General features: G+C 48.3%; 4 protein-coding genes across 8 annotated transcripts; 2 read left to right on the forward strand and 2 right to left on the reverse strand.

The window, feature by feature from the left end:
- The first annotated feature begins 15,918 nt into the window (after nt 1–15,918).
- On the forward strand, nt 15,919–31,993 carry LOC141559000 (uncharacterized). 3 transcript variants are annotated; one of them, XM_074296995.1, is made up of 15 exons: nt 15,919–15,982; nt 16,963–17,009; nt 17,202–17,265; nt 17,923–18,138; nt 20,488–20,549; nt 22,806–22,938; nt 23,187–23,228; nt 23,320–23,379; nt 24,973–25,046; nt 26,070–26,151; nt 27,301–27,448; nt 27,825–27,895; nt 28,399–28,497; nt 28,895–29,011; nt 31,636–31,993. In XM_074296995.1, exons 1-15 carry the CDS (start codon nt 15,941–15,943, stop codon nt 31,642–31,644), a joined length of 1,266 nt encoding a protein of 421 aa, XP_074153096.1. In that variant the 5' UTR covers nt 15,919–15,940; the 3' UTR covers nt 31,645–31,993. The 3 variants fall into 3 exon arrangements, with proteins under 3 accessions (XP_074153096.1, XP_074153094.1, XP_074153095.1); XM_074296993.1 differs by lacking the exon at nt 31,636–31,993 and adding an exon at nt 31,182–31,381; XM_074296994.1 differs by lacking the exon at nt 31,636–31,993 and adding an exon at nt 31,182–31,381 and having other exon boundaries at nt 27,304–27,448.
- Nucleotides 31,994–33,692: 1,699 nt separating this feature from the next.
- Nucleotides 33,693–41,479, reverse strand: LOC141559001 (uncharacterized). The gene is made up of 4 exons (XM_074296996.1): nt 41,238–41,479; nt 39,858–40,026; nt 35,825–35,992; nt 33,693–35,208 (listed from the first exon to the last, which is right to left on the reverse strand). Exons 1-4 carry the CDS (start codon nt 41,388–41,390, stop codon nt 34,967–34,969), a joined length of 732 nt encoding a protein of 243 aa, XP_074153097.1. The 5' UTR covers nt 41,391–41,479; the 3' UTR covers nt 33,693–34,966.
- An 8,971-nt stretch (nt 41,480–50,450) lies between these two features.
- On the reverse strand, nt 50,451–102,619 carry ARID3B (AT-rich interaction domain 3B). 2 transcript variants are annotated; one of them, XM_074296997.1, is made up of 9 exons: nt 102,423–102,619; nt 98,339–98,962; nt 74,193–74,264; nt 73,893–73,965; nt 56,422–56,605; nt 56,001–56,269; nt 55,603–55,857; nt 53,362–53,460; nt 50,451–52,736 (listed from the first exon to the last, which is right to left on the reverse strand). In XM_074296997.1, the coding sequence occupies exons 2-9, from the start codon at nt 98,876–98,878 to the stop codon at nt 52,573–52,575; spliced, it is 1,656 nt and encodes a 551-aa protein (XP_074153098.1). In that variant the 5' UTR covers nt 98,879–98,962; nt 102,423–102,619; the 3' UTR covers nt 50,451–52,572. The 2 variants fall into 2 exon arrangements, with proteins under 2 accessions (XP_074153098.1, XP_074153099.1); XM_074296998.1 differs by having other exon boundaries at nt 53,362–53,457; nt 102,423–102,577.
- Nucleotides 102,620–102,806: 187 nt separating this feature from the next.
- Nucleotides 102,807–104,959, forward strand: LOC141559003 (actin, cytoplasmic type 5). Of its 2 annotated transcripts, none has more exons than XM_074296999.1 (2): nt 102,807–103,031; nt 103,461–104,959. In XM_074296999.1, exon 2 carries the CDS (start codon nt 103,481–103,483, stop codon nt 104,609–104,611), a length of 1,131 nt encoding a protein of 376 aa, XP_074153100.1. In that variant the 5' UTR covers nt 102,807–103,031; nt 103,461–103,480; the 3' UTR covers nt 104,612–104,959. The 2 variants fall into 2 exon arrangements, with proteins under 2 accessions (XP_074153100.1, XP_074153101.1); XM_074297000.1 differs by lacking the exon at nt 102,807–103,031 and adding an exon at nt 103,232–103,251.
- Nucleotides 104,960–125,496: the final 20,537 nt, after the last annotated feature.

The raw sequence follows: 125,496 nt of genomic DNA on the forward strand, positions 1-125,496 counted from the left end.
CTATTTGGACCACAGGTCTCCCCTCTGCAAGATGAGGAGTCTGGAGTAGATGACCTCTCTAATTCCTTTTAATCTGTGATTCCAGGATTGTACCCTTGTTACCACCATTGTCCCGGTTCCATCCTAAAGCCCCCTTGCCCTCTCATCGTTCCCACTAATTGCTCCTAATGTTGCCTTTCTGGCAGAAAAAGTCCGGTCCTTCTTCCATACTGACAGTCCTTCAAATACAAAGACAGTTATTATATTCCCCTAAATCTTCATTTGTATGGGATAAATTTCCCCAATTCACTCAAAGAGTGGCCCATCCAAAATGAATTAAAAGTTCAGGATAAATCATGGATCACCCACCAGAGAATTTAGGTCTGGAATAGTTCACCTGGGCTAGCCCCTTCCTTTCACAAATGAATAAATTGTCCACAAGCTCACTAGTGGTGATGGATGGAAAGGGGATTTGAATCCAGGACACGACTGAATCCAGTCACATTCTTTTAACTTTTAAATCTTCAGGTAGAGGAAATTTCCCAGCTCCCTCCCAGATCTCGCCTCTGAACAGGGTCACACTGGCTTCATTCTCAGTGTGACCTTGGCAAGCACTAAATAAATGGCATAAAAAATAGTGTAAACAAATCAAAGACCCAGGTTGTAGGAGGGCAGGAACTACTCCTTGGTTTATTGTCTTTTTCTCTTTCTCTTCCTCCTCCTCCTGCCCGTTCCTCCCCCTCTGCTGTAGTTTCATCATCCCAATGGGAGAGGACAGTTGACTTGAAGTTTGTTGCCTGGGGTTACTATGGCTCCCTGAAAGTCGGAGCATTATGAGAGCTGGGAAGGCTCAGGAGTTTGCACTCAGAGACCTGAACCTTCTAGCCCCAAGGAGCTAAATCCAGGAGAAGGTAAGCCAGAGTCCCTACCATTCTCTTCCCCTGGAACAGCCATGAACCGTGACTGGGAGCTTATGGGAAAGACCCATAAAAAAAGCTGAAGAACGCCATGGTCCAGTTCCAAATGAACTTTTCTCCTAGTCATGTCAGCCTTGCAGCAAGTAGTGTGCTATATGGCTTGATATCAGGGTCTCTCCACAGAGAGGAGTCAGAATTGAGAACGGGGGGACCATGGTCCCCCTGGTCTTTGCCCTGCTAGAGAGTTCTTGATGTATTGGGTTCAGCTCTAGGTGCCACATGTTGAGGAAGAGTTCTGACCAGCTACAGCATGCCCAGGAAAGGGCAGCCAGCAGGGTGGGAGGGCTGGAGATCAAGGCCTTTAAGGTCAGTTTGAAGGAACTAGAAACATTTACCCCGATGAAGAAAAGACTTGGAGGGAACCTGGGAGAACTGCCTTCCTGCATCATGGGAAAGCTTGGCTGCTGAAGACAGAACGAGGAATAGAGGCAGATTCAGGCTCGACAGGAGGGAAAGATTAGAGCTAACAATTAGAGCTGGGCAAAAATGGCCCGGGTGCCTCGGGTGGTAACGAGCTTCTCATCATGACGGTCTTCAAGCAAAGGCTGAGTGAGATTTGTTGGATGTGTGAGCGAAGGGTCCCTCACTTAGCTCCTGATTTTGAGATTCTGTGATTCAGAGATCTCTTCTATTGGTTTAAGACGTTGCTGGGATTCCAATATTAGAGCCTCATTCCTTAAAGGGCTTGGTCTCCAGCCCTCCCACCCTGCTGGCTGCCCTTTCCTGGGCATGCTGTAGCTGGTCAGAACGCTTCCTCAAAATGTGGGGGAAGGAGCGGCTGCTCACAGGCGGCAGCCATCAGCCCGGTCAGAGCGAAGTTTGTTTTTGTTTGTTTTTTCTCCTGGCAGGCTGGGCAGTGTGTGTGAGTTGGAGCTAGACCAGATAACCGGGGCCCCTGGCTGCCTCAGAGACCTCATGCTCCCCTGCGCTGACTTCCCCCGCAGCATGTCCTTCCCCTATTCCAGCTCGCCCCTCCAGGATGGCAGAGATGGCGGCTTCCTCCAGGGCCTGGCCAAGGGCCCCTCCTTCCTGGGGAGGCTGCAGTGTCGCCCGAGGGCAAGGTCCATGGAGATGCCCAGCAGCTCCCCCAAGGTCTGCCCACCTTCCAGGAACCCTGGGGGAGGGAGATGAGGGCTGGGTTTCACTTTTATGGAAGGGCTGCCCGGGGTGCAGGGGGAGGGGGCTCCTGGCCCGCTGGCCCACCATGCCCGTCCCCTGGCACTGCAACCCCCAGAGGGAGGGTCAGGTGTTTACTGTCCCCAGGAGAGCCGTGGCAGGAATGTCCAGGGCCCGCCAGTCTCGCCACCTCAGGACGGGCCCTGTCTCCACCCTTGGCACTTGTGACTAAAATCCCAGTACGTGTCACCACACATGACTTTCTTTCTCTTCCTCTCCCTCCTTTCTACCCTTGTTAGTTCTCTTTTATCCTTTCCAAGGGACAGAAGTCCTGACTGACAATCCAGGATTCCCGTTAAGGCCCTGGACTGGCCCTAACCTCTCCCTACCAGGCTCCTCTCCCTAAGGGAGTCCTGTGTCTGAGGCTCAGGATGCCCAGGGGACTTGGTCTCTGACTTGCTATGTGACCATGATGAGTGAATTATTTAAACTCTCTGGCCCCTACTTTCCTCATGTGTGAAATGGGTATAATAATTCTTTCCTGAATGCCTCAGAAGTATATATGTAAGGGACTGTGGTAATGATGTTGATGAGTGGCAGTGATACTTGCTTTCCTTCCCTCCCTCAGGGCCCGTTGAGGGCCACCTCTGAATTTCTGGATTCGGGGACCTCTTCCTTCCTGTGGCACCCCCAAAGCCCCAGGCCCCTAGACAGATCGCCATCCCCAAGCTTGCTGAGAGACATCCATCCCACTGAGAGCAGGTGAGTGCTGTCAGAGGAAGGGGAGACGAGGAGACCCGACCCCGAAGTCCTGCTCCCACTCCAGCCCATTGTTTCCTCTCTCCATTTTCCTCCTTTCTCCCCTGCAGCACATTGTCCTGGGACCTCTTCAGCAAAAGCTCAAACCCACTGCTCGGACGGCGGATTTCCCTGCCCCACCTCCTGGACTGGATGGGCAGTGGGGTCCCCAGCAGGCCCCTGGCCCTCCAGAGCTGGAGCAGGTCAGAACAAGATGTTCGGCCATCTTTGCTGGACGGTGTTCAGCAGCGGGTGGAGCTGGTGGGCCATCTGCAGTCAGCCCGTGGGACCCTGAAGGAGCGGGCCCAGGAGACGCAGAGGCGGGAGAAGGCTCGAGAGCTCAGTCAAATGAAGTGTGAGCTGCTTGACCTGAGGCAGAAGGTAGGATTCCACAGCATGTGTCTCCCGGGTGGGACAGCAATTTCCCACCTGTCCTTGGCCTGAGCCTAAGTCCAGCTCCTCTGTGGGGGATCCATGCAACTGAGAGGGCCAGAGGAGGGGAGATCTGAGGAAGGGGAGGCAGCAAGAGCTCACCTCAGGGAGGGCCTCCCCTGGCGTCCCCAGAGGCTTCCAGAGCCAGACTTTGGACAAGAAATCTGCGTTTACTTCTCAGCTTTCCAAAGCACTTTCCATCCTTTCACTTGGTCCTTACATTAGTTGAGTTAGATCAGCAAGAGGAAAAATCATCCTCTCTTTTTATAGATGGGAAAAGGGAGGCCCACAGAGGTGAGGTCACAGTATCCCAGAGTACCAGATTTAGAGCCAGAAGGGACCTTTAAATCCATCTAGAGATTTCTCCTGTGCACCGAGCTCCTTGTTGCCTGTCATGGTCTGATCCTATTTTCCTGAACCAGAGCCTGAATTCTCCTTTTTCCAGCTCCTCCCCTCATTCTGCAGCATGGTTTCCCCGGAATACAGTATATCTCTCGATCATCATATACAATTCAGGGTGATGTGTGTTGAGATACATTCATTATTGACCAATGGAAGTGTCCCTCACACTACGGCACACTCGAAAAAATGGCAGTAAGTGGGGATTCTTTATAGGAAGGGGGAAGCATTGAGCCAGGAGAGACCCTCCCTTCTGACACTGGCTGTGTGACTTTGTGCAAGTCGCTGAGGCTCATTTTCTCTATTTCTAACCGAGGACAGCAATCTTTCTTCTAATTATCTAATAGTATTGTTGCAAGGACCTTGTGAAGTATTTCTCACAGCCCCACTGCCACAGGCGTATAGCACTTGGCGAATATTACGTTGCCAATAACTGCTATTTGTCATGTGGAAAAGAGAGGAGATGTGTTCTAACTTGAACAAGCAGGATCAGGACCAACAGGTGGAAGTTACAGCTATCGTAGGTTAATATGATCCAGGATTTCCTAGAAAGTCAAGCTAAGGATAGCTGCCTCAGGGGGTGGTGAGCAAAATGGTGAAAGGATCTGGAAACCTTGTCATTAGAGAGACTGTTGTAAGAACAGACCTTTGTAGGACAGGAGAATTTCTGAGTTTGATGAAATTCCCAAGACTTCCCGATCCAGGCCCCAGTTGTTCGACAACGTCCCCAATAAAAAGTCCTTCTGACCTCAACTGGAGATCTTCAGTTAATACCCGTAGTACTTGCCATTTGGGGATATCTTTAAATGTTAGGAAATATTTCCATCCCAAAATCTTCATCTCGGTATTCTCTGCTGACTGCTTTGGTCCTGCTCTCTGGGGTCAAACAGAGCAAATCTGACTCTTCTTTTACATTACAATCCATTAAATACTTGTAGACCACTGCCATGGACCAAGCTAACCATCCTATTTTCTTCAGCCAAACCTCAATTTGCTCTCATGCTCCTGCTTGCTTTCCTCTGGACGCTCTCCAATGACATCCTTTAATGTCTTTTCTAAAATTTGATACTAAGATTGAAAGAGAAAAGACTTGGCAGAGGAAGGGGCTTGTGGGAGATTTCCGTTTGACTAAATTATTCAATTAATTTCTGAGGAATTGCACTTGAGTAAATGAATAGGAGAGGGGGAGTGAGTATTCCGAAAGACTGCAAATGTAGGATTGCAAAAGATTATACAGGAGCTTGAATTTTCTCAGTTGACAGGTTCTGAGCAGAGAAGTTTGGCAAAGTTTGCATAACAAAGATTAGACTAACACTGGCTTGAAGGATGAATTTAAGGGGCAAGAGAGTACAGGTAAAAGACTTACTGGGTTATAGTTTTGAATTCCATGTCAAAGGTTTATGAGCTACATGATCAGAGTGTGGTATTTCACTTCTCAGAAACTCAGTTTCCTTACCTGTTAAAATAGGAGATGATAATATACTACTTGCCCCACTGGGTTGTTGTGAAGAAATTAGTCTGTAAGCCTTTGAGTGCTATAGGATCTAGAAGCTGGGGTAGGCAGTGATGGTGACATGTCTTGGGTGTGGCAGGAGGAATAAAAAGGAAGGATCCAGTAAAAGAAATAGAATCCATGGGGGTTATCCATGAGAATGGAAGGAGGGGGAAGAGTCGTAGAGGAAGCAGGGCATAACATACATATGACTTTCGGGTCAGCTGCCAGCTTCTTCTTTGGAATCACTCTCTGGTCAGCTCATGATCCCCCATCTTTCCTCTCTGAATCACATCCTACCCAGAGCATCCAGGAGTAGTCAGGAGGCACCACAGTAATGCAAAACTATTAGATATTTACTTAAAATAAAATGCAAGATCCAGGAATCAAGATTAAAGTAAGCAGGAGACATTGTTGGCACTCCCATAACTCCAAGCCTTCCCCCCAGAACCTCCTGCCAATCCAAACATCTCCTGGGAGGTCAGATCTTATTCCCTTTTTTAAATTATTTTTTATTATAGCTTTTTATTTACCAGATATATGCATGGGTGATTTTACAACACTGACAATTGCCAAACCTTTTGTTCTAATTTTTCCCCTCCTTCCCCCCATCCCATGGCAGGTTGATCAATACATGTTAAATATGTTAAAGTATAAGCTAAATACAATATATGTATATATGTCCAAACAGTTATTTTGCTGCACAAAAAGAATTGGGCTTTGAAATAGTGTGAAGGAAATCAAAAATGCAGGCAGACAAAAACAGAGGGATTGGGAATTCTATGTGGTGGTTCGTAGTCATCTCCCAGAGTTCTTTCTCTGGGTGTAGCTGGTTCAGTTCATTGCTGCTCTATTGGAACTGATTTGGTTCATCTCATTGTTGAAGATGGCCTCGTCCAATCAGATCTTATTCCTACTAAATCTGTCTGTTCCTTAAATGCACCCCCATCCACAATCCAGAGAAGCAGGGCTCAGCCAGCAGGAGTGGGGTGGAAGGCCCACAATCTAGCAGGTACCAACCTTTTCCCCTCTCACTGCCTAAGAACCGATGTGTAGAAAGTGTGGGCACTTCTGTACTGCCACTTGCCCTCTGGCTCCTTATTTCCTTCCTTTGTGCTATTGCTGGGGCACTCCCACCTAGCCCCTGCTCTGTCTGGCCCACCCAGGATGCAGTTTTGTTTAGATGGCCCCACCACATTTTCTCTCTACTTTTCCCAGCTCTCTTTCCCTTCCTTCCCACTGCACTTCATTCCGTATTCTCTTTATAGTCACCTGTTCCCAGGTGCTGCTGCCCGCTGTGCCCAACAAAGCCCTCAGAGGCCCGAAGCCCGGAACCTCTCCAGTTAGCTGGCATCTTTGGCCCCCAGAGCCCTGTGGAAACCTAGTTGTCCTATTCTCCTGAGTTAAGGATCATTCCCTTGCAGAAGACTTTGAACCTAGTGTCCTGAAATCAGAAATAGGATCAGGGTTTGGGTGAAAAAGATAAAAATCTGGTTTGGGCACATACTGAATTGTAGATATCTTTGAGACATCTGGGTGGAGAAATCATGGGATCTGTGGATCACAGATTCAAGCGGAAAAGGACCCTGGGGGCCATTTAGTTCCACACTCTCATTTTATGAGGTCTGGAAATATTAGGAGATCTTTTTAGGATCCCAGAAACTTGTGTCAAGAGAAGGACTAGAGACAGATTTGGGAAACATCTGGATGGAAGTGGGAACTGAAGGGGTGGGCGTGAGGAGGATTGCCAGAGAAGTGGGGAGAGAGCAAGGAACAGCCGAACAAAGAGCCCGGGAGAATAGCAGAACGAGGCTCCCTGAGAAGGCCCAGGAGAGGGTGACATCCCTGAAGCAGGAAAATGAGGCACGAAAAAGGGGGGCCTGGCCAACGGCGCACAACTCTGCAGAGAGATGGAGGAGGAGGAGGTGATGGCATCTGCAGATTACAGGGCCACTGGTGACTTTAGGGAGAGCAGTTTCAGGAGAGCCGGAGTGATGGAAGCCAGATGGCAAACAGTGGGAACCAGGTTAGTGAGATAAGAGAGGCAGCTCGGAAAGGAATGTTGTGATATCTTTTGTTTTTATATTACCTTCACTTCCAATTATCTCCCTACTCCCACACAGACAGCCAAGAACTGAGAAAAAGAAACCTCTGAAAAAGGCAGTTCAATAAAACACACACCAGTTCTGACAGTTTATGCAAAGCCCCTTACCCACAGGACCCCATCTCTGCGAAGAATTCTCCCTGAAGATCCAGATGAATGTGAGCCCGGCCCTGTTGGCACCGGGCCTTCCATGTCTCGTGTTGGCATGGAGACCCTACCTCTGACTCTTAGATATCTGGCAGGGGAGGGCCTTTACCTTCTTGTGATCGGGAAAAACAACATATGTGAAACTGAACCCCAGGATCCTTTCACGTTAATTCTATTCATCAAACACTTGTTAAGCATCTACTCTGTGTGAGGCACTGTCCTAGAGAACTGCCTCAAACACTTCTGCACATATGGGTCCTTTCCCTCCTGTATGATCTCTTTGGGATACAGACCCATCAGACCCCTGCTGGATCAAAGGGTGTGCAGAGTTTTACAGCCCTTTGGACATGGTTCCAAGTTGCTCTTCAGAATGATTAGATCAGTTCCCAACTCCACCAACAATGCATCAGTGTTCCGTTTTTCCCATATTCCCTCTAACATGTATTGTTATCTTATCCTGTCCTATCTTAGCCAATATCAAATGTGAAGTGGTACCTCAGACCTGTTTTAGTTTGCATTTCTCCAATCAATAGTAATTTAGAGGGTCTTTATTTGACTATAACTTTAATTTTTTCATCTGAAAATCATCTGTTCGTATCTTTTGACCCTTTATCAATGAGGAATGACTTGTATTCTTATAAGTTTGACTCATTTCTCTACATATTTTAGGAATAAGGTCTTTATCAGAAAGACTGGCTGTAGGCTTTCTGCTTCCCTTCTAATATTGGCTAGATTGGCTTTGTTTGTGCAAAAAAAATTAATTTAATGAATACAAGGAATATTGAGGAGGGAGGTGGGAGAGTTAATAACTTGGGCAGGAGACCCAAGGAAGGTTCCACGGAGGAGGAGGTGATACCTGAATTGGATCTTGCAGGAAGACAAGCATTCTTAGAAATGAGCAGGGAGAAAGTCATGTAGTGGCTCAGGGCCCCAATCTTCCTTTCATTTGAATATGATCATATCATTCTATCAATATATTTCAGGAAAAGGGAAGAGTTTGTGGAAATGCATGGAGATGGGAAATGGAATATCAAATTCAAGGGGAAAGTAGGAAACCTGTTTAGTTAGAATGCAGAATTTGTGAAGGAGAATAATGTGAAACAAGGCTATAAAGGTAGATGGGGGCTACACTGTGGAGAGCTTTAAATATTAAACTAAGAGTTTTTTTTATTAAAGCAACATGGAGCTAGTAAATGTTCTTGACTGACATGAACAGAGATAGCTTGTGAAGCTTGTAATATAAAAAAACAAAAAGATTTGAAGGGAGGTCAATTAGGAGGCTATTTAAGTAATCTAGGTGCGAGATAATAAGGCTTGAACTAAGGCAGTAAATCTGTGAATGAAGAGAAGGAGATGGGTCCCAGATGTGCCAGGAAGTTAGGGCTGACAAAACTTGGAAACGGATTTGATGTGAGGATGAAAAAGTGAGAAGAGTTAACAAGGAGAAGCTGAGGACGGGAAAGATTCGAGGGCCCTTGAGAGAGCTGGACAAGTTTAGAGGGCCCATGGATTAGGGTGGGAAGATAAGGAATACGGTTTTGGACATGTAGAGTTTGAGTGTGACATCTTCTAGAGGTACTGGTGGGAGACAGAGAGAAACAGAAACAGGGAAAGAGACTTTGCAGGCTGTTTGGTTTTCACAACTCCTGGGGGCTGCTGGGAGAGAGACAGAGGAAGGAGGTAGCTGAGGATTTCCCCCACGTACTAATATTTTGAGAGGCAGGATTGGGGCAGAATATGGCTTCTACTCAAAGTCTGGAAGTAGCTGTGGCCCTGAGCCATGAGTGACCAGTCCTGGGCCGCTCCCCTGCCAGGGTTCCTTGTCTCTTCTGGGACCTATGCCTCTCACCCTTATAAAGGACAGTGTTTACTCTGGGTGCCAGACCCCCTCTGTGCTCCGAAATGCCGGCACTTTCCACCCCACTCTTCCCTGGCCCCTTATTCTTCCTCCCTTTTCATTGCAAGGGGAGTCTACAATTGTCCAGAGTCTGAAATTCAAGGGCACCCCTCTGACCACTTACCCTTATCTGCCATCACTCCCCCACAAATGGTCCCTGCTCCAGCCGCTCTGAGCTCTCCCCTCTCCCACGGAGGTTCTTGCCCCATGTGCTCCTGGTTCTGGTCTCTGGGGCCCAGCACATAAAGCACTTGGCCAGCCTTTGGCCCTGGTTCCGTCTCTGGCCTTCCAAAACTCCCTTTTCGGGCTGTCCACTCCCGTGCCTGAGTCCCAGCTGCAGAGTTGCAAAGGCCGGACCTCGGGTCCAGCGCTCACCAGCTCTCAGCTCCAACACTCCCCGATGTCCGAAGGGATTCTCAGAATGGCTCCGCGGCCACATCCCAGTGATGGTGGGAGCGCCTGTAATTAGACAATGGCGTCCGTAGCCTGCTGGACTCGCACCTCGTGTTCCCTTGCTCTTTGGAAGTCCCTTGTCCCAGGTGGGGAGTCCTCCCCCCAGATCTAAGGTCAGGACCCACTGGAGAACTGGGCAAGTGCAAGGCGATGGGCAGGGGCAGCGTGGGTGAGGGTCCTCGAGACATACCTGTAGTGAGGCTGAATCTCTGAAGTCTGGGAATGCACTCCTGGATTCTGGGACAACAAAGCTCTGAATGCAGGATCTGGGATCAGAAAGAGGGGCCCCCTCTCATCAGTGACCCTGATGGGAGCCCTGGGACCCTCAGGCAAGCCTTTGACCCCCCTCTGCCAGGGATCCAGGCGAAGGTATAAGGGGAAGGAAGGGGCAATCCCCTGGCCAGGAAACAGATCTCGTCTTGGTTCCTTCCACATCTCCTTTCATGGCAGCAGATGGAAAGCTCCCTCGTTCGCCTGGAATGGCAGAGAAGAGAATTAGAGAGCTCCAGGAGGCAGGAGCAACAGCAGGACAGAGAGCTGCACAGCAAGTGAGGGGGGCGACCCCAAGCTGGGGGCTGAGGGAGAAGTTGGGGGATGGGTGGGGGAAGGAAGGACCCTCCTCCCTCCCCCATTCTCTTCTCCAGAATCCTGCATCTGCAGGCAGAAGTGAGCAAAGTCAAGTTGTGTTTGGACAGAATGAGCCAGAAGTCACTGTTTGTGGAGGACCCGGAGGTGAGAAGGGCCAGAGGAAGCAGGGAGGCCCGGAAGCCTGCCCGTGACCCCCAGTCTGGCTGCTGTGGTGGGCAGCAAGAGCATCAGGGAGGGGCTGGAAGGTGGGGGAAAGATGGGGAAGTGACCACTCTCAGCCGTGAAGGAGTTACCCCAAGGGCCCACCCCTGGGCACGGGCCAACAGAGCCAAAGGTCTCTGACTCAGCTCAGATACTGGCCAGCCGAATGATAACCAAATGATGAGAGAACAGGGGAAGGCACAAACTCAAGGGTCAGTGTGAGCAGTGAAGGTTTATATGCGGCAGGAGGTCAGAGCACGGGGCCTCCCTCGGAGGAGATGGAGGCCAGAGGAGAGAGCATAGGACAACAGCAAAAAAAAAAAAAGATCAGAAGGGAGGGGCAGAGTCAGGAACTTGCGATTTCAGCACCAGCCGGGGCTCCCTTGCAGCTGCTGCATGAAACGCACCCCGAGTTAGCTTTCTGGAAGAAGCTGGAGTTCTGGGGGGCTGCAGGATACAGCCTGGGGGGAGCAGGGGGCTGAGCTTGGCAGCAAACTTGCGCCGTGAAGGCTCTTCCCAAATGGGGATTTATCAGGGAAGGAGGAAGCCGCATGTGTCCTGCATGGAGGGAGTTTTCTGAGAAGGAGGCGAGGACCAGGGAGTCTATTCCCCTGGAACAGAGGGGGCCACATCTCCGGGCACAGGCCTGATCGTCTGAGAGTTTGCCCCCATCTCCCCAAGCATAATTGGCCTGCCCAGGGTCACACAGCCATGTTCCAGATGGACCCAAACCTCCCTGGACTTGTGCCCCGTCCCAATTCTGGTTCCGGAAGCAAACACGGCTGTGTGGGGGAGAGCTCTGAGCAGCTAGATCAGCACCGTTTGTGGGGGAGTGATGGGAGCTAAGGAGAGGGTGCCCCTGGAATCTAGGCAAGGGATTGCAGACTCTGAACAAATCTGAGACCAAATTCTGGGAAGGACTCTGCAAAGTTAGCTCATTGTCTGGGTCCTCGGGGCCTTGGGGTGGCTCCAGAATGCGCGGAAGGTTGCTGTTTGGTGGGACTCTTCCTGTGTTCTCTGAACAGAGGGATCCCGGACTCGGGCTTGGGGGTCCGGGGGCTGACTGCAACGCCGAGCTCCAGAGCAGCCAGGATTCCATCCTTCAGGTACCAGGGGGTGAGAGACACCCCATCCCGGCCAATTATCTGGCCCAGCCAGTTCCTCTTTGGAAAATCATTGTTGGGACCCGTGAGGGGGGATGTGGAGGACTTGAGTGAGCACTTCAGAAGGGGGAATATCAACAGGGAGAGAGATCTCACCACAGAGATCACGACGCTAATGATCTGGTCAGGGTAGACCAAGGGTTCTTTGAGGCAATTGGGGTTAAGTGACTTGCCCAGGGTCACACAGCCAGGAAGTGTTAAGTGTCTGAGATCAGATTTGAACTCGGTCCTCCTGACTTCTCTATTCACTGTACCACCCAGCTGCCCTAGACCAGAGGTTCTCAACCTAGGGTCATAACCTTGTTTTTAGGAAAAAAGTTATAATTTTACTTCAATATCATTGATTTCCTTTTTTGATACTTTGCATTTTTGTGCTTTTAAAAAGATTGTTCTGAGAAGGGCCCTAAAGGTTTCACCAGACTACCGAGGGTCCATGACAGAGAAAGGGTAAAAACCTCTAGCCCAGAAGGATGCTGGGGGCATTTAAGGCTAGTTTTTGTTTCCAGGAGAAGCCAGCACCTGATGATCAAGGACAGGAGCGGAGCTCTGATGCCAGTGAGATTCTAGGGGAGGGGGAGGTCCCACTGGAGAGCCCAAAGGCCTCTGCCCCCCACAAGCCCCTCGATATGATCCTTCTCCAAGAAGAGCTGGCGATCATTAAAGAGGTAACTGGCGTGGCTCCCCTTTCCCAGGCCCCCCACAGCTGTCCTTGCCCTTCTCAGCATGTGACTTCCTGAGAACTCGGGACAGAATCCCAGAACCTCACAGCCAGAGCAGACCTGGAGAGCAGCTGACCCAGTTCTCTCACCAGACAGCTAGAGACCGGGGTGGGGGGAGAGGTGGAGATGCTTCCACAGAGTCTCCCAGAAAATGACTGGCAAAGCCTCGGCCTCTGTGACAGCCAGCGCTCTGTGCAGAGGGGAAGGAAGGGATGCCTGTCTTCCCTCCCTGGGAAAGCGACGGCTCAGAGGGGCTGGAGTATAAGGGGGAATGGTGATGAGTCTCCACGTGTATCCCCCTACGGACCCGGATCTCATGGCATGGACACAGCGGCAGCAGCTGCTCAGCAGGGTCCCAGCTCCCAGCGGGACTCGTCTGTCTCAGAACGCTCTGGCCACAAAACCTGCTGCCAGGCGCTGCCCTGTGTCCACGCTGCTTTGCCAAGATATCCAAGGCTTTGACTCAGGTGCCCCCCCCCCCCCCCCCCCGTTCGATCGGAAAAACCGCATGTGAAGGGCCTATTTTCTACCTAATCAATCAACAAACTTATTAAATGCCTAAGTGCTAACAAGTGAATGAAACGATCCCTAGTCTCAGCGAGTCAGTATTCTAATGGGGTGATAGGAGGCTAATGTATGCATGTATGTGAATATATGGTTTTATATGTGGGGGTATGGTTAACAAATGTAAATATATACACGAGCTCAGTACAATCTGGGGAACATAAAGACCAAAAATATCCCTGGAATAGTCCCTGGCCTCGGGGAGCCAGCCTTTTACTTAATGAGTAAGACATCAGCCTCTCTGTCCTGAGACGCTAAGTCACATATCTAACGTGGTCCCATGGCTAGTCTGTGGCTGTCCATGGCATTCAATTCAACTGTTTACCATCTAGTTAATAATAATGATTAATAAGAAGAATGTTCAAGGGCCTTCCAGCTCTCAGCGCAAATCCAGAGTCCCAGGAGCCTGCCTGAGTGACTCGCTGAGTGTCAAGTCAGAGTCAGGGGTAGAATGGAAAATTTCCCGACCCCAGTCCCCAGATTCTGTGCTTATTCCACAATGTCTCTTATAAGGAAATAGCAGCAGTAATAGTCCTACACTAAAGACCTCTTCCAGCGTCCCATCACATGGTGGGGGACCTTGGGGTGCCGAAGGCCACACTGCCCAGGGCATTCTCCGGACGCTCCCACGTGGAGTACAAGTGCGAGACTGACTTTGCACCTCTTGTGCCCGAAGCTGCTGACGGGGCCAGGCTCTGTGTTAGGGTGGGATTAGGGAGAGGCAAGGGGGATGCAGTGGACAGTGACCCACCGTCCTGGGGATGTCACTCCTAGGAGAACGAGCAGCTCTCCTCGGAGCTGAGCCAGAGCCGCCGGCGCCTGAGGACCTGTCTGGACCAGCTCCACCAGCTGCAGGCAGAGAAGAAGCTTTCCCACAGCTGGGTCCAGGTTATGGAGACTGAGCGAGCCCAGCTGGTGGGAGAGAACTTGGCCCTGCTCTCTGTGCTCCAGGGGCCCAGGGGGAGCTCTGAGCTCAGGCCAGCTTCCTGGCAGAATGGCCAGTCCAGGAGGTGAGTGCCTCTTTCCCTTCAGGGGTCTCAAAGCCCTTTGTTGGAATGCTCTAAGCCTAGTTATCTGATTCTGTCAGAAAGTGCCGTCCGTGACCCGAAGGTCCTGCCAGCTGGCTGGGGGACATGGCGGGCACAGGGTCCAATCTGGGCAGCCTGATCTGGGCGGTCACTTCGCAGGCAGAGTCTGCTTCCCGAAGCTCCTTGGAGCCTTCCAATGGCCATGCTGTTGACCCATTTAGCAGATGGCTATTTAAATGTACTGCAGGTCTATTTTAAAGGGGTCCCCAGAAGAGATATGGCAGGGCTCAGACCCTATCTCCAGATGCCCAGGGTAAAGAGGGTTTATTCAGGCAAGCCTCAGGCTGCCAGTAGTCCAGAGGAAAAGGGGAGCTTCCAGGTGAGAGCTGCCTGGGCAGCTTCAGAAAATGGCCAACGTGAGCTGACTGAAAGGAGACGGAGTAGATCCCAAGGTATGAGGTTAGTCTAGGGTACCCCCCACCCATTTTCTTTCCCCAGATACCCTCAGTTCCAGAGGGAGCTGATAACTCCCCAGCTGGGGCAAGCATGGGAAACTTCCCTCCCCAGGACCCACCAGGAGGTGGCTCAGTATTGGAAAGCACGTTGGCGCCAGGTGGCAAACGAGTTGAAATCCAAGGAGGAAGAACTGGAGGGGGTCCAGAGACAGAGGAAACACGGGTCGTGCAAGGTGGGCTTGCCTCAGACTCCCGCTACGGCTCTCCCATCAGCACCACTTTCCTCAGCTGCCCAGCATCTCTTCATGCTCTTGTGTTTCCCATTGGGACTTGCTCCTTCCCTCTTGTGAATGTTCACCCCTCTATGCTCATGTTCATACCATGAATTTGCCAAAAGGGGTCAACCCAATGTCCTTGGGGCCTTCCTTACTTTCTTAAAAAGAAAATCAAAACAACCTATTCATGTTTTATTTTTAGATCCCCTTCATTTCCAAATATAACGTTACCTCCATTCAGACATTCCTTTAACAAAGAATTTAAAAATGACCAAAAAAGAAAAAGAAAAACAAAAAAGCAGTTTAGCAAAACTAATCAACATATCAGCCCCACATCTGTATTCAGTATTCCATATCTATAGTCTCCCACTTCAAGGAAGGAATGGAGATGTATTTTCACCAGGCCAATGAGATCATCACCCTCCTCACTTTTTCTTGACATTTCAAGGATACTTATGGAACACATGAGCTTGGTTATAGATTTCTTCCCTCCCTTTTCAGAATACAGATTTCTTGGAGCAAGTCCTCACTGATGTGATACAATCAACTCCCCCTAGCCTAGACCTCCACTTCAATTGTTCAGAGGCTTTAGCAGTCTAGACTCCAATGCCATGCAATACTTATGTGTATTTCTATATGCAAAAGAATATCCACTTTTTTTTTGGTTGTTTTGTTTTTGTTTTTGCTGAGGTAATTGGGGTTAAGTGACTTTCCCAGGGTCACACAGCTAGGAAGTGTTAAGTGTCTAAGGTCAAATTTGAACTCAGGTCTTCCTGACTTCAGGATTGGGGCTTTATCCACTACACCAACTACCTGCCCCTTTTTGGGGTTTTGTTTTTTTATGAACACCCACTTTTGAGGACAGTACCAGACTTCAAGTACTCCCCACTGGCCATTGTTGCTCAAAACTCTATCCATTCTTGTTTTCCAATTTCTTCTCTTTTCTTTCCCAGATCCCTTGGGTCCAAGAGCTTCTCACAGGTGAAGAGGAAGAGCTGGCTGACCGAGAGACAGAGAGAGAGAGAGAGAGAGAGAGAGAGAGAGACAGAGAGAGACAGAGAGAGAGACAGAGAGAGAGAGAGAGAGAGAGAGAGAAAGAGCTTAACTGTGACAGTATCTTTCCTTCAGGGCAGAGACCAGTGAGCTGGGAGGGATGCAGCTGGTGAAGATGTATCAACGCCTTTCTTCTGAGGAAGTAAGAAAGGGCAATTCTGCCCGTCCTCCTCTGCCCTCACACAGCCCTCTCCTGCTTCTTTCTCTCTCCTATTTTCTCCTCTCGTTTCCCTCCTCTAATCTCTGCTTCTTTTTCTGTCTGTTTGTGCCTCTCTGTCTCCCTCCAATTTTATTTCAGTATCTAATAACCCTCATTGAGGGAAAATCTTTCACTGTACCTAACTCCAGTCTCTTACAGTATTGATTTTTTTTTTTTGACTGAGGCAATTAGGGGTAAGTGACTTGCCCAGGGTCACACATCTATGCCCTCCTGACTTGGACACCAACTAGCTGCCCCTACACTATTGATTAAATCTCATTTTTTTCTGATTTTTCTCTGACCAATATGTTCTCCTCTGTATCAGTGTCTCTTGAAACTTCTGTTGATTTTTTACATACTGTTTTATGGTGTTTTTTTTTATAAAGCTTTTTATTTTCAAAATATATGCATGGATAATTTTTTAACATTGACCTGATTTTCCCCTCCTTTCCTCTACCCCCTCCCCTAGATGGCAAGCAATCCAATATGTGTTAAATATATGTGTTTTATATATATATATATATATGTGTGTGTGTGTGTGTGTGTGAAATATATAATATATAATTATATGTAATTATATATAATATATAATATACAATTATAATATATATGTTAAACATGTTAAATCCAATATATATAAACATATTTATACAATTCTCTTGTTGCACAAAAAAATCAGATTAAAAAAAAAAAAGCAAATGAGTAAGAAAGCAAAATGCAAGCGAACAACAAGCATCTGGCCCTTCTTTGACATCCTCTTCCCCAAGAATCCAAGCCAGGATTCCCATTAGGGACCGGTGTTGGATGGTTTGAAGGGGAAGAGGTGGAGGTGGAGCCCCTTGGGGTCAGGATGGAGAAGGGGAGGCAGCCAGCAGAGGAGGAATCAGCTTCAACTTTTCCTACCTTCCTCTGGTTTCTCCCAGGACTTGAGTTCCCCAGCAGGGAAGATGGAATATCAGCCAGCTCTCCAGTAAGTAGGACCTGGGGGATAGGGTGAGAGGAAAGGGGAATCCTGGAGAATTCACTGTGAACAAGGGCCCCAGAGGAGGCAGAAGACACCTCAGAAGCAGGAGGGGGGAGATCCTCCCTTAGAAGCACAATCTCCGTTTTATCACATTCATGAACCTTATTGCCTCTTCTCCCTCACACTGTTCTGTAATAGGAGCAAGCTGAAGGTCCTGGAGCAGGAAAATGCTCAGCTGGCTCTAGTGATCCAGAGGTGGAAGGTACAGCTGGGGACACAGCTCGGGGTCTCCCTCCGGTTTCCCTTAGGGTTTGAAGGGAGCACTGGTTGTGGGGAAGTCTGGATGTCCTTGCCTGGATCTGCCTGGCCAAGTAATTGGGGTCTGGCTCCAGGGCTCCAAAGGCTGAGGATGCCTTTCAGTTCCCCCCGAACCCCAGAATCCTGCACGACAGGAGGTTCAGAGTCTCCTCAAGCAGGTGTGCAGGAGAGTCTGAGCTTTCCTAACAGAAGAGGCCCCTGGCTGGAGGCAGGGGATTCCGTACTGATTCAGCCACATAACATGCTGTTTGACTGAAAGGACATCATCTCACCAATCTGGGCCTCAGTTTCCCAATTTGTAAAATGAGGGGAAGAGTCTCCATGGGTCTCCCTTCACAGGAGCCCAGAGGTGACAATGAAGTACAAAGCCTCCTCTGGGAGTCCCCCAGATCCAGAACATTCTGTTTCCTTGTCGTCCCCTATCCCCTCCTCCGCAGTTTCCCTCTGCCGTGATCCCATGCCGATGGACATGCAGAGGCCGGGGCTGGGGACCCTCCTTTCTGGCTTAGGGGAGTCCAGCCTCCTCAGCCTCTGGGGCTCCATGATCTCAGCCCAGCAGCCCTGCCACCTGACCGGCGCCTCCCTTTTCTTCTGTCCTCAGCTGGACCAGGGCGCGACGCTTCAGATGGAGCTGGACGCCTGCAAGCAGCAATTAGAACTAGAGCGAAACTTGTCCCTGACCCTGCAGCACCAACTTCGGGGCCTGCAAAGTGGGAGTGCCCCCCAGGGGACGGAGCCCCCACAGGCAGCGCCAGGTCCCGGGCCGTGCCCCCCAGGGGCCACGAAGGGGACAGAAGCGGAGCCCCAGTGGGACCCGGTAAAAGCCCTGAGAGAGTGCTGTGTGTGACTGTGCGGAGGGACCCGGAAGTCTCTGAGGTCGGTATGTCAGACCAGCACCGCGGGGGCACTGGGGGCAGGAATGGTGGCCCTCCCCCCAGAGGAGGTTCCTGAAGGTAATCTGTAATACGGGACCAGAAGAGAGGCCCCCCCCCAGCTAGGACCCAGACACGATACAGACTGGAGGTCCCCCCCCCAGCTAGGAGCCAGACCCAATACAGACCGGAAGCCCCCCCCAGCTAGGAGCCAGACACAATACAGACTGGAGGTCCCCCCCCCAGCTAGGAGCCAGACACAATACAGACCGGAAGCCCCCCCCAGCTAGGAGCCAGACACAATACAGACTGGAGGTCCCCCCCCCCAGCTAGGAGCCAGACACAATACAGACCGGAAGCCTCCCCAGCTAGGAGCCAGACACAATACAGACCGGAAGCCCTCCCCCAGCTAGGAGCCAGACACAATACAGACCGGAAGCCCCCCCCAGCTAGGAGCCAGACCCAATACAGACCGGAAGCCCTCCCCCAGCTAGAAGGCAAACACAATACAGACCGGGGAGCCAGACACAATACAGACTGGAGGTCCCCCCCCAGATAGGAGCCAGACCCAATACAGACCGGAAGCCCTCCCCCCAGCTAGGAGCCAGACCCAATACAGACCGTAGTTCCCCCCCCCCCCAGCTAGGAGCCAGACACAATACAGACTGGAGGTCCCCCCCCCAGCTAGGAGCCAGACCCAATACAGACCGGAAGCCCCCCCCCCAGATAGGAGCCAGACCCAATACAGACCGGAAGCCTCCCCAGCTAGGAGCCAGACACAATACAGACCGGAAGCCCTCCCCCAGCTAGGAGCCAGACACAATACAGACCAGAAGCCCCCCCCAGCTAGGGGCCAGACACAATACAGACCGGAAGCCCCCCCAGCTAGGAGCCAGACACAATACAGACTGGAGGTTCCCCCCCCCCAGCTAGGAGCCAGACACAATACAGACCGGAAGCCTCCCCAGCTAGGAGCCAGACACAATACAGACCGGAAGCCCTCCCCCAGCTAGGAGCCAGACACAATACAGACCGGAAGCCCCCCCCCAGCTAGGAGCCAGACACAATACAGACCGGAAGCCCCCCCCAACTAGGAGCCAGACACAATACAGACCGGAAGCCCCCCCCAGCTAGGAGCCAGACACAATACAGACCGGAAGCCCCCCCAGCTAGGAGCCAGACACAATACAGACTGGAGGTTCCCCCCCCCCAGCTAGGAGCCAGACACAATACAGACCGGAAGCCCCCCCCCAGCTAGGAGCCAGACACAATACAGACTGGAGGTTCCCCCCCCCCAGCTAGGAGCCAGACACAATACAGACCGGAAGCCCCCCCCAGCTAGGAGCCAGACACAATACAGACCAGAAGCCCCCCCCAGCTAGGAGCCAGACACAATACAGACCAGAAGCCTCCCCAGCTAGGAGCCAGACACAATACAGACGGGAAGCCCTCCCCCAGCTAGGAGCCAGACACAATACAGACCGGAAGCCCCCCCCAGCTAGGAGCCAGACACAATACAGACCGGAAGCCCTCCCCCAGCTAGAAGGCAAACACAATACAGACCGGAAGCCTCCCCAGCTAGGAGCCAGACACAATACAGACCGGGGAGCCAGACACAATACAGACTGGAGGTCCCCCCCCAGATAGGAGCCAGACCCAATACAGACCGGAAGCCCCCCCCCCAGCTAGGAGCCAGACCCAATACAGACCGTAGTTCCCCCCCCCCAGCTAGGAGCCAGACACAATACAGACTGGAGGTCCCCCCCCCAGCTAGGAGCCAGACACAATACAGACTGGAGGTTCCCCCCCCCCAGCTAGGAGCCAGACACAATAGAGACCGAAGCCCCCTGAGGGTAACTCCCATTTTCCTGCAGCTCTCGGCCTTTCTTTACCCCTTCTGGCCCCAGAGCAGGGCTCACCCGGGAGGGTTCTCCCCGACTCAGGAATCCCTAACCGTATGACATGGGGAAAGAGAACAAATGTAGGCGTCAGGAAGGCCTGAGGTGCTGCATCAATACTGACTGGCACCGAGCTGGGTGCGAGGCCCTTCACTTCCCAGAGAAAATTCTCTCTGGGTCCGAGTGACAGACCGGTGACAGCGCGGTGGAGGAAGTTTCCATGTCCCGAACTCCCTCTGTACAGTTGAGGTCACAGGTCCAAACGGAGGAAGAAAAAGAAAAATCCTCCGGGAGCTTTTAGGGACTTAGGGGTGGGGATGGTGGCCCTGGGCTCCCCACACCAGGCGCGCTCAGGGCCCGGGGATCTCCCACAGCAGTCTCCTTCTCCGTCCGCAGCCCCGGGCCGCAGCGGAGCCTCAGAAGCCCCTCCAGGGCCTGCCAGCGCCTGCATCAGGAAGGTAAGCCCCCCCTTTGCTCTGAGCAGCCCCTCCCTCTGCCTTTGAGGGCGCCCTGCCAGCCTGGCACTGAATAACCCCGTTCTCCGCACTATCTGTGAGCCTTTGGGGACAGGGGACAACACGCGGCTCCGGAATACGGAGGCCGGAACGCTGACATGGTTGGGACTGCGTGAGGGCGCCCAGGGCTGAGGGGATCACCCCCCTCCCCCCATTCTGCCCTGGGTCCGCCTGGGGCACCGCGTCCGCTCCCGGTGCCGGGGCCTGGGAAGGACATTGGAGAGCGGGGACTGCCCGGAGAAAGGCGCCGAGAGCTGGAGCTCAGGCCGGGTGGCCGTCAGTGGGGGGAACCCGAACGTTTAGTCGGGAGAAAGGCTTTTCTACGGTCCCGCAGAGGGCTCGCTCGGGCCTGGACTAGCCCGGATGTGGCCGAGAGAACTTCGAACTCCAGAAAATCCTGATTCTGGACTGTCACCTTCCAACCTCTTTTGAACACAAAACTCCATTTTTTCCTGCCGCCCGTCTGGCCCCCTCGGAGCACGTGACAGGGTGCCGGAAGCTCCGGGGCTCAGTCTCTTCCCCTTTCTGGACCTCAATGCCCTCATCTTTCTAATGGGGACAATAGCATTTGCCCTAATTACCTCCCGGGAGTTTCTGGGGAATCAAATGAAGGAATTGTGAAAAACCCAGAACACCTGAGACACAGGCTCCCTGCACACGGCCCTAACTCAGGAGTCGAAGCAAGCGGAGGAGGGGGGCCTCTGCCCGCCTTCTTCCCCGCCCTCCCCCCCCCCCCCCCCCCCCGCGCTCCAGGCCCTGCCGCGACAGCCCGGGACCAGGTTAGCGCCCACGGGCGTCTCTGCCCCGGCGGGCTCGGACAGACCGGGGCCCGCGCTCGGAGAGAAGTCACGGGAAGGGGCAGGCTCACAGCCAGAGGACGCTTTCCTTTGTCCGCCCCGGGCCGCCTCTCTGGAGCCCCCCGGGCTCCCGAGCCCCGCTCCGAGGCAGGTGGGGCAGTGCCCCTGGGGGGGTCACACCGGAAGAGGCGCGTGCGTGCCGGGGAGAACGCGGGGCAGCGGCGCGCGCCCGTTCCCAGCCCCCTCCGGCCATCTCCCGCGCTCCCCTCCCCCCAAGCCCACCCCCCTGCCCAGTCCCCTCAGCGATTGTTCGGATTGTGTGCACTGCCCAGCGTCTCCGCCAGGGGGCAGGGCGGTACAGCAGAATGGTGTCTCGCGGAAAGGCGGGAGCTCTGCCGAAGTCGGAGCGAGGCTCACGGGTCAGAGTCGGAGAGGACCCCAGAGGCCGTCGGGTCCGCACCCTTCATCTTACAGACCAGGAAACTGAGGGTGGTTCCTCTTCCAAAGCGATAAACCAAAGGAGCAGGACCTGCCCCTGGTCGTGGGTCCGGACCCTAGTTCTTCCTCCCACAGCAGGGCCTCTTCGCGGGGCGTCTGTGACGTTCGGAGCTCGGGGCGGGAAAACTCCCCCAGGCTCGTCTTCGGTGGGCTGGGCTTTGTCAGGCTTTCCCTCAAGCCTTAAAACCGAGCTTCTGAGAGGAGGCCCGGAGAGAGCCCCTCCTCCACCTGCCCTGCCCCTCGCGGGCAGCATTTACAAGGAGCTGCCTCGGGGAGGTCCGGCCCGTTTAAGGATGAGAGATGTCGAATTACCTCTCCTAGTGAGCTCCGGGGGTCACTGACAAGATGGGGCTGCAAGGGACTCCGGCCCATCCCTACAAGAGTGCCCCAGTGACACGTGGGACGAGCCCTCCCCGAGCGCCCGGCCCGCGAGGCTCCCCTGACTCTTCCTCTGTTGGGCCGTGTGGCATCCCTGCGCCTCCTGCCCTGAGTCTCGCGGTTAAACATCCAGTCAGACGGGCACTCAGAGCCCCCGCCACCGCGCTTCCCAGGACGGCGGGCCGCGGAGGCAGCTTCGCTCAGAGACTGACCCAGCCTCTTTGTGGCTCAGCTCGCGATCCCGGCCTCCTTCCTCTCCTCCGCTGTGGGTCCCGTCCGCCCGCCTGCCTCTGACGTCCGCGCATTTTCCGCAAAGACGCCAGCTCACGTCACAGTTGGGGAAACTGAGGCAAACGGGGCGGAGGGACAGCATCTCCCGTCTGCCAGATGTGAGCAGGAGCCGGGGCTTCCGCCCGGGCCTCGCACGGCCCCCCCACGGCTCCTTCTCCGCGCCCTGGTCCCCTGGGCCTCCCCCCATCCCCTCCGCTGTGGGCCGGCGCCCCTGAGTGACCCTGACCCCTCTCAGCCCCCAGGCGCCAGAGCTGCCTCAGCCGGCCCAGGGAGCGCCCGCGGCAGAGGCAGACGCCTTAAGGCAGCAGCTGCAGAAGGAGGAAAGCCTGAGACGGGAGTGGGAGCAGAGACTGCAGAGCCTCAGCTCAGTAAGGGACCCTGCCCCCCAGACCACCGGATCGTTTTCTGGGGATATGGCCGGTCCGGCTGGACTGTCTCCCCCTTAACCCCAGGCCCTGGTCTCCGAGCCCCGACTCTGGGGATGGTGGGGGGGGAGGAAGGTCTGGGGGGTGGAAGGTCTGGGGGGAGGAAGGTCTGGGGGGAGGAAGGTCTGGGGCTGTGTCCTCTGCCGCCCTCTCCTCCCAGCCCACCCCAGAACGTGAGGACTTCTTTGCAGGAGCTGCAGGAGCTGAAGCTGAGGAAGCCGGAAGAACCCAAGGTGGGGTCTGGGGTCCTGGGGGGGCGGGTAAGATGGACCCTCCTCTGGGTCAGCTGGGCTCCAGGCCTGGTCCTGCTGTGTCTGTCTCCAGGTTCCCCCCTCCACGGCCCAGGACTCCGGACGGCAGGGGCTGGAGGCCGCGGAGAGTCAGGTACTCCGACCCGCCCCCCCCCCAGCAGGCCGGGCCCCAAAGTCTGGCCAGAGCCGGGACTTCTTCCCCGGATGGTTCTGGCCTTGGGGAGGGCTGGCTGGTGGCCTGGGTGAGGCGCGGGGGCGGGGGCAGTTAGGAAGGAGCTCAGGGAGCTGCCGCAGGAGGTGAGCGACCCGGATAAAAGCTTTGCCTGCTCTGGAATGCATGCCCTGCGCCTTCCACGGAGATTCCCCCCTCCTCAGGGCCCCCACACAGTTTAGTGAAGAGGCCTTGGGGTCCCAGAGCTTGGCTCTGACTCGGGTCTGCCAGCTGTGGGATAGCCAGGGTGCATCACCCACATTCTCTCAGCTTTGACATCTCCTCATCCATAAAATGGGCCCGCTTGTGCTTGAATGTTCCTCCCAGGGGCCTCGGTGAGGACCTATTCCTTTCTCTCAAAGCCCCCCCTCCCCCCGGGGGCTTCTCCTGCAGTGGGCACCCCCATGCGCATGCCCGCACGGGGCCATCCTGATTCCTACACTTTGAGCCACCAAGTCATTCCAGGGGCCTCCCCGAGGAGATGTGTGGGAGGCGGGGAGGGGGAGAGGGTGGAGAAAGCCCCCGGCCTTGTCCTTGGAGAAAGATCATAAAAATAAGAATAAGAGAATCCCAGCGACTGGCATTAGCAGGGTGGGGATCCTCATTATCTCTCCCATTTTACAGGAGGGATCATTGAGGATCCACAAGGTTAAGTGACTTTCCTGTGTCCCGCAGCAGTTAGGCCTTCCTGACTTCCAGCCCAGCCCACTGGATCAAAAGGCCTCCCAGAGTCTGGGAGTCCATGTTGGCAGGGCAGGGAAGCACAAGGCCAGTGCTCAAGGCAGGTCCCTGCAGGAAGTGAGACCCAGCTGGGGCAGACGCAGGCCTCCTGGGGGGAGAGCCCGAGGGTGCAAGGGCTGGGGGGGGGCAGGGGGAGTCTGGCCTGCATAGAGCGACACTGGGAGGGCCTCGGTGTGTCCATTTTACAGATGAGGAAAATAAAGCACAGAGAAGGGCCTTCCCTCACATGGAGGGCAGGGGTCATTTCTTTCACATTGCCCCCTGGTGTGGCAGGAAGTAGTCATGGGGGCAAAGGGAGGTGGGCCTGAAGCTGAGGCATTCACTCCCCGCTGGGCCCCCTGTCCGTCCTCCCCATCTCTCTCACTCCCCGCTGGGCCCCCTGTCCGTCCTCCCCATCTCTCTCACTCCCCGCGAGGCCCCCGTCCGTCCTCCCCATCTCTCTCACTCCCCGCGAGGCCCCCGTCCGTCCTCCCCATCTCTCTCACTCCCCGCTGGGCCCCCTGTCCGTCCTCCCCATCTCTCCCCTGTCCGTCCTCCCCATCTCTCTCACTCCCCGCTGGGCCCCCTGTCCGTCCTCCCCATCTCTCTCACTCCCCGCGAGGCCCCCGTCCGTCCTCCCCATCTCTCTCACTCCCCGCGAGGCCCCCGTCCGTCCTCCCCATCTCTCTCACTCCCCGCTGGGCCCCCTGTCCGTCCTCCCCATCTCTCCCCTGTCCGTCCTCCCCATCTCTCTCACTCCCCGCGGGGCCCCCTGTCCATCCTCCCTCTCTCCAGCTCCAGGAGAGCAGAAAAGAGAACTTCAGTCTGGAGCTGCTGGTGGCATCCCTACGACAGAAGCTGGAGGAGAAGTAAGGAGCTGGGGGGCCTGGCTCTCTGCAGGAGGGAGGGAGGGGATACAAGAAGAGATGGCTTCCCCACTCTGGTCAGCACACCCCCAGCCTGCCTCTGCCAGACCCTCTCCTTCCAGCCTCTGCAGGGGGCCCTCACTGACTCAGCCCTGGCCCTCTTGGGAAGCTGCGGAACAGACTTCACCCTCTCCCTGCCCCCAAGGGCTCTTCTGACTCATGGGGAAGGATCGTGCACTTTCCAGTCAAGTTGGCAAGGCCCGAGTTCTCTGGGGGGGGTGGGCACAGGGATGCCAGGCAGGGAGAAAGAACCATCTGTGTTCCCCGGACCCAGAGCGAACCGGCTCTGGGCAGCCTTGCCCACACTAGCCCCAGGGGTTCAGACAGCTGGCACCTGTGGCAGCAGGGGGAGGAGAAGCAGGAGGGAGCTCACCTCCTCCTTTCTCATCATGGTCCAGACTTCTCAGTTTCCCAGGCCCACTCTCCCCTCTCAAACCCCCCATGCTCCCGTCCCATGCAGCCTTTTTCCCCATGAGATCCGGGGCCCGTTAGCCCAAGAGTCAGCATGTGGTTTCTGGTTCAGTCTTCCCTGAGAGCCAGCTTCTCCTGGGTCCTCCACAGACCGAGCCCCAGACCTGGCCCTTCTCTCCCAGCCCACCGGCTTTCAGAGACAGAATTGGGAGCTCCATCCCCCTCCTTTTAGAAGGAGCTAGCTGGTGGAAGTAACCCAGGAGGGCTGGGAGCCCCCCCCATTCCAACCTCCTCAGCTGTAAAGTCGAGACCAGTTGGACTCATGAGTGGCTGCCTCTGGAGGCGGCTGGCCCAAGGACAGCCTGGCCCCGGGGGGTCACTCTGTGGGGTGTCCAACCTGGTTAAGGCCTGCCAGGAATGCTCTCCAAGGCTCACAGACTGGCAGGACAATCAGGGCCGCTTGCTCCTTGGCTACTCTCCGGTTCCCAGTCAGAGACTCTGATGGCCGGGAGGGCTGGGAGCCCCAAGACTATACACAAAAATCTGTGTCCACAGGGAGCAGGCCCTGAAGGAGCTCCTGAGCCCAGGGGCCTCTGAGCACAGCGAGACAGAGCTGACGCCCTCCTCCCTACTCAAGGTAGTGCGAGGAACGAGCATTGGGGAGGGAGAGGGCCAGGGCCCAGAGAGATGGGAGTGGGGGGCCCGGAGGGATGGGAGTGGGGGGCCCGGAGGGATGGGAGTGGGGGGCCCGGAGGGATGGGAGTGGGGGGCCCGGAGGGATGGGAGTGGGGGGCCCGGAGGGATGGGAGTGGGGGGCCCGGAGGGATGGGAGTGGGGGGACTAGAAGGATGGGAGTGGGGGACCTGGAGGGATGGGAGTGGGGGGACTGGAGGGATGGGAGTGGGGGGACTGGAGGGATGGGAGTGGGGGGCCTGGAGGGATGGGAGTGGGGGGACTAGAAGGATGGGAGTGGGGGACCTGGAGGGATGGGAGTGGGGGGCCTGGAGGGATGGGAGTGGGGGGACTAGAAGGATGGGAGTGGGGGACCTGGAGGGATGGGAGTGGGGGACCTGGAGGGATGGGAGTGGGGGGACTGGAGGGATGGGAGTGGGGGGACTGGAGGGATGGGAGTGGGGAGCTAGAGGAATGGGAGTGGGGGGCCTGGAGGGATGGGAGTGGGGGGCCTGAAGGAATGGGAGTGGGGAGACTGGAGGGATGGGAGTGGGGAGCTAGAGGAATGGGAGTGGGGGGCCTGGAGGGATGGGAGTGGGGGGCCTGAAGGAATGGGAGTGGGGGGACTGGAGGGATGGGAGTGGGGGACCTGGAGGGATGGGAGTGGGGGGACTGGAGGGATGGGAGTGGGGGGACTGGAGGGATGGGAGTGGGGAGCTAGAGGAATGGGAGTGGGGGGCCTGGAGGGATGGGAGTGGGGGGCCTGAAGGAATGGGAGTGGGGAGACTGGAGGGATGGGAGTGGGGAGCTAGAGGAATGGGAGTGGGGGGCCTGGAGGGATGGGAGTGGGGGGCCTGAAGGAATGGGAGTGGGGGGACTGGAGGAATGGGAGTGGGGGACCTGGAATGGACGGGAGTGGGAGGATTGGAGAGAACAGGAGTGCGGGGTCTGGCCTAAGGGCCAGGAATGGGGACAGGGATGAAGGCCCTAGCCTGGTGAAAGAGAGGGATTTTCGGAAAGAGCCTTTGATCTTGAGTCCCAAGCTCAAATTTACAAGTTACTGACAAACTGCCCCAAAGCGGCCCTGATGAGATAATGGGAATGTCCTGTCTAGAAGCTGCCTCCTCACTCCCGGTCCGGCGTCAGCCGGCTGCTCTCAGAAGAGCTGAGGAGGGGACCTCAGGCTGGCTGGGAGGGGGTCCCCCAAGCCCACTGCTCTCACTGCAATGCCTTCTTGGAACAACTGCACAAAGTGCTTCAAGGTGAGTCCCCCTTGGCCTCCACTGGGGCCCGAGGAAGAGATGGGATCAGAAGAGTCTGATTGAAAACGATCCCATAGAACCGGAGCAAGTTGGACCCGGAAAGGGCAGGCTGCATTTTAAGAGACTAAAACTTGTCTAAGGTGGGGCCCCGAGGAGGAGGAACCTGGCTCCAGAGCTGCTGCTGGGCCCCAGAGCCCCGTTTTGCACGTCCCTATCCTCCTCCCAAGATAACGGGACGCTCACTTCTCTGGGGGTGGATGTCTCCTGGGCCTCTTCCCTGGGCTGAGTCTCCCCCAGGATGTCAGGGCCAGGGTGGGATGAGAGCCAGGGATGAGGGATGGGGAGCTTCTAGCTTTGGGCCCTGGGCTGCCTTCAGGTTGGGAACCATCTTCAAAACCATCAGAAGAGAAGCCACAGCCACTGAGGCAGCTCCAGAAAGTCCTGGAGGTGAGTGAGCCCTGTCTCTTCCCTCACCCACTTCCCTTTGTTTTCCAGGCTCCCCCCTCCCAGACCAAGGAAGGTCTCACTTTACCTTCCAGGGTCCAGAGAGGGTCAAAGTGCCTTTGGTGATCCCGTCCCTGGTCCACGGGGTTTCTCCCACCTCCTCCACAAGAGGTGGCCATGTAGAGCAATAGATGGAGCATCAATGGCCTCAAAGTGACCATGTGCGATTTTACTTATATCCTCCTCCTCACAATAGCCCTATGGTGGCAATCTTATCATGCCCATTTTAAAGATGAAATACTGAGGCTGAGGAGTTAATTGTCTTACCCTAGAACGTAGTCAGTACAGTCTGAGAGGCTCCCTTTCACCACCCAGTTGCCTCACGGAACAATGGATGGATCATTTTATGTTAGCTTCGGTTCCTCATCTGTATAATGAAAGGGTGGGAGCAACTCAGTGGCCCCTGAGGATTCTCCCAGCTCTCAATCGGTGCTCCTGTATCCCAGGGTCCCAACAAGCATGTCCCCAAAGGGGCCCGAGCTACCCGGAATGACCTGAAGGACGTGGAGCGGGTGAGACAGCAGCATCGGCTGGTGACTGAGGAGGTAGGGGTGGCTCTGCTTGGAAGTGGTGGAGCTGGGGGGCTGGGCCCCCCAAAGGAAGGGCTTTGTCTGGGGGAGACTGACAGCCTTGCCTGCCAATATCCTTTCCAAGGTTCACACATCCTGGTGCCTGAAGTGCCTCCATTAGAGCTTACCCTTCTCAGTTCAACATTGTCCTTGCAGGCTCCTGAGAGTCCCTCCCTGCCTCCCAAGGCCTCCTGGGATAGCCAGCCCAGAAGAAAATTAGGAGACCAGAAATTAAAGCAGATTGCCAATTGCTTTCCAATGAGGCAGATGGAAGGGATGTGATGGCCCCTTTGACTGGAGGGTGCAGAGAAGTCCCCGGGATGCTCCACCCTCCCAGTTGGCCCCCCATTCACGCTCTCCCCTTACAACTCAGCTGCAGGATCTGTTTGGTGAGAGGCGGGAGAGGACCATCAGGGCTGCCCAGCCCCCCAGGGAGTGGCCAGAGGGAAGCTCTGGGGACCAGGGGGCCAAGAAGCCTCCAGCAGAGCAGGTAAGAGCCAGTCATTCTCCCCAAGCCCCAGCCCCAAACCCCATGGGGTCCCCAGCGCTGCAGCACTCCTCCTGGAGGCTGTTCCCACCCCCTGCTCCGGGGTCTCAGCTTGAGGAGGGGAGAACCTGTTTCAAGGCACCCAGAAAACCAAGTTATAATGCAGTTTGAGGCAACAAGATGGTCATCTACTACAAAGGGGATTTGGGATGAAAAGGGACCTTATGGAGGATTGGGTCTGTCCCTGACACGAGGCGGGTGAGACCACAGATATCTGGCCTGGGAAATGGCAGAGCACAGGTCAAGTTCCATGGTGACTGAACAAAGGGCTCCCGGCACCATCTCACTGCACATCGGTCTACCAGAAGCTCACAACAGCCCGAGGAGTGATCCCATTTTATGGATGGAGAAACTGAACCCAGAGTGACTGAGTGGCTCCCAGGTCACACAGCTAGCTGGGCCCCAAACCCTGTTTGACCATCAGGTGACCGGGAACGAGATCTGGAACTCGTGGGGTCCCTGTTCACCTGCTGTGTGAGAGGGTTGGACCAGGGGATATCTCAAGTGGTGTCCTTCCTTGAGTCCACACCCACTGTTCACTGTTGCTTCTCTCAGCATTAGAGCTAGGAGGAAAATCTGGAGCAGAAAGGGGATGGGCTTTTATTTGAGACCCCTCTTTCCTCATAGACCGTCCCTGGAACACCTTCTGTCCATAGAGTGGGACCTTCACAGCAGGATCAGCCCAGGGAGAAGCTGAGGGCTGGAACCATCTCCTATCGAGAGGTGCCCAGAAAGGGGACCCTTCAGGGGCAGAGCAGGGGGACCCCCAGAGGGAGCCCCTGCATATCTGTTCAGGGGATGCAGCTGCTGACAGTCCCAGGATGAGACTATTTCTCCCTCCCCCATAGGGGTCCAGCAGCCCCCTACTCATTTATTAAATACCTACTATGTGTCAGGCACTGTGCTAAGGGACACAAAGTGGCAAAAGTCAGTCCCTAGTCTCAAGAGGGAAACAAGAAGCAAACGCATTTATATGGACAAAATAAATAGGAAGAGTTAAGGGAGGGAAGCCAGAAGAGGACAGAGCCAAGGGCTAGAGACTGTGTTTTGTCCCTAGGACAGCCAGGAGCCGGTGACACTGGCTGGGGACCAAGTCACAAGAAAAGATGGAAGGGAGGAAAAGATGGAGCACTCTGAATGTCAGAGAGATGCTGTATTTGGTCCTGAAGGCCATAGGGAACCACTAGAGTTTATTGAATAGGGGAGTGACATAGTCACGTCTGTGTTTAGGAAAATACCTTGGCGGCTGAGTAGAAGCTGGATCAGAGGGAGGAGAGGGAGGAGACTCTCAGATAGGTAGACCCACCAGCAGCCGCTGCAGTGGTCCAGGCCTGAGTGATGAGGGTCTGTGCTAGTGAAAGAGCCTTGGGAAGGACTTAATATGAGGGAATGAGGAATAGTGCTTATCCTGGTACTGTCAGCAGCTGCATCCCCCCACTGTGGGCTGAACAGATGTGCGGGGGCAGGCCCGCTCCGGGGTCCCCCTGCTCTGCCCCTGGAGGGCCCCCTTTCTGGGCACCTCTTGGTAGGAGATGGTTCCAACCCTTGGCTGCTCCTTGGGCTGCTCCTGCTATGAAGGTCCCCACTCTATGGGCAGAAGGACGATCTATAGAGAAAAGGGGGGTCTCCAATAAAAGATTTCAGAAGTTCCATCCAGCGTTGAGCTTCTGGAAGGCAGGAAATGATGGTGTGTAGAAGGCCCCCTTACAATACAGCCACCCTGGAAAATAGATCAAGAAGAGATGATTTTTAAATTATCGGCCTACCTGAAAGCCATGACAAAAAACAGCCTGGAAAGCATTCTACAGGAATTAAGGAAAACCGCCCCAATAATCTAGAAACAGAGGGGGAAATACTCATTGAAAGAATCCATAGATCACTTCTGGAAAGAAATCCCACAAGGAAAACCCCAAGGAACATTGTTGCCAAACACTAGAAGTCTTCATAGCATAGAGAGGTGGGAGCGGGGTAGGAAGGGGAACTTTTGACCAAATTGATCAGTGAGAACACATAGCAAAAAACTAAGCTTTCAGCTCTGAAGGTCCCTTGGGAAGCTGAGATTGGGGGGGGTACCTCTTTCTCTGCTCCTTGATTTTCCCTTCGCTTCCCCCAGGCCAACAGGACTGTTCTGGGTCTTCCTCCCTCATCAGACCCTGCAGGGAGCTCTCTGGGATCCATCTTCCTTCCCCTGTAGGGGAAGGGATTCTCAACCTTTTGTATGGCATGGACTCTTTGGACAAGTCTGGGGAAGCCTAGTGTGATTCCTTCTCAGAATTAGGGCTTTCAATGCATTAAATAAAACACATGGAATTACAGAGGAAATGAATTATATTGAAATAGTTACAAAAACTTTGTTTTTAAGTTCATGGACTCTCGGTTAAGAACCTTCAGTCAGACGTTCTTGTCTCCGTGTTCCCTCCCCAGAGCCTCAGCTCTCACCTTAGGCTGAAGCAATAGCAGGTCCCTGGGGGGAGGAATGGATGGGGATGGGGAGCTGGGGCTTCCTTAGAATCTCAACTCGTGGCTAGCCCTGCTTGGTTTCATTCCTGCTCCCATTCTCTCTGCAGCTAAACTGAGGTTCTGCTGGCAAACCCAGGAGCCCTGCATCCTTCCTTAGCTGCAGTGTATGTTGCAGAAAGGGCTCAGTCTTGACTCTCCTACCTCCAAGACAGACTGGACGGGCTGGCCGAAGGTCCTTGTTTCTGAGCCGTTTTTCCTTCCCCAAGTGTAAGGATCTTACTGGAGTGGAACTGGAGGACAGCGGCTGGGGACTTGGTCAGGAATTTGGCCCGGAGTTCCAAGTCTCTTCAGTTTCCAGGACTCCATGGTCTTCCTCAGAAATGGTGCAATGATGCTTTGCCTGCGGCCCCAAGACTTTTTCCTTTGCTAATCCCCTTGAACATAATAGTACCTATTTGCACATCATCTTATATTTACTAAGCACTTTCTTCACTGCAACTGAGGGGGGATAACATCCCTATTTTACAGATAAGGAAACTGAGTTAGAGGGATGTGATTCAGCAAGAGTCACACAACTAGTAAGAGGCAGGACTGGAGCCCAGATGATCTGACCCCAGTCCAGAGTCTTTCCATGACTTCATGCTGCTTTCTAAAATTTTCTGGTCTCTCATCCCTGCTCAAGGATCATAGAAAATAAGTTAAGAGCTGGAAGGGAGGGTCCTCTGCAAGACCCACTCCATCATTCTGCAGCTGAGAAAGCTGAATTGTCATAGGGTCAGTGACTGGTGCAAGGTCTCCTGAGTGGAAGTGGAAGGGGGAGTCTTAAGTCAACTTTCCACTACCAGCTACTGATCAAGAAGCTGTCAGGAAGCATCTGCCCTCGAGAGTCTTCCATTCCAGTGGGGAAGAGCACAGGCCCATATTCAGAGCCCCTTCTCCATCCTTGGGGCCTGCTTGGACCCACTGGGTCCCCTCTTCTGCTGACACTGGGACAAGACAGCCATTTTTGGCAGTGTCCCTCCTTTCCTTAAGCTATCCCAACCACAGTGGACTTCACAAAGGAAGAGATGATCCTTCTGGAGAACCCTTCAGAGTCAGGTGAATGGGAAGGCTCCATGAGGAAATCTTGTCCTCAATAACTACAATGATGGAAGTGGGAAGCAGTCCCAAAAGGAAACAAGGAGATGCTGGGAGTTAGGGGCAAAGGAGTCTCTGGGAGAGAGAAAGCTGGGAAAAACACTTCTCCCTTCCTCTGCAGAGAAAGGGAACGCTGGGGGTGGGGTGGGGAAACTGCCAATTTGGGTTTCCAAATAGAGTAATGCACCCCCAAAGTGCCAGGGAAGTAGGCGTCTATGGCTTCCTTCATCGGCATTCATAGGTTTGACAGCCCCAACTACTTGCCACCTTGGGGAAGGGGTTCGGGGTATGAATGGAAGTGAAGAGAGGTGGTACTCAGGCCTTGGGGGTGGTGAGAAGCCCTCTGGCCAGCATGAGGTGGAATGAGTCCTGTGGAGAAGATTGATGTCTTCCAGATTTGTCCAGGCTGTCTTCCTCAAGGTGCAGGCCCAAGGAATGGAGATTTGTTTGTCTCTTCCCTCCCCCATCCTCCTATATCCTTTCTTCCTGACATCTTTTCTTCTTCCTCCATCCTAATAATATGCTTTCATTTTACATTAGGCTAATAAATAATGCTAATAGTTAGCATTTATATAGCACTTCAAAATTTACAATGTGCTTTGCAAACATCATCTCATTTTATGGTTACAACCACTTCAGCAGAATGGCGCTATAACTTCCCATTTTTACAATCAGAGACTGTAAAAGGAGAAATAAATGATTTATCCAAAGTCACACAGCAACTAACTAGTGTCCCAGATTGCATTTCAATTTATGTCTTGTGACTTAGGGGCCAGTGCTCTATCCATTGCCCTTCTTACCGGTCCAAGATTTTTTTTTGAGACCAACATCTCCTCTCTCCGTTTCCCTCCCTGACCACCTTCCACCCCCGGAGGAAGTGAGAAAGCTTGAAAGAAATCTGGTCTCTGGAAGCACAGTGTACCAGAATTGGAAGGTACCTCACTGGCCATCAAGCCTAATCAGTGCCCAAAGACTCCTTCCCACAACCTCAGGCTACAGAATTCCCCAGTGGGGCCCAAACTTTAAATTTAAATGTAATTTAAATTTATTAAATTGTAAGATTAAAAAAATGTAATTGAGAAATGTGTAACAAAATAAATTGGAAAACAATACAACATTGATAATGTTGATTTGTGGTTGACTAAGTCAATTTGCAGACTGGCAAGGATCTATTTCTAGCTCAGATGGACACCATCTCAGGTTAGACAAGGAGTCACTCGGAGTGATGGGGAAAGGCCTTTCCAGTGGATGCAGCCCATTCCGCTTTGGAACAGCTCTGGTGGCAAGGAGGTTTTCCTATGAGTTCGAATCTGCCTATTTGTAAATCCTATCCACGAAGCCTAATGGTACCCTTTGGGTAATGAGAGAAGCTAATCCTTTTTCCAAATATTGTACTGAAGACTAGGAGGAGGGAGGATTCACTGTAGGAAGGAGACTGGCTATTTAGCCTGGAGCGGTGAAGATAGAAGGAAACTAGTTAAAGTCTGCATGGGGTGTGGAAAGTTAATAGGGATGGACTGATAGTTTTAAGATTTTTGAAATGACTTTAAATTTACAATTATTTAGTCAGTCAACAAGCACTTAATAACCACTTACAACGTGCCAGTCACTAGACTAAATTCTGGGGGTAAGAAGAAAGCCTAAACATGGTCCCTGCCCTCAAGAACTCCGGAAACAACCTAAGTTGTTTTATACCTAAGTGCTAAGTTGTACAGAGGAGACTCTGGTTGTCCTTCCTTCTTGAAGAGGACAGTGCCAGCAGGGAGGGGCTGCCAGGTGAGGGAGGACTGAGCCAGGTCACATCTGGGCCCAGTGGCCAGACTAGATCAGGACAGCTGGCTGTGGTCCTGGACACAATGGGAAAGCCCGGCTTTTGAAGCTCAGCTCTTTAAACAGGTCTCAGTTTGAGGAAACGACCATCCAGGGGTTAAGACTTGGCAAGAAATGAGGGAGAGGATGGTCTCCACATGGAAGATAGGGCAAAGGAAGGCGAGACAGAAGCAAAGAGACCCAGAAAGGAAGGAGGGATTTCTATCTAATCATTTACATAGTTTTCCCCACAATCATTAAAGTAGGGGAAGTGCCCAGCTTCTTAGCCCTCCGGTCCAAAGAGTAGATGATAGCCTATCAATTCTGGAGGATTTATGTGTGCCTAGGACTGTGTTTCAACATTCATTTTCCCGCTGCATCCTCAGTTCCAGTGACATGGGCAAAGCAGAGAAGGAAATAATAATCCCATTAACCAGGTGAAATAATTGAGGCAGCATCAGAAGCTCAAAGGAGCCTTTCCTAATCTGTCCTTTATCCCTGCATACTTCTGCCAGCGTCTGCCCGAAGGCCTTCAGCATCAGCTGTTTCTTGTCCCAGTTCCAGAGGCTGCTGCCCTGGGAGGGTCCGGCTTGCCTGGGCAGAGGGGGGTGCCACTGGGAAGATTCCTGGAGGCTGTGCTGGTACATGTCCTGCCAGTGTGCCCGGCCAGCCGCTGAGGCTTCCGGACCGATTCGGACCCAGCCCAGGGTGACAGTTCGGGTTAGCAGGTGGCTCTAAGAATGAGTACAGAAAGTGGAGTTAGGGAGACCAGCTCTGGCTACTAGTCACCCTTGGCTTAAGCTACCTTGTTCTTGCATCCAAGGGAGAAATGCTGGCAGAGGGAGAAATGTGCAGGAAGCCTTAATAACATCTCACAGGGGTCCTGCACAAGGGTCTACCTGCATTCTAGAGGAGTTTCCCATCATTCCCAGCAGTTTACCAGAGCATCTTCCCATGGGATCCTTACCCATCCCCAGCAGATCATCTCCCATTTACTAGTGAGGACATTGACTCCCAGAGGAAATGGGTTTGCTCAAAATCCTATAATTCAATATTAGATTTGAGGATCAGAAAACTGAGGCTTTCCCCATTAGCCCATGCATGCATAACAAGAGTTCTTGACTTTTTATGGTCCTTTTATGGTTCCTTTGACTATCTAGGGACTCCTCAGGATAATATTTTAAATGCCTAAAATATGGACAAATCCTTCCTGGAGAGAGCTTGGATTCCTAAGGTATAATAAATAGCTGGGCAGCAGGAGACCCCATCTTCAGGAAGCACCCCAAACCCTGACAGTATAAGCCATAAGAGGTCCCTCCCCATGTACCCAAACCCCACTCCTATCCCTACCTGCCTGACAGTAAACTGCAGGAAGAGTTTCTGCTCCTGAAGGTCTCCGGGAGGGAGGCTGAAGAGGAAGGGGGCATTCCACACCGGGCTGCATCCCCCCTACTGCCCGAGTCTCCCGGGAGTCCAGCAGCTGGCCAGCCTGGTACAGGCCAATCACCACAGAATGCTCTGAGGAGAAGGATGGAAAACAGAGATGACGTAGTCTTCATTTTGAAAACCTTCAGTGGCAAAAAAAACTCACTTCTTCCCCGAGGCAAATTGCTCCATCGCTGAACAAGTCTACCTGTTGGAAAGTTCTCCGTGAGCACCAAAATCAGCCTCCTTGTAATTCCCCTCATTGGTCCCAGCCTTTTCAAGGTTAACAGAGCAAATCTCTGTCATCTACACAGTTTTCTGGGTTCTCAACTGAAGGACCGCACCAGGAACCTTAGATACATCCCCCTTCAAATGCTTGGTCTTCAGAATCCTGATCAGAAACATATAAGCTACAAACTTTGAGAAAGGGGAAATTTGAGGTGGTGCTTCTCATGGCAATCAGAGATTTTAGAGTGGAGAAATGACTTAGAGAGCCAAGGGGGCTTTTTACTTAGTTTTGTACCAGAACCCCTTTGGCAGCTTAGTAAAACCCATGGAAACTTTCTCAGAATTGTTCTGAAGCAATTGAAGGAAACCCCAAATTTCAATTAGAGGTGGGTGAAAATTGTTGTAGTTCTTTCACCACATCATGGACCTCCTGAAATCTAACCACAGACCCTCAAAAACCCCTGATCCAGTCCAAATCTCCTCATTCTTTCAGATGAGAAAAATGAGGTTCACAGGGAAGAGGGGATTTGCTTAAGGTCCCACAGCAAGTTAGTGGCAGTGCCAGGAACCCTGATCAAAGTAGATAATATTTATGAAGCACTTGGCATAGTGCCTGGCACATACCAAGTTCCTTCTCATCACTGCCACCATCATAATCATCATCATCATCACCATCATCATTACCATTATCACCATCATCATCATCATCACCATCATCTTCACCATCATCACCATCATCATCATCATCACCATCATCATCACCATCATCATCACCATCATCATCACCATCATCATCATCATCACCATCATCACCATCATCATCACCATCATCATCATCATCACCACCATCATCACCATCATCACCATCATCATCATCATCATCACCATCATCATCACCATCATCACCATCATCATCATCACCATCATCATCATCACCATCACCATCATCATCACCATCATCATCATCACCATCATCATCATCACCATCATCATCATCATCATCACCACCATCATCACCATCATCACCATCATCATCATCATCATCACCATCACCATCACCTGTAACGTGCTCTCCTGGCAGTTACAATTACTAGTCTGTCTTAGACCCACCAGAGCACCTTTGACCACTGTCCTTTGCAGTGTGAGCTCTACCCGGCTCGCCTCCTCTGAGGCCTTCTAAGGTCTCTGGCCACAATCTCTTGAATCTATAGCTTAGTAACCGGTAGCGCACTCAAGAACAACCACATGTAATCTTAAAAGCCTTTATTATACCTACTCACATAATGCCCTAACTGATGCCCTGACTTGTTGGTTCCCTGGTGAACACCTGGTCAGAAGACCCATGTGTTCACTACCAAAACCCTTACCTCTTTCGGCTACCCATCTTGGCTTGGCCACCCAGGCTAGGAGCCAGGGTGAACAGCAGGAGGTTAAAGAGGGCGGTTGCTGCCTGCAGTGGGCTTATATAGGGCCTGTGAGGTCACACACACAGCCAATCAGCGAGAGAGTCACCCATTACAAAAGTATCTCAATATGGCCAGGATCCCGCCCAAGGGCAGTCCTAATATCCACAGAAATTACTTCTGGGCCTCAATCCCGATGCACTGTGTCCGCCCATTTAAAGGGCCCTTACAATTCCCTTTCTCTTGTTTTGCGGGAACCGCACATCTCACCAAGCTAAACTTTTAGCACCAACTATAGTTCACTTGATCCATGAGATGACAGTGTTATGCCCAAGGAGGTACAAAGCAGCAGATCAGTAAACTGTCCAGAGGTGCCACAAAGGTGAAACCAACAAGAAAAGGGGCAGAGGCGAAACTGACCAGAGATGCCACAAAGGTGAAACCAACAAGAAAAGGGGCAGAGGCGAAACTGACCAGAGATGCCACAAAGGTGAAACCAACAAGAAAAGGGGCAGAGGCGAAACTGTCCAGAGGTGCCACAAAGGTGAAACCAACAAGAAAAGGGGCAGAGGCGAAACTGACCAGAGATGCCACAAAGGTGAAACCAACAAGAAAAGGGGCAGAGGCGAAACTGACCAGAGATGCCACAAAGGTGAAACCAACAAGAAAAGGGGCAGAGGCGAAACTGACCAGAGATGCCACAAAGGTGAAACCAACAAAAGTCAACCTGAGTTCTCACCTTATAACTGTCCAGACAACCTCAGTTCTCACTTAGTAATCCTAACAATCACCATCATCACCATCATCATCATCACCATCATCATCATCACCATTATCACCATCATCACCATCATCATCATCATCATCATCATCACCATCATCATCACCATCATCACCATCATCATCACATCATCATCATCATCATCATCATCACCATCACCATCACCATCACCACCATCATCATCATCACCATCATCATCACCATCATCATCATCACCAACACCATCATCATCACCATTATCACCATCATCACCATCATCATCACCATCATCATCATCACCATCATCATCATCATCATCACCACCATCACCATCATCACCATTATCACCATCATCACCATCATCATCATCACCATCACCATCATCATCACATCATCATCACCATCACCATCATCACCATCATCATCACATCATCATCATCACCATCATCATCACATCATCATCATCACCATCATCATCATCATCACCATCATCATCATCATCATCACCATCATCATCACATCATCATCATCACCATCTATAATGTGGATTGGCTTACAACCATCATCATCACCATCACTATCATCATCACCATCATCATCACAATCATCACCATCACCATCATCACCATCATCATCATCACCAACACCATCATCATCACCATTATCATCACCATCATCATCATCACCAACACCATCATCATCACCATTATCATCACCATCATCATCATCTGTAAAGGGCTACAACTGAGCAGATGCAAGGTAACCTAGCACTTGAGGCTAATTACCAATTGGACAATTCTCTATTAGCATGTTTGGAGGATGACCCTACTTAACTATTCGGTGTTGGCTCGATTGGTGGGTATAGACAAAAAGGGAAAGTGAGATCATTGGGTGGAGTAGGAGGAGGAGATTCATTCTTTGGCCCTAGAGAGAGAGAGAGGAGGTGTAGAGATTCCTGTATCTAATCTCCTGAGAGGGACCCCAAAAGAACTAGAATAAAGACTTTTGCTTATCCTGACTCCAGCTGATTCTAAGATATCCACGGTCACAACAATCATCACCATCACCATCACCATCATCACCACCATCATCACCACATCACTATCATTATATCATCATCATCATCATATCATATCTTTCCACAAAAGCACTGATAGGAGTCTGGATAGCAGATGACGAAGGGCTCCTAAATGCAGCTTGGAGATCCCTGGGTAAGGAAGGCCATTGCCCAGGAAGAAAAAATTTCTCGGTATAAGGAGAACTCTTGGGCTCCTCTCCTGGTAGTGGGCAAGTCATTTCTCTGGACCTCGGTTACCTGAGGTTAGAGCAGATGGTTTCTGGGGACACATTTAGCTCAGCCATCACTGGTAAAGAGTGTCTAGTATGCAGTAGGTGCTTAAATATGATCTGTTAGACTGAACAAATGGCTACTAGCTAGCTCATTCCTTTTCAAACCCTTGATATCATGGGCCAGGGCGGAGGTGGGATGGAGGTCAGTGAATTCATAGCCCCCTCTTCTCCAGCCTCGATCCTGGGCCCCCCACCCCCATTCCCAGTTTCTTCATACCCCGGTGTCCTCGTAGCCGGCCCGAGCTGCGCAAGTTTTCTGCCCTGCGGACCAGCACCTTGATACGGCGGGCAGCAGCTTGAAACTGAAGAAGGAGGAAGAGCCGGCCTTGGGAGCCCGTCTGGGGAGCCTGAGGGCCTGGGGCCAGCAGGTTCTGGCAGCTCAGGCTCTGTAAGAGGCACAGAATTTCTATTCGTATTCCAGTCACATTCATATAGGACTAAGGACCAGCCTTGGCTCTGCTTTAAGCGGACTCACTACAGGTCCGAACTTTTCAGTCTTTCCCCTGGGTCCTAGGACCCCACCCACTCCCTCACTGCCTCTCACTGCTCAGCCCCCTCCTCATTCCACAGCCTGGTGGCCACGCTACCAAAGTCCTTCCCTTCCCCCTTATCCCCGCCTCCATGAGACCCTGCCTCCTTTGGAAACAAGGAGGTGGAAACCTCTCCGGTGGGAAGGGTTGTGAGGAAGCTGGGAACCATTAGACAGTGGGAGAACGCAGTGTCCATGGAGTGGGGGAGATGGAGGTGTTCAGTGGGCAGGGCCAGTCGAGGCGAATGCGGGGGGGGGGGGGAGCAAGAGTGATCGCAGGTGAGTCCTGTGGGGGGGGGGGGGAGTGCAGCGCAGCTCTGAGCTGCCTCGGGATGGTGATGGTGCCTTCTCTAGGACCGGACTGAAAACCTTTTTACAGATTCCCGAGGGGAGGCAGGGGCCACTCTTGAGGCTGGGGACGGAAGGTGAGCGCCAAAGGCGGATGCTCCCGGATGGGAGGAGTTTTCCATCACCTCCTCGGTCCGGGGGGTGAGTATATGTGAGATACTCGGGAGAGAATCAGAAGGAGGCTGCAAGTGATGGGTGGGGAGTAAATATCAGTGATGGGAGAAAGGGGGGAATTTGAATGTCAGGGATGAGGCGCAAGGCCCCGAGAGCCAGAGATGTGGAAGGTGAAGATCAGGAATGGGGGTGATGGAGAACTTCTATTAAAGCAACAGGCTAGAGGGGAATTTCTGGGAGTGGAGTGTCATAAACTAAAGGCTCAGGGACGGTGGAGAAGGGAGGCAGGTGGGAATGCTAGAGATGGAGGGCGAGGAGGAGCAGCAGGGGTATGGGGGGCGCAGTGAGTGCCAGGAAGGAGAGTAAGTCCTGCCAGTGCAGGCTTCCCTGAATGTCCGAGAGGGGTGGGTTCTGGGCATGGAGGAGGGTCAGAAGCAGGGTTCCCGGGAGCAAACCTAGGCCATAGAGGAGACCTCCGAGGAGTGGGGGAGGGGGATTCCCAGCGCTGGAGGGTGGCTCCGAAATCGCTCCGAGTGCCCCGGGCTCTGTTCTTTCTCCTCCCTGCCCCGACCCCCCAGCTATTGGCCGGCCCCCCGGGCCCCTGACCTTTGGCAGCTTGCTCCTGGTGGCGGACAGCTCCCGGGTGTAGCCGACCGGGCGGCCGGAGACAGAATCTGCGACCGCCCGGGCGCAGGGGAAGACCACCTCGCCCACAAAGCTGCTGCCGAGGCCGGGGAAGTCCCGGCTGTACACGGCCATCCGCAGGATCTGCGCCCTCACGGCCCGCGGGGAGCAGCCCGGGAAGCGGAAGCTCTCGGGGAACGCGGCGGAGGGGCCGGGGGGCTGCGGGGCTGTTTGCCGGCGGCCGGCCGCGCTCGGGACCAGGCGCAGCCTGACGAAGGTCCCCCGGCCGGCCGGGGAGCGCGGGGGCAGCCCCGATGCGCCCAGAGCCGTCAGAGTCAGCTCCTCCCGGCCCGGAGAGTACCCCAGGGAGAAGCTGAGGCGAGGCCCGGGGGGGCCGCGGGGGGCCGAGGGGGAGCCGGCCCTGACTCGCGCCCTTCTGCCCCGCTTCTTGGATGGGGACGAGAAATCGGGAGGGCGCAGGCGGGGTGGAGCGGGGGAGATCCGGGCCCCGGGGCCCGGGGAAGGGGGCGCCTCGAGGGACTGGTACCGAGACCGGACACGCGCGGCCAGGGGGACTGCGGGGGCCACGGTCTCCAGGGCTGGAGGGGACAGCGGGGCCCGCCACGGTCTCCAGCGCCAGCAGAATCCACAGCCCAGGAGAAAACTGGACAAGAGAAGGGCACAGCCGGCTCCCGGCAAGATCTGTGCAGGAGCTGGAAGAGACAGGAGTCAGGGCAGGGGAGGAAGGCGCCGTCCTGCTTCCCCAGCCCGCCCCAGCGTGTGCCTTCCCCGCCTCCGCACACCTAGCTCTGGGTCTGCCCATCTGTCTCCATCTCTCTGTCTCTACTTTCCTTATGCCTATCTCTGAATCTCTCCGTTTCTGTCTCTGTTTTTGTCTCTCTGTTTCTCTCTATCTCTCACTATCTCTGTCTCTCTCGGTTTCTGTCTCTGTTTTTGTCTCTGTTTCTATCTATCTCTCACTATCTCTGTCTCTCTCTCGGTTTCTGTCTCTGTTTTTGTTTCTCTGTTTCTCTCTATCTCTCACTATCTCTGTCTCTCTCGGTTTCTGTCTCTGTTTCTATCTATCTCTCACTATCTCTGTCTCTCTCTTCTCCCCTTTTCCTTCTAAGGACAAACTCTCTCCCAAACCCCATCCTTTAGGCCCTCTTCCAACGATCGACAATTTAAGGTTTGCAGAGTATTTTACGGAAATGATCTCAGGCCTGGTGAGTCCTTGGCCCACACCACCTCGCACTTGGGACCCAGCCTCTCAGCCTCCGGACTTTCCCTGCTCTCCGCAGCAGCGGAGGGGGCTGGATCTCTTTCCTATCCGATCCCGCTTCTGGATTTGACGGGCGGGGCTGTCTCCGAGGAGGTATTCCGGGAGGAGGGGAATATACGATGACCTGAGCAGCTGGACAAACAATTTTTTAGTTATGTTCACATAATGAGAACTCCCTGAGTAAGGAAGGCCTCCGTGGGCGGAACATTTTTTAATAAGCTTCAGAGTGATTGCATTATTACCCCATTTCTCACTAAAGAGGGAGGAGGGTTTATTATGCTCATTTTGTGGATGAGAAGACTGAGGAACATGGCCCATGTAGCAGGTGACAGAAGGAACGACAACCCAAGTCTGATGGGGTCCCAGTCAGCATTCTTTCCACCACCCCATCTGAGCCACATCAGGAAGCTTCCCTCTCTCCTTCTCTAGTCATTTGCCCTCTGGGTGGACCTCAGTTTCTCCAAAAAATAAGACTAGGATCTAGAGCAGCGGTCCTCAAACTTTTTAAATAGGGGCCAGTTCACTGTCCCTCAGACTGTGGGAGGTCGGGCTGTAGTAAAAACAACAGCTCACCCTCTGTCTCCGCCCCTCAGCCCGTTTGCCATAACCCGGCGGCCGCATAAACGTCCTCAGTGGCCCCATCTGTAGTTTGAGAATCCCTGATCTAGACCAATAAATAACATCCTATTATATTTTAAAATGTGGAAACCATTCTTAACTCATACAAAAAAGAGACTGTCAGAGGTGGACCTTAAATCATTGTTTGCCAACCCCTGGATCAGATATGTGTCAATTCTCTCCTAGTTCCATGTACTATGATGCTCTTTGCTATTCCCCTCTCCTTTTAATAATAATAGCTAATATATATATATATATATATACATATATTCATTTATAATATTAATTTACTCCCCCATGACAACTCTGGGAGTTAGGTGCTATTACTGTCCCCATTTTACAGATGAGGAAACTGAGGTCAACAAAAATTAAGCGACTAGAACAGAGTTACATAATTATTCAAACTCAGGACTTTCTAGTTCCGGGATCAGCACCCTAACCACTGCACCACTTAGATCTCCCCCCGGGTTGTCCCCGTGTTCTCTAGTTAACCCGACTCTGGCTTGCCTTCCTTCATTAGTAGAGGTGGTGGGCTACAGGTGCAGAGGAAACAAGCATCAGACATGGCTGGTGTTTCTATTTGTTTTGTTTACCTATAATTCTTGGTTACAAAGGCAGTTATAGGGAGGGAGTTGGGTTGTTGCTCTAAGATTGTGAAATTTTTAATGAAAAAAAAAATAAAATGAAGGGGTTGGGCTAACTAATCTCTAAGGCTCTTCCTAGCTCTAACCAAAGTAATTCAGTGATCCCTATCTTCCTGTACTCTCTCCAGCCCATCCGTGCTGCATGATGGGCAGAACTACCCGAGGCATCGGAGTCCCAGGGCTTCCCCACATCCCAAGGCTGGGGAGGGCTGGCCACAGGCCTAGAGAAAATCAGGGTTGTTGGAGTTTCAGCAGCTTTTACCTGTTCAAGGCTGTTCTTACCTCCTGCTTAGGAGACTGAGCCAGGGCTGACACCTGGAATAAACAGTAGGGACCTTGTCTTGGCTGAGTGTGGGAGGTGGAGGTGGGGAGAACTGAAGCCAAAGGGGGGAAGAAACAGCGCCCTTAGCACAGGGGTGAAAGGGAGTCCAGAGGCAGACCTCGGGCTAGGGGAAGGAGCCTGGGCTGGCAAGGTATTTGCATGTGGTTTGAATGTGATTTGCATTTGACTTTTAGCAACTGCCATCTAATCTTGTCTGCCACAGGGAGTGGGGAGGCTAGGTGAAAGGATGACTGAAGGTCATTGTGTCCGCATTTTTCCTGCTCACACAGCCACTGCCAGCACCCCCAGTCACAGGATGGGGGAGTGAGGAGCCCAGCTAAAAGGAAGGGACCCCAGCAAGCTCTGCCGCGTCCCCAGAGACCAAAATCTTAGCCCCAAGAGCTAGACCAGGAGTACTGTCAGTAGGACAGTTTCCCATGAATACTCCTAGTATTTTTAGTCTTTCTTCAACCTCTCTCACCTGCTTTCAGATATTTAACTGAAGACTCAGGGTGGTAAGAAGTGAGAGGTTTGCAGGGCTAGTATAGGTGAAGACTTGGTTTCTCAGACTTAAACTTCTTCTGTTTAGACTATTTAGAAATAGATTCCAAATGTCCAGAATTTCCCCAGCAGGAAGAAGTACGAACAGAACAGTAAAAATCTGGACTTGAAGGAGAAGAGATAATGGTGACCGAAAGGGTGGAAGGTCATAGGGTAGATGTCCTAGAAACGGTGTGTGTGTGTGTGGGGGGTGTCTCTTGAAGGCAAGGGACAAGAGGAAAGGACTTTCTGGGAAGATGCTTGCCTTTTGGAGTCTGGGTTGTAGACCTGTCCCTTCAAGGATTGAATAGAAAGAAACCAGGAATCCCATTTTCATGGGGTCTCCTAACAGGTTCTATTTTCTATTCCCTCCCTTTCCTGGCTATCTTCACTTACTCTGCATAGAAAAGAGCAAGAGAAGGAATTGTTCCCCACTCTGCAGGCAAAGAAAACTGAGGTGAAAAGGGAAGCTCTTGAGGAAATCACTTCAAAACTCTCTCAGCTTCCTCATCTCTAAAATGGGGATAATACACGACTATTTACTCCATGGAGTTGTCATAAGAATCACATGAGAAAGTGGGGTTAAGACACTTTCAAAGCACCATCAAAATGCTGGCTGGTCAGTGAGAGGGGACTCTCTAGGTAGAATAGAAACTAACCTGGAAATAAAACCTGTCTTCTGGCTCTGGGGAGTCTGTTTGTGCAGATAAATATGTCTGTACGCATCAGATTGCTTCATTATTAGAAAGAACAGGAAGGGGAGATAGAAAACAGCATGGACTTAAGGTCAGAAGGGAGCTGGATTCGAATCTTTCTAGCTTTGACTCTTTGAACAAACAATGAGATCTTTATGAGCCTCTGCTTCCATTGCTGTAAAATAGACACATTAATACTTGCACTCTGTACTGCACAAGGAAAGCACGTTGTAACCTTGAAGAGCATCTATCCAGTCACCCCTTTGCAGAGAAATGATGGACTCGATCTGCCCACTCAGACATATGCTTCCAGATGCAGTCAATAGATTAGCCTGGTTTGCTTAATTATGTATATTTATCACCAAGCTCTGTTTTTCTTCTTCCGTTTTTTTCTTCCAGTGGGTTGGGGAGGAGGGAAAGGAGGGGGATAGGGACAGAGAAGCAAAAAGAAGAAAACGAAGAAAGAGAAGGTTATTGCAAGTTTTTTGTTTTGTTTTGTTTTTGCGAAGAACAGAAAGAAGCATCTTTGAAAGCTACTGGTTGAACTCAGAAAGAAAAGCAAGATGTACGTAACTGAGAGTTACTTTTTCTTTTTTTCTTTCTTTCTTTTTTTCTGAGGCAATTGGGGTTCAGTTCTCCAAATTTTAAAGAGAAAGCCCCATTTCATTTGATTTTTAAAGTTCAGAATAAACGTTTTTTAAATGTGAGTTATTAGAAAGAAACCTAGGCACCCTACCCATCGATATCAGAAGCCCCTCCCTTGCCCCCTGCAGCTGCCCACCCCCATCCTGGCCTCAGTCTTCCAGAGTTTCTGGGCCGCTCCAAGCCCAAGGGAATCGCTGTCCACCCTGGCCGGGTGCTGACCACCCTCCCCATCCCCCAGTCCCAGGGATTACCTGCTTCCTGTTCATGGAGGGGACTGCCAAGAGCCTGGGGGCCCCGAGGCCAGCCCCCTGCTGCAGGCATGGCCACGTCTCCCAGTGTAGACGACCAAGGACTAGCTGAGGCCCGAGGCCCTGAGAAAGATTTCGGGGGGCGGTCCGGGGCCCAGTGGGCTTCGCCAGCGCCTGGCCAGCCGCAGAGCTCCGGGTCTCAGTCGCCTCGGGCCGGGTGACAGATTGCTGAGTAGGAGCCCCGGGCGCCAGTGTGAGACAACTCGGTGTATCTGGAGATTGAGCAGAGACCGCCGCGGCTGCTCAATTCCCCGCCCGCTGAGAGGCGGGGCCGCCCGGAAAAGTCCCCCCCCCTTGGGTTTTTGGGTTTTTTTCCTCCCCTCGGGCGGGGGGGGGGGGAAATTATGCAAGGACAAGTCTAGCGGGTAAAGCACCGCTCGGATGATCTGGATTCAAATCTTAGCTCAGCCTCTTACTACCCGGCTAAGCCCAGGAGAGGCTTTTTACTCCCCTAGGTTTTAAGGAGACTGGGGGGGGGGAGGGGAGAGACAGGGAGGTGGGAGGCCAGCTCTGATTCAGCAGAAAGAAGTGGGGGGCAGTAGCTTTCACTCTCCGTGATCAGAGATGCCATATAATGTTAGAACTGGGTGAGACCTTAGGGACTGAGCCAGACAACCCCCTCAAGTTCCAGATGAGGAACCCGAAGCCCGGAGATTAAAGTGACCAGAACTAGGACAAAGCAGGTTTTGGTCCTTTAGACCAGAGGCCTTTCCACTGTATCAGGATGCTTTTCCCTTAGCCACAGCCTCACCTTCATGCCTCACCATCCATCCAAATCAGCTTTCAAAGCCAAACAAGTCCCCACCCCCTCCGGGAAGCATCTTTAGCCATTCCAGCTCTTACTCAGTTTCCCTTTAGGTGGAGAAAGGCCACACATATCCCACTTGCTCAGAATCATCATCATCCTCAATCATCTGTCCTGTTTTTCTTTAACTTTTTCCATGCATTTGAGTGTCAAAGTTCCAGAGACATGACCCAGGGAAGGATTCAGATCATCTCCTGTCTCATTCTCTCATGGAAAGCGTTACCAAGAGCCCAGAAAGCCTGGGGCCAGCCCCTGCTGTGGTCATTGGGATTGGCATAGACCTGGAAGGAAGACTTCCTACTTGGATGAAATGATCCTCATGGGTGCCAATGCCAACTAGTCAGCCCAGTTCCTGAAGCAACCCCTGAAGAAGTCAAGAACCCGGTCTTTTCTTGGGAAGGCAGATGCGACCAAAACATGAGTCAGATCTGAGACTTCTTAGTCATCTATCTTATCTCTGGGCTTCAGGGTCTCTGAACATCTCAGGTCTTGCTTTGCAAGCCATGTCCACCCATTTTGTGAAAAGGTCAGAGAAGAAAACCTCTCTTCCTAAGAGAGCTCTGGGACATGTTTCTAAGCCTCAAGTGAGGTCCCCTGGGCTATAAGGTGTTGCAATATCTTGATTTCCTAAGACACCCAGAAACATCCCTGGGGACATGTTAGAGACCGGGAAATGGAAGTGTGGAGAGCGGCAAGTCGCCCAAATCAAATGGGACCCAGGTCACCTGACTAGGAGACCAATATATTCTAATATTTTTATTATAATAACCCACTTATATAGTTCTCCCATATGCTCTTTAATTCTAATCACAAATATATTACACAACCCAATCCCCCAAACATGTCATTTTCAGGCTGTTTTTTCAGACTACAATACCACGAGGCAGGCAGTGCAAATCATGTTGCTCCATTTTCTGGATGAGGAAACTGAGATAAATGATCACTGAACTGTCTTGCGGTCACATAGTTAATAGATTTTAAAGTCAAGATTGGAATCCAGGCTCCAAATCATGCTTGTAACTGTTATGGCTAGCATTTATAAATGACAAAATTACAAAAATTGCCTCATTTGAGCCTCACAACAGCCCCGGGAGGTATTATTTTCCCTATTTTACAGAGGAGGAAAATGAAGCCAATAAAAGGTTAAGTGGCTTGCCCAAGATCTGCTAGTGTCTGAAGCAGGTTTCCAATTCGGTTCTTCCTGACTTCAAATCCAGTGCTCTGTCCACCCCCAAACCGCCAGCTGCCTCTGATCTGTGGCTTTCCCGCCCCTGAGCTTCTTGGGCAGGTTAGGAAAGACTGGCCGGCCTCGTGTCCCTCTCATCCTAGGTATGCTCTTCTTCGGCAGGGTCCGCACTTTGTGTCTCACCCCTATCGCCCAGCACTGGGTTGGGGAACTAGTAGACATTTGACCTCTCTTTTGTCTTCCTTCCCTCGCTCCTGACATCTCTTCCCCTTATCCTTAGAGTCGGACTCGCTTTCAACAAACCTGAAATCTCTTTGTTTAGGACTCAGACTGTACTGCCTGAGTAGAGAAGGTCTGGCGGAGGTGATTCAAGGCCGATTCCAAAAGACCTGTGATGGAAAGTGCCATGGGCATCCACAGAGAAAACTATGGAGGCTGAATGTGCAGTAAAGCATTGTATTTTCTCCTTTGTCGTTTGTTTGCTTATTGGTTTTTTTTTCTCTTTTGTTCCCCCTTTTGATCTGATTTTTTTGGTGCAACCTGACAAATGTGGAAATATATTTAGAGGAATGGCACGTGTTTAACCTTTATTGGATTACTTGTCTAGAAGAAGAGGGGAGAGGGAGAAAAAACAGAAACACTTGTAAGGGTAATGTTGAAAACTATCTTTGCAAGTATTTTGAAAAATAAAAGCTTTTATTAAAAAAAAAAAAAAAAAAAGTCTGGGGGTAGCTAGGGGGCGCAGTGGATAGTGCACCAGCCCATAAGTCAGAAAAAGCCGAGTTCAAATTTGCCCTCAGACACTTAACACTTCCTGGCTGTGTGACGCTGGGCAGGTCACTTCACCCCAGCCTCAGAAAAAATAAAAAAAGAGTCTGGCAAGTGGAAGACTCCTGAGCCCTAATGCTTCCTGTAATCCCGTTACAAAGTGTCCACCTTCAAATGAGAACTTCTGGATCCAGGAAGCGGGAAGTGAGCTGCTGCAGTGGAGAGGAACTCTTCTGGAGTCCGATGCTGTCTACAACCTTGACTATCCTTCTCACGTCTGGGCCTCAGGTTCTCAAAGTTAAAAAAAAACTCAAATCTAAAATGGGTTTGGTTGGACTTGGTGACGTTTTGAGCTCCCAGGAGAGCTTCAGGACAGGGCAGCCGGCTCTGGCAGTGGGAAGGGGCGCTCTCCCGGCCCCCACACTTCCCTGGGTTCAGCAGGTCCAGAACGCACAGATGGAGACAAAATCAGGGAAGGAGGTGCGTCCCTTCTTGGACTGCCCCCTGGCGGCCAGAAGTCAAGCCCAAGGCGGCGAGAGCCCCCCAGGCTCGGTAATAAGCCAAGGATTAGGGCTGAAAGGGCGGAAAGGCGGGTGGCAGTCCCGCGAGGTCCCACTGTTCTGAGGAGGGGAGGGGACCGTGCTTATTGCTCCCACTGTCAAAGCCCGGGAAGAAGTCAGTAAGGCTGACGGCTGGACCTCAAAGGCGACCCGAGGGGCTGGAAGAGATGGCCCTCGGTCCTAAATCTCTGCTTGTGGTTCCATAAACGGGGAAACTGCTCCTGCTCAGGCAGGGCAGACGTCCTAAGCCTGGTTCTCCAAGGCTGGCTTCTGCACTCTCCGGAAAGCCTCATTCAAGAGCTCACCAGGACTCCCACTGGCTCCGGGTGCCCTGGACATCCCCAGAACATTCTCCTTTGGGGCCGGATTACGGTCACCCGGGCGAGCGGCTCCCGGCTTTCTGGTCACTTTGCTTTTGAACGTCACCTCATTCACCAGAACTTGTTCTCAATGATTTGCTGTTTCCAAATAACCACATTTTGGGGGTCCAGCTGAGCCCCAGGGGATGGCGCGAGAACGCAACGACTCTGGGGAGAACACTCACCTGCATCAATGCTCCTGGGGCTCTGAGAAGTCCCTCCTTGTCCTGGGCGATGGTGGCAGAGGGAGGCGTCCCTGACCCGTCCGGCAGAGCATCCCTCGGCTCAGAACCGGGAGGTCCCGGTACATGTGGTGGGAGGGGGATCGGCCCCTGGCTCCGAGCCAAAGCTGGAGGGGTCTCTCTCCCCCCAGCCTCGGCTCCCGGACGGCCTCGGCCCCCGCCACCCACTCACCAAGCGGCGAAGAGCTTATACGGCGTCGGCAGCAAAGAGCCCAGGCCGGTTCTTGTGAAGAGGTAGAAGTTTATTGGAATATAAACATTCAGAGAACGTGTAAGATAGAAAATAACCACAACATATACAGACCCTTGCTGTAAGAAGACATCTGAGGTATTCATCCACCGCCTAGGCTACCCAGGTGCTATCACATTTTCTTAGAATAGATAAGATATGGGGAGGGGGAGGAGGGAGCCGCGGCTGCCCTCACTGTTTGGTTAAAAAAAGGTCCTTTCTGGGGAAGCAGATCTTGGAGCTGGGGGCTCTGCTGGGTCCTCCCCCTCCGGCAGCCCCCCCCCTGTTGCCTTCGGGCTGGGAGGCGGCTCGGCGGGGAGGCCGGCGCTGCAGAGTCCGTGCCGCCGCCGCTTCCTCCGGGTGGAGAGTCCATCCTGCGTGACCGAACCCCTGAGAACTGCACAGCCAGCGAGGGAGGCCCGGCTCCTCCGGAGGAGGCGAGTCTCCAGAGCTGCTGCTTCCGGCCCGCCAGGGCCGAGCCGAGGGGTGGGCTCTCCGAGCGCCAGGGGAGGGTCCCCGGCCCAGGAAGGAGGCCAGACTACTTGGACTTATCGTGCTTAGTGGTTTTCCTTCCTCCTCCCAGTCGGGCCACGCTGACCGCGCCACACTGACACGAGAGGCGCTCACTCTCTTCCCTGCGGGAGAAGCGTCCACGGATCTCTGTGCAAGAAGTGCCTCCGGTCACAACATTCAAACAACAGGCTCCAGACCACGGGGCCAGAGAAGGGGCGGCCGGTGGGAGCTCTCTCTCCTGGGCCGGGCACCCTCGGAGGCCCCCGAGGCCTCGCCCACGCCAGGCAGGGGCACAAGCGCTGCCCCCAGACGCGGGACAGCGGGGTCCGAGTGGCGACGAGCCCCATTTTGGCAGGAAGGGGCCTCGATCTCCCAGGGGAAGAGTGAAGCCCGAGCTGGCGCGAGGAATGAGTGGAAGCGCCCCTCTCCTCTCTGGCTCCTATCCCTGAGTCATCTGCCTCTTGCCTTCCCTGCCCCGGCTCTGTGGTCCGAGAGAAGGGCTGTTAGGACTGGGAGACTAAGCTGTCTGCTTAGCTGTGGGGGCGGGGTGCTTTTTTCGTCTTTGGTGCTACAATAATAATAATAATTATAATTATTATAATAAAAATAAAAAAACAAAGTCAGCAAAACACATATAAAAAGATTTCAGAGATGCAAATACTTCCTGAAGAATCAAACATCAACAATTACAAATCTGAGGTATTTCAAAGATCCCGATGCAGGCAGTTGGGGACCCGGGTGGGGGTGCTGAGGGGGCCCCTGGAGATGGATGGAAAGGGGGGTGGAAGGGCCGAGGGAAGTCGAGGGCCTGCCTGGCCAGTGGAGTGTAGGCCCTGTGGATTTAAAGGTGAAAGGGATGGGCTGGGTGAGTACCCTTGGGTGACCTTGGACTAGACAAGACCCTGAGAAGCAGTGATCCCCTCCCCTCAGTAGATAATTCAGCAGTGCTTTGGGGCTCCCCAAGGCTACATTCAGGCCCCAGGCCCCATTCTGTGCGGCAGTTAAAAACGGAGCAGGGAGAGCCCTGGGTCTCCCCGGGAAGGGGATCCCCTCCGGTACCCCAGGACTTCCCGGGGCCAGGGTGGGTGGGATGGATGTTAAGGGAGACGCCCACCCCTCACTCAGGAGGAGGAGGGGGGACGTGACAAGAGATCATCTCTCCCATTTGATTCGAGGGAGGGATGAAGCTTAAGGACAGAGCTGGCAGGATGAGTCAGTGACAATGGGGTGATGATGACGGGCAAGTTGGAAGGGAAATAAATAAAGGGGAAGGCTTATGAAGGGGAATTCAATCCCCCTGCCGGCTCTCAGATTGTCGATACACTGTGCTGCTCCGGGTTGGGAGACACCAGTCACTTAGAGACCACCCCCTCCCCATCAACTAAGACAACGGCTGATTGGACAGCACTGCCCCCTCCCTCCCTTGCAGCTTCTTCCCTCCCCAGGGACGCAGCAGGACTTGAATGGGGCCGGACAGATGGGCCAGCCTGGGCCCTTGCTGTCCAGCTGGATGGTCTTGGAAATGGGTGCTGAGTGATGAGGTAAAAACTGTTCAACTCCTTTCCTGGCTCTTGAGGTGGGAAGCTGGGCCTTCCGACCCATCAGAGGGCCCAGCTGGTGGAGGGCTCTGCGCCGGGGGTGCCCCGTGATGAGGTAGGACTTGGGGAGCAGTGGGAGCTGACACTGCTGCTGCTGCTGCTACAGGTGCTCTGGGGGGCCGGGCTGGCGATGAGGTGGACCACGGGCTTCTGGGCGAACAGCACACCTGAGGCAAAGAACAGACATTGATGATTCCCACCTTCTCAATCACGTCCCGGGGGGAGCGGAGGGGCCTGCTTCAAGCTAACAGAAGTGACATCAAAGCCTAGAACCCCAACGTCCAGACTCGCTCCCTCGAGTTCTCAGACAACCCACTGCCGGCTCCCAATTTGCCTGGCTGCCCAAATGGCCGGGGTCTCCCCTGGAGCTCGCCCTCCTCCCATCCTGCCCCCAAAGGCCACGGGCACATCCAGGGCCGCACGGCTGCTCAGAGAGAGGGCCTCGGGGTCCCCCAGAGCGCTCCCTCAGAGGCTGGGGACCAGTGCTGGGCGAACTCCGAGCATTTTAAGAAACCTGGCACGGTCCCGTTACCTTACAGGCCCCGACAACACGAGAAGGGCTTCCGTGTCGATGAAGCTTCTGCTCTAAAGGGGACCTGGGACTGCTGGGAGGGCCGGCCCGGCTGCCCTTCACCTCCAACCCTCGTCTAGTAATTCAAATGTCGCCTCTCGTAAGGACTGAGGGAACCAAAGCCTCCCAGCACGGGCCGGCCCTCGGGACCACAGAGCACTCAAGTGCCCGGGGAGAGCGGCCGGACGGGGAGGAGGCTCCGGGGCAGAGGCTCCCTTCACCTGCATAGATGGTGCCATTGATCTCCACAGACATGTTAATGCTGCCAATGCCGCCGGTGGACAAGTTCAGCGCCGCCGCTGCCTCCGAGCGATCTTCTGCTGGGAGAGACGGAAAAAGCGGGGCTCGGTCAGGCTGGAGTTTCCCCTCCCGCCACCTTCCTGCTTCCCGGGGGGACGGCTTCCATGCTCTGCTTGGGGGCCCGGGCGCAGCAGCGAGGCAGGCCCTGCCCTGAGCCCGCGGTACGGCAGCAGTCTCCTCCAGCCCCCGGCCTCCTCTGCCTCCAGGACGGCCCTGAATCGGAGGCCTCGGCTGCTGCCCACATCTTCCACTGCTCCCTACCCTTCTGTGGCACCCACTTCATCCCAAACCCATTCCCGCTGACCCAGCGCCTCGGCCTCGCGATTCTGGAAGAAGGGGGCGCGGGAAGCCCCGATCTCTGCCAGCTCCGGCCAAGGAGAGCCAGGGTTTGCCCTGTGCCCTCCGTCACGGGACTCTCCCTAAGGCAGCGGAGAGCAGGGTTTCTATGGTTTCCAAAAGGGGGCCTGGCAGAATCTTCAGTTGAGAAGAATCTTTAGGAGGTTTTTTTGGTCTTTTCCTTTTTTAGTCCTTCGTCTATGACCCCTGGCAGACAGTCGGACTGTTCCTAGCACCCAGTGCTGCTCCACAGAGCCAATGGCCCCCCTCTCCCAGACTAAAACTTACTTCACCGTTAAAATTTCTCCGCGCCCCCAGCTCCCTCTCCGGCCTCTCTCCCCATGACCGGCCCCCTCAGCCCCGACCAGCCCGGCTCCCGCGCCAAGTCCCGGCTCCCTCCTGACGCCTCTGGCACAGGGTCCTGCGTCCCGCACAGGCCCGGCCCCTTGGGTTCTGAGGGCAGGCCGCCTCTCCCCAGGGAATCCAAGCTCTTCCAAGGCAGGAGCCTGTCACTGATGGCTTAGCGGCCTCGGGGCACTGATTAGTGGCTGTCACCAGACTTCAGAAGAGCCCAAATCTGCCCCCTTGGCCTTTGGGGGCTCGAGGACTGCCCGTCAGAGCCCACTCCTCAGGACTTCTTAAACTTTTCCCACTTGGAACCTTTTTGCCTGAGAAACTTTTACGTGAGCCCCAGCATACAAGTATATAAATAGGTAAACAAACCAAGCATTTGCTGGTAATAAATCATGGTTCTGTGACTTCCCCTGAGAGGGCTGTGACCCAGTTTGAGAAGCTGGGCTCTGGAGCTGAGGCATCCAACTCGGACCAGATTAAGATGGGACTAGGACATGCTTTAACAAAATCAAATGCATGGCAGATGCTGCTAATTTGTGGTTTTCTGAGTCAGTTTGCAGCCTGATGGTTTCTCTGAGTCTGACTGAGCCCCGCAGGACTGTGACTTCTCTACTCCAGACGCAGGTCGCTGGGGAGCCAGTTTTGTCCCTCAGAGAACTACCACAGTCCAAGTCTGCCTTTCTCCACCCCCCCCAGTCTCACCTCCACCTTTCTGAAAACAAGCTTTCCCCCAGAATTGCCTCAAAAGGGGAGGGGAAGACGAGGATGTGGCTCTGAGTTATAGAGCAGAAAGAGGCGCTCAGAAGCTAACTAAACTGGCAGTGCAGAAGGAAGAGCCTTAGGAAGCCCAGGACTCCGGCTCCCCGTCTCGGGCATTGTGGGCAGAATGGAAAGGCCCAGGTCCCTTCAGGCCCAGTCTTCTCCCCAGAGGCCCCGGTGCACACTACTGACTAAATCCCAGAATAAGCAGGAAGGGGAACAAAGGGAATGAGAGGACCCTGGGGAGGGGGAGGTAAAAGCAGGGGAGGATGTCAATCACGCTACCAACCCTGTATTTCCTCCTTCCTGTCACCTGGGCAGAGGCGCGGGGGCTCGAGGAGGAAGGACTCCCTGCCCCAGCCCCCGAGCTGGGCCTCCGTAATGACGGTCGCCCCTGCCTCCCGAGACCTGCCCTGGCCTTGCCTACATCTGGGATGAGGATGAACCCTCTAATTTAACTGGATCAAAAGGGTAGGTGGCTGGTAATCCCAGATGTTGCCTCTGAGGATCTGTGGCCCCTGCTTCCAGGTGTGCGAGGGGGGTGGGCAGGAGGGGACTGGCTGGCCACGTTCCCCTTGGGGCTGCTGCTGGGAGGGCCTGAGCGGGAACCGCTTCCCCTCCTAGGGCTCTCTCCGGACCTCGCCAGGCCCTTCCCCCTGCGGTCAGTAGCTTGGGACCCCGGAGGGCAGGATGCCCAGCTCTCATTTCCTCACCCCTGCCGTTGATTTTGACTTTCATGGGGAGCTGCCGGGCCACACTCAGCAGGTTTCGGTGGAAAGCCTGCTGCACGAAGCGCTGCTCCTCCTCGGTCATCCTCGACGCCTTCTTCTCGGGAGGCTCCCCGGCCTCCAGCCGTTCCCGCAGCTGCTCCAGGGTGGCGGTGCGGGGGCCGGCCTGCTGGCCTCCCGCCAAGCTCACTGGCACAGCCAGCCGGTTGGGCATGGGCACTGTCATGGCAACCCCGTCACCTGCTGAGGGGTCAGAAGGAGGGTGAAGGGCTCCCAGAGCAACACCTGCCAGCCCCCACGGCCCCCACTCGGAGCGCTCACTGTGGCCCGACGCCTCTCCCCTCTTCCCCTTCCTCCCCCTCCAGGCCCCTGGAGTCACTGACCTTTCCTGAGAGTCGCTGCCGGGGGCAGCCGAGGGCTGTTAGTCCCACCGCCGCTGCTGGGGGTGAGCCCGAGGATGGGGAACCGGATCTTGGGAGGGGAGAGCAGGGAGGTGGGCCCCGCGGGGGTGCTGGGGGAGTAGCTGAAGAGGGAGGAGCTGTAGCTGGGCCGCCGGCCCTCCCGCCGGTTGCCATCGATGGCCGCCTGGAGCTCGGCTGGGGAGCTCAGAGCCTTCTTCTCACATTCATAAGCATACAAGTACTTCATGTACCTGGGAGAAAGGGGCAGAGGATCGAGTCCCCAGCCTCCCTGCCCTCGTCTCCGTCCCAGGCTCCCGCACAGAAGGCGGCCTTGGGGCCGAGCTCGGCCCAGATCCTCCCCTCCCCGGGTCCAGGCTCCCTCCCCGGGGACCCAGGCACTCACTGGGTGCGCAGGGTGAAGGCCGCGCTGGTGATGGACGTGGGCAGGTTGAGGCCCTTGGTGATCTCTCTCCAGATCTTCTTGTTGATGATTTCCACCAGGCCCCCCTTCTCCGTAACCAGCTTGTACAGCATGTAGAGATCCAGGATCTGCTTGGCCATGATGGGGATCCGGTTGATGGGAGTCCCTAAAATTGCCCCAAAGGACAACAGAGAGAGAAACACAACATGAAAACCACGCAGAGACTTAATCAGGAACAAATACGAATGGATCTGTCCACTCAGGTCCCAAACCCTGTTTGTCCGGGAGCCTTCCGTCAGCTTGCTGGTCTCTGCACAGGGAGGTGAGCACTGCCATGTACTTACTAAGCACAATCACGTGCACCGCCTTGGGGAACACACACAGGAGAACTGCCGCCCGCTCTCGGGATGCCGGGTCTTCTCCGGGGTACCCGGGCAAGCAAACACCAAGGGCTTGGAGGGGAAGGGAGGAGACACTAAGTGCTAAAGGGGTCAGAAAGGGCCCAGCACGGCCGGGGACCTTGAGAGGCCACGAACAATTCCCTCATTTAAGAGAGAAGGATACCGAGGTCCAGAGGGAGGATGCCATTTGTCCAGAGCCACCACCCAGTTTGCATCTGGGAATGAGGATTCAAATCCAGGCTCTCCTGAGCCCCCGGTTAGCGTATGGCAGGGAAGGTGGGGCCTGAGCTACCAAGAGGAATGCCCCCCGCACGCGGCGGAGAGCGCGGGGGAATGATGGCCCAGCCCGGAGGGACGGCCCGAGCTCTGGAAGCAGTGGGGAGCCAGCGCAGACTTTTGAGCTGGGGACTGATGCGGTCAGATGTGTGTGTTAGGAAGACCGTGTGGAAGACTGGAAAGGGGGAGAACGAGTGGGAGATGACAATAATCCCCACCAGAGAAGAGGGTCAGACTGTCTGGCACCCTCCCCCCCAGGCCAGATGTGCACGGGGGGACCGTCCGGGTCCTTTTCAGCTTAGTCACCCCATCCCTGCCTCCAACATGCCCGACGGAGGGTAAGGCAGACAAGCTGGGCAGCTTCTGGGGCTCGACAAGACAAACTGGACGCTGCCCCGGGACTCTGAGAGAGAACCACGGGGGTGTCCAACAAGGACCTGGCTCTCCCTGCTTCCTGCGAACACGATTTGTTCCCCCCCAGACGCCCAGGCGGCTGCAGAGGGAGCCTCCTGTGCCTCGAGGCAGCCCAGACCTGGACTAGTGAGAGCGCGCGCCCTGCCCACCCTGTGCGGCCCCCTCGGCCTCCGGGGGTCGGATCTGGGAGCAGAGTCGGGGGCTCACGGGCCCCCAGGAGGGAGAAACGAGCATCGGCCCAGCCCTCCTCCCCGGGCCTCCTGCAGCCCCCTCTAGTCTGGGGCCGCCCCACGCTCCCACTGAGCTGGAAAAGCCGCCTTCTCCCACACATCCCGGCCCTTCCCTGCTCTGCCTTTGTCTGGCCCGCTCCTTCAGCAGCTGCGCCGGCGGACCTTCCCCCAGGAAGCCTCCCCGTCGGCAGTGGCCGGTGCTAATCACTCCCCCGGAGCCTCTCCCCGGGCTCCTTCCCTGCCCAGCCGAACGGGACAGTAATCCGAGTGTCCGTCATCTCCCTAACGAGCCCATAAACTCCTCACGCGGAAGCCTGGGTCGTGTCAAGCTGTCGCGTGTCTCTCAGCATCCTGCCCCGGGAGGAGCCCAGTAAACGCCTTTCCCTCTCCGGCTGCACTTTCCCCTCAGTAAGAGCACGGGGCCCCCCCTCTTTCCCGTTGTGTGACTCCAAGGCACAATTCAGAAGATTCGAGACTCTATCAGAAGCAGCCCCGGGTTTTCCCGCCCGCTGCGTCCTCTCCCCGCCCTGCCCTTGCCCACTCTGGCGCGGCTGCAGCTCGTTCCCAGGTCCCTTGGGCACCGGGGCTGACGCTGTGGGCACGCCGAGAAGCCGCCTGACCGGCAGGCCTCGATAGGCCGGGGGGCAGCGAAGAGGTCCCCCTTCTGGATCTCTGCCCCGTGGGCCCTGGGGGGAAGGGCTAGATGAGCTTCCGCCAACTGGCCACGACGGGAAGGGAGCGGAGCCAGGGACTTTATTAGGAAACCTGGCACCAGGCAGGAAGGGCTGCTAATGAGCACCAGGGGACGGGCGGGAGGAGGGGGGCAGGGGCCTGGACCCTGGTCCTTTCAGGGCCAGCCCCAGGCCTGTCAGAGCACATGATGGATTACTGTCATCTGGCAGCCTCGGGATTAATGATTCAGAGGTCAGAGGGGAGAATTCCAGAGGGAAAGGTCAGCGCCCAGGTCAGGGTAGGAGACTTGTTGCCTTTTGATGGCAAATTCATTTTACTGTACACAAGCTGGCCTCTGCCTCGACCCTCCCCCACCCGAATCTCTGAGATCTCTTATTCAGCGGCCCTGTGGGCCGGAGGCCCTGTTCCGATCAGATAAGGGGAGCCCCAGACTCTGCCTTTCCTCCCCCACATTCTACCACCAGGGCTTTTTCCTTCTATGTCCTGGAATCTCAGCCCCACCGACTAGAGCGGTGCTGAGGGTTTTTTTGGGTTCTTTAAACAGGTTAATCCAAATCAGATGGAGGTCTCAGAGATTTGAAGGAAAAGGGGGACAGAACGAGCTGCCGTGGGAGCTCCAGACCAAGAGACGTTTCTTTGGAAGGTCAAAACAGAACCAGAAAATGACTGATCGGGAAGTCCCCATGCGAGGCTCGGAGAGGACTGGCGCCTTTCTTCTCTGTGCCATCCCTCCCTGTGCTGAGGCCTGGTATCTCCCCTCCCTCCTTCCTTCCTTCCTTCCTTTCCTCATCAGCTCCAAGTGACGTGTCCGTCCATCTGCAACCCTCTCCTGTCCCGCGGTCTGCCCGCCGCCTCTGAGAAGGAGTGGTGACCTGCCCTTCTGGGCAGCCCCGGCTCGAGAAGAGACTCTCCTCTTACTGAGGTTTGGGCCAAGCCCACGTCCCTTCAGGACTTTCCCTCCCTTTCCACGTGAGCAACAGAGCCGGGAGGATAAGGCGGCCGTGCCAGTCTGGGGCCCGGGGCAGGGCCAGCTGAGAGGTGCCCTGGTCTCTCCCGCTGCCACCCTCTGTCAGTGACCACCTTCACCCACGGGGCTGCCAGCTGCCAGAGACCTCCCATACTTCTTACCTCCTGCAATGGCAAGTGCAGCGCCTCAGACCCAGAGGGAATAGGACCAAGTGTGCCGAGCGATGGAGGCACAAACTCCCCGCAGTGAGCTCCTGGCCAAGCAGCCCAGGTCACCCACCCAAGCGTCAGAGTCCGCGGCCCAACTCGGGTCCGTACAACTCCAGGCTCCACCCAGCTCTGGCTCTCAAACCTCCCTGTAACCAGGCCCTCCTCTCCCCGGACTCCTTCCCAACAGGAGCCTCGGGGTCCCACTAGCATCTCAAACTTGGGCTGTACCTCGGTGTACCCATCCTCCCAGACCAAGCTCAGCCTCCTCCTTGTCCAGGAGGCCGTCCCTCCTCCCCCCAGCCTTCTCTGCCCGCTCACTGCCCCGCTGCCTGGTGCCTCGCCTTAGCACTTCCGCAGGGGAAACAAGCAAGGAGGGGAGCTGTGAGGCTGGGCCTGGGCAGGGCCCTCCCCGAGGATGGAGAAAATGGGGCCCCAAGAACACAAGGCCTGGCTGAGCAGGGCAGGAATACATGCATGACAATGAGAAGCGTCCCCAGGTAATCTGGGGAAACCAACTCCAGCTGCCTTGAAGTCACAGCTGAAAGCTTTCCTGCTGGTCCCTCAGAGAAATGCGGGGAAAATCAGGTCGGAGGGAGTTCTCTGCTTGCATTTCTCGGTAACTGCGGTTGGGGGGTGGGGAATGACTGTGCAGCAAGAGAATCCTCCTCCTCAGCAGGGACCGACGGCCATCATTTGTTTCAAGGAAGCGTCCTGCCTGAGGGTCTAGTGATATACAGCAGTCTCTGATCTCTCCCCTGGGCGAAAGAGAAACAGGCGCAGTGGGCCATTAGTGTGCCCCAGACAAGGTGCTTCTCTGAGAATCACACGTGATTTCTGTGCTCCTGCTCATTGGCACAAGGGGCATCAGGGGGTATCTCACTGGCTCTCTTTGTGGCTCTTCCAAGGGCCCCAGAGTGCTCTGAGCACCCCCGGGGAGCACTCCCGGCCCCTGGAGCTGGACTTCTACAAACAGCTCATCAGGGATCAGGCCTTGTGAATGAGCTGATCATACAAAGGGCCCAGTGGCTCCAATAAAGTCCCAGGTTCCAGTCTCAGTCCCTGCAGTCACTCCCATCACTTCTCTAGGCCTCAGGCTCTGCCTCCGTTTCAGTATCTTCCCCAACTCTAAGGACCACAGGGCCTAGTATCTTGTCAATGGCCTCCAGCTTATCTTCAAATAGAGAACTGAACAGAGAGAATGAATGTCCCTCCCCTTATTTCCCGGCCGCCCCTAGGCCAGGGAAGGGGCAGTGGGAGAGGTGGCACCTGGAAGCTAGAGAAAGCAGGAGAAATGCTTGAGCTGCCCCTAAGCCTGGAGAGTGCTCCTCACCCCTGCAGGTCTGAGGCGGAGGACGAGGAACAGCCCGGCAGGGATAGAAGAAAAGTCCTGCTCAAGTGGACAGCAAGAATGCCTCCCTCCGCTTCCCACTTCTACGTGACATTGTTCTAGAAATGTCAGCAGCAACAACAAGTCAAGAGAAAGAAATTAAAGGCTCAAACCTAGGCAAAGCAAAGACAAAATACTACCCAGATGATGAGGAATTGACATTTTATCTAGAAAACCCCAGGGAATTAGCAAAGAAACCAATTGAGAAAATATATTGAGCAACTGATAACTACAAAATAAGCCCACAAATCAACAGTATTTCTATAGAAAAACAAAATTCCATTGAAAACAACTAATAAAACCCATAAATTACCTGGAAGTGAATCTTCCAGCTGTGATATTCTTTGACCCTGTGATACTATACTATAATAGAGAATAGGAGAAATCCCTTTTTATTTAAAAAGTCAGCTATTGAATGAAATTCCAGTATCAGGTTCTCAGGTTCAGCTTTACTTTGTTTCCCTTATTTTGATCTTCCTTGATTTTCATCTTCCTTGTAATTTCCACTTCCAGGTTAATTAAACAATTCTAGGAGAGTCAGTAGAAGACACATGGGTCTTTTCTTGGGAGGAGTATCTGCCCCAGCTAGGCCCGCAGTACCACAATGACCAAAGCTCTACCTAATTGTGGCTGGTTGAACATGGGAGCTTTTGACAATAACTCAAATCATACAAAAGGCTTACAGAAAGGCTGGCTCTGGGGCATGTCTCCCTTTTGCTTCTTGGAGCCAAAAGAAGACAACTAATAGTCTTATATTATTATGTCTTTTGTTGATAAGCAAAATCACCCTCAACCACAAAATATCCTGACATTATAACAAAATACAAACTCACTATCAAGTAGAAAGGTCAAAGGGCAGAAGGCTATTTTAGTCAACTTAAAAATGAGGAAACTAAGGTTAGGGAGAATAAATCAGAGAGATGAGAAGCAGGTCATGAGGGGGCTTGTGTGCTAGCTTAGGAGAGGCAGCAGTAACAGTGCCATTTGCAGAACAAAGACTAAAAAGCTTCTGCCCTAGGCCGGTAGGAGTTGTGAGCTCCCAATCATAGCATCTGAGTTAGAGGGACCTTGGCAGCCATCTAGCCTGATCCATCAGGCTCCCCTAATTCCTCCTCATGAGGGCCTTTTCCTACAGTGCTTGCCACTCGGCCGGCTTTATTCCTTTAAGATTGATGTTAATCTGCTACGTGTAGGTATTGGGAAAGAAATAAACAAAAATCCAGAGTGCTCTTGTGGGTCACTACTACTCCCCCAGCACAGCTCCCAGAGGGGGACGTCAGCACCTGATGTGTAAGCCTGTGGACTGTCAGTCACTGCACTCAAAGCGGGAGCTGGAATCGAGGGTAATTAATCATGTTCTTTTTGACAGGAGTCCTGGGCCTTATCTGCACCCCAAGAAATGCCACTGGTCTCGGGTTCCCTCCTCAATAAAGGAGACTGACAGGTCCAACAAAGCAGCCCCTTATCAGATTTCAGCCTGGAAGTTGGAAGCAGCCTGAGGCAGCCATGTACAAGGCTTTTATGGAGACCACGATCTACTCAAAGAAGCTGGGATTCTTTCACCCTTGTTGTTAGGAAAGCCACTGGAGGCCAATGCAAACAGGGTGCACACCCAGGACTGGCATAGCTATTGCTATAAAAGGATGCTCTGAAATGGCAATGCTCTGATAAAAAGTCTGAAAAATAGCTCTGTTGGATGGGGATGGAAGGAAAGGAGATGATCCCCTTTTGCACAAGAATTGGGAGCAAGACAAGAGCAAAATGTTGAGGGGAAGCCCATCTCCCTCCATCCCCAGAGTCTACATAGTCCAAGGACTATGGAAGTAACCCAGAAGCAAAGAACACAAATGGATTCCAATGTAGGTCTTCATGACAACTACTAAAGGGCTGGGGTCTTGGACCTATGGCATGGCCCTGTTAGGGACCCTCACTGCTTTTCCTTGGCTCAGAACAGATCATTAATCATTTTGGCAGAAAAACTGTCGCGTAGGCCAGAAGGTGAGAGAAGCACACAGCCCATCCAAGGCAGGCCCCATTCCTGGCCATGGCTCTGCAGATTAACCCTTCTGCCACAGGGAGGGAAGTAACCCAGGACATTCTCAGGAACTGTTTTTGTAGAAAATAGCTTTCCGAAGGTAACTGGACCACAGGGTCAAGCGCTCTTCAGAACAAATTCCAGATGGATTGTTCCACAAGACAGAGCATGTGATGAAGCTGCACCTAACAGAACATTTCTAAAAGTGCTGCTTGAAGTTGGTCCTGAAGCCACTTCTTCCCCCAGGTCTGGTCAGCATCCCAGGCCCAAACTGCAAAAATCAGCAGTCTTCCAGCACTGACACTTCGCACCCTGAACCATCACCTCAAAGTGGGGGAGGCTGTCTGGGACTGCACCCTCTTTGCCACAGTGTGGAGCTGCGGGGAGAATGCTAGATCCATGTCTGATTCAGCACTTACTCTTGTGTCGGGCCCTGTGCTTAGATCTGGGGACACAAAGGAAGAAAAAGAAACAGAAGACAATGGTCCTGCCCTACAGAAGTCTGAAGATTGACCAGCCAGTCCCTTTTCTCCTGGGACCCTGCGTTTCTTCATTTCTAAATAAGGTCGTCCGGTGCTGCTCCCACCGCCTGCCTCCGAGGGCCCCTGGGAGGAAGCGTTTCGTCAACACGAGGTATTACCTCCAGCCCATGCCGCAACCTCTGACGAGACCAATGGTCACTCTGGATCTAGCTAAGCCTCCCTGTCCTCAGAAGGGCTCACACGTTCTCTGTAAGAGAGGGAAGGCGGAATTCAGCAGAAGTCAGAGTCCCAAGGACCGCTCGCCCTCCTACCTCCTCTGGGAGCCGCTGGTCTCTGGCCGAGAGGGCCGACAAAGTGCGTGGTGCTTTCCAGGTTCTAAAGTATCCTACATCCGTTACCTTGGAGACTCATACACATGGTGACACGGGTGAGTGGGTATTACCCTCCAATAACAGATGAAGTGACCAGCAAACCTAGATAAAGCACCTTTCCATTTGCCAAGCCTCTGGAGACAGGATCTCATTGAATCCTCACCACCACCCTGGGGTTAAGGGCGACGCCATCTTACAGATAAGGAAACAGGCTGCAAAGGACGGTAACACAGCTAATAAAGCATCCACAGTAGCCTTCAAGTTCAGTTTCCCGATTCCAAACCTAAAGCTCCGTCCATTCTGTCCCAGCCACCAATCGGAGCCAGAGAGCTCCCTAATCACTCTGACCCAAAGTCACAGAGCGGCAGGGGCTGCAGCTCTCTGCTGGAATCTGCGTCCTGCATGCCGCAGCAGCCTCCTGCCTTCCCTGACATTCCCTCCACCCACCCGCCCACAGCACATCCTCCTTCCAAGCATTTTCCAATTAAAGCTTCCTGTTCCCGACTTGCACGCAGTCAGACGTGCTGCTAAGCTCTCCTCCCTCCTCCTTGCTTGGGCCAGATTACTGGCAAAGATGGAGGAAATGCAAGAGAACCCATTCCGCTGCTTGCCACGAGCCCTGGGAAGAGATCTGGAAGGAGAGCAGGCGCCGGCTCTGAGGGCTGAAGTGAATCGTTTGGATTATCTGTGCTTTCCCATGGCCCGTATTCTTCCATTACTGAGGATAAGTCACAGCTAGCTGTAGCGTATCAAATGATTGCTAACTACAGCAATGACCGGTCGGTAGCAGTCGTGCAGCCTGAAGAATGGCAGAAAGTCAAGAGTTTCAACCTTTACGGCCTCAGAAAAGTGGCCAGTCCTGAGCCGGCAGAGGCCGGCTCTTTGACTTTCAGGAGAAGCCAGAGCAGAACAGACCAAGGACAAGCACTCGTCCCAGGGATGCTCCCTCCAGAGCTGTCCTGAGGGGCCTCGGGGCCACAAGAACACACCACCAGCGCTTTCCCGCCTGGCCAAGGGACAAAGCCACAGCCGTGCAAGCATTTCCTGGGCTGTGGAGGGCAGATAAGCGCACAACGCAAGGAAACACCCTTTCCCACCATAAATCCTGAGTCCACACACAGTAAAAGCAGATCCTGCAACCCCTTTTGGGAAAACGAAGGTCAGCCTGCAGCCTTGAACAGACTGAGGGGACCCTCTCCTCCCCAGGCCCTCCGAGGTGTGCACAGAGAGCGAGCTGGTCAAACATGAATCACACCAGAGCTTCCTGACGTTCGGAGAGTCCTGCTGGCCTTTCTCACGAGCACAGGGGCTGCGGCCTTTGATGTATCTGCTCTGACCTTTGGCAACAAGCACATTTTTTTTTAAATGCAGTGAAACCCAATTATAAAATGCAATAGCACGGTCCTCATTAGGCTCTTTGGGGTTCTTCCCTGACCTCCCTAGGACAGCTTCTTCCTGAAAAGTGGAAAAGACGGGGCTAATGGTCCCAGAGCGCCAGGCTGGGCCTCCAGGTCTTTGTAAGGGGCCAAGTCCTTACAGATCATTTACCTGGGAAAGACATCGGGATTTGTCACGTCCCTAGTTCAGACAGACACCCTGAGGAGGTAAAGACCACGGTGTCAGGCCTCCTCAGTGGACACGAGAACGCTGGGTGGTTCTGAGATTCGATGTTCATTAGGGAATAATTTACAAACAACCACTAGGGAGTTAAATTAGTCAGAGGGCTCTTAACTAGAACTGCTTAGCCAATAATTTGTCCCCATCTGTGAGCATGTACGTACACATGTATGCATGGGCGGGGTTGAGAAGGTAAAGACTTCTAAAATCCTACAACGATCTTCCTAAATAATTCACCAAGACCAGCTTATTTCATTCACTCTGGCTTTCAGTAACTTTGGAAGAAGATGCTGCTGGGCGATGGTGGGACAGAACATGTTTTACTAGTGACATTAGCCACAGAGACAGGGCTGATGGGGACACAGACCTGTGTACCCTGGAGCATGTTATGCTTTTTCCATACCTCACGCAGCTTCCAGGTTCTTCCTCACCACCCTGCCATCCCACTTCTCCCCATCTGGAAAAGCATCTGTAGACTAGAAGGCCCGAAATATAACCTCAGCTAGTAGGGAAGAGTTATATGCTTAGTTTGGGCCTTGGACCAACTTGTTTTAATTTTAAGTACAAGCACAACCTCCCCCATACCACCAGCACAGACCATGCTTTGCAGCCCATCCAAATTTGCTTGACTTCAACTGAGCCCTCGTTGCTGCAAGGAAATCCTTTTATATCTCCCTAATTTAACTCACTGTTTTGTTCGCTACAGCAGCTTTCCCAAATTTTTTTTTAATCTCTCCTCAAACCTCCCATGACTCCCTCTTTCTATGTCTTCTTAGCTGAGAACCTATTCATACTTTGCAAAAAAAAAAAAAAAAATTTGAGGCAACTTGCCAAGAGCTCCCTCCTCATCTCCTATCACTTAGAGCCTTTGGCCACTCTCCTCTTTCACCTGTTTTATATAATGAGCTGGCAACCCTCTGTAAACTTACAAGTAACCCCGTTCCATTTATTGTTTCCCACAGACTGCTCCCTCTATCACCCCCTCTCCCTTATTTTCAATTTCTCCCTATCTAGTGGCATTTAGATTGCCTGGCACTTAGTAAGCACTTAATACGTGTTTATTGATTAACTGCTTCCCTACTGCTTACAAACATGCCCTTTTTTCTCCCTCACTTTAGCCATCCATCCCTGCCCCCCCCAAATTGTGTCTACCTGTTGCAGCTAAACTCATTGAGAAGGCCCTCTACAATTGGTGCCTCCATTTCCTTTACTCCTAACATGTCCACAATCTTTCTTTTAAACCTCATCACTCAGGGTAAACTAGTCTCTCCAAAGTCCCATTCTCTCCTGGCCTTCTCCCCGCCCTCCTTGTCAGTCTCTGCAGTCTCTGCCACGGCTGACTGCTCTCTTCTCTCTAGAGTTTTTGGGCCCCAATCTCTCCTGGTTCTCCTCCTCCCTCCCAGACTCCTTGTCATTCTCCTTTGCTGGATCTTCATTCAGGTCGCGGCGACTGCTAAACAGGGATGTCCCACAGGCTCGGTCCTGTCCCTTCTCCCTCTATTTTACTGAATGATCAACTTCCATGGATTCAATTAGCACCTCTAAGCTGCTGATTCTCACATCTATTTATCCAGTCCTAACCTCTCTGCTGACCTTCTCTCTCACATCTCTAAATGCCTATTAAGACATTCTGAAGTAAACCCAAGGTGATCAAAAAAGGAAAGGGAAATGACCTACTTTAAAACAATACTTATAGTAGCTCTTTCTTGTGGTGGCAAAGAATTGGAAATCAAGAAGATGCCCATCTACTGGGGAATGGCTGAACAAGTTGTGGTATATGGCTGTCACGGAATATTATTATTGCTCTAAGAAAGGATGATCAAGATGTTCTCAGAAAAACCTGGAAAGACTTATGCGAACCAATACACAGTGAATCAAAAAGATCCAGGAGAGTATTATACATGATAACAGCAATACTGAATGATGAAGAACAGTGATTGACTTAACTCTTCTCTGCCAATGGTCCAGACAATCCCAAAGGATCCATGCTATTTTTACTTTTTCTTCTTTTTTCTTTTTTTTGGATTGAGTCTTTTTGGACAAAATGACTAACGTGTAAATGTTTCACCTGATTGCACAGTATTAGATTGCTTGCCATTTCAGATAAAGGGGAGAAGGAGAGAAAGAGAATTTGGAACTTAAAACTTTTAAAAAGATTAAGAATTGTTTTTAACATGTAGTTGGGATAAAAATACAACAGGACTAATAAAAAGAAATCCTGAACTAGATGTCCAATAGACATGCTCAGAATTCATGACCATTCCTCTTCAACCCTCTCTCCTTCTCAACTTCCTTAGTACCTACTGTTTAGGGCACCACCATCCCCCAGCTAACATTGCATCCCCCACCGCTCACACTGTCTCCCACACACATGTGATCTGTTACCAAGGCCTGTTGGGTGTATCTTTGTCACAGCTCTCATATACACCCCCTTTTCTTCTCCCACTATGTCACTCCCCTAATGCAAGTCCCATCAAGCCTGCTGGCTGACCTTCCTGAACAAATCTCTCCTCACTCCAGGCCATCCTGGGCTCCGGATCCACAGCTTTTCAGTCTAATTCAACTCCCCAAACTTTGTCATGCTGACCCCCCCCCCCCCACAGCCTCGCTGCTGGGAACAGGAGACATGTGGCCTCCCCAGAAGGGTCAACAGCTCAACGACCACTGCAGGGTCCACAGCCTGGGAGCTCCCTGCCCGGTTCCCAAAGTGTTAAAGCAGGCTGCCAGGGTGGTAAAGAAAACTGACCAGCAGCATGAGGGCAAGAAAAAACAAGCAAAAAACGAGTCTGTCCTAGAAATCAAAGGTAATGATTACAGGCTGGGAGATCATCCAATTAAAAGAGGGGGAGAGCTACACAGGAACACAAAAAGGCAGTTAGAGCCCTCGATACCTCCCCAGGCATTATGGCCACGGGAAAGTCATTTTATCACTTGCAGCTGCAATCATTCAGGGGCTGCCTGCTGTGCTCCTGCCACAAATAAACCTCAGCCATTCAACCTGGGTTAAGACCATTCTGAAGACCACTCTTGGCGCCAGGGCCCGGGCCCTGTGACCTTTCAGGCTCAGGGCGTTTTTGGAAGCCCCTTGTGAAATCGGCCATTTATTCTTCACACCGGGCCTGAGGACATGAGTCACCAGGCCAGCTGTGCTCCCACCCCAGCCACTAAGAGCTGCATTATCCCATGGGCCTCGGAACGTTTAAACCTGACAAGTCAGTCACAAATGCCAGGGGCCCTTCTTCTCACTCCCATGTGAACTGGAAAGGCTCCAGGCTTCACACACCTAAGACAATCAAATTCCCAGCCTCCTCTCCAGGCTTTCAGAATGAGAGTAGCTTCCGGAAAATGGGTATTGTAAATATAATGGAAACGGCCTCACAATTCGGCTTCCATCCCCTGGCCTCTCACCACTCCGTTCACCCTTTACACTCCTGTTTGTTATTTTTCCTAAAGTGCTGCCTTCCTCTTGGGTTTTCTCATTCAAGATCTTATTTTCAAATTCCTTATTTTTAAAATGAAAATTCTACTACTTAACCCATAGAGTTGTTATGAGGGGGAAAAATTTAAACTTTAAAGTGTTAGAGAAATGACAGCTGATCGATCACATCCATCTTGTCCAAATTTTCTAAAGGTTTAGACTGACTATCAATGAAATAAGCCCTTAGACCAGTGGTCCTCAAACTTTTTAAACAAGGGCCCGTTCCCTGTCCCTCAGACTGTGGGAGGACCGGACTACAGTAAAAACAAAAGCTCACCCTCTGTCTCCGCCCCTCAGCCCATTTGCCATAACCCAGTGGCCGCATAAACGTCCTCAGCGGGCCATAGTTTGAGAACCTCTGCTTTAGACTATATTATTTAGGGTTACTTCTAACCTTTCCACCTTTTCTCTTACTACTCTTCAAACAGAATACGCCTTTCCCCTCCCCCCAAAAACTCCCAAACCCACAAAACATATATTGAGCACGTACTGCAGGCCGAGGACTGTGGGAGGCACCGGGGAAACTACAAGTTTAGATAAAACATCACTCCCCTCCTTGGGGACGTCACAATCTAGCAGAGGTATCAGACACCGCCACCCACAGACAAAATGCCCTCATACGGAACTCAACCAAGCAGCAGAGATCAGCCTGGGCAAGGTCCAGCCCTATTTATAGGCAAGACAACTTCCCTGGAGGTTAAAGACCCGCTGTTGGTTAGTGAGAGTTTGGAACTCAATCCTTCCTGCTCCAGGTCTCAAGCCATTGACCTCATATCCCAATGAATCAAGTGAAGGATCTTTGTGTGTTCTGGATCTTTGTGTGTTCTCTATCTCTGGTCCCTCTCCCCAAGAGAGCCCTGTAGACACCGTAGCAAAAGCTTGAGAAATGTCTGCTCCAGGAGTGCTCTCCTCCTCTCCTAGTTCTAGAAATGACCATCACGTCAGATTCCCCTACAGAAATATTTTCTCTAAGACTAGTCACACTACCTGACTTGAAATAAGAGAGTTCTGATGTGGGGTCAGAAGCCGCCAGCGTGCAACAAGTGGGAACAGCCAACTGGGCTTGGAAGGTGCAAGAGGCTACTTGGTGGGTGAGCCTGAGCATGGACCTTAATTTCTCAGCCTTTCAGACCAATCTCTAAAATCCAATCTGAGGAACAGTTGCCTTGGTAGAAGGCATTTCCTCGCCAGTTCTCTATGCCAAAGGAGCCACAGGTTAGTTTAAAAACAAAGGCATCAGTGAGACCATAAGCTACAGCTTTCCCATTCACCAAGCACTAACCTCCAAATGTCCTCAGGCCTTTAACAGAGAAGGAAAACAACCTGAGATAAGTAACCTTGCCCACATTCAAGTGAGTAGGTGACATGGGTCAGATCAGAACTCAAGTCTTATGGATTTTCCCATACAACCATGCTGCCCTTCAAACGGAGAGCTCACATTTATACGGTGCCTTCTGGCAAGGATTCTAGATCACACTTTCTCATCTGATACTCAACAAACTGAAGATACTGAGGGCCTGTGAGATTGGTGTTGGAGATGACATCAACATGAAGGGCGAAGCAGGGCAAGAGAGAGAGGAGGACAAAGACCTAGGCAGGGAATGCCAGCAGATGCCCTGGGCTCCTGCAGCACTGTGCCACCCACTCTCATGTTGGCACTGGCCTGGTGTGGGCACATCTTCACCTGGTCAAAGGCAGGGCCCTGCAGAACAAAATAATCTCTTGCCTCGTCAGCCAAGTTCCATACGCCTTGTACAGATAATGTTCAGATTCAGAGATTATGTCACTTGTCTGGAGAGTTACAGAAGCCTCCCAAGGGAGCTGAGCTTCTCAGGATAGTGCCTGTCCCCCCTACCTTCCTCACCTCAATACTCTGCCCCATGGCTTTCTGTGCCAGTGTTTTCTCCCATACCAGCAGGCCCTCTTCTCTTCAACAGCTCCCATAACTTCACTATCTCCCTCACAGAATCTCAGGATCTGAGAGCTGGAACCAACGCCAGGGGCCATCTGGTCCAACCCACATCCAAAAGGAATCCCCACTCTTTAGTAGCTGACAAGTGGCCTCTGCTTGCAGACCCTCAGGGGGAAGCTGCCCCATCCCAAATGTGGGTGACTCTCACCCTTAGAGAGATGTCCTGATGCAAAGTCTAACAGCCCCCAAAGGTTCTACCCTTTGGAGCCCAACAGAACAAACCAAATTTTTCCTCTGCAGGGCTTGAGCCCTGCTGCCTCCCGGATAGCTCAAGCTCCACAAGTTCATGCCCTCCTCCTCTGCCCCACATGGCCCCCACAGCCTCTGTCTGCCCACAGGTCCGGCACCAACTTTACTTGGGGGCTCATGGCAGCTGTGAGGACCTCCCCACAGGCCTTTCTCCACTGCATCCAGCAGCCCCACATCTGCTATTATGATTTTCCATCATCACAGAGTGGCCGGGCTACTCCCCTACTCAATAGGCTCCAGTGACTCCCCCTTCTCTGGGAGAGACAGCCTCCTGGTTGGCTTGTAAAGCTCTTCAGAACGGAGCCCCCTCAATTTTCCTGGCTCCCAGCCCTGCGTTCTGAGCTACACAATCTGGTTTTTCTCCCCATCCTCTCAGGCCTCTGCCACCCCTGCTTCGGCCATTCCCGATACCTGGCACTGCCTCTCTCCTTCCCTCCCTTCCCCATAAAGCCTTTCCTAATCCCTCCCAGCTACCAGGCTCCCGCCACCTTCCCTTATGACCTTGTATGTGAATAACTTGCACGCATTTGATATTTATTCCACAGAGACTGTCCCCAGGGTCTTAGTGCGGCTTTTGACTTTTGGGACACCCTCCATATCTTGATTCTGTGTGTGCACACACATGCGGTGCACACGTCTCCTTAGGTAAGATAGAAACTCTCTGACCAGGGATTGTTTCACATTTGGTCTATGTATCTATCCCCAGCCCTAAGACAGTGCCTGGCACAGAGCGGGCACTGAATAATTACTGGCTGACCAATTTACTGAACAAGTCCATGAGTTGGGTACCATGATCCCAGGCTATAGAACAGGTGAAGGGTAGTCACACCTGAAGACCAGACCTTTGACCTCCAAACAATGTCAGCACAAGTCTAATATAACCATCCTTCTCGCCTCGTTACTGTTCTACATAATCGGTGCTTAATAAATAGGGGCTGCTTGAACAAACTGAATACATGAGGAGTCTATCCGTTGTCCCTTCCCCTAGGTGCCTGAAATTCCCAGGCAATCCAAGCTCCTCATTCTAGCTGAGGTTTTGCCCTGTCAGGGTTTTGTTGTTGTTGTTGTGGTTTTTTTTTTTTTTTTTTTTTTTAATACTAAACCCAAATAGCTCAACCTTGTCTGCCAAGTGATAGCGGAAATTCAGAAAACTCCAACCTTCCCTCTTCACCACTGCCTTCTGATGAGGAGACAACTGGCTTAAGCCAGGCCCCCACGACAAAGGTCTCCTGTCTCCCACTTAGCTGCTCTGTAGCCCAGTAAGGCTAACGACTATTTTTCTGGCTTGGCAGGCCCAATACTTCTCTTCCATTTCCCTTTAAAATCCTTCTGGGAAATGAGCACAGCAATAAAGAAGAAAATAAAACAGTGGAAATACACTGCTGATTAAAATCTATATTGCTATGGCAGCCCCTTCGAGCCAGGATCAGCTCCTGGATTGCACCAGCTGGGCTTGTGGAGCTTGTAAATAATTAAAAGGTAATTGGAAGGAGAGACCAAAGTATTAAGTGGATTTCTCTCTCTCCCCGGGTAAGCAGGTTTTCTACTGGCAGTCACATACATTCTCAGGATTATAGCCCTCTTTCTTCACTTACACTGACATGTGTAGCTCCAGATAACAGTTATGTGTGTAAAGATAACAGTTATGTGTGTAAACCAGTTAGCCTTCCTAGACCTGTCTTTGCAGAAATTGATGGCTGGGAGAAATGGGCTCCAAGCTTTCCAATGCCCTCCTGAACAATTTCGTAGTCACACCTGTACTAGCTAGGCAGTTGTTATGGCTCCTGTATGCAAAAAGATGGGGAATGGAGCAGCTCTGGCTCACTGGCTGGGGATGGCTGGGGAGGATGGTCCAGGCTGAACCAGAATATCTTATTTGTTTTCAGGAAATGTTGACTTCTCTGCCCACAAAAGGACTGATGTATGAACTGAACTAGGGGCTGCAAAGAAACACAGTTGGCACCAGTCTTTCCTGTGGCTTTGAGCGTCTGAGGATGATAGTGCGAGGGGAACTGAGAAGCTCTATGGTATGGAGTTCATGATTCCTGCCCATGTTTCCTGAGAGCTGACTTTGTTAGTGACCCAGCTCCTATAACAGGATGTAAAGCAGGAAGGAAACACATAAGGCGCAGTCACGCAAGGGTCCCTAGTGGCAGGGGGTGGGGAGGGATGGAGAGCAAGGAGGAAGAAAGAATCAGGGAGAGTCTGGCCCATTTCACAACTGAACTGTAACAATGTGCTAACCAAGATAATGGAAATAAGGATCAAAGATCCATTTGAGAAAAGAGAAGAGGCTTGGCCTCTTTCCCACGGATTATTTCAGGTCTTTGCTACAAATCCTAAGGGGCTCTTATTCTTCCATTTACTTTTCTCGCTCTCTAGGATATGAGAGACCCTGCCGCTGGCCCTGGCAAAAGTCGGAATGAACACCTGGGATGATAAAATGGAGGTAACATTGGATTTTGAAATGGCTCTTGAGACCAATTAATTGGAGTAAAAACTGAGCCAGGGAAGGATTTGTATGACCATTCCACCCAGATGCCTCCAGAACTCCTCTTCTAGCATTCTGGTGGCTGCTTTTGCCCCCACACCCAGACTCGATCAGTAAAACCTTCAAGTAGGGCCTTTGGAACTCTGACTGGAAGAAGGCTGGGCAATATATGAGTACTCACCCCTCTTCTGCATGAAGATGAAAAGGTCATCCAAGAACTCTTTCCGTTCGGGGTCATTGTCCAATTCATACAACTGCAGACCCCATCCCCCCCAAGAAAAAAAAAATGATGTCAAATGTCATCCTATTGGTGAGATAATCCATAGATATAAAAAGTTACCTACCCTCCTAAATAGGAATCATGATCCACTCCTACCCTTAGCCTCAGAGAACTAGGAGAGATACTAGAGAAATGATCTATGAAAATAAACTTCCTTTTCTAAACCCAAGGATTTTTGCCACCATACAAAATAGTACGGACCTTAGCAAAATCTCGAGAGATCTCTCTTCCCCGTCCTCCATCAGTATCATCACTCCAGGTCAAACCACCATTCTGTAAAAGACAAAGAGGAAAAAAGTTTACAAGGGGAAAGAAAGGAAAAGGGAAGGAAAAATAAGCAAGTAACCTAGGGAATAATTTAAGATGAGGGCAAAAAGATCTGTAATTCAATTATTCTGGCTCATGTGAAATACTGGTAAGAAAACAATCAAAACAAATAGTCCTTCATTCAAGTCTCATATTGAGATCATTTATTTTTCATCACATGATTTTAAAAAAATAGGAAGGAGTAAGATGAAAAGGATTCAGTGGGATAGTGCAGTAACAGGTGACTTCTTCAAAGGGATTGGGGCTTCTCAAAGACAAAGGCAAGAAGTGATGGAGAAATGTATGGGAGAAGTCAGACATCTTCATTATTTCTCCCCATCACCATCACAATAACATCATCATCATAGGTGGGAAGGGAGGAAATAGACACTATATCCAGCTCTGTAAAGAAGCAAAGATGGGAAAGAAAAGGTGAGAGGGATAAAAGGAACCTGGAACTGGCATCTCTCTTCAAGCTGGGTCTGTCAGACTTTGGGATCAAATCAGTATCCCAGATTTTTAGGAAGTACAACGTTTCTGGTGACATTACCTAAAAGAAGAGAGTGGTCCCTGATGCTAAAGTGAAAAGTTTATTTTCATTAAAATAGCTATAATTCAGAAAAGCCATTTGTCACTCTCAACTGAATAGTAAGAAAACAACTGATGTAACAAAGGGAGGCTTAGAAGGTCTAAAAATACCTCGGGCTAAATTTAATAGGCTGAAGTTGAAATCGAATACTTTGGTTGAGAAGATCCAAGCACACAGGTATTGGATAAAGAAGACACAACTAGACAACAGCTAATGACCAAAAAAGTCGGATTTTCTATTTGGGGTTGCTCTCTATGAGAGGGAAGAAGGGAGAAAAAGTTGGAACACAGGTTTTGTAAGAGTGAATGTTGAAAACTATCTTTCCAGGAATTTGGTAATAAGATGCTTAATTTTTTTTTTTTTTTTAATCAAAAAACCAAACCAAAACCAAACCCCAAAGCCCTGGGTTCTGATCAAGTACTAGTTTGAGCTGAATCAACAGAGTGCTGTGGAGCCCAAACAAGGATCTCAGGCAGTGAACTGGTTAGCCTGAAGACAAGGGGTCACAGCCCCACAGTTGTTGTTCTGGTTCTGTCCTGGGCACCAAACTTTAGGAAGGTCTTTGGTAAGATGAAATAAGTCTAAAGGAAGTCAACCAGGAAGTTGACAGGTTGGGCCACTGAAAGAAAAGATGAAGGAACTGGAGATGAGAAGAATATTATAGGGAGACAAAATAGTTGTCCTCAGATATCCGAAAGGCTTACTGATGTAGAAAAGGCAGAAGACTCACTCCACTTAGCCTCAGAGAACACAAAAATTGACACTACGGAGCATCAATTTCCTTCCATTAGAAGGAACATGTTTCTAATGCTAAGCTGTCCAGAAGTAAGAAAGTGCTGTCTCAAGATCATTTCAAAGCTAAGTTGAAGCTGTCTAGCCAACTGCTGGGGAGTGGCTTCCTTCTCAGGTATTGAGAACAGAGCACTCTGACGCAATGTGATACATAGCTATACTTGGATATCATTGTTAAAAGGACAGGGAAAGTAAAACTGCATTATTAGTTGATGTGATCAATTAACAAATTCAATTCACACTGAAGAGGATGTGGAAGTGGAGGATACAGAAATTCAGGGTTATTCCAGTGGATCTGACGGAGGAGGCTACAATGTATCTGAAAAGGAGGAAGAGATCTTGGGGGACACTTACAGAGAGGAAAGAGGGACTCATGGAAACGACCACAGAAGCAGAATGGTTATTGAAAGGAAAAACCACTCGCTATTTCAGGGGTTGTGATCTTTCCTTCAAGCAGTCAGTATTTAAATAGACGTTGGTTACATTTTTCAATCATCTGTTTGCGCCTTGTGAGGCTAAAATCCATATGCTATTTACTGTGCAAACAGTTCGTTGCAGTTTAAAGAAAACTAGATAGAGGTAATTTTGTTTCTATTTCTAAAATGCTGATAATCAAAGAAGGGGCAGGATCGATGCTTCGAGTAGATGAGATGAGAACTCGGAATTCTGTGAGACAAAGCAGGGAGGCTCCATGTTTGTTTTGCGTCTCATTCTCTACCAGAAGAATGCTCCCTGGGCTGAGAGCTGATGCCTAGGAGAAGGGAGGCCCCAGTATGAGAGCATCTGGCTGATTTTTAAAAATCAAATCCAATACTGTAACACATGTAACATGTATGGGATTGCTTGTCATCTAGGGGAGAGGGGAGAGGGAGGAAAGGGAAAATTCGGAAAAGAAGTGAGTATAAGGTAATGTTGTAAAAAAAATTACCCATGCATATGTACGGTCAAAAAAAAATTATAATTATAAAATTAATTTTTAAAAAATCAAATCCATCTAGAAAAGTGAACACCCCAAAAGAACCAGCCCGGGGTAATTAGAACAGGTGGTGCTGGCCAACACTGCCTCCATTTTTCATGGAGTTCTAGACTAGCCAGTCAGGATGTTAGACATGTTCTTTTACTGACATTTAGCAAAGCAGCTGATACAATCTCACATGCTATTTTTAAAGAAAAGAGAGAAATGTGAGCCAGACAGGAACTGGTTGAAGAGCCAGATCTGGAATGGTCTCCAACGGTTCAATGGGACGAATACTCTCAGTACCAGGCAGAGAGTTTTCCAGTGCCGTGCCTGAGCGATCTGGGCTTTGCCTCGGCTGTGATAAGACGAGGAACACTACGCCACTGCACTGTAATTTCAACAACTCTGGAAGAGAAAGCGAGATCTTTGCACAGGATTACACAATCCTGCCCTTCATGTGGTCTTCTCACCGTTCCTCCGAATCACATGCCATCTTCTGTCCATAGGCCTAGAATGGGCCCCCTCCTCACCTCTGCCTTTTAGAGTCCTGAATGTCCCCCATGTCCTTGGGGGTCTTCCTTCTAAAGGAGGATTTTCCTAACATGATGAGGCAGAATTTGATTTCTGGGTTAGCCGCTTCCTCCTCTCTTGCTCACCTCACTGGGCCAATCTGTTGTCAAACCATGACATCAGTGCCCTTCTCTTCATTCACACACTTGCACCCTAGTAGAGGCCCTTGGCCCCTTCGGCCACAGCTACTAGGCCATTCCTCCTCAAAAATGGCTGGTGTCATCATCATCATCAAGAACCACAATGACATAATGCTTTACAGTCTTGTTGTATCACTGTTTCTCTGAATTCTTTGGTCTTTCTTCACAGAGCAAAACATTCATTCACCCATTCATTCTTCAATCAATAGGGCGCCCACTATTTCCAGATTTTCCTACGCTACATTTTCATGTGTATGCGGCAAAAAATTGGAAAATGAGTAGATGTCCATCAATTGGAGAATGGCTGAATAAGTTATGGTGAAAGTAATGGTATATTATTGTTCTATAAAAAATGATGAACAAGCTGATTTTAGAAAGGCCTAGAAAAGTTTACACAAACTGATGCTGAGCGAAACAAGCAGAACCAGGACTACATTGTACACAGTAACAGCAAGATTGTGCTATGATCAACGATGAAAGGCTTGGTTCTTCTCAGCAGTTTAGTGATCCAAGGCAATCCCAATAAACTTTGAATGGAAAATGTCATCCCCATCCAGAGACAGTAGAAAGGAGATTGAATGGAATTCAACATACGCTATGTTCACTTTTTTCCTTTTTTTTTCTCTCATCATTTTTCTCTTTTGTTGACTTTTTTGTCCTAACATAATTCATAAGGAAATGTGTTTAAAAAAAAATTGGTTTTTATGTGTAACTAGGGAAAATTAAAAATTAATTGGAAAAAAAGACTGCTGCTGATTCCTCTGATAAAATCTGTATTTAAGAAGCAGAATTTTCTGGGAGAAACTAAATATCCCATAAGTAGGATCAGAGCCACAACCACAATGTAAATACCATGCCAATTAATAAGTGCTTATTTACTATGTGTCAAGTACTGTGTCCTACAGACACCAAGAAAAAGCAAACACAAAACAAAAAAAGCCCATCCTCAAAAAGCTTACATTCTAATGGAAGAGAAAATATCTAGATAAAGTGATGGTAAAGAGCACAGGGCAACCTTGGGAGGAAAGTACTAGCAGCTGGGGATGGGAAGAACATAGCCAGAAAAAGTCTTCTGCAGTTGCTGGTGCTTGAGCACAGTTTTAAAGGAATGGGGGATTCTAAGAGGCAAAGGTTAGAAGAGAAGGAGCTCCAGTCGTGGTCACAGCCAGTCAAAAGACACGGGATGGTGTCATGTGTGAGGAATAACAAGCAAGCCCACAGGGCTGAACTCCATATGACTGCTCCAGAGGGGATAAATGTGTAAGAATACAGGGGAAAGTCGGGTTGTAAAGAGCTTTGAATCCTAGGCAGATTATCCTTTATATTTTATTCTGGAGAAAGCAGGGAGCCATTGGAGCTTACCAAGTAGGGGGAAGGAAGGGCGCAAAGCCTGATTTCCACTGCTGAGAAACCATTTTAGCAGCAGGATGTATGGCTGGGGGAAGCTTGGGGGGTCTCAGTAATTAGAAGGCTATTTATAATATAAAAGTCCAAGTGAGGGAGACAAGGGCCTAAGCTGGAAGCATCCATGTGAATGAAGACAAGGGCAGAAAGACAGAAACATGGTTTGACAACAGACGGGCTACATGAGGTGAGAAGTGAGAAGAAAAAGATGCTAAACAGGAATTCAGATTTTACTCCAGCAGAATCTGGCTCTGCCTCAGTGACTTTCTTAGCATAGTCTCCTTGAAGGAAGTGAGTGTATATAAATAAAAATAGAGAGAGATTGAGAGAGACAGACTGGCAGGGTAGTGGTGGTGAGACAGAAAGTCCCTCCCATCCTTACCAGAATAAAACGTGCCCGAGGCCTAGTCCCTGACTTTACCAGCTGAGGGCACGTGCCTGAATGCCAGGTCGGTGCTGACCACACTCATAGGCTGGCCGGGCCCAGGGATAAGCCCCCCGGTGGCACCAGCAGCTCAGCAAAGACAATGACTAAGCGAGAAGACACCCACAAACACCCCTCGCCCCAGCATTCTGGGGTCATCTGGTAGTAACAAATACGATGAATAATAAAGACCACTCGCATCAGCAGAAGCGGGCGCAGCGCTCCTTTCACAGAGGGCAGGGGCTGCCCGGGTGCCCAGTGATTTCGGTTGAGCTGGTAATTCCTGCTGGAAAGTCAATTACCCCGTGAGCCCGTCAGCTGAGAGACATTTAATGGGGGATTACGGCCGTTTCTCCGATGTCAGCTGTTTATTGTGGCAGGTCAATTTCTAACTCACTCTAGCAAGAGATCTGAATGCTGGTTTTGTTCACAGGAGAATTCTTCTGTGTAGCTGTCACGGAGAGAGATTAAAACACAGCTTTTTGCTAATTACAGTAACTTCCAGCTGCTCTAAAATGCTCACTTAAAAACCATTTAATACTCTGCTGGGTTGAGGGGCCAGAACACACAAACTGGAATATTTTTCCCTAGCTTTCAACAGCAGGAGACGGTATAAAAACAAACATGCATGTGGGACTGAGCTGTTCGCCTTTGTGAAAGAAAGGGCTTGGCAGAGGAGAGAAAGAAAGGAAGGATCCCCTAAGTTGGGGGCACTTGCACCCTCAAGAGTCAATACCCCCCCCACTCCATCCAAGCCTAAGATGGCCTCAGTTGTTAAGATGGGTCTTGTCCCTGATTGTATGACACTAGAGACAATTGTTTTATATTGGATTACTTGCTGTCTCGGAGAGGAAGAGGGTGGAGAGAAGGCAGGGAGAAAGAAAACTGGAACGAAAGTTTTGCAAAAATGAATGTTGAAAACTATGCAGGTTTTTTTTTAAATAAAAAGCTATATACTTTAACATATTTAACAGGTATTGGTCAACCTGCCATCTGGGGGAAGGGGGGGGAAAGTTGGAACAAAAGGTTTTGCAATTGTCAATGCTGAAAAATTACCCATGCAGATATCTTGTAAATAAAAAGCTAAAAAACAAAAAACAAACAAAAAACAATTGCTTGTGGGCCTTAAAAACCTGTTTAACGATGGGATTGTAATTTGAAATGCCATAAACTCGGGAATCAGTCCATCAAAACTCAGAGAACAACTGTAAAGAAATGGGAGGGGCTCTAGGAATAATCTCACCGTTTGCCCCATCCAGAAAAAGTAAAAACAGTCCTCTACTTACTTAAGAGTCAAATGGATGAGTAATTGCTCACAGCTAAGGACAGCTGACAGCCTAACACTATATATTACAAAATTCCAAATACTCTCAATGCAAATAAAGGGAAAACTCTCATCCTGTATCAATTTTGTTGTTAGAGGGTGGAAGCTGCCTGGAGGGGAAGGGGATCACTTCTTCACAGGTGGCTAAATAGATGAATCAATTTTGACTCTAGGTGAAATTTCTGCTATTTTCTAGGACAGGATTTTTTTTTAATTTAATTTTTATTTAATTTTATAATTATAACTTTTTTTTTGACAGTACATATGCATGGATAGTTTTTTACAACATTATCCTTTGCACTTACTTCTATTCAGATTTTTTCCCTTCCTCCCCCAACCCCCTCCCCCAGATGGCAAGCAGTCTTATACATGTTAAATATATTACAGTATAGTCTAGATACAATATATGTGTGTAGAACCGAATTTCTTGTTGCACAGGAAGAATTGGATTCAGAAGGTAAAAATAACAGTTTACACTCATTTCCCAGTGTTCCTTTTCTGGATGTAGCTGGTTCTGTAGGACAGGATTAATAGCGACATCCGAGAGCAAAGACAAGGCTTGGGATCCTCTCAGCACCCAGGCTTCTCTATGATAGTTACCCATCCCTCCCCCACACTTCTGGACGACTGGTTTTAGCAAGTATTCACTTGGCTCTTCACCCTCATCGACTTTTACAAGAGCTGGTCCACTTGTGCAATGCAGATTTACAAGCAAGAGGAATCTGTGACAGGGGCTGAGGTGCAGGTTCTATTACTGGAAAGTTACAGACTTTGAATAATGGGTCTGACTGAGGTTGGTGGGTAGTGGAGGAGGCAGAGGGAATAAAAGTTCTTGCTCTCAGGCTGCTGGAGAAAGCAACCTAAAGAAGACCCTGAACACTTTAAAGATCAAGGGGTCTGAAAGAGAGTATAGCCGAATTGGCCACTGAGCACAAGGTATAACCTGTGCAGGGAAGAGTCTTTGATGCGCTGTCAGCAGCAGTATTGAATTACCCTAGAAATGCACGAGGGAAGCCAATAACAGCCCCGACTGGTCTCTTATTGCCATTTACAACCCTTCAGTCTTTCCTCCCTGAGAACTCCCTTCCTAAATCTTTGATCTCACCAGGGGTCCACAGGAAACTGACAGTTTGTCACTAAATACCTACCCAGGCCCCAGCTGCACTTGGGCCTGGCTTCTGTATTCCCATTCAGCTCAACTGCCACTAAGAGTTATTTTTTTGAAGAGAGAGATGAACTGTTTTCCAAAGTGGTTCAGGGAGAAGAAAAAAAGGCTTTGTGGCCAGGGAAAGTGTGTGTGTGTGTGTGTGTGTGTGTGTGTGTGTGTGTATGTGCGTGTATATGTACACTCATGCATGGATGAACTATATGTTTTCTGAAAGGAGTCAGAATCAACAGCTTTCCCCACAAAATAAATATTCAAACCAAGCAGAGAGCTGTGAGTGAGAATCTCAAAGCCCCAGTACAGGAAGGCGAACGAATGACCCTTGGTTGGCCCTCTTCACTAGAAACCAGAAGGGCTGTGGATCTCAGGCCAGATCCAGAGGAGGCCAGTTTCTTTTATTTACAATTCCGGAGTGCTCTTTGAATTTCTAGATTCCAAAGGGAATAAAGTTCTTACTCAAACATTAGTGAAGAAAGACTAGTGGTCAAGAGTTACCTCAGCATCACCCAACCTTAATCCCTCTCCCAGACTCCAACAAGACAAATACTCTTGTCTGGGGAGAATGAAATCATGAGACTGTGCTTTATGGGGGGAGGTGGGAAATTCACTTTGCTGGAAGAAAGTCCAATTATTCCATGTGCACCAGCTGGAGAATGTTTCTGTATTAGCGGCCAGAACTGGAGAAATCAATGTTTCTCCCCTGCCCCGACCAAGCAAGGAGAGGCCCGGTTTGGGAAGCCATGTTAGAGATGTGTTTAAAGTACACGTTGTTTCCACAGTTAGTCAAGAGAATCTTCAAGGAGAATAAGGCTCCTGATTAAAACCACTCTTCTAAGCCTGGAAAACCTGCACGAAGTGAGGAAGAGCAGCGAAAACAATAGAGCTGTCCGGGTGACAGTAATGTTACAACAAAGAACCCACACTGTGCAGCGACTGAAAATATAAATGCCACAAAAGCCCTCAAAACAGCCTGGACACAGGAAGAGAAAACAGCTCTTCCCAGACCTTCACACAAGGGCACAGCACTGCAAATATTTTCACTTCTTCAATGTACTGACTGGTTCTGTTGATTTTCCCTGCTTCCTCTTCTTTCTTTCTTTTCTTTTTTCTTTTTTGTAAAAGTCTTTATTTTAAGGAATAGTTCTTTGGGAACAGTGAGAGGGAAAGATACTGGGGACAATTTAGTCAATTTAAAAACAAAAATTATCAATAAAATGTATTATTTAAAAAATTGTTTTCCTAGAATTTTCATGCCTTATTTCAAAGATTTCAATTTTACCTAAAGCTTATTCACAGACTCATAGAATGTTGGAAAGGAAATGAAAGAATGTCCTTTGTCTCACTGTACAGATGAGAGGAGGCTGACACAGTCAAAGTTACACAAAAAGGAAATGAACAGATCTGGTGTAGAACTTAGCCTGGATATCTTAACAACAACAACAACAACAACAAACAAAAACAAAAAGAGAGAGAGAGAGAGAGAGAGAGAGAGAGAGAGAGAGAGAGAGAGAGAGAGAGAGAGAGCGAGAGAGAGAGAGAGAGAGAGAGAGAGAGAGAGAGAGCGAGCGCGCACTCTGAATCTGGAATGGATGAACCTGTTGTGGAGGAAAAACTGGAATGGATGGCCTCTGAGAGATCTACCATCCTGTGTTCTATAAAAGGGCACAGATGCTAAGAGCTCATTAGCCCAAGCAACTTCTTCTTGGGGTGAGCTTGGGTTGTCATTTGAGGGTGGAGGGGCTAGGGATGGACAGGACTCAATAAGTAAGTTTGAAATTGGAGAAAAACATGGCATGTTCACCAGGACACTAGTGTTTGGGGGAAACAATGGGAGTACTATGGAGATTTCTAAAGGGAGAGGTTTGTATAGGTGACAGGATGAAATAACTGCTATTGAAAAATGAATCTGGTGGGGCTAATAGATTTTGTGGTGGTAGGAGGAAGAGGAAAGAGGACAGTGATACTAATCAGGAGGGTAGTCAGAAAAAAAGGTCATCATCTGGACAACAGTGATAATGGGAAAAGAAAAGGAGACGAAGCATTTTGAAGGAAAAAAAGATGAAGAATAGGGAAGAATAAATCATAACTTCAGGTTCAGAACCTTGGACAAAAGGGAGAAGATGCTGATCAAAACAGGAAAATTAAGAAAAGGTTCACCCAGGAAGTCTTTGGTAGAAAAGAATGTATGGATTCACAATTCAGTGCTTGTCTGACTGATATAATAAACTAACTGCATAGCTCTAAAGGAAGTCGAGATCTGGCTCTGGAAAGGGTCTGGCAGGAGAATCTGAAAAAACCTAATTGTGTTAACCTTCCAAAAGTGTGAAAAGGTGATAAAGGGGAGTCCTTGCTTTAATAGCTTTCCCCCAGAAAACCAGCTTGGTATAATGGAAAGAATGCTGAGCCTAGTGGCTCTGGGTTCCAATCTCAGCTCTTTAATGCACTTTCCTTCATGACTATGGACAAGTCACTCCACGTTTCTGAACTACGATTTCCAAGAGGCTGGACCAGACCATTGAGATCTCTGCTGGCAGTAAATTTACCATGTCATGGAACTTTAAATGTTCTTCCAGTTTTTGCTCTTTACTGTGATTTAAAAATAACACCCCCCAAACTCTTCCCCTCCTCCCCTACAACATTCTCCCCATACCTCTGAGAGTCTCAGGAGCTAGATCAGTATTCCTTAGAGCTGTCTTTCCCTAGAGACAAGAGGGCCTGACTTTAAAAAGCAATTAAGAATCCAGGCTATTTTAGGATTACCCTCTGACCACCTGGAATATCTTATTAAAGCAGAGCTCAGATGTCCAAAGTAAGTTGTGCTTCCCATTCCCCCCCCCTCCCAACAAGGCCAGATTTAACCCTTTCCTAAAAAGGATGTTTGATTTGGAGAAGAAAAGTCAGAGATAACATAATACTTCTCCAAATAGAAGGACTGGCATCTGAAAGCATGGTTACTATTTTTCTGCTTGAACTCTGAACAAGAAATGATTAATAAGATAGCTTTGGGGATCCTTATAAGAATAAAAATACAAAGGATTAGTCTAAGAATGAATAGAAGGGGCTAACTCTTTAGCAAGTGGCTTTCCTCTCATTGAGGGTGTTCAAGTTGAAGCAAGTTGAACCCTTTCCTGAAGAGCCAATATAGATGGCAATTTTTCCTCTACAAAGAGCCAGACTACATGTAGCCTATGGTCTCTTCTAGATCTAGAATTCAATGAAAATGAAAGGAACAGGTCACCAAGTTACGGTGTTTGTGCCTTCTGTTCTCTCCTTTTAGTGGGAAAACCTCTATGAAGTTTACTTTTCATCCCTTTCAGACAAAGTTTTCAAACCCTGAGAGATGCAGGTACAAGCATCCTTGGGCATTAAATCTCACAGTTATAGGACAGTTTCCCCCTTAGAGAGAAAGAGGAAGAGAAAGCATTTCTGGGTTTCTGTCAAGCTGAGATGTTTTATAAATTTAGAAAGATGAACTCTGAAATTCAAATCTCACTAGTATTTTAGATGACTGGATGTATAAAAACTCAGAGACTAGCTTGCCTTTAGCCAGACACATAGTCCTCCAATTTTAACTTATTACAGTCTTTCCAAGCTTAGTCTGATGTTGCAATGTCAAAAGTCCATTTTCCAGATCTTAGTATGAAGAGAAAAACAAGAATGCTCTTTGCACTCCCACCAGCTCCAACCACAAACCAGTTGGAGTTAAATGAGATGCATAAAGGGGCCAAGGCAGGGATTAGAGGAGAATCAGCAGAAATTCCTTCTGTAGGTGGAGTGGAGGCCCAGGAAGTGAAACAGATGCTGATATCCTGATCTGTGGGACTCCAAAAACCTCAGATAAGATCAGGATTTAGTGCTCTGCTGCAGGCGCTGAAGCAGGGGAGGACTGGAGTCATAATTAACAGATGCACACCTTCCTTTGTCAGGTAACCTAAGCAGGAACTAGCAACAATCCAGCCCACCTTTGACCAGCAAGAGATCAATTCAGAGTCTGTGGCTTGGAAAATACCACTCGAATTGAAGGGTAGAAAAGAGCAGGTGGGGGTGGGGGAAGGGAAGGCCTGCAGCTCAAACAACCTGTATTTTGATTACATGATAACAGCCTTTCTAAAACACTTCCGTTTTACAGGAAGAAATTCAACAGCAGAGATGAACACTTTGAACGCTTTTAATTACCTCCCATGTGCAGAGCTTTAGACCAGTACAAGAGCAGAGAAGCTGTTCAGATGAGACAGGGTCCCTGCCCCCTGGAATTAGCTTAGGACAAACAACTACATTAAGTGCATCCACACAATCACCACACTGCTCAAGTGGGCCACCATGTATCCCAAAGGAATTTCCTTGGAAACTGCTCCTCCACTCTCTGTCCTTCTCTTGGACACCTCTAACTGATAAGCATTTGTTTTCCTTACATCCAACCTAAATTTGTTTCTCTGCTCCCCGTTGGCTTCTGGTTCCATTCACTGTAGTAAATCAAACCAATCTATTCCCTCTTCCACACAGCAACCCCTCAGATCCTTGAATTCAGCCGTCACATCCTCCCTGAGCCTCTCCCTTTCTTCAATGATCCCTACAAGAAAAGCGGGAATGGGCCTGGACCTGGGATTTCATGGGTGTAGGAACTTCAGTGAGGAGCTTCCCCCAAATTTGAGTTTAAAAATTAAAGAAAAGTTTGGGGCTAACACCACATGCCAAGAAATGAATCAGTACATGGAGACAGTGCATGGAGACTAAAAGAAGCAACAAGTCACTCTTCCACATATATCCAGGAAAATCACTGCTGCTTTTCCTTAAGGGGAAGCACATCTATGACACAAAACAGAGCTCACATGCCCCTTTAGTTACCAATCACAAGTACTATGTGCATATGACACTTAATACAATAAAGATCCTCTTTGTATCTAAGAGGCAAAAAAAATCTTAGAGATCACAAGATTATAGACTGAAAGCAGATCTCAGAAGCCATTGAGTACATTCTCTTCATTTCACAGCCGGGCTAAGAGGTTAAATACTATAAATTGTTGAAAAGGCACTGTTGCTCATGGCTAACGTAGATTTAGCTAATGGAGTTTTGCAAGACTTCATGGTATCATATTTCTTGCCTTCTCAATAGGTGGAGGAAAGGCTGGAGGGAGAGAATATGGAATTCAAAATGAAAATTTAAAAAGAAAAAAAAAACAACTAAATGAACCAATGGTATGGCCAGGAATCAAATGCCAAATGACTAATGATGTATATAAGTAAACCTTTGGAAGCTCTAGGAACAATCAAGAGAGTCAAGTGTCAAGGAAAGAGATCTAGAAGGTCATGAATTACTCCCTAAGGAGACTAGTCCAGTGGGATAGCCAAGAAAGCAAATGAAATTCCAGGCAACATTAGGAAACACAAGATAACTCAGTGTATTTGCACCTGAATTGCTTCATGCAATTTTAGTAACTGTAAAAATAGATAAAGAGAAAACACCTCCACCGCTGCTGTCATCCTCTCTCTTCTCCCCTTTCCCCCCAAAACAAAGACTAACAAAATGGAAGACTTCTGAGAACAAATACAGTTGGATAAGAATGGCAACATGGCAGAGTACATATCAATCTACCCTTGGAGCTAGCAAGACAAGTCCAAGATCCTCTTATACAGACTGAGTGATCCTGGGAAAGTCCCTAACTTTTCAGTCCTTCCTAAAATTCTAAACTACAGAAAAAATGGTGACCTCACTGATAGTTTTTTTCATTTGGTAGTTCCCTACACTGAGGAAATCACAGGTCCGAACCCTTTCCCTTATATAAAAAACAGCTACTTAATAATGAAAGATTTGGGAGAACTGAAGGAAATCACCTTAATTTGACAAGGAACTACTGATGTGATTAAAAAAAAAAAATCCTTAGAGATTCTCACTAGCCACCATCCTCCTTTATTCCTCTCTTCTTAGCTAAACCGGTGAAAAAAGCCATCACTCACCATTGGCTATCCTTTCACTCTCTTCTAAACCCTCTGCAATATGGCTCCCAACACTATCACCAAACAAACTTCTCTCTTCCAATTTCCCACTCTTCTATTGATTGTCAAGCCGAATGGCCTTTTCTCCATCCCCATCCTTCTGGATGTCAGCAGCACCTGGCACTGTTAACTCCCTTCTCCTCCTAAATTCTCTCAATAGAGGTAGAAGAGGCTTCTGTAACTGTACTTTTTCTTAGTTCTCCTACCTGTCTACTCCTTGCACTTCTGCTGGATCTTTATCCACATCATGGCCACTAATCATGGATGAACCTCAAGGCTTTGTCTTGGATCCTCTATTCTTCTCTTCTCTTGTTTGGATGACTCCAAAACATGTATGTAGCCCTAGAGTCAGTCTCTTTCTGTCTCTCTCCATTTTCAAAGCACCAACTGCCTATTTGCCATGTCCTAGAGGCATCTCAAAGTATTTAAACCAGAATTAGTTATCTTTCCCCAAAACTCATCCCTCTTCTGAGCTTTCCTATTATGTCAAGAGTCTCATTATCCTCCTAGTCATCCAGGTTTACAATCCCAGTCATCCTCCATCCAATTAATTGCCAGATCTTGTTTCTAAAGTCTCCCCCCTCACAGTCACCCTAACCCAGACTGTCATCACTTCTTAACTAGCCCAATTGCAGTATTTTCTGAACTGGTCTCCCTGACAAACCTCACTTCAAATCACTCTTCACACAAGCACCAAAGTCTCTCCTAAAATGCAGGTCACACCTACTCAGGCCCTGAGTAAGCCGCATTACTCCTAGAGTCCTATCATTTCTCTATTTGGCAGGTAAAGCTTTCCCAACCTGTCCCCTTCCCCTTCCCCTTCTCTGCTCTCTGGCACAGTCACGCTGCCCAACCAGTTTCTCCTACATTCTATGCTCCCACCTCTGCACTGACTCTCCCCTGGGCCTGGAATGCCTTCCTGCTCTACTTAGAATCTCTGGCTTCCTTGAAGACTGAACTCCAACCTGGTCCCCACCCTGCCCCTGCTAAGGGCACCTCATTGCTGCTCTGTGTTTTACAATACCCAGTAGAATATCTCCCTGTTAGAACTTAAGTTCCTCTAGTATGGTTTCTTGGAGCGCCAGAATTTGGCATAGTGCCTAGCATAGAACAGGTGCTTAATAAATACTTTCTTATTGGATCAAAATTCTTTTCCACTTTTTTTTTTTTTACCCTGAAATTAAATGTTCTGGAAAATGATATTTCCACAAAAGCAAAATACAAAAGAAGACTATATGAAACCTTTTATATCACTTGCTTCATGAAAAGAGTATATAATACATTTCACACATTATTTCCAAAATTATCTTACTTGTTGGCTGGGCTTCCTTCTTAATTAACTTCGGTTTTCTTCTGTGCTTAAAAAAAAGTTTCAGGGTCTCCCCATCCCCCTTTAAATCATCACTCTGGCTAACCTCCCCTCTCCCACCCAACAACAACAACAAAAAGGAAATAATAATTAGGCACAGTGGCTACATGCACCTTTTCTGCGCCTTGAATCCATCCATCCCCTGTCAGGAGTGGGGTAACCTCTTTCATCTTGGGTCTTGTGGAGACAGGGCTCATCACCATACTTGTCAGAGCTCTTTCTCAAGACTTTCAAAGCTATTTTTTTCCTGGACAATAGTTGGTATAAATTGCTCTAGTTCTGCTCCTTTTCTCCTGCATCAGGTAATGAGACCCAAGATTCTCTGTATTCCTCTTTTTTCCTGTTTATTGTGCACAAATGTTGAATTACGTTCACATAACTTAATTTGTTCAGTCTGTCCCTACTTGATGCACAACAAGTTAGGAGCTAGCACTTTGTTTTTCTTTATTTTCCCTCCTTCGTTTTCCCCCGGGAGATCAGGGAGTTTGGGGGAGATCAGGGAGTTTGCTTAGCTTCCAGGTAAAGCACACCTTCCTTATCACACTCTTGGAATTCGATTTCTTTCTACACCAAACAGAGTGTGTATTTAGCTTTCTTCCTCTGTTTCAGATAAGAAGTTGGGCAGATTGGCCAATTAATCACTCAGCATTTAATGCTGGAAAGGGCATTTGCTGCCCTTGGGAGCTCATCATCTGACAAGGGAGAAAACATGAAAACTACCATGAACAGACCAGCTCTGTAGCAGGTAAAGTGGATACCACTGACAGAGCGAAGAGGGTCCTGAGGAGAGAACCTGGAATTTGAGCGGGGAGGGGGGGGGGGGCTTGAAGGAAGACAGGGAAGCTGGCAGCTCCTCCCACCTCAGGCCTGGAGCTCTCACCACTGGGTTGCTGAAGACACGCCACTTCCCTGGAGTCTTGGCTAAACTGGATCATGGGGCAGCTCTAGATATGCTTCGGTCATATCTCCAGCTTTAGCTCCCGAATTGGGACTCAGTGGGTGGGGCCCACTCTGGCCTCTGCTGAGGAGTCCTGCCCTGCACCCTTTGGGATTAGGCCTCCCTAGATCTCTGAAAGACCTTGGAATAAGAGGGACTCCCCTGCACCCAGGCTATCAGTCCTGGTCTAAGTGTGGCCTTCTACACTGGCCACAGCTGCTCTCATGGTTTCCAAGGCCACACCGGGGTTCTCTCAAACCCTTGGCTCTTGTGGTCTGCAAAGCCAGAAGCTCCGCAGGGTGATGGCGAGCTTGCCTGTACGGGCCCTACTGAAGCTCTTTTCCTCTTGATCATAGGCTTCTGCTGACCATTAGTGCAGTTCAGAAGTAGAATAAGATCTGTTCTGGAAAGCAATTTGGAATTATGCTAAGGAACTGACTAAAATGTCCAGATCTCTTCTGCTAGGAATATCCCCAGGAGGTCAAAGACAGAAAGGCCCCATATAAATCAATAGTAGGCCTTTTCTTCCATAGCTAAGAATTATAACAAAGTAAATATCTATTGATTGGGAACCAGCTACACAAAAGGCAGCACATGAATGTAATGGAATATTTACTATATAGTAAAAAAGAAAACCATAAAGAATTTAGAAAAGCACAAGATGACTTACATGAACTGATGAAGTATGAAGTAAACAGAAAAACAATGTCCAGCCCTTTTTTTGTGGGGGAAAAAAACTGAAAACTACGTGGACAACCAGCAGTTGGAGAATGTCTGAATAAGTTGTGGCATTTGAATGTTATGGAATATTATTGTTCTGTAAGAAATGAACAGCAGGATGATTTCAGAGAGGCCTGGAGAGACTTACATGAACTGATGCCGAGTGAAATGAACAAGACCAGGAGATCATTGTACAATGATCAATTCTGATGGATGTGGCTCTTATCAACAATGAGGTGATTCAGACCAGTTGCAATGATCTTGCGATGAAGAGAGCCATCTACACCTAGAGAGAGGACTGTGGGAACTGAATGTGGTTCACAACATAGCATTTTCATTCTTTCTACTGTTTGCTTGCATTTTGTTTTCTTTCTCATTTTTTTCGTTTTTGTTCTGATTTTTCTGAAGCAGCATGATAATTGTGGAAATATGTCTAGAGGAATTGCATATGTTCAATATATACTGGATCATTTGCAGACTGGAAGAGTAAGTGGGGGAAGGGAGGGAAAAATTAGGACACAGGGTTTTGTAGGGGTGATTGTTGAAAATTATCCATATATATATTTTGAAAATAAAAAGCTTTAATTAAAAAAAATGTCCATAATGACAACAATATAAAGAAAAGATGTTCCACAGCCCCATCCCAGAGCCCCTTCTTTGTTATGAGGGGCAGCTTTCTGACAGAAGAGAAAATTTTATATAAAAACAAAGGATATTTACTTTTCTTTTAAATTTGAAGAATGGCTGAATGTATATGAATAAAAATAATGTATGAAAAATTCTGAGAACCATAAGAATTGCATGAACTGATACAGCACAAGAAAGGAAATGAGGCAATATACACATAACTACAACCACATAAATCAAACGAGCCCACTAAAAGTAAAGTGAACTCAGAATAACTGAAGGGCCCATATTGATCCTGAAACACACTGACTTCCTCTTGACAGACAGAAGGGAAACAATAAGGGTGTAATGAGGCAGTGTCACATGTGTTCACTGCACGATGGGCCTGTAAATAATTTTCTTTGTTACAAGGGAAGGTTTGAACTGTGTGTGTGGGAGTGGAGGCAGGGCTATTTCCAGAAACAACTATGATCTCTGTGAAAGCCTCAATAAAACTTTTTTAAAGGTGTAGATGAGTAGGGAGAGGGAGGAAGAAGGGGCTCAGTAAGTGACGGAGGGAAGGAAGGGAAAAGAGGGAGAAACAGCAGTTTAGTGGCTTGTGAATGGGCTTTAAAGTCAGGAAGACCAAAGCTAAGTACCACTTTTGACAGTCTAGATGGGTGATCCTAAGTAGGTCACTTTACCTTTCAGGATTCCTGGCAAGTCTTTAAAATTCTAAACCATGAGCTGGGTTGACAGGGAAAATTTCCTCATCATATTTCCTTGTACCACATAGACCATAGTTCTAACAGAGTATTTATAATAAATTGTAAGGTATATTTTCAAATCGGTCTGAAGAGTGAGTGCAATAATTTATCTGTCCTGAAAAGATAGTTTATACAACTGTGACACGTATGGTTACATTGAAGGGAATATGTCTATGAAATTCCCAGATTCCACGACTAAAATTATTATTTTTAAAAATTTTATTTATAAATTTTTGACAGTACATATGCATGAGTAAATTTTTTTTTATAACATTATCCCTCGTATTCATTTTTCCAGATTTCCCCTCCCTCCCTCTACTCCCTCCCCTTGATGACAGGCAATCCCATACATTTTACATGTGTTACAATATAACCTAGATACAATATATGTGTATCACTAAAATTTAAGCACCACTACTTGTGAAAAATATCTTCAAGATTATTCACCCCATTGGTCTCATTTTATAAAAGAGGGAGCTGAAGTGCAGAAAACAGCAAACCTGGGATTCAAACCCACATCTAAATCAAATGCTCTATCATTTGATGCAAGCTCCCATGGTATGATATGAAGTCTATCATTCAGAAGCAAGAAGGGCCACAATGTATTAATAAAAAAAAGTTTACATAAATTTATGAAAGAATGATCCACTACAGCCTCCGGCTATCTCTAATTCTTTGCAATCCAGCTTCCTTTCCTAAACTGCACTGAAGCTGCTCCCTCAAAGGTCACCAATTCCCCCTTGATCAATATCCAATGGAAAACCAATCATCACATCCAACAGCCTGCTTTCAGTAATAAGCTCCTTCCTTTCCTGGCTGGAGATCTAGATTAGAGTTCTGTACAACATTTAGTACCACAGCAACCATGGACCCTGTCCTGTCTTTTCCCTTCATTTCATCCTCTCTTCTTTCATTTCCTTCCCCTCTGAGCCTGTTATGGGAAGATCTCCTCCAGGCAAGCAGCGGCAGGTGTGCAGACATAGACACACACACTGTCCCTGTCACCCCCTCCCCCCAGGTTGTTCTGAACTATCTTGGCAATCTCATTCACTCTCAAGCCTTTAACTATCACCTATATTCTTAAAGCTGTGTCTGCTAAAGGTCAACAGCCTAAAGGAGGCATCTCTACCAAAAACTTCCTGGCTCCCTCCTCTTCTCCATTTAGAGCTCCTCTGTCTCAATGGGCCATTTATTTCTGTGCGCTGAGTCTAGAGTGCAGAGGATCTCAGCCTTTAGCTGCAGGTGCAGGGCCAGACCATAAAAGACCAACAGTAACAGGAACCATGGGAAAGGCTTCAATGGCCCAGCCCCAGGATTGGGAGCACCTGTCCTTGGACAGTAAAAAAGAGCTCCGTGACCCAAGCAAGGAGAGTAAGGGATGATCAGAGAGCCAGAAGGGCAGGCCGGTGGTCTGAGAGGACGGCCACAGTCAGAAAAGGGGGCAGGTGCAAACAGAAACACGGCAAAGACCGAGGGATTGCGGCTGCAGAGGCAGAAAGGCCCCTGAACAAGTGTTCCATCCCCTTCTCACACAAGAGAGGCGCCGTGGCTGGGCCTAGGTGAGGGGGACACAAAAGGGCTGTTCCCCAACCCATCTCTCTGGGGACTCCATCAGAGACCGAGTGAGGGGCCAGAAGGTCATTGGTGTGACCTCCACATCACATCTCTTAGGCTCCACATCTCTGCTTCTTCTACTCCTTATTGACTCAGAAAGCTGCTGAAGAGCATGGGAATTCAATGGGAGAATCAACAGCAGCAATCCAGACAAGCCTATCTGATGGTTCCTGATATCCAAGGCAGGAAGGCAGGACGCTGGCAGCCCAAAGCAGCCTCTCAGGGGCCAATATCGTAGGTAACTTAGCCTGATCCAGCTGTGACTGTTTGTAAACTATCAGACACTATATATAAAACACAAGGAGCCACACATCTCCAAAACATTGTAAAAAAAAAAAATTAAATTCCCTCTCTGATCTGACTTGCTCCCTCCCCTTCACACACTCTGGCCCATGGAGGCTTATTTCACCTTGGGGCTGATTAGAGATCAGAGAGTTCTTTTTTTTTTTCCCCCTAAGGCTGGGGTTAAGTGACTTGCCCAGGGTCACACACTAGGAAGTGTTAAGTGTCTGAAACCAGATTTGAACTCGGGTCCTCCTGAATTCAAGGCTGGTGCTCTATCCACTGCACCACCTAGCTGCCCCTGATCAGGGAGTTCTGACCCACAACTGCCATCCCATTAGCAGCCCCAGCTATGAGGCTCCCTTTCTCCCTTTTCCAACCCCTTCCACACCTGTCAATTTATGAACTGTCTTCCCCCTTTAGAACATAAGTTCCTTAAAACTCAAGACCATTTTGTTTTCCGATTTTTGTATCCCCAGCACTTAACCCAGCACTTGGCACATAGTAAATGTTTAACACATGCTTTAGCTCACTGTATGGCCATCTAACTATCCATCCGTCCATCTCAGAGCTTTTGAAGTATTCTTCCAAGTCAGTACAGAAACCAGGGGACTGCCATGCTTTCCCTCACATGGACAAAGAAAAGGCCTCTGGTAGCTTTGGTTTTTTCTCTGTACTATTTTGCAAAGCAAAACACAAATATGGACACTATAAACACCTGGGTTATGGACTTGTCAAGAGGACCAAGTAACTTGTTCTGCCACAGCTCTGAGACTCTGAGATTCAGGTAAACCTCAGTAGTAACCGTGGTGGAGAGAGCTCTCTGCTTATCTTAAAGAGCACCACAACAAGCATGACATATTGTGTGAGGAGCAAATGTTGCCCCCTGCCAGGTCCTTAAATCTTTCTCTCACAGAATCCTAAACCAGGGAAATTTAGGTGGGGAAGGCTAGACATCATCATCTGCCACTGCCCCTCCTCACTCAGTAATCAAAGGGATCGTCCAAGTATGCAGAACACTAGACACAGACACTCATACTCATCTAGGGCTTCAGTTGCTACATTTAGCCTGAAAATCTTATTTCTCTTTTGTTCTTTGTTGGCACCTTCTATCTTTGCACATTGGCCCTATGGTGGCAAATGCCTTAATCATAAAGTCCAGTCACTTTCCATACGTTAATTTGTTTGAATTGCCCAGCAATGCTGTCCAGTAGGTGACACAATTATTATTCTCTCCAGTGTACAAAGAGGAAACAAGTTTAGAGGGCAACAATTTAGGTCAAATAATTACCTCCTCACCCATTTCTTCCAACCTCCAATAGATTATTAACAATAAACTAGTTATTAATCATAACTCACTCACTTAAACCTTTTCTTTCCCCTCTATACACTGAAGCCTGAAACCTCTCTTCAAATGGTTCTCACCTCCTGAGCTGCTGAGTGTTGAGGTTTTTCCCTCTGGTTGTCAAAAACTGTTGCCTACTTTTACGATTATTTACTCAGCTATCCAAGCCCAATGGGGTTCCAAAAGCCAGGCTCAATGGCATCATCCATCTTCCTATCATTGTTATTGGGAATAACAATAGCAACCACCACAAACTTCCCCCCACACTGTACCCTAAAAACACTCCAGCTTTACAGAAACCAATATTGTCCAAGAGTAGAGAAGTAAAGAGAATCTGAAAAAAATAAGTATGGCTACCCATGTTCTACAGCAGCCGCTTTCAATCATGTTCTCCAGAGCTCTAAAGTTTTTCCAAATGTTTTTCCAGTGCTGAATGACAGCCACCTTGCTTTTCAAAATGTTTTTTCAGATATGTCTGTTTGTTTACCAAATTATTCAATGTTCCAGACACAAGTAGCTAGTCAGGAGATTAGTCTTCATGTTTTTTAAACAAAAGTTGATTTTATAATGTTTGTCCTTTTACCTGAAACATAATTTAGGCTGGCACGCCACAAAGTGAGCTAAATTTGGAAAAAAAAAAACATTCCAGCTGAAAGCCGGGAAACAACAACATAAACATAACTGACATTTCTCCAGGATTTCAAAATCTTCCAGTCGCTTTCCATACATTCTTTTATTTGAACTACCTAGCAATGCTGTCCAGTAGGTGACACAATCATTATTCTCCCCAGTGTACAGAAGAAACAAGTTTAGAGGGCAACAATTTAGGTCAAATAGTTACCCCATCACCCCATTTCATCCAACCTCCAATAGATTATTAACAATATTGTAGAAAAAACTGATCTTTGCTATAGCAACTCTAGAAAAAAGTTTTGTGGGTTTTTCCTGTAGATTTACAAGAGAAATGCTTCTCTTTTCTAACCATCCCCAAACTCATACCCCATATACACACTAACTCACTCTCTCTCTTTCTCTTTCCCTCTCTGACTCTCTGTCTCTCTCTCTTTACTTCTGGCAGGGTACAAGTGACAATATCATGCGAATCAACTTCTCTTTCAGATCACCAGAAATGAGCAAGGAGAGGATGTGAAAATAGGGGGATTTTATATCTGGGCTACACCTACACACCAGGGATTTTCAAAGTCACTTCACTTCCTGATTCAGCTCCTGTTTCTATTCCTGTTGTTCCCTGATTCTACTCCTGTCCAAATCCAGGGAAGGGAGAAGTTTAGTCTAAGGAACTCATCCTGCTTGGTTGTCTAATTTAAAAAGTGATCAAATATTCAAAGAACGCCTCAACTTAGGTTCACTAAGGTGGGAGCCTAAAGAACACTTAGGCCTCAGTCCGTGGGGGGCCGGGGGCGGGGGGGGGGGGGGGGCTGTCACAGGAGAACCTGACTAATCCCTCCCTGCCAGCAGGAGCCTGGAGAGCCTTGTTCTACCGCCCCAGAGGCCTGACCCCGACACCTGCCTGGTTTCCTGCAGGCAGGCCAGAAAGGGAAGCTCCACTCCCTCTTCACACGCGGCTTCACTTTCGAGGAATCAGGACTCGTGCACAGGGGCTGGCCGGCCGCCAAGGCCCCGCTGCCTGCTGCCCGAACTCCCCCACTGCTGTCAGGGATCCCTCCTTCATGCTGACTCAACATGGACCTCTGCCAACCACATGGTAATGGAGGGGCTGCTGGCAATCCACAGGCGCGGAGAGCTCAATCACATTTAAATCATCTGGGAGGGCCTGGCTTTGCGGCCAAGGTGCTGTGGTGGGAGCTGAGACTCCCTGGCCCTGGGCCCAGCTCTGCTACTGAATCACTCGGTGATTTGAGGCTGCCTCTCTGCACCTCGGTTCCTTCCTTTTTTCACCGACATGGCACAGGAGGGAAGGAAAGGAAAGACTGGCCCTGCCAGTGCTGGGTTAAGAACGCCAACTCCGGACTTTTGGGTTGGAATCTCTACTTTGCCCTTTACCACCCGGGGCCCATCATTTCTGTGGACCTCCAAAGACGAGGTTGGTAGACAAGAAGATCCCCTAATTCTATGGACCAGCATGGACACTGAGACAGGAAAAAAAGTCATCTCCAAGGCTAGAAGAGCCTGAGATTCAAGGAGACAACTTTATGAACTCTTGCACTCCATCCCTGTCCCTGCAAAAACAGTCTTCCCTGTCCATGAAAACACCCACATATGATCTGAGAAGGCCCCTATGGTCTAGCAGAGCAAACCAGGGCTCTAGAGTCAGGGGAGTTAGATTCAAATCCTGCCTCGGATTCCTAATGTATGACCTTGGGCAAGTCATCTACCCTCCACAGGCTGAGTTCCCTACTGTCAAATTAAAGGGGTTGATGAGATAGTTACTGAGGTTCCTTCTAGCTCTGACTTTGTTTCTCTAAAATCACATAGAAGAACAAGACAGTAAAATGGGGACCTGACTAATATTACTAGTTTCATCATGGAAGTCTTTGTTAGAAGTGCTGGGGGGGTGGAGGGCCGAGAGTCAGAGAAAGCCAAGTCCAAATCCCCCCTCAGACAAGTTCTACCTGGGACCCAAAGACAGTTATCCACCTGTTTCTTCAACTGTAAAATGGGAATGACAATAATGGCACCTACCTCCATGAAGGTCAAATGAGACATAATCTGTAAAGTTTTTAGCCCAGTGCCTGGCGGCCCACAGGCCCTGTGTAAGTGCTCATTCAATCCCCTTCTCCTTAAGCACTAACAAGTCACTTAATTTACAGCTTATCATTCTCCCTCTTAGCCCCTCCACATCCAGGCCTCTGCTCACCAGGGCCAAGAGAAATCAGCAGGCTGCTCCTGCCTCAGAAGGCTCCCTAAAGCTTTAGTTCTTACTTCCTCTAAGGGGGAGGGAGAAGAGAGAGAAAATAGGCCTGAAAGCAAGGCTGAACGAAAGAAAGCCCCCAGATCGGTCTGTCTCGGGCCCCTCTTTGTAAAGGGCCACAAGCAGCCTCCCCAGAACAGACACTGACCTGAGGAAGCGGCTCCTCCAGATTCCAGTGTGGGTGGCCAGATGTTGTGACTGAGGGGGGGACTTTTGGTGCCTCTCTGGAATGGTCCTCTTTGATGTGCAGCCCCCTCTGCTGCCCTGGGGCTGGAGGAAGAGGAGCATTTGCCATGGGGGTGGCTCGGGGGTCATGACGAGTCACTTTCTGCATGTGGAAATACTTGGAAGAACGCTGGGCCTCCTTCTCAGGGATCTCGGAGTCTTCCCCATCCCCTTCCTCTTCTTCCAGCACCCCTTCCTCTTCCTCATCAGGCTCTGCACTCCCGAGCCGGCCAGCTGCTGCGGCCAGTGGCATTCTGGCCAAGGGCCCCAGAGCGGGACTCCCAGAAGCCTTGGGAGCCGGGGAGGTGAGGCCGGCCTGCTGGGCTGCCAGCTGCTGGGCGTACAGCAGCTGGGCTTCTCGCATCTGCCGCTCCTGCCTTTCCCGGGAATCCATCTGCAGAGGAGCGGGCGGCGGCGGCTGCTGCTGCTTCTGCAGCTGCTCCATCAGAGCCTCCAGCCTCATCCGCCGGTTGGCATGGCTGGGAAGGTGGGCCCTGCCAAGGAGGCACACGGGATCCACGGTGGATCCTTCACGTCCCAACCACAGCTACAAAGGAAAAAACAGTCACATAAAACATGTTCTGACAGGCTTTCCCCAGCAAAGGGCCAGGAGCAACCCAAGCCTGATCGGATATCTGACCTCCCACTAAATGTAAATGCTTCCCATGCTGAGCTTTCAGATTATGCCCTTAATTGGTGGGAAGAAGGATGAGGAAGTGCAGTTGCTCCTTTCTAAACATTTAAAAAGAAATTTGAAAGGTCCTATTCTCCTACTGTCTGGATTCTGATCTTTCCCCCTCAACATTTCCAGTGATTAATATTTTTTCACTGGCAGGAATGTACCTAGATTTGTATTTTGCAGTCTGTGACTCTTAAAACTAGAGCCTTGAAGGCAAGAGGGGATCAGACTGAAGAAGAGGGAATTGCAAGAACCTCAGGAATGTCTCAGCTAAGTTGGACATATATAGAAATGGAGCAGAGAGAACTCCGCTCCCTCCCCTCGCTTCCCCCACCTCTGGAAAAAAAGAAAAACCCAGAAAGCTGCTCTTTGGGGTTAAGCTTTTCAAAATGCCACAATCCAACGGCCTGCTTGTTCAGTGGACTGAGTAATGTTAACTGGACACTAAGTCCTTAAAAAGAATCCAATTTCAACAGCATGAAAGAAACATGCAGGAGTCTCAAATTGCAATCATCATTCAAACAAACAAGAGGAAATTCCTCTGGAGATTTTAAAGTTAATTAATCTGAGGCAAATATCCATGTTGTCTATACAGACAAAGCTAATTTCTCCTCCATTTTTATTTTTATTATGTTTCTGTAACTGCCAGGTGATCTTCCCCATGTTCCCTTTCTTTAAGAATCACGGCATCCATTCTGATGCTGAAGGACCAGCACAAAAAACGAAGGGCCCTTTCAGGAGGAAAGTATTCTGGGGCAGGTTTAGCAGCATTCTTCCTCTTACAAATCATTCTTCAAACACACACACCCCCTTTCACGCCCTCGGTTCCCCAAGCCAATCCCCACAACAAACAGCGTATGGGTTACAGAGGTGATACACAAAGCTCATGTGCCTCCAAGAGACAGAACAATGTTTCACCTAAGCCTTGTAAGTGACTAGACCACAGAATGTACATTTCAGGCAAATTAAAGTTCCCATAATGGCACTGTGCTTCCACATGTGTGTTATCATGGGACCGAATGTGACTCGATAAGTAGTAATGTTTGAGGGCTGAAAGTCTTTAGAACCCCCAAAAAGTCCTGGGAAGAAAGACCCTCAGGGAGAAGGCTGCGTGGACACTGAACATTCTTCATGGATTAGAATGAGAAAGGGGATGTTTAAAGCTAAGCAAAAGATTAGAGATGGATTAAGAATCCTCATTTTCTATGTTTATTTTACGAATGGCGCCTTTGCTTCTAACATTCTATGGAACGTTTAAATTCCAAGTAGCTTCTCACTGCCTTCATTGCTTAGAGTACTTAAAAAGCAAGAAGTCGCAAGAGTTTTTATTTCATTTCTCACTTAAAAAAAAAAAAATCATGAGAAACATCCTATTCCCCTCAGAATATGGAGGATAAAAAGAATTGAAGACATTTAAAATTCAAAAATAAAGCAACTTCAACAACAGCAAAAAAGAATTATGGGATTGGTGGGCTTCAAATTTCCTTTTAATACTAGTAGAAAATTACAAGTGAATTGCCCCTTAAGCAAGTTGCCCTCATTTGCCACCCAATTATTTCTTCTTGCCACGGGTTTAGCAAACCCAGTTACATAGCGTGGCACCGTGGATGGGGACTCCACATTACAAAAAAATTTGTTGCCTTGTGATGCTTGAAGGCTTTATCAGTCCTCACAATGAAAACAGCCAGGTTATCCAGAAAAATAGTATTGCTTGTATTTAGGGAATTCATTCTGCTCTAAAAACTTAAAATCTTAAAAAAACAAAACAAACAAAAAACCCCCACCTCTTTATCTATTCCTGAATCTCGGACTACCCCCATTTTCACATAATTTTCCCTCACCCTTAACTCCCACCCTACACACACTAATTTTTGACTCTGATCTTTGCACTTCATTCTTTCCCCTGTGATTTCCCACCCCATCGGTCCACTCCCAGAGCTTTCTTTGCTTTGCAACTCTCTCCTCCCCAACTCTTCTTGTCCTTCCTAGTCGGCCCTTCCAACCCTTTACAACTCTCCAACTCCTCACTACTACTTGCCCTATTTCTATCTCACCTATACCCTATTACCCAGTTCCACCTGTACTCTCTTGCTCCCACACTTTTGGAAGCCCCCATCTTAAGCCATTTTCTTTTCTCGCTTTGCTCACCTCAACATTTCTGGAGCCTCCACATCTTGCCCACCTTCTTTAGCCCTCCAATACCCTCATCCCATCTTAACTTTGACCTCAGAACCCCAACTCTGCCTACCGCCTTTGACTTTCTCAGCCTTATCTTGACCCCACTGTGATTTCCCACATTTAACCCCCCTCACTCCCCTGCCTTTAATCATACATCCTCTCATCTTCCTTCTCCCAGTTAAAACAAATTTTAATTTAGCTCATTTTCATCTGGCCCTCCCCACTCACTCTACTCATCTTCGGCCTTCCCGACCCCCCAAATGCTCACACAATATACCCCCCAGCACACACTCCCACTTTTAATCTGATGGTTCTAAAACTTTTGGTCTCAGGCTCTTAGGTTCTTAAGAATTGAGGACCCCTCCAAGAACTACTGTTTGTGATTTACATCACCGGAGATTCGCTATATTAAAAATTAATGTTTTGTAGTATTAGGAAAAGTTTTACCACGAAGTCCGGACTCTGGGACCACACTGTAAGAACCAAGGTTTTACCCAGCCTCACCCACGTCCTTTATTCCCCTAACCCCTGGTCCCCCATAAGGCTCTCACAACTTGCCTAACCTCCCCCTTTAATCCAACTCATTCTCCTCCTTTTACCTCCTCATTCCCGCTTCTTCCCCTCATCCCCGAGGCAATCATTATTTACATCTTCCCCCCACTTAATCTGACTCAACAATATATCTGTCCCCCCCAACACTCGTCCACACCCTTAGCCAGTCCTGTGCTCCCCTCCCCCTTCCCACCCAAGGGTCTCACCCCCCCCATTCCCATCTCTCTCTCCCCATTGACCCCTCTCATCCTCCCTTCCACCGCGCCCCCTCTGCACTGACCTCTTTCGTCTCCCTCTTCTCATCTCTCCCCTTCCCCACTGGCCCCTGTGGTTCCCCCCATTTCGCTCCCCCCCCCCCGGGCCCCGCCGCGTTCTCCCGCATCGCTTCTTTCCAAAGCCTCCTCTCCCCACGGACTCCCTGGGCTCTCCCCCTCCCTCGCCCCTCACACAACCTCCTCCGAGCTCCCTCCTTTTCCTTTCCTTCCTTCTGCATCCCGGCGGGATGGGGGGCGCTGGGGGCTGATTTCCTCCAAATCTCTTATTTTACAGATGGGGAAACTGAGTCCCGGGGGAGGGGGGGCCGGGAGGACGCTGTTACCTTCTGCGGCTTCGGCCTCGGCCCGACCCGATTCGGTCCTGCCGCAACTCTGGTCCCCGTCCGGCCGCCGCTGCCGCTGCGGCCCCGGCTCTGCCTCCTCCTCCTCCGCCTCCTCCGCCTCCTCCGCCTCCTCCTCCAGCCCCGCAGGCGGCAGCGGCGGCGGGGGCAGCGAGGCGGGGCCCGCACCGGAAGCGGCGCCGGGGGCCGGGGCGGGGCCGGCGGGAGGCGGGGGAGGGAGGCTAGGGGAACAGGAATGGGGGTGGGGAAAGGGGAGGAGCCTAGAGGGGAGAAAATGGAAGGGGCGGGGCGAGGGCTAGGTAGGGCCCGAGGCCGGAAGGGGAGGCAGAGGGAGGCTTGGCCGGAAATGACTCCTCCTCCCGAGGTAGTAGAAGAAAAAAGGGAGGGAAGGGGCAAAACAGGGGCAGGGTCTGGGGGAGGAAATAGACGGTAAATTATTCGGCCAATGGGAGACCAGAATAAGGTAAAATTCCGGTTCCGGTGTGAGCGCGCCCGGCGGTGAGTTTAAAAGCCGGGCGCGCGCCTTAGCTGAGTGACATACCAGTTGCAATCTTCCCGGCATAGCATCCAGGGAGCAGGAGCTTTCTCCGCGTGAGTGTAAATGGGACCCGGCTGAGCTGGGTCTGGGGAGGAGGGGGAGGGTGAGACGCGCCGGGTAGAAAGATGCAGGAAAGGACGAGGGAGGGCGGGGCCGGGGCCGGGGCCGGGGCCGCTGCGCTCTCTGCCGCCACAGCTGTGACTCATCAGTCTCGCGCCGCGGAGCCGGACAGCTTGCGGCCTGCGTTCTGCTTCTCCGCTCCGAGGCCCTGAGGTCCGTAGGCCGCTGGGCCCGGACCGCCCCGGGACGAATGCCTCTGCTAGGCCCCGGACGCTCCGCGGCCGCCTCGGCAAAGGCCAGTGCCTCTGGTGTGGCCCGTGCGCGTGAATCCCAGAGGCAGCCGGGAGGTGCTGTAGTGGGGGCAGAGGGAGGTGAGCGGGCTCCGGCCTGGGTCTAACTCATTCTCCGCTGTCTTTGCCCAGTTTTCCAGGCGAATTCCATCATGGCTGATGAAGAAATCGCAGCCCTTGTGGTGGACAACGGCTCGGGCATGTGCAAGGCGGGCTTCGCCGGAGACGACGCGCCCAGGGCCGTGTTTCCTTCCATCGTGGGCCGCCCCCGGCACCAGGGCGTCATGGTGGGCATGGGCCAGAAGGACAGCTACGTGGGGGACGAGGCCCAGAGCAAAAGGGGCATCCTGACCCTCAAGTACCCCATCGAGCACGGCATCGTCACCAACTGGGATGACATGGAGAAGATCTGGCACCACACCTTCTACAACGAGCTGCGCGTGGCCCCCGAGGAGCACCCCGTCCTGCTGACCGAGGCGCCCCTGAACCCCAAGGCCAACCGCGAGAAGATGACCCAGATCATGTTTGAGACCTTCAACACCCCGGCCATGTACGTGGCCATCCAGGCCGTGCTGTCTCTGTACGCCTCGGGCCGCACCACGGGCATCGTGATGGACTCCGGGGACGGTGTCACCCACACCGTCCCCATCTACGAGGGCTACGCCCTCCCCCACGCCATCCTGCGCCTGGACCTGGCCGGCCGAGACCTCACCGATTACCTCATGAAGATCCTGACGGAAAGAGGCTACAGCTTCACCACCACGGCCGAGAGGGAGATCGTGAGGGACGTCAAAGAGAAGTTGTGCTACGTGGCCCTGGACTTCGAGCAGGAAATGGCCACCGCGGCCTCTTCGTCCTCCCTGGAGAAGAGCTACGAGCTCCCTGACGGCCAGGTCATCACCATCGGCAATGAGAGGTTCCGGTGCCCCGAGTCCATCTTCCAGCCTTCTTTCCTGGGAATGGAGTCCTGCGGCATTCATGAGACCACCTACAACTCCATCATGAAGTGCGACGTGGACATCCGGAAGGATCTCTATGCGAACACAGTGTTGTCCGGCGGTACCACCATGTACCCTGGCATTGCGGACAGAATGCAGAAGGAGATCACAGCCCTGGCGCCCAGCACGATGAAAATAAAAATCATTGCCCCGCCTGAGCGCAAATACTCTGTCTGGATCGGAGGGTCCATCCTGGCCTCTCTTTCTACTTTCCAGCAGATGTGGATCAGCAAGCAGGAGTACGATGAATCTGGCCCTTCCATCGTCCACCGGAAATGCTTTTAATTAATTATTGGTGGCTGATCCTTGTTACTTGTAAATGTGCCAGGTCAGATGTTTACACAGACACAAATGGACCAAACATTGGTGAAAATGCCCATGAAAAGCTTGTTCCGTTAACTTTTTGTTTTTTATTTGAATTGTGATATTTAAGTACATTAGTACATCAGTTCAGGTGAATTATTTACTTTTACTTTTGTGTCTTGTTGATAAATTGTTAACAATTAGTTATGTGCTTGTGATATTGCTCCTGGCAAACTGAAGTTTAAGGGACTTAGTGGTAGATATTACTCTAAGTAGAACTGTAATTAACTTTGTTCTATTCATGCAAAATAAAAATTCTGCAATTAAAAATCCCAGTTTTGCATGGTCTCCCTTAAACCTGGAAGTTTCTGCTTTAATTTCTTTATAGAGTCTGCCAAAATAAAGTCGGTACCTGCTACTGTGAAAGTTCCTAGAGTGTGATAATGGCAGCTATTCCTTTCTAGATATCACATGTATTTATTTGTTCAGCTGCTTGCCTATAAAAGCAAACAAGGAGCTAATAAATTTTAACTCCTTAACCTACTGTCTTGCCAATAGAATTCCGAAATCAATTTATATTAATGCAAGTACTGTTCAGCCTACATTTGCCTTTATAGCAAGGAGTTACAGACTTTCTTTTTTCCTATAAGAAGATAAAAATGAAGTCATTTTAAGGATTCAAGAAATTTTTTAAGAATCTAAAAGGGTTTTAAAATACTGATCAGTACTTCTAATAAGCAGTATGCTAACCTTGATATGGAATTAGGACTGAGCCTAGGGCTAAAAGAACTCCAGATAATCCTTTCCCTTCAACTCTAGGATGTGTGATAAATTTTCACAAAGGAAGCTGTCCTAGTTATTACAAATTACGAGTGCTAGCTTATATCTATGTTTTCCAAAGAAATGTAAAAGGAATAAAATGTATCATGTCTCCAACAAACATTTCAGTGCCTATTGTATGCAGATTGCTTTTGAGCTAGACAATAACATTAATGCCAAGGAAATAGAACAAAGTGTTTGCTATCCTCAAATTCAGTCACTTAGGTAGGTAAGCCAAGAGTTACATGATAAATTCACTGGAAAAGATAAAACCAAGTTTTAGTTGAATTCCAAAGGAGAAAAAGATAAGGAAAAGCTTTACTTAGGACAGAAGATTTAAGTTGAGTTTTAAGGGGACAGTGTCCATAGGCATGATTATAGGGAACTTGGCTGGGACATCTTGTACCAATGCAAATTGACGCTTCCACATTTCAGTTTTAAATAGTGTCAGGTGGGACTTAAGTGCCAAGTCTTTATGATTCCAAAACCACCAATATTCATTTTGCCACCCCGACTTAGGGGACACAGGAATTTAGTTAAGAAAAGCCTAGGCTTAGGACGCATGCAGAGTAAGATTAAACATTTATAGTGTTTTAAGACTTAGAGCTGGAAGAGACCTTAACTGTCAATTAGCCTAACCTTCAAGTCCCTCCCCATTCTAATAGATAAACTAGATCAGTCCTATTTCTGGTATTAAATGAAAGGGCATCTTTCTTTGGAATATACTATATTTGCATTAAATAATAATTCACCTTTTTGAATCCTAATCATTTTTATTCTTAACCAGAGAGACTAAATAACTTTGCCAGTGGTCAAACAGGAAGGAATTATTCAAAAACAAGTCCCCTGATTCCAACTCTTCCAATCTTCTACTGTAGCATGCTGCTTCTTGTGTAGTCACAATGCAATATTAATTGACATGGGGGATATGAGAAGTTTGTAAAAACTAGAGGCTCCTTCTACACGTATATTCACCCAGCATTTTATTTCCAAAAACAAATGAGTATTTTATGTCCATATTAGAAAATAACTTAATTGTTTCATGACTAGAGTAATGGGGTAACCACTTTTGACTTTCCCGTGGGCCTGGAAAATAGTGTATCATTCATTGGTCATTTAAAGTTTAGATTTTTGCATTGCTCTTTACTCTGTATAACCTCTGTGCTATGGATCTTAATTTAGTTGAAAACATTGAACTAAGCTGTTCATTATATTAAAATGCCATAGCCAGTACTTTAAAAGAATGAATTCAAAATACAAAGGTGAATAATAGCATGGCATGTTTCTGGACTCATGTAAAATGTTCATAATGGAAAAAAAAGATTAGATGGTTTTGTGATTCCTAGAGAATCAAGAAAGTCTACTTGAGCAAGCTTAAACACAGATGTACTTCTGCTTGGGCTTCTGCTCTGTGGCCTCATGAAAACTTGAAATCATATGGCTAATGACAACTTTCTTGGTAGAGAGATCCAGATGGCCTTTAAGAGGCCCCCAATAAATAGAGCATTTACAAACTCAGCTGTGCTGTCCTGGAGCAGATGGCCCAAACCATCTCTCTTGCTCTTTGGAAGATTAGGGGACTATTCTTCTATTGAGACAGAATTTGGATCACACAAATTTGGGTGATTATAAAGACATCTTTCAGATAAGTATTGGAAAAATTAAGAAGTTGAAAGTTACAAAAGAGAATGAGTCATTTTGAGATTGGCCTTTTTGCTTATGGAATGAAATCAGAAGCTGAGGGATAGATCACCAGATAAGAAGAGGAGAAAGGAAAGAAGCCAAATCTCACCTAGTAAATACACAAATCCTATAGTCTAGAATTGTATAGAAATATAGAGGTAGTCTATTTTTACTTCCAGTAAATTCTCTCTGTAACATTTCTGATAGGGGAGGGAGTCTAACTTCTCACCTAATGCAGAAATCCCATGATTTCCTTAATTGGGAGTTTATCCAGTCTTTGCTTGAACATTTTCAGTGAGAGAATCTATTATCTTATGTGGCACCCTTAAATCTTAGAAAATTCTTTGCTTTTAATGCCCAACAGGAAGCTGTAGCCACCCCTTTGGGGATCCTGACACGCTACTGCTTGAATTGATTGGGAGAGCAAGTGTCGTTTACAATACTTGTATTAAGTCACAATTTGCTTCTTTTCCCCTTTTATTCATTAGTTTTGTTACTGTGACAGACAACATAGAATTCCCTCTTCCAAATAATAGCACCGAATTTGAAAAAAAGCTATCTTGTTTTCTGAATAGCTGCAGGACTGTAGGTAAATCAAATCATCTTTCTCTCCAGCCTCCACTACCTTTTCTGGATGATGATTCTGTGAGGATGAACTGAGAGTCAGGAGACTTGAATGTGAATACTATCTCAGACAGTGTATGCATTATGGGTAAGCCACAACCTCTCCAAGCCTGTTTCCTCATCTGTAAAATGAAAGGATTGACTTGTAGGTCATCTCCCAGGTCTAACTCTGATCCTATGACTACATCTATTCTCTCTACAAGTTTTTTTTTTTTTTCCTCCTTGGAAAACTATTTCATAATAATAGCTTTTTATTTTCAAAATACATATAAAGATAATTTTCAACACTCACCCTTCTCTACAACTTTCTAAAGTCCCTTTTTGCTCCAGCAATTTTAGGAAAATAAAATTGTGGAACTTAGAGCTGGAAGGGATTTGAAACGCTTCATTTTACAGAAGAGGAAACTGACACTTAATTGTCTGAGTCTACCCTTAAACTTCTCCAAACTAAATACAAGTAAACTTTTCAGATGATACTCCTTTAATCCCCTCAAAAATGTTTATTATAGAAAGTACAATTTAGCTCATTGACTCAATATGGAGACAACAAATATATTTCTGTCCATATTCAAGGACAGAAGATGTTTTCAACAAATTTTTTTTGTGTGCTGAAGACTTGTGCTAGGTCATTTGAGGGGATAAAAAGATAGAGTCCTTGCCAATTGAAGAATTTATAATCTAGATGGTGAAAGAATATATACCTATCAAGATATAACCTCTCCCCTAGTCATGTTGTGTTCAAACCAAATTGGCCTGTTCCCTGTCTTCTGAATACAACCTATTCTCTCTCAACTCTCCACCTTTGCTTGTCTTGTTTCCTTTGCCTAGAGTGGCTTCTACCCTTTTTGTGTCTATTGAAATCATTCATATCCACATTTTAAGGCTTACCCCAGTTGCCACCTGCTTCATGAATTCTGATCCTGCACAGGTACAATTTTCCCCTCCTCTAAACACCTATAGAACTTTATACCAGTTTCAGACCTACATATACGCATAAGACTATATACCAGCCTTAAGAGCAGGGATTATGCCTTATTTATCTTTGATCATTACAATGTTATCATCTATTAAGTGTTCAATCAATGCTTATTGAATGAATGGATCAATGAATTAATGGATGTAGTGGACACAGTGCTGGATTTAGACTTATGGGGCTTTAGTTTCTATGCCTTTAAAATGAGGAGGGTATACTGGATGACTTCTAGCATGTCTCCCAATCCATGAATTTATGACTAATCCTATGATTGGGGAGGGTCGATCATGAGCAAAAGTGGAGATCATGAGTTACCCCAGTTTGGCTTAAGTAAAAGATTTGGATTAGAGAACAGTGGGGAAATAAAACCAGAAGTAGATTTGAATCAATTCTTGAGGCAACTTGTATGCAAGACTAAGCAGTTTATATTTTATCCTGTAGATGTCACTTATGAGTCATAGAAAAGTCATTATTCCTCAAAATGGGAGAAGGGGGTAGAATCTATAAACTGCAGATAATGGTGAACCCCAATTTAAGGGATAAACCTGTAAGGATTTTTTTTTATTCATTTTTCCAAATTATCCCCTCCCTCCCTCCACTCCCTCCCCCCGATGACAGGTAATCCCATACATTTTACATGTGTTACAATATAACCTAGATACAATATATGTGTGTAAATACCATTTTCTTGTTGCACATTAAGTATTAGATTCCGAAGGTATAAGTAACCAGGGTAGATAGACAGTAGTGCTAACAATTTACATTCGCTTCCCAGTGTTCCTTCTCTGGGTGTAGTTATTTCTGTCCATCATTGATCAACTGGAAGTGAGTTGGATCTTCTTTATGTTGAAGATTTCCACTTCCATCAGAATACATCCTCATACAGCATTGTTGTTGAAGTGTACAGCGATCTTCTGGTTCTGTTCATTTCACTCAGCATCAGTTGATGTAAGTCTCTCCAAGCCTCTCTGTATTCGTCCTGCTGGTCATTTCTTACAGAGCAATAATATTCCATAACCTTCATATACCATAATTTACCCAACCATTCTCCAATTGATGGACATCCATTCAACTTCCAGTTTCTAGCTACAACAAAAAGAGCTGCCACAAACATTTTGGCACATACAGGTCCCTTTCCCTTCTTTAGTATTTGTTTGGGATATAAGCCCAGTAGCAGCAATGCTGGGTCAAAGGGTATGCACAGTTTGATAACTTTTTGGGCATAGTTCCAAATTGCTCTCCAGAATGGTTGGATTCTTTCACAACTCCACCAACAATGTATCAGTGTCCCAGTTTTCCCACATCTCCTCCAACATTCATCGTTATTTGTTCCTGTCATCTTAGCCAATCTGACAGGTGTGTAGTGGTATCTCTAAACCTGTAAGGATTTTAAGAACACAGGTAAAAGAACAAAATAGATAAAATGACATATATATATATTCAGAACTATTTAATTGCAGGAATATTTAAATTTTTATACAAAGAAAGCAGGTAAGATTCTGAAATAACAGTGACTAGGTTGATCATATTTCCGTTTATGGGAAATATATAGAAAGAAAAATCAGAAAAAAAGAATAACTTGCTTATCAGATATTTTGAACTATATTGGATATTCCACAGACATCTCAAATTCAATATGACAAAACAGAATTCTTGATCTACTCATCACTCTTCCAAACTTCTCCATTACTATTGAAAACAACTACCACCCCTTCAGTCTCCTATGTGTATAGAACCATTGAATTTGAGAGTTGGAAAGGACCTCAACAGCCAGCTAGTCCAACTCATACATGAAATGAACCTCTAACATACCACTAAGCATCCCTACTGCCATGGTCATCAGGTGATCACGCAGCCCCTGCTTGAAGACTTCCAAGGCAACGTGTTCCACTCTGGGATGGCTTCATCAGGAGGCTTTTCTCTACATTTAGCCTACATTTGCCTCTCAGAAACTATTTCTCTAGGTTCTACTTTCTTTTTTTTTTTAATGTTAAAATATGTTAAATCCAATATATGTATACATATTTAAACAATTATCTTGCTGCACAAGAAAAATTGGATCAAGAAAGAAAAAAAAAATATGGGAAAAAACAAAATGCAAGCAAACAACAACAGAAAGAGTAAGAATGCTATGTTGTGGCTCACACTCTGTTCTCTGGGTGTAGCTGACACTCTTCATCACTAAACAATTGGAACTGGTTTGAAGCATCTCATTGTTGAAGAGAGCTGAGTCCATCAGAATTGATCGTCATATAGTATTGTTGTTGTGTATAATGATCTCCCGGTTCTTCTCATTTCACTCAGCATCAGTTCATGTAAGTCTCTCCAGGTCTCTCTGAAATCTGTTTCTTATAGAACAATAATATTCCATAACATTCATATTAGATCCTACTTTCTTGTGCCAAACAGAACAATTCTAATCCCTCCCCCCCTGATTTCCAGCTCATTTCACTAACTGCCTAAAGAATATTTCAATGAACACCTTAACCTCAGCATATCCAGGTTTATAAACTCAGCATTATTTTTGCTCCTCAATCTCTTTCTCTTCTTATGTCCAATCAGTTTCCAATCTTACCACATTGACTTCTTATATATATTTTCTCCGCAGAAAGATTGGATATAAGAGATATGGAAACAAATAACTAGAATTGGCAACAGATTGGATATGAAAGGTGAGTGATAGTGAGTTTAAGATTACAACAAGATTGTAAACTTGGGTTACAAAAGAATGATAGTGTTCTGAATAGAAATAAGAAAACTCAAAAGAGAGGAGTTTTTGTTTTTATTTTGGGTTTTTTTTTTGCATTTTGGAGTCTTTGTGTGATTTTTTTTTTTTGAAAGCAGGGTTTGGGGGCAAAGGTTGGTAATGAATTAGATTTTGTCTATGTTTAATTTCAGATGCCTATGAAACATCAATTCAGAATATCCAATATTAAATTATTCATATGGAGACTAGGGCTCAGGAGAAAGACTAGGATTAAGATACATAATTCTTTTTTTATTATAGCTTTTTATTGACAGAACATATGCATGGGTAATTTTTCAACATTGACCCTTGCAATCACTTCTACTCTAACTTTTCCCTTTCCTCCCTCAACCCCCTCCCATAGATAGCAGGCAGACTCATACATGTTAAACATGTTAAAGTATTTAAGATACATAATTCTGAGAAATCAATATAGCAATGATTAAACCATATAAGTTGATGAGGTCATCAGAAGAGAATGTAGAGAGGAGAGGGTCAAGGACAGAACCCTGGCATATACTCAAACACATAAAGTAGGCAGTATATAAATGCTGGCTGTTACAATTATTAATTATTATTAAGAGTAATAATTGAGTGATGATCAATTAAAGGAAAATGAGGAGTGCTTGGATATGTAGCAGAATAAGCAATGAATGGGTGAAATGAAGAAGCATTTACCAGACACTGTGCTAGTTGCTTTATCAATATTATCTCAATTGTGAAAATATATAGAGAAGAATTGCACATGTATAACATATATTGGATTACTTGCCATCTAGGGGAAGAGGTGGGAGGAAGAGAAGGAAAAATTTTAGAACATAAGGCTTTGCAAGGGTAAATGTTGAAAATTATCTGTGCATGTGTTTTGAAAATAAAAAGCTTTAATTTTAAAAAATTAAGGACTGACAACAATCATTAAATTCTCTATTATCATTATTAAAAACAAAACCCCCCAAATATTATCTCATTTGATCCTCACAATAACACTGCAAGGTAGATGCTATTATAAACTTAGATTCACAGCTGAGGAAACTGAGGCAGACAGGGGTTAAGTGATTTTCCCATTATTATACAGCTAGTATTTTGAGGCTGGATTGAACCTAGAACCTAGAAAACCTAGAAAAACCTACGGCTTGTGTTCTATCCTCAATGCTATCTAACTGCTGAATAAATGAATGAATGACCAGGAGCAGAAAGCATCTACTAAATGTGTAAAGAAAGAAAAAGCAATGTCATAAAAATATCTCCTGTAATTACAAAACTAATATTCAAAAACTAGTATTCAAGTAAGGATTGAACTGAGCTTTTCCTGATTGCAAGTCCAGTGCTTTTTCTACCATGCTACACTCTTTATCTATGCAAATAAACTAGAATAAAAAAAAATTGAAAATATGAAGTATTTGGGGACAATCGAACCTGTCTAGATACCTGTTGTGAGATTTTTTGATGAGGTGCTGGAGTGAGGTTGGCAAAGAGAAGCTGGAGCATTGATGGAATTGTTCCCTGGGGCAGGCGATGAAAAGGCTCTGAGAGAGATCAGTTTAGCTTACTGGTCCTACCCTCTTTGGAGGTTCCCTCTCTCCTGTGGCCCCATCTTGCTGTGTCCAACCAACAAATCCAAGTTATGTCAAGCCCCTGAGGCCCACATTTTGTGGGGGTAGTGGACAGTCCAGGTATGTCCTGTCCAAAATCCCTGTCATGTCTTGGAAGTTAAATTTTCCCTATAAATCTCCTTATGGCCCATGCCATCTTTGCTGAACCTCCTTTGGGTCAGTCTTATCTCTTTGGTGTCTTTTTCCTTGTCCCTCACCCACACCCGTATCATCTCTCCTAATATGTCTATAATATGTCTCAAGGTGTCTCTCAGACCTACTTCTCCTCCTTATAGCTAACTGACCCTTTTGAAGTTCTAAATCCCTTTTAGGATTTAGCCAGCCAGCTAAGGGCACACTTCAACCTCATGGGATGTTTCCCTTTCCCTGTCTAATTGCAAGTTCCATTAAGCAACTTGTCCCCTTTTCTTGCTATGTTCTCTCCCTCTCTATTTCATATTTGCCAGTCCAGGTGTCTATTGTATTTCTTCATTTTATCTGTAACCTCTTCTCCTAATAAACCTGTTGAGGTTCAGAGGGATAGTCAGAAGGATACTCCAGAAGATTGGGGTCACAGACCGGTGTCGCAAGGTATCTCAAAAGAATTTCCAGGCTTGAATCCATTTCTAAGTCAAGGGGCAAAATTTATTGTAATTGTAAGGTCAATTGAAGCAGGGATAAAGTCCAAAAGGATTTAGCAAAGAATAAGGAGATAAATTAATAGGACTAAGTTAGAAAGAACAGAGCTTCATGTTACTTATTGGAAATTGTATGGCTCACAGGCAGGTTTAGGGGTGATAATGATGGAACATAACTTCTAGGGGAGACAGCAGTAGGGAGGTGAACAAAGACTAAGTTACTGCAAGAGCAGTCTATTCAGGGTTCTGTTAGTAGACCTGGCAGGCTGAGGCAGGGGGCTGGTAGATAAGATTGGCAGAAAACAAAGCTGGGAGTAGCCTAAGGGCAGAATGTAGGCAAATGTCAATGCCAGTGAAATCCAGCTGCCTCAGGGGAAAAGAGAAAAGCATGACCTGAGTCAGCTGGCAGGGTGCTAATTCTCACTTTGAGCAGCTCCAGAAGTTCCATTATGATCTACAGAATTTCAATTCTTATGCATTTCCTTGTACCCCGGAGTCACTCGAATACACATAGATAAGGAATTTTACTTTTATTCTGTAAGGTAATGTTTGTCAAATAGGGGCAGCAGGTGATGGACTTCATCTTAGGACTGAAGAAAGACTCATCTTTTAGAGTTCAAATCTATCCTTAGACAATCACTGAATGTGTGATCCTGGGAAAGTCACTAAAGCCTATTTGCTCAATTTTCTCATCTGTAAAATATATCAGTGAAGGAAATGGCCAATCACTCCAAAAACTTTGCCAAAAACAAAGCAAAACAAAATAGTAAACTCAAATGGGGTCACAAAGAGGCAGAACTGGACTAAAATGATTCAACAAACAATAACAATCCTCTACTCTGCCATGAGGGGAAGGCATTTTTCATTATTTGTTTCCTGAAAACATTATTAGTTATTCAGAATTCATTTTCCTTTTAGTGATCTTTATATTTACAATGAATGTAAATGTCTATATTATTCTCTTAGTAATGTTTTCCTGAATTTCTCCTTTTTTGTCATTTCCCTCACCTCCAAATGATTGCTGAATTCCTCTTTTTTTATCATTTCTTTCATTCCCAAACTATTGCACAAACATGGAAGCTTTTTGGTCACTATTTCTATTCTCTCCATTCTCCAAGCCATTCTGCAATCAACCAATCAATCAATATTTATCAACATTTACCTACTATGTGCCAGGCACTGAATTAAATCTCTATGCATATCAAGTGATACTCCCAAAGTACAGCTATGTCTATGACACATTCTGGCTCAATAAACTCCAGAGACTCTGTACTGCTAGAATCAAATATAATTCTTTTTTGGCATTGCCTTTCACAACTTGTCTCTTTTGAAGAAAGCAAAGCAAAGTTGGGGGGAGGACACTCAAACATTTATTAAATGCTTACTGTGAATTGCCTTCAAGGGGTTTACATTCTAAATAGGGGTGGAAGGGATATATATCTATAAAGGACTGGGAGTCAGAGGGGAGAGTTTTGGTTTTTCAAGTCACAAGAATGTTGATGAAAGCTTTGGGGATTGTCATTCTTTTTTCAATGCTAGTTTTGACTTCATCATTGTTTCCAGAGCAAGTGATATAATGAGGTAGAGGAGAGAAGACCCCAGGGAATTTCCAGGTTGGATATATATTTATATAAACCACTATCTGGACTAGCTAAATAAAGTGGGTTTGTAGGCTTTTTTTTTTTTTTTTTCAGTAGAGATAGTGAGTTTGTGAGGTCTTTGAGCAGAGGCTGGATGATCCTTGTATGTTGTAGTTAATCAATTCACTAAAGTTTAAACATGTATTAAACACGCACTGTGTGGCAAGAGGGATTCCTTATTTATGGGGGTAAAGGCTAGATGATGTGATATACAAAATATATTCCCTCTTCACCTCTCTTAGAATTCTAATAAATGTTTGATTGATTGCTACTAATGGCCCTTCTAACCTTAAAATTCTTGGCAACTGTGATTTCATTTAATAAGGGGGAAGAAAGTGGTATTATAATGCAGCTGGTGATGATGTAGATTAACTCTAATGCCAAGGAAGAAAACCAAATTCTTTTTTAGTTTGCAGAGAAAATGCCAGCCAGAATGTGGAATTTGGGATGTGTTACATTCCAGGGACTGGTTATATTTCTTTCCAAAGTGAAATCAACTGTAGCCAGATTGGAACAATTAAGTCTAGACAAGTTATATAATCACATTAATCTTAAATCAACTTTTATGGCCATTATAACTATCAAGGAGGAAATAGAATTTTCCTTAAAATATGAAAGAAAAAGCACTGGTATTTAGAAAAGAGGTGAGCCATTGAAACTAGCCTAACCTATGGAAGAACAAAAGGTCAAGAATTTCAAGGGAAGTAATGAAAAAAAAATCAAATGAAGGTGGCCTAGCTGTACCTGATCTAGAACTGTATTATAAAGCAACAGTCACCAAAACCATTTGGTATTGGCTAAGAAATAGACTAGTTGATCAGTGGCATAGGTTAGGTTCAGAGGGCAAGATAGTGAATAAAAATAGCAATCTAGTGTTTGATAAACCCAAAGATCCCATACTAAGATATCCACATACTAAGATAAGATCAAAATGGGTCCAAGATTTAGGCATAAAGAACGAAATCATAAATAAATTGGAGGAACAGGGGATGATTTACCTCTCAGACTTGTGGAGGAGGAAGGAGTTTGTGTCCAAGGGAGAACTAGAGACCATTATTGATCACAAAATAGAAAATTTTGATTACGCCAAATTAAAAAGTTTCTGCACAAACAAAACTAATGCAAACAAGATTAGAAGGGAAGTAACAAATTGGGAAAACATTTTTACAGTTAAAGGTTCTGATAAAGGCCTCATCTCCAAAATATACAGAGAATTGACTTTAATTTATAAGAAATCAAGCCATTCTCCAATTGATAAATGGTCAAAGGATATGAACAGACAATTTTCAGATGATGAAATTAAAACTATTTCCACTCATATGAAAGAGTGTTCCAAATCACTATTGATCAGAGAAATGCAAATTAAGACAACTCTGAGATATCATTACACACCTGTCAGATTGGCTAAGATGACAGGAACTAATAACGATGAATGTTGGAGGGGCTGTGGGAAAACTGGGACACTGATACATTGTTGGTGGAGTTGTGAAAGAATCCAGCCATTCTGGAGAACAATCTGGAATTATGCCCAAAAAGTTATCAAAATGTGCATACCCTTTGACCCAACAGTGCTACTCCTGGGCTTATATCCCAAGGAAATACTAAAGAGGGAAAGGGACCTGTATGTGCCAAAATGTTTGTGGCAGCCCTTTTTGTAGTGGCCAGAAACTGGAAGATGAATGGATGTCCATCAATTGGAGAATGGTTGGGTAAATTATGGTATATGAAGGTTATGGAATATTATTGTTCTGTAAGAAATGACCAGCAGGAGAAATACAGAGAGGCATGGAGAGACTTAAATCAACTGATGCTGAGTGAAACGAGTAGAACTAGGGGATCATTATACACTTCAACAATGATACTGTACGAGGATGTATTCTGATGGAAGTGGATTTCTTCAACATAGAGAAGAGCTAATCCAATTCCAATTGATCAATGATGGACAGAATCAGCTACATCCAGAAAAGGAACACTGGGAAATGAGAGTGTAAACTGAGAGCATTGTTTTTTTTGTTTTGTTTTGTTTTGTTTCTCTTCCCAGATTATTTTTACCTTGCGAATACAATCCTTCCTTTGCAACAACAACAACAACAACAAAATTAGGTTCTGCACATATATATTGTACCTAGGATATACTATAAGATATTTAATATGTATGGGAATGCCTGCCATCTAGGGGAGGGGATGGAGGGAAGGAGGGGAAAAACTCGGAACAGAAGGGAGTACAAGGGATAATGTTGTAAAAAAAAAAAAAAAATTACCTATGCATATGTACTGTCAAAGAAAATGTTATAATTATAAAAATTAATAAAAAAATGACAATTTAGGTAGAATATAACCCCCAAGTCTTCTTGATTTTCTATTTATAATGAGTCTACAAAGCATGGACCCTGCCCCCACCCAAATTTTTCCCAATCTATGTGTTTTTGTACAACCTGTGAACTAATAAAAGATTTTTACTTTTGCCTAAAAAAAAAAAAAAAAAAAAAAAAAAAAAAAAAAAAAAAAAAGACAATTAAAAAAAAATTAAACATACAAAAAAAAAAAAAGAAAGAAAAGAAAAGAAACTAGCCTAACCTGCTGAGCAACAGCAAATATAGTGACGTCAGTCTGAAAATCATGGTGATCAATTTCTAGATTCCTACTATACTGACTCACATTTTCACTGTAGATAGCTCAGGAGTCATTGAAACCTTATCCAGTCAAACTCAGTTTCTTCCTATGTATGGCCTGATATGGTTAGATTTCAGGGCCTTTTTGAAAAGCCTGACATGCTTTTTGGTTACAAAGTATTTTGCATACAGTATCTCTATAGTGCCTTAAATTACTGGAAGTAGAGCAGGCCATGCCTGTAATCTCTCTCCTAACCTTCAATTTTAAATCTTTCCAACTGTCTCTGGAGAATCTTGAACTGGACTGTTCTGTAGACATCTTAAACTTATTATATGCAAAATGGAATTCATTATTTCTCTATACAAAATCTTCTTTCTTCCTATTTTTCCAATTACTAATATTCTCTATTGCCATTTTCCCAGTCACTTAAGCTCAAAATCTAAATGTTACCTGACTTCTCATTGTTTTTCACCCCATATTCAATCTCTTGCCAAATTCCTCACAACATCTCTTGAATGATGCCCTCTTCCTTCCTCTCAAACTACTACCACCCAGGTGTAGGCCCTCATTACCCCACACCTGGACTATTGCAATAGCTTGCTGGTTGGTCTCCCTGTTTCAAATCTTTCCATATTCCAATATATTCTCCTCTCACCTGTCAAATTAATCTTCCTAAAGAGCAGGTCTGACCATGTCACCTCCCCTCTCCCTTTAAAAAAGTAATGGCTTCCTCTTATTTCCCCAATCAAATACAGATCTGTCCTCCAGGCTTCTTACACTATATTCACCTTCATGAACTCTTCAATCCAGTGACTCTACACCTTGCTATTCCTCACACATGATACTCCATCTACCTTGAACATTTTTACTGGCTCTCCTCCATGGCCATAATTCTTTTGTCTCTACCTCCTAGTTTAACTTCTTTAGAATCTCTGCTGAAATCTTTATTTGTAAGAAGTTTTTCTCTGTCCTTTTAAATTCTCTTCCTGAAATTATCTTCAGCTTATTCTGTATATATCTTGTTTGTACATAGTTGTTTGCATGTTGTTTCCTCCATTAGGTTGTCAACTCTTTGATAGCAGAGACTCTTTTGCTATTTTTTTTTTTTTTTTTTTGGTATCCTCAGCATTTAGGGATATATTCAACATCCATTTTTAGGTTCAGAAATTCAACCGCACAAGAACAAGATGGGGGAGTCCTGGCTAAACAACAGTCCATATGTAAGGCCTGGAACACAAATTAAATATGAGTCAAGAATGTAATATGGCAGCCAAAAATGCTAATATGATTTTAGGCTGTATCAATAGAAACACAATATTCAGAGGTAATGTGATATAGTGGAAAGAGTGATGAATTTGGAATCTGATGACTCCAAAAGGAAAGGAAGGAAGAAAGGAAACAAGCATTTATTAAATACCTAAATTTCAGGAACTTTATTAAGCACTTTACAAGTTATCTCTTTGATTATCACTACAACCCTGTAAGGTAAGCATTGTTATTCTTATTTTACAGCTAAGAAAACTAAGACAGAAGTTAAGCCACTAGCCTAGGGTCACACAGCTGTGTTGAGAGGCCAGGTCTTCTATATTTAGCTAGTCTTTATCACTTCCTATTACCTGTGGACTGAGGGAGGACAAGTAATTTAACTCTCTTTCAACTCTGGATTTTCTAAGATGAGGAACCTGGTCTATTTCACAGTTATAGATAGAACATAGATAAGGCTATATGCGGTTTATTTTGAATATTTTATTTCCCCCCAATTATATGTAAAAACAATTTTTAGCATTCATTTAAAAATGACTTCCAAATTACCTTCCTTTTCCATTCCCCTCTCCTAGAGTGTAAGCAATTTGATATTGGTTATACAAGTACAATCATGTAAAACAAATTTCCAAATTATTCTTGTTATAAAGAAAATACCAAAAAAAGCCCTATCATGAAAAAAATAAAGTGAAAAACAGTATGTTTTTATCTGCATTCAGTCTTCTATCAGTTCTTTCTCTGGAGATGGATAGCATTTTTCATTATGAGTCCTTTGGAATAATCTTGCATCATTGTACTGCTGATGGCAAAGTCATTCATTGTTCTTCATTATACAATATTGCTGTATACAATATTTTCTTGGTTCTGCCCACTTCACTTTGCTTTAGTTCATGTTATGTCTTTCTAGGTTTTTCTGAATTCATGTTTATCATTTCTTATAGCCAATATTGGTTTTCTAATTCAATATGAAACTGGTGGGAATGTTTATATATGGTTTAGTGATCACATTTCCATTTTAGTTGGACATCACTAATCTAGAAAATCTTCCAGACCTAAAGAAACCCATGATCCCCTGATGTTATCATAGTACTCTCCCCATCAGAACATATCTGGAATATTATATTTAGTTCTGTGTCTTGTAAAAGAGATTGGATTTGTTTTTCTTAGCCCCAGAAGGCAGAACCAGGAACTCTGGGTGGAAGTTATAGACAAATTCCAAATTGATATAAAGAAAAGCTTCCTATGAATACAAGAGGCTTGGAGAGACTTACATCAACTGATCCTGAATGAAATGAGCAGAACTAGGAGATCATTATACACTTCAACAACAATACTGTATGAGGATGTATTCTGATGGAAGTGGATATCTTCAACATAGAGAAGAGCTAATCCAATTCCAATTGATCAATGACGGACAGAATCAGCTACACCCAGAAAAGGAACACTGGGACATGAGTGTAAACTATTAGCATTTTTTGTTTTTCTCCCTAGGTTATTTTTACCATCTGAATCCAATTCTTCCTTTGCAACAATAACAACAACAACAACAAAATTCGGTTCTGCACATATATATTATACCTAGGATATACTATAAGATATTTAATATGTATGGAATGCCTGCCATCTAAGGGAGGGTGTGGAGGGAAGGAGGGGAAAATTCGGAATAGAAGGGAGTACAAGAGATAATGTTGTAAAAAATTACCTATGCATATATACTGTCAAAAAATGTTATAATTATAAAATTATTTTTAAAAATTAAAAAAAAGCTAATGAAAACAACTTAAAAAAAAAAAAACAAAAGAAAAAAACAAAAGAAAAAAGAAAGAAAAGCTTCCTAACAATTACAGCATTTTAAAAGTTAAAACAGACCTCTAGTAATCAAGCCATTCTCCAATTGATAAATGGTCAAAGGATATGAATAGACAATTTTCAGATGATGAAATTAAAACTATTTCCACTCATATGAAAGAGTGTTCCAAATCACTATTGATCAGAGAAATGCAAATTAAGACAGCTCTGAGATATCATTACACACCTGTCAGATTGGCTAAAATGACAGGAACAAATAATGATGAATGTTGGAGGGGATATGGAAAAACTGGGACACTAATGCATTGTTGGTGGAGTTGTGAAAGAATCCAACCATTCTGGAGAGCAATCTGGAATTATGCCCAAAAAGTTGTCAAACTATGCATACCCTTTGATCCAGCAGTGCTACTACTGGGCTTATATCCCAAGGAAATACTAAAGAAGGGAAAGGGACCTGTATGTGCCAAAATGTTTGTGGCAGCCCTTTTTGTAGTGGCTAGAAACTGGAAAATGAATGGATGCCCATCAATTGAAGAATGGTTGGGTAAATTATTGTATATGAATGTTATGGAATATTATTGTTCTGTAAGAAATGACCAACAGGAGGAATGCAGTGAGGCTTGGAGAGACTTACATGATCTGATGCTGAGTGAAATGAGCAGGACTAGGAGATCAGTATACACTTCAACAATGATACTGTATGAGGATGTATTCTGATGGAAGTGGATATCTTCAACATAGAGAAGAGCTAATCCAATACCAATTGATCAATGATGGACAGAATCAGCTACACCCAGAAAAGGAACATTGGGAATATTTTTTTTTTCTTCCCAGATTATTTTTATCTTCCGAATACAATTCTTCCTTTGCAACAACAACAACAAAATTCGGTTCTGCACATATATATTGTACCTAGGATATACTATAACATATTCAATATGTATGGGAATGCCTGCCATCTAGGGGAGGGGGTGGAGGGAAGGAGGGGAAAAATTCGGAACAGAAAGGAGTACAAGGGATAATGTTATAAAAAAAAATTACCTATGCATATGTACTGTCAAAAAAAGTTATAATTATAAAATTAATTAAAAAAAAAAGACCTCTAGTATAATGAGCTCTTAATCACTGGATGTTTTACTTTCTATTGAAATAAGAGTTGGGCTAGATGATCTCTGCTGAGATTTTATGATTTATTCTAAGAATGTACTCTGAGAGAAGGCAATAGAAAATCTTCAAAGCCCTCTACTAGTTCCTAAATTACAGAAAGGCCTAAAAAATTGCATTCTGGAGATTAAATAAAATACTTGGCATTTCTATAACATTGTAACAACTTGTGGGTAAATAGCAGTTGCTCCTGTTTTGGCCAGAAATCCTGAGTCTTCTATTCCAGATTGATTATTATTATTATTTTTTTTGACTAAAGACCATTCTGTCTTATTTCTTACCTAGATTTAATTACTAAGTGAAGCATCTGCCTTAGACAAACTGAGACGTGGAAAAGACCTTAAAAAAAAAAAAAAAGTCAAGGTCTTGGGGCAGCTAGGTAGTGTAGTGGATAGAGCACCAGCCCTGAAGTCAAGTTCAAATCTGGTCTTGGACACTTAATACTTTCTAGCTGTGCCACCTTTGAGCAAGCCACTTAACCCCAATTGCCTCAGGAAAAAAAAAAAAGTCAAGGTCTCCCATTGCATCCAGAGCCATCTCCACGTGTCCTGATTTTTATCTTTCCAGTTGGACTTAGATGGCTCTGGAAGAAAGCTTGAGGTTGGTGACTCTGCACAGCCCTCCCTCATTTAAATCCCCAATTTACTTGCAAGTCATGCCATACCCTTCCTGATATCATGGTCCTCTTTAAGAATGAAGAATTTGTGTGAATAAAATCAAACATCAAACAGAAGAGATTAATGGAAAATTCATTTGTATCAGTATGCAATGTTATGGAAATACAATGTAGCTCTTTAAGACCTTGTATTGATTAAAATGACAGTTCTCCCTTAAAGGCTTCAAATTGGGGCAGATAGGTGGAGCAGTGGTGGTCTATACCAGCCTTGAAGTTAGGAGCACCTGAGTTCAAATTCAACTTCAGACACTTAACACTTCCTAACTGTGTGGGCACTTAACCCCAATTGTTTCAGCAAAAAAAAAAAAAAAAAAAAAAAAAAAAAGCTTCAGATTGCAGGGTGAGACAAAAGTTGAAATTAAAATAAATGAGATAAAAGAACAAGAACACTGAGAAAGGAATGTTGTAGATTTGGAGGTCATTGAGAAAATCAACTGGGCTACAGTGGGGATATACCTCTTCTGAGTAATAGGATGTAAAACTGAAGATCCAGATTGGAAATAGACTATGAGGGTGGGACAGGAAGGGTTTGATTTCCTATGACTGAGGAGCTAAACATCAGTGAGAAGGGGAAATGACCTCATAAAACTGATGTTTTAGGAAGATGATTCTGCAGGATGTGGGTCAGAAGAGATGACTCTGGAAACAGGATAGTTGGTTAAGAAGCAGCACCCCAATGTGAGGACATGAACTGGGACTGAAGTATTAACAGCAGTGGAAATGGAGCAAGGAAAACGTCTGGTGATTCTCTTTCCTGATGCTGTACCATGTGTGCAGAACTTTGGACTGGAGGTAGAGGACCTGGGTCATAATAAGCCCTCTAATATTTACTGTGATCTTGGATAAATTACTTGACTGTTAATTTCCTCAGCTAAACATATCTTGTATCTATCCTCTTTTTACTTACACAGCTACCACCTTTGGTTCATGCTTTCAACACCTTTTGCCTGGAAAACTTAAATAGCCTCTTAATTGGCACACTTCCAATCTATTCTCCAATCTGTCTTCTACATAGCTGCCAACATAACACTCCTAAGCATAGCATGTCATCACTCCCCAGCTTAAGAATTTTAAGGGTTGGCCTGTTGCCTTCAGGACAAAATATAAACTCCTTATTCAGGTTGGTATTTAAAGCCCACCAGAGTTTGGTGGTTTGGCTCCAGCCTATCTTTCCAGATTAATTTCACATTACATCCCTACATTCGTTCTTCCCAGTTAAAATTGACCTATTTCCATACCCATAATTTTGTAACTGTTTTGCCTCCATCTTATTATATAGGTTGTCCCTACAAGTTTAGAAGGAGCTACTTTTTTTTTTTCAAGGTTTAGTTCCTGTTCTACCTCTTATATTCTTTGTGACATGGAAGAACTATTAAACAAAACAGTGACTCCAGTGACTCCATCACAAGTGTGTATTATATTCTGCCCCCACTGCTCCTCACTTGCCTGAAGAATGGTCATGGCTTCTGTGTTATCCTGATTGATTCTAAGTCATTCTGGTTTTTCTTTACTGTACCACCTCATACAAGTCTTCCCATGTTTCTCTGGATTCTTTGGTTTTTCCTTACAGCAAAAATATTTTTTGTTAACATATCACAACTCACCTGTTCATTCTTCAATCAACAGGACACCCACTATTTTCAGATTTTCCTATGCTACATTTTCCATGTTTAAAGAACATATGGGACAAAGAGTGGAAAAGGAATAGATGTCCATCCATTGGGGAATAGCTCAATAAGTTATGGCATATGAAAGTAATGGGATGTTGTTATTCTATAAAAAATGATGACCAAGCTGATTTATAAAGGTCTGGAAAGATTTACACAAACTGATGCTGAGTGAAACAAGCAGAACCAGGAATACAGTGTACACAGTAACAGCAAGGTTGTGATCATTATCAGTGAGTCTTGGTTCTTCTCAGTGGTTCAATGATCCAAGGTATTTCCAATAAACTTTGGAGAGAAAAACGCCATTTGCATCCAGAAAAAGAACTATGGAGACTGAATGTAAATCCACACGTGGTACGTTCATTTTCTTGGTAGTTCTTCCCTTTTGTTCTGATTTTTCTCAACCAACAGATTCATAAAGAAGTGTGTATAAAAAGAAAAAAAAAAAAAAAGAATATATGGGCGGGGGGTGGGAGTCCCCACCGGATTTGTTCCAGGTTGTTGACAAAAGCCTTTTTCATTTTCAGACGATCGATGGTATCCCCAAAAGACCACTAGTGGGCTCTGTTCCTCAGAGGTTCCGGGTAGAGAACCCAAACAAACGTCCTAAAGAGAGCCCTCCCCCACCCATGAGGCGGGAGAAGCTGGCTAACCGAGTCGCTACCATGGTTACTGCCGCCTTCCCTCCAAGAGGACCAGGGACATCATGGGGCCCCGGCTTGCGGATGGCTTGGACTTAAGTGAGGCAGAGAGGCCCAAAGCCTCCGAGAAGCCCCCCTCTCTCTCCCCGCAGTGGCACAAGGGAAGATGGCTGACGGTGGCGCGGCAGTGAGTGCCCTTGGCATCTTGGGGTACCACCGAGCTCCAAGCGCTCCCAGCACCAGGGTCAGCTGCCTCCGTGACCGCTGGAACCAGGGGTCCTCTGGGCGCCTGGCAGGCGGCTTCGTGGTCATGGCACCG

Source organism: Sminthopsis crassicaudata, chromosome 2 (assembly GCF_048593235.1).
Source record: "Sminthopsis crassicaudata isolate SCR6 chromosome 2, ASM4859323v1, whole genome shotgun sequence".
Classification (NCBI taxonomy): Eukaryota; Metazoa; Chordata; class Mammalia; order Dasyuromorphia; family Dasyuridae; genus Sminthopsis; species Sminthopsis crassicaudata.

What these genes read in the sequence shown, in the direction of transcription:
- LOC141559000 (XM_074296993.1), top strand. Translation starts at nt 15,941, where the DNA reads ATGCAGCTGGTGAAGATGTATCAACGCCTTTCTTCTGAGGAA. An exon ending in TGGAGGCCGCGGAGAGTCAG is followed by an intron (nt 23,380 to 24,972) that starts GTACTCCGACCC and finishes CCCTCTCTCCAG; the next exon opens with CTCCAGGAGAGCAGAAAAGA. An exon ending in CGCCCTCCTCCCTACTCAAG is followed by an intron (nt 26,152 to 27,300) that starts GTAGTGCGAGGA and finishes TGTCCTGTCTAG; the next exon opens with AAGCTGCCTCCTCACTCCCG.
- LOC141559001 (XM_074296996.1), bottom strand. Translation starts at nt 41,390, where the DNA reads ATGGCCGTGTACAGCCGGGACTTCCCCGGCCTCGGCAGCAGCTTTGTG. An exon ending in CCAGGAGCAAGCTGCCAAAG is followed by an intron (nt 40,027 to 41,237) that starts GTCAGGGGCCCG and finishes TGCCTCTTACAG; the next exon opens with AGCCTGAGCTGCCAGAACCT. An exon ending in CCGGCTACGAGGACACCGGG is followed by an intron (nt 35,993 to 39,857) that starts GTATGAAGAAAC and finishes CCTTCTCCTCAG; the next exon opens with AGCATTCTGTGGTGATTGGC.
- ARID3B (XM_074296997.1), bottom strand. Translation starts at nt 98,878, where the DNA reads ATGAGGCTGGAGGCTCTGATGGAGCAGCTGCAGAAGCAGCAGCAGCCG. An exon ending in TCTCTCGAGATTTTGCTAAG is followed by an intron (nt 73,966 to 74,192) that starts GTCCGTACTATT and finishes TGGGGTCTGCAG; the next exon opens with TTGTATGAATTGGACAATGA. An exon ending in AGTCAAAATCAACGGCAGGG is followed by an intron (nt 53,461 to 55,602) that starts GTGAGGAAATGA and finishes CGTCTCTCCCAG; the next exon opens with CAGAAGATCGCTCGGAGGCA.
- LOC141559003 (XM_074296999.1), top strand. Translation starts at nt 103,481, where the DNA reads ATGGCTGATGAAGAAATCGCAGCCCTTGTGGTGGACAACGGCTCGGGC.